Source organism: Leucoraja erinacea, chromosome 1 (genome assembly GCF_028641065.1).
Source record: "Leucoraja erinacea ecotype New England chromosome 1, Leri_hhj_1, whole genome shotgun sequence".
NCBI classification, from domain to species: Eukaryota; Metazoa; Chordata; class Chondrichthyes; order Rajiformes; family Rajidae; genus Leucoraja; species Leucoraja erinaceus.
Window position 1 is genome coordinate 135,104,504 of NC_073377.1, and position 110,427 is coordinate 135,214,930.

A 110,427-nucleotide genomic window follows, 5' to 3' on the forward strand; every position below is an offset into this window, starting at 1 on the left:
CTATTTATCCAGATGCTTATATATATTATCTCTAACTATCCTTTCCATTAATTTTCCCACCACTGATGTCAAACTAACAGGTCTATAATTGCTAGGTTTACTCTTAGAACACTTTTTAAACAATGGAACAACATGCGCAGTACGCCAATCCTCCGGCACCGTTCCCGTTTCTAATGACATTTGAAATATTTCTGTCATAGCCCCTGCTATTTCTACACTAACTTCCCTCAATGTCCTAGGGAATATTCTGTTGGGACCTGGAGACTTATCCACTTTTATATAATTCAAAAGTGTTAGTACTTCCTCTTCTTTGATCCTCATAGTTTCCATAGCTACCCTACTTGTTTCCCTTATCTCACATAATTCAATAACCTTCTCCTTGGTGACTACCGAAGAAAATAAATTGTTCAATATCGCCCCCATCTCTTTTGGCTCCCACTCTGACTCTCTCTAATGGACCAATTTTATCCCTCGTTATCCTTTTGCTATTAATATAGCTGTAGAAACCCTTTGGATTTACTTTCACCGTACTTGTCAAAGCAACCTCCTAACTTCTTTTAGCTTTTCTAATTTCTTTGTTAAGATTCTTTTTACATTCTTTATACTCAAGCACTTCATTTACTCCATGCTGCCTATAATTATTGTAGATCTCTCTTTTTCCGAACCAAGTGTCAAATTCCCCTTGAAAACCATGGCTCCTTCCAATTATTACTCTTTCCTTTCAACCAAACAGGGACATAATAATTCTGTACTCTTAAAATTTCACCTTTAAATGTCCTCCAATTCTCTACTACATTCTTCCCATAAAACAAAATGTCCCAATTCACTCCTTTCACATCTCCTCAAAGTTAGCCTTTCTCCAATCAAAAATCTCAACCCTTGGTCCAGTTCTGACCTTCTCCATAATTATTTTGAAACTAATGGTATTGTGATCACTGGACCCGAAGTGCTCCCCAACACATACCTCCGTCAACTGACCTGTCTCATTTCCTAACAGGAGGTCCAGCACTGGCCCTTCTCTTGCCCCTCACTGCCCCTTCATTGCTAGGCCATTTTGGTCAAGTCTGTGTTTCTGCAGATATAAGACAAGCTGCTAAATGGTGCCAGTAAGTCTACGTCCCAGATCAATGTTGCAGATAAGAAATGTATGAGTATCTCTTTGTAAAGTATCCATGCATATTCATGTATATGCTAATCAGTTGGGGTTGTATATAAGTAGGGAATATTGGGTAATAAAGCTCTCTTGTGATCCAGGCACCCTGCGTGTAAGTTGTTATTCATTCTGCTGTCCGGAATATAACAAAATTGGCGACGAGGATGGGTTAGAGTTTGTGAACTCATCCTTTAAATACAGTGCAGGACTGTTTTGCAACATGCAGTATTGTTTAACAGTTTAAACAGTAAATACGGAGTTGGGTCGCAGTTGTTTGCGACCTGGACATGAGAGGCCTTCAGATTCTTCTATGCAGGGGACTGTAGTTTAAAACATCAGCTGTACAAGTGGGCGAGTTTGTCAGGCTATCTCTATGTTGTGTCTACGTGGCAAGATGTCGCCCTTCAGATTGTTACACAATTTTTTTTAATTTTTAATTTATTTTTTAATATTTTTATTAGATGTAGACATATTATAAAGTGTAGTTACATATTATAGTAAAAATACTTTTCATATACATCAGTCATACATTATTAAAATTTTCAATTATCAATTACTTCTGCTTCTAGTGTTTTAATTTTTTTATAGAAAAAGAGAGAAAGAGAGGGTAGAAAGTTACAAATAAATTTTTTTAAAAAACACAGAAAAACAAAGGAGGTGGAATGGATTACCTGTAATAAGTCAATGGAGATAGGTTCGTAGATTATAAAGTATAGCTTTTCATCTGATCCTGAGTTCAAGTTTCAGTTGGGTCCTCGTGCTGTGCCAATCTATCCATATAACCATATAACCATATAACAATTACAGCACGGAAACAGGCCATCTCGGCCCTACAAGTCCGTGCTGAACAACTTTTTTTCCCTTAGTCCCACCTGCCTGCACTCATACCATAACCCTCCAGTCCCATCTCATCCATATGCCTATCCAATTTATTTTTAAATGATATCAATGAACCTGCCTTCACCACTTCCACTGGAAGCTCCCTTCAGATAGTTAATGAATCCCTTCAGCTAGTTAATGAATGGAGCCCAGGTTTTATCAAAAATATCTTGTTTGTCCATTAAGACAAGTCTAATTCTTTCTAAGCCGGCACGGACTTGTAGGGCCGAGATGGCCTGTTTCCGTGCTGCAATTGTTATATGGTTATATGGTTATATGGTTAAGTATAGGGTCTCCGACATTTCCGTAATCCACATTTTAATTGTGGGGGTTGTAGGGCCTTTCCAAAATTTTAATATTAATTTTTTCCCGATTATTATACTGTAGTCGAGGAAATTTCTTTGGTTTGTTGTGAGTGTTAAACTTTGTTCTGATATTCCAAGTATTATTAATTTTGTGTCTGGGTCCAATTTTGTATTAATAACTTCTGAAGTTATTTCAAAAATATCAGTCCAGAAATGTTTAAGTTTTATACAATTTGCAAACGTGTGTGTTAAACTAGCCTCTAGATGTAGACATTTATCACAAATAGGAGAGATTTGTGGGAAGATTCTATTTAGTTTTATTTTAGAGTACTGTAGTCTATGTACGACCTTGAATTGTATTAAAGTATGTCTGGCATTTAATGAACATTGATGTGTTTGTTGTAAACTTTCGTCCCACATATCTTTCGTTATAGGGTGACCTATTTCATTTTCCCATTTGTATCTATATGGTTCGGTCGGTGGTACCTCGTTGTTTAGTAGGGTGTTATAAATATAAGCTATTAGTTTTTCAGTATTAGGATGCTTGTTCAAACATTCATCGAGAATTCCTGATTCCCTACTCCTGTAGACTTGTGTATTAGATTTAACATAATCTCTAATTTGTAGATATCTGAAGAAATTATTTGAGTGCAGTCCATAATTCTGTTGTAACTCTTGAAACGAAAGAAAAGTGCCTTTCCCATAAAGATGTCCTATATTTTTGATTTCATAATTTTTCCATTGTGTGAAACCTTTGTCCATAAAGGATGATTTGAATAAAGGATTATTTACAATGGGAAGGCATAGTGGTATATTATTCAATTTTAAATCTTTTTTTATTTGTTTCCAAATTCGTATTCCACTATGTATTATGAGGTTTTCTTTATAGGTTTTTTTGTGCAGCTTTGTGGGGGCAAATATGATCGGTCAAATTTCAAAAGGTAGACAGTCTTCCTTTTCCATCATTAACCAATCTGGTTGTTGATCCATTTCTTCAAGCCAGAAATTCATGTTTTTAATATGGACTGCCCAAAAATAAAATAAGAAATTTGGCAAAGCCAAACCTCCATTTATCTTTGACTTACATAAATGTGTTTTACTTATTCTATGATTCTTTTAATCCCAGACAAAACTTGTAACAATGGAGTCGACTTTTTTGAAAAAAGTTTTTGGGATATATATCGGAATTATTTGAAGTAGGTACAGTAGTTGCGGTAAGAAGATCATTTTTATAGCATTAATTCTCCCAAGCATAGAAATGGGGAGTGTTTTCCAGTATTGAATATTCTTATGTAGTTTATTCAGTAAGGGTGGGAAATTTAGTTTAAATAAAGAGATATATGTCTTAGTTACATAGATTCCTAAGTATTTAAATTTATCTTTAACTATTTTAAAAGGGGATTGTTGTATTGAATGTAAATTGAATTTTGTTATTGGCATGAGTTCGCTTTTATTCCAATTAATTCAATATCCCGAAAACTGACCAAATTGAGTTATTAGATTTAATAGGTTTGGAATACTAGTTTCTAACTTTGTAATATATATTAGTACATCATCTGCATATAAGGAGATTTTATTCCTTGTGTCTCTAGTATTGTATCCAAATATTCCTGGATGGTTTCTAATGCTTTCTGCTAGGGGTTCGATTGCAAGAGCAAATAATAGTGAGGATAGTGAACATCCTTGTCTACAGCCTCTAGAGAGATTAAATTTAGTTGATAACAATTTGTTTGTCAATATTCTAGCTGTTGGATTACAATATAACAATTTAACCCATGTACAGTACTTCTATCCTAGTTGAAATTTTTCCATCACCGAAAATAAATACACAATTTAGACTGAGTTTTTTTTTTGTCGAATTCCTCAAGCTGAATAGTCTTCGTACAGCTAAGTTTTAGGTGAATTGTTACACCAGAACAGACAGGAATTCGGGGTTTTTGAACGGACCTTTAATTTTTTTTAAAAAGAGAACGACACGATGGCAGCGCCAATGGGCTACATCGGAAACCTTGGCACTTTTGACAAGAGTAAAGAGTCGTTCAGCTCCTATATGGAGAGGGCAAACATGTTTTTCACGGCAAACATAATGGAGATTAGTGGTGAAGGAGAGATCGTGACTGAAACAAATAAGGCTGTTTGCGAACGCATGAAAGCGATTCTGCTCATGGAGATCGGTCCTGAAGTGTACGGCACACTCGTGAATCTCCTTGCACCCATAAAGGCAAAAGACGTGTCATTCAATTACATTATAAAGAAGTTGGAGGAGCACTTCAACCCAAAGCCTCTGGAAATTGCAGAAAGCTATAAATTTGGCACTAGAAACCAGAAGCAGAATGAGACAATCAATTAGTACATTGTTGCCTTGAAAAACTTAAGTTTACACTGTAACTTTGGAACCTTTCTTGGACGAGCACTGTGCGTCATATTTGTTTGTGGTCTAGTGGATGAACGAATTCAGTCCAAACTGATGAACATTCCAGATCTCACATTCGAGAAAGCATGCAAGATTGCTACCACAATGGAGATGGCATCAAATACGTTTACAGTCACAAGGCAGTGCCTATGGCCAAACCTAGAGGCACTAAACCAAAACCGAAGTATGGCGGGGAGCCAAGTTCAGCCAGTTGTTATTGTTGCAACGGTAATCACTCATCCCAATTTTGTCAGTTCAAAATGGCCAAGTGCTATAACTGCCAGAAGAAAGGCCATATCGCCTCAGCAGGTCGGGCCAAGCATAAAACAGGAACCAACAATCTGCGGGAATCAAGCAACAACACTGGAGAGGAGATCACAACTTGGAGATGAACCCAGATGTAAATGAACTTGGGTTGTACACCATTTACATGACCAACATCGATAAGCCTACAACCAGCCAAGGCAAGGACTTTCGAACTAAACTATTGATTAATGAACAGTTAATCGATATGTGTATTGACACAGCAGCAGATTGTTCGATCATGAGCAAAGACCTGTACGAAACAAAGTTCCCACAGATACCATTGTTTGAGAGTAAGGTCAAGCTGAGAACCTACTCAGGCAAAGTTTTGGAGACTTGTGGACAAATGAACTGTAAAGTTCAGCATAATGGTCAGTCAGTAACACTGCCCATCATAGTAGCCAACTACAGAAATAAACCAACCCTCCTTGGAAAGGATTGGCTGAGTAGAATAGAATTAGACTGGAAGAACATTTTCAGCGTCGATTTGTCCAAATCACGTCTTGAAAACGTCATAAGCAAACATGCAAACATTTTTGCTGACAGTTACACGGGAATAACAGGGTACTCTGCACACATTAGACTAAAGCAAGATGTGAGACCTGTGTATTGTCGACCAACACCTGTACCATATGCACGAAAGCAACAAGTGGAGGTAGAACTCGACAGATTAGAGCGTAATGGAGTACTTGTGAAGACAGACCAGAGTAACTGGGCAACGCCAATTGTGGCCGTAGCCAAGGCTGATAAAACTGTTAGACTATGCGGTGATTACAAAGTCACAATCAACCAAGCTGTTGATGACGAACAATATCCGTTACCAACCTCGCAATATCTGTACGCAGAACTTTAGTGAAGACTCTTGCTCCGCTAAACACTCTTCAATTGACAGAATGAAAGAGGTTTCTGCATAGGACTTCCAAAGAAGTGTAAAATGCATGATGTTGATTGGTTTACTGCAACAGCATTGTAAATATTGTAAATAATGTTGCTAGACAGTTACCCTGGTGTTTGTTGATTGGCCAAAGTGTTAAACCCTGGCAGTTTGAGTTCCTGGGTAAATGTTGCATTATTCAAGTTAAGTTGGCTTCTTCCAGAAGCTTCTCCTGAAACAATGTATGGGAGACTCTGTTATTGGTTTGGGGAACTGTCAATAATGTATTTCTGTAATTAATATGTTTGATTGGATTGTAAGAAGACCACCCCTATGTGCACCCCTCAAACAAGGGGACATGACATGAGAATTAAGGGACTGAAGTTTAGGGGTAACATGAGGGGAAACTTCTTTACTCAGAGAGTGGTAGCTGTGTCGAATGAACTTCCAGTGAAGGTGGTGGAGGCAGGTTCGTTTTTATCATTTAAAAATAAATTGGATAGTTATATGGATGGGAAGGGAATGGAGGGTTATGGTCTGAGCGCAGGTATATGGGACTAAGGGAGATTATGTGTTCGGCACGGACTAGAAGGGTCGAGATGGCCTGTTTCCGTGCTGTAATTGTTATATGGTTATATGTAGTTCGGAGGTGTCTCCATCTTAGATCGGTGTCGATCTTCTGGAAGTGCGCTTGGGACTGCGTGGAAACACTTTTGGAGTGTTTCTGCTTGCACGAGGCTGAAGGGCTTGGCCAGGCAGAGACAAGGATCAAACCCGCCGTGGTTTAGGTATCGTATAAGGGAATTTGTTGTTCAATCCAAAAATAAAGATTAGTTGTTCCAGTGCTTGACTCAGTGGTTTTTGACTGAACTAGACTGGGGGGTAAGCTTGAGAAGAGCGTATTTACACAATCACCCCGTACACTAGCACCATCCAACACACTGGGGATAATTTAGAATTTACCGAAGCACATAACCTACAAATCTGCATGTTTTTGGAGTGTGGGGCAGGCGAGCCGATCTGGGCACTACAGCCAGTCCCGAAGCACGCAGCCGAAGAGGGCGCTAAAGCCAGACCTGGGACAAATGAGCTGACCTGGAATTGGCTGTGGCGCCCAGGTCACAAAACATGGCGAGGATTGTCCCCCCCTCAGGTCCCCTCCTGGATTTCCGCCATGTCCTACGGTTGCAGGGGAAAGTATCCGGGGAAGGGGTGGTTTGGGTAGGAAGGGGCGACTTGACCAGAGAGTTGCGGGGGAACAGTCTGCAGAAAGCAGAAAGGGGTGGAGATGGGAAGATGTGGTTATTAGTGGGATCACATTGGAGGTGGCGAAAATGTTGGAGGATCATGTGTTGTATGCGGCGGCTAATGGGGTGGAAGGTGAGGACAAGGGGGACTCTGTCTTTGTTACGAATGGGGGGAGGGGGAGCAAGAGCGGAGCTGCGGAATATCGAGGAGACCCTTGTGAGGGCCTTGGCTATAATGGAAGAGGGGAACCTCCATTCCCTAAAGAATTAGGACATCTCCGATGACCTTGTATGGAACACCTCATCTTGGGCGCAGATGCGGCGTAGACGGAGGGGTGACCTGATAGCGGTATGAAAGATTGAGAGGCATAGATGGGGTCGATGGATAGAATCTTTTTTCAGTCACAGGGTTTAAAACAAAAGGGCACAGTGAGAGTAAGAAATTCTTAAAGTAGATCAGGGTGGTGGATATCTAGAATGCACTACTTTTGGAAGACTGGTCGGCATGGATGAGTTGGGCCGATGGTCTGCTTTGGTTCTGATTTGATTAATCTTCTTAAAGGAGTCAGTGGATGGTGTTTACTTAGATTTGCAGAAGGCCTTTCAGAAGGTGCTGCATGTGCTGCTAAACAAGATGGGAGTGTAGTTGTTAGAGGCAAGATCAAAGATACTAGCATGGATAGAAGAATAGCCGATTGGCAGAAGGCAAAAAGTTGAAATAAAGGGAGCCTTTCCTGTTTGGCTGCAGGTGACGTTGTGTCTGCTACTTTTCACTTAGTATTAATGATCTGAATAATTAAATTGATGGATTTGTGGCCAGGTTTGCGGATGATGCAAAGATAGGTGGAGAGGCAGGAAGTGTTGATACAACACTTGCAGAAGGACTTGGACAGGTTGGGAGAGTGGCCAAAGAAGTGGCTGATGGAATACAGTGCAGCAAAGAGCCTGCACTATGGTAGAATGAATAAAGGCATAGACTATTTTCTGAAGGGGGGGAGATTCCAAAATAGGAGATGCAAAGGGAGTGCTGGTGCAGGATTAATTTGCAGGTTGAGTTAGTGGAAAGGAAGGTAAATGCAATGCTAGCATTCATTTTGAGGGAACTAGAATATAAAAGCAAATATATATTGCTTTATGAGGTGCTGGTCAGGCCACATTGAATTATTATGAGGAATTCATTGCCACAGATAGCTATGGCCAAGTCATTGGGTACTTTTCAAGCGGAGATTGCTAGATGCTTGATTTGTAAGGATGTCAAATGTTACAGGGAGAAGGCAAGAGAATGGAATTGAGAAGATAAATAGGTCAACCATGATCAAATGGCGGAGCAGACGCATTTGGGTCGAATCGCCTGATTCTGCTTCTATGTCTTATGGTCTTGTGGTTGTTGAGAAGTGTTAGAACATGGGTTTAGTCCTGAGATCCAGAACAGGCCATGGGACAAATGGCCTACCATATCATAAGGAAATATTAGTATGAAACCTCTGTGACACATAATCAAATGCCTCTGCATTTCTGAAACTAACATTTCTCTGTTTCCCTTTATCCACAGCACGTTTTCCTTGAACCTCAATGAATTGGACAGGAGATGTTTTACATTTCACAAAACCAACTCAATATAGGATAACCAATATAGGATAAACCAACTGCCAGGATAACAGCCTCCTCTTGAACATCAAAAAAACGAAGGAGCTGATCGTGGACTAGGAGGGCACATCATCCGAGGACGTACACACCATTGAGGATAAATGGGGATCCTGTGGATAGGGTGAGCTGTTTTAAATACCTGGGAGTCCACATCTCTGAGGATATGACATGGACATCATATGCCGCAACACTCGTGAGTAAGGCAAGGCAGCGCCTTTACCACCTCAAGCAATTGACGAAATTCAGAGTGTCTCCGAGGATCCTGCAGTGCTTCTACGCAGCGGCTATGGAAAGCATCTTGTCCGGAAATATTACCATCTGGTTTGGGAATTGCTCTGCCCAGGGCAAGAAGGCTCTGCAGAGAGAAATGCGTTCGGCCGAATGCACTATGGGAACTTCACTTGCCCCCCTGCAGGAACTATACATCAGGAGGTGCAACTCCAGAGCCAATAAAATCATGGGAGACCCCTTCCACCCATGCAACGGACTGTTCCAGCTGCTACGGTCAGGCAAACGTCTTCGTTGCCATGCTGTGAGAACGGAGAGGTTGAGAAGGAGTTTCTTCCCAGAGGCCATTCGGACTGTAAACTCCTATCTCACCAGGGACTAACTTTACTGAACGTTTTTCCTTCCAATATTTAATATGTAAAAGAATATGTGTGTGTTTATGATTGTGTTTATAATTTGTTTGGTTGTTTGTTTGTTTTGTCTTTTTGCACAAAGTTCGTGAGCATTGCCACTTTTCATTTCACTGCACATCTCGTATGTGTATGTGACGAATTGACTTGACTTGATATCACTTATTTATCTGAACTGATAACTAATATCCTGATAACATTAATAATTGCTGACATGTTCTCAACAATTAGTGGTTGTGTTTGTAGTTGCTTGTTTTACCTCTTTCCCTTATGGAATAAGTCAGTTCCATTTGTCACTTTTCAATCTAAAGGGGCCATCCCTAAATTTACGGAATGCGGGAGAATTAAAACAGACACATCAAGTATCTGCAGTTCCTTCTTAAACATCAAGTATCTCTCTGGACACTTCTTTTAAGACCCTTGAATTATATCGATCCTGAGCCTGTCCGCATAAAGTCCAACAAAACCCTTCTTCAGACGGACCCTTGCTCCGTCCAGAACCGAGACATCGCCTGTCTATGTCCCGTGGCTGGGTCCCGCCTGCAGCGAGTCCGGTCTTTGCTTTTCACCAAAGATTTGCAGAGGAGCTTTCACCTGCAATCCGGTCGCCAGCAGGACAGGCGGTGACGTCAAGGAGGCTTGGCCTGGGCGGGGCTGAATTCCATGGGGGCGGGGCCTGGGCACTTAGGCGCGGCAGTGACGCCAGGGGCGGGGCGTTTACGTTATGTGGGCGGGGCCTGGGCGGGAATGTCATGGGGGCGGGGCCTTGGCGGGAATGTCATGGGGCGGGGCCTGGGAGGGAAAGTCATGGGGACGGGGCGGGACGCCATGGGGGCGGGGCCTGGGCGTGACGGGGCGCCATGGGGGCAGGGCCTGTGCGTGACGGGGCGCCATGTGGGCGGGGCCTGGGCACTTAGGCGCGGCGGTGACGCCAGGGGCGGGGCGTGTACGTCATGGGGGCGGGGCCTGGGCGGGATTGTCATGGGGGCGGGGACTGGTCGGGACGGGACGCCATGGGGGCGGGGCCTGGGCGTGACGGGGCGCAATGGGGGCGGGGCCTGGGCGGGGCGCGCAGGCGTGGCGGTGATGTCAGGGACGGGTCCGTTGCCAGCAGAGATCGGCGCTGTCGGCTCCGGCTCCTCTAGTATCTTGGTTGCCACCTCAAGGAGCGGCGGCGGCTGGTGATGATGATGGAGGCAGCTGCGCCCGCGCCCGTGTACCGCACCTACCGGCGCCGATGGCTGGTGCTCATCGCCACCTGCGCCCTCAGCTGCTCCAATGCCATGGTAGGAGTGGAGGGGTGAGGGGTGGGGTGTTGTGTGGCGACCGCTGCCCTCCCCCGGGATGGGCGCGCTCTCCGCCCGCGGGTCCCTGCTGCCTAGTCTTGGGCCCCAGCCCGGCCCCAGTGAGCCCCAGCCCGGCCCCAGTGAGCGGTACAGCCCGGCCCCAGTGAGCGGTACCCAGCCCGGCCCCAGTGACTCAAGTGAGCGGTACAGCCCGGCCCCAGTGAGCGGTACAGCCCGGCCCCAGTGAGCGGTACAGCCCGGCCCCAGTGAGCGGTACAGCCCGGCCCCAGTGAGCGGTACAGCCCGGCCACGCTGGCGGCCAGGGGAGGGGAGGAGAGGGCGGTGCTCCCGGCTGTAGGAAGCTGGCAGGTCAAAGAATGATACAGTGACCGACCTCAGGATGGGCGATCCTTCAATGGTAGGTCCCCCTTCATCAGGCGATCCTTCACTGCTAGTCAATAAACAATAGGTGCAGGAGTAGGCCATTCGGCCCTTCGAGCCAGCACCGCCATTCAATGTGATCATGGCTGATCATCCCCAATCAGTACCTCGTTCCTGCCTTCTCCCCATACCCCTGACTCCGCTATTTTTAAGAGCCATATCTAGCTCTCTCTTGAAAGCATCCAGAGAACCTGCCTCCACCGACCTCTGAGGCGGAGAATTCCATAGACTCACATAGAATTCCATAGGCTCTGTGAGAAAAAGTGTTTCCTCGTCTCCATTCTAAATGGCTTACTCCTTATTCTTAAACTGTGGCCCCTAGTTCTGGACTCCCCCAACATCAGGAACATGTTTCCTGCCTCTAGCGTGTCCAGACCCTTAACAATCTTATATGTTTCAATTTAATCCCCACTCATCCTTCTAAACTCCAGAGTGTACAAGCGCAGCTGCTCCATTCTATCAGCATATGGCAGTCCTGCCATCCGGACTCCCGCTGCACAATTAACCTTGTAAACCTACGCTGCACTCACTCATTAGCAAGAATGTCCTTCCTCAAATTAGGGGACTAAAACTGCACACAATACTCCAGGTGTGGTCTCACTTGGGCCTCGACTCCTCTTGTTATAAAAGGCCAACATGCCATTCGCTCTCTTCACTCAGATTCAGATTCAATCTTTATTGTCATTGTGCAGTGTACAGCACCGAGACAACGAAATGCAGTTAGCATCTCACCCAGAAGAGCGAACCTAGCAGTAAAATATATATATGTACAAACAGTAGTAGTAGTGCAATTTTTCTGGGGGAAGGAGTGTCCGGGGTGACTGGCAATCACCAAGGTGCAGTGTAACAGCCGCAGGGAAGAAGCTGTTCCTGAACCTGCAACGGAGAGACTGGCAACGGAGAGACCTGTAGCACCTCCCGGATGGGAGGAGGGTAAACAGTCTGTGGCTGGGGTGAGAGCAGTCCTTGACAATGCTGCATGCCCTTCGCAGACATCGCTTGTTTTGGACAGACTCAATGGAGGGGAGTGAGGAACCGGTGATGCGTTGGGCAGTTTTCACCACCCTCTGCAGTGCTTTCCGGTCGGAGACAGAGCAGTTGCCATACCATACTGAGATACAGTTGGTAATGATGCTCTCGAGGGTGCAGCGGTAGAAATTCACCAGAATCTGAGGAGACAGATGGACCAGCACTGCCTGCTGTACCTGCATGCTTACTTTCATAGACTGATGTACAAGGACCCCCAGATCAGTATCAGTATATCTTTATTGTCATTTTCCCGAGTACTCACAGACACAGAGGAAACAAAAAAACGTTGCTCAACCAGTGTCCATTCAGTGTGCAGTACAAATAACAACAAATAAATAGAAATAAAAATGCATATATCATGAACAAATTTAAATTAAACACTCTACTCTACTAAACACCAACAGGCGTTCCGATCGACAGCTGCTGCAGTGTGTCCAGGTTGATGGTTGGTGCGCGATACTTTGGCAGTGGGCTAAGTCCGTTAATCAGTCTTATAGCCTGCGGGAAGAAGCCGAGGAGCATCCTGCTGGTTTTGCAGCTAATGCTCCTGTACCTCTTCCCAGATGGCAGGATGGAGAATATGTGATGCGATGGGTGGTAGGGGTCTTTGATGATGGAGATGGCTCTGTTGATACATCTCTTCCTGTATATGTCCAGCAAGAAGGGGAGTGGAGCACCAATAATCCTGCTGGCGGTCTTCACAATCCTGTCAAGTTGGTGCCGTTCGTACGCCTTGCAGCTCCCGAACCAGGAAGTGATGCAGTTGGTTAATGTGCTCTCGTTGTCCCCCTATAAAAAGTTCGTAGATGTGTAGTGGGGAAACCTGCTTTACGTAGTCTTCGGAGAGGGTGTAGTCGCTGCTGGGCTCTCTTGACCAGTGCTGTGGTATTGGTTGTAGACATCAGGTCATCTGACAGGTGGAGTCCTGTTGTACTTCCCCTTTTCCCAACTTGACGCCATTTAGAAAGTAATCTGCCTTACTGTTTTTGCCACTTAAGTGGATAACCTCATATTTATCCGTAATCCTTCACTGGTTATCCACCCCGACCCTCCGGCCTGGTCAGGTTCCAGCAGACATTAAAACAGAATGTAATGCCATCGTCCAAATACGAGGGGAGAGCAAGAATCTGTGGCATTTGCTGTTCAGATTAGCATAGAACCGGGCCAATATATTGGAAAACATTGACAGAGGGGATTGTAAACGCTGGAAATTTGAACAAAGCACAAAGTAGAGCAAATCGGCAACAGGTGTAGAGGGAATGGACAGACGACCGTTCAGTCTGAAGAATGGTCCCAACCTAAAAGTTCATCTGTCCATTGCCTCCACAGATATTATCTGAACGGTATCTGACTTGCAGAATTCCTCCCGCATTTTGATTTGGGGAAGATAGTGGGTGATCTGCCTCTTCCTGCATTGCCCCATATCCTTTAATATACATAAATCCATTGATCTCTGCTTTGAGAGACACTGATGCAACTAGTAGATCTGCTGCCTCAAACCCTTAGAAACCTGGGTCTAAGCCTGCGGTACTTGCAATTCTACAGATAAACCGAGTGGGTATGCAAACTGTGATCTGATCCAGCAATTCTGCAAGAAAATGGATACAAAAGACTGCAGACACTAGAATCTTGAGCAAAAAGCAGGGAGAACTCGCGCAAGGCATAGGCAGCACTTGTGAAGGGAAATGGACAGATGACATTTCGAGTCGGGACCATTCTTCAGCCCAATAAAGGGTCTCGTCTTGAAACGTCACATGTCCATTCCCTCCACAGATGCTTCCTGGCCCCCGGTACTAGGCAAGGCTGCATCATTGCCCCAACTTGCTTCCTTTAGGACAAATATTCTACCCGAGTCACTTTTACAAACCAAATTCTCTCCACCCTTAGTCATCAGCTTGCAGTGCCCAGACAGTGCCTGCTTATAAATAAAGACCCCGGACTCCTGCTGCACAATTAAGCTGCTGACTATAAAGATACACCCCGAGTCCCTGGCAAATGGAGAGCCCTCTATTATCTTGGCAGCCACCTCTTCACAAGGGCAGATATTGATAACATTTATTATTCCTTTCAGAGGAATAATGTGTTCAAGATGAAACTCTGCTTGTTCGGCTTGTACTCGCTAGATCGGCTTGTACTCGCTAGAATTTAGAAGATTGAGGGGGGATCTTATAGAGACTTACAAAATTCTTAAGGGGTTGGACAGGCTAGATGCAGGAAGATTGTTCCCGATGTTGAGGAAGTCCAGAACAAGGGGTCACAGTTTAAGGATAAGGGGGAAATCTTTTAGGACCGAGATGAGAAAACCATTTTTCACACAGAGTGGTGAATCTCTGGAATTCTCTGCCACAGAAGGTAGTTGAGGCAAGTTAATTGGCTATATTTAAGAGGGAGTTAGATGTGGCCCTTGTGGCTAAAGGGATCAGGGGGTATGGAGAGAAGTCAGGTACAGGATACCGAGTTAGATGATCAGCCATGATCATATTGAATGGCGGGGCAGGCTTGAAAGGCCGAATGGCCTACTCCTGCACCTATTTTCTATGTTTCTATGTTTCTAAACCTCAAACTTGCTTTGAAGCTCAGTCTATTAGGCAGCTGTTTACCAACAGACAATCCCAAAAGATTTTATAAATACATAAGGGGTAAAAGGGTAACTAGAGAGAGAGTGGGACCTCTCCGGAATCAAAAACCTCTGTGTGGAGCCACAGAGGGCAAGATCCTCAATGAGTATTTCTCCTCTGTATTTACCGAGGAGAAAGACAGTAGGACGGAGGAAATTGGGGCAGTCACTGGAAGTGTCTTGAGAGCAGCCGTCGAAGAAGTATTGAAGGTACTGTTGTGTATTAAGGTGGGCAAATTTACAGGGCCTGATCAGATATATCCGAGGACATTGTGGGAAACTAGAGAGGAAATTGCGGGAGCCCTGGTTGAAATTTACGAGTCATCCTTAAATACAGGAGCGGTGCCGGAAGACTGGATGGTGGCAAATGTTGTGCCTCTTTTCAAGAAGGGCTGCCGTTAAAATGCTGGGAACTATAGGCCGGTGAGCTAAACATCTATAATTGGAAAGTTACTAGAGAATATTCTGAGGGATAGGATATACAGGCATTTGGATGGGCAAGGGCTGATTAGGGATAGTCAACAAGATTATGGATATTCAACATGGTTTTGTGTTGGAGGTCGTGTCTCACAAATGTGATTGATTTTTTTGAAGACGTGAGCAAAAAGGTTGATGAGGGCAGAGCTACATTGTGTACGTGGACTTCAGTAAGGCATTCAACAAGGTATGGTTGCCTGGAAGGTTAGATCACATGGGATCCAAGGAGAGATAGCTGAAGGGATAACAAATTGGCTCCATTGGAAGGAAGCAGAGGGTGATGGTGGAAGGTTGCTTCTCGGACTGGAGGTCTGTGACTAGTGGTGTGCCTTAGGGTTTGGTGCTGGACCTGTTACTGTTTGTCATCTACATCAATGATTTGGATGAGAACATACAGGACAAGATTAGCAACTTTTCTGAAGATACAAAAGTGAGTGGTTTTGCAGACAGTGAAGATGGTTGTGAATGATTTCAGCAGGATCCGGATCGATTGGCCAGGTGGGCGGAGGAATGGTTGATGGAATTTAATACAGAGAAGTGTGAGGTGTTGCATTTTGGGATGTCGAACAAGGGCAGGACCTACACAAATGGTGGGCCTCTGGGTAGTGTTGTAGAGCAGAGGGATCTAGGAGTAAAGGTGCATGGTTCCTTGAAGGTTGAGTCGCAGGTAGATAAGGCACTTTGGCCTTCATCAGTCAGAGTATTGAAGTTGGGAGGTCATGTTTCAGTTGTATAAAATGTCGGTGAGACCGCATTTGGAATATTGTGTGCATTTCTGGGCACCAAGTTATAGGAAAGCTTGAAAGGGTTCAGAAAAGATTTACAAGGATGTTGCCAGGTCTAGAGGGTGTGAGCTATAGGGAGAGGTTGAGTAGGCTGGGACTCTATTCCATGGAGCGCAGGAGGATGAGGGGTGATCTTATAGAGGTGTACAAAATCATGAGAGGAATAGATCGGGTAGATGCACAGAGTCTCTTGCCTAGAGTAGGGGAATCGAGGACCAGAGGACATAGGTTCAAGTTGAAGGGGAAAAGATTTCATAGGACTCCGACGGGTATCTTTCTCACATAAAGGTTGGTGGATGTATGGAACAAGCTGCCAGAGGAGGTAGTTGAGGGTGGGACTATCCCATTGTTTAAGAAACAGTTGGGCAGGTACATGGATAGGACAGGTTTGGAGGGATATTGTCGAAGCGCAGGCAAGTGGTATTAGTGTAGCTGGGGCATTGTTGGTCAGTGTGGGCGAGTTGGGCCGAAGGGCCTGCTTCCACACAGTGTCACTCTATGACAGCAAACTCCTCGAAACCTTCCACTTCCTTATCTCTGTGTCTTCCTCTCCCCAGACTCTCAGTTTGAAGAAGGGTCTCGACCCAAAACATCCCAATTTCTTCTTTCCAGAGATGCTGCCTGTCCCGCTGAATTAATCCAGCTTTTTGTGTCTATCTTCAAGCCAATAACTTTCCCACCCCAGGCCAAGGCTCCCGATAGCTGTACTGTATTCTGAATTCTATTGTAGCAAGAGATTGCCAAATGGCAGCAGAATAAAGATTGCCAGCAAGTTATGGGAATCAAAGGAGAAATAATGTTAGTGACTTTGGAGAAATAAAGTTGGAGTCTGGGAAAACAGCCCAACGTAAAAGGTTTGAATGCACCTTTTGCCTGCCTCCCCTCTGCCAAGCCCAGCCCTACCTATGGCAGAGTCGGCAGTTCCACATCGACAATGAGAACTAGGTCGTCTTGATCCTGAGACACAAGCGATATATGTACCTGTGCCATTGTGCCCTATGTCAGATTCTAGGCAGCATACTGATCATTGTTCTGAACACTAACTGCTTTGTGCATTCTCACTTTATCTTTTGGTGTCATTCTCGATTTGTGAAGAACACTTGCTGGTTCTGGTGTTTGACAAATTTGATCATTTTTGGTTGCACTTTTTAAATTTTGAGCACATTTTCCCTTTGTTTTATTTCAAACGAAGTAAAGGAAATAAGGTGTTTTCTAAATTTGCGGCAAGCGAATGGCGAATTAAATACATTGACTGCCTTGAGGAAAGGGTCACGTGAATACAATTATCTGTCTAAAAAACAGTCAATCTTGGACGTGTTCTAAACTATGGGAATCAGATGGTAAGAAAGATGCAGGGATGTGATATGCAAGTAGCAACGGTGATTTAAGGAAATGTAATATAACATTTACAGCTTATGCTCCTCTTTGCTTCTGCAAGATTAGACATGCTGACCTTATTGTTCAGCTTGGGTTGTTTATGGCTAATTTAAGGGATCGTGTTGAATTGCCCAATTCCAGCGTGAAATGAAAGTCAGCTTGTACTTGCCATAGGAAGTTCTCAGCTGACAGTGCACTTCAACCACAGGGCGCACATGATCTATCCAAGTTAATTGCTTTCTTGTGATGTTGATGTCATATTTGCACACTACTTGACTAGGAAATTATTCCAAGTATCTGTTCCCTATTGACCGTGATGTTGTCAGCAGGATCATTGTACCCTTTGCAAACTGATTATTGCCATTTCTATAAACAGCAGAGCAGATATAGGCCATTCAGCCCTTCATTCCCATCCTGCCATTTTACCTCATTTTTCGCAGTTGGAGGAATCCTCATTTCTGCATTTGCCCTATAAAGCCTCCGTGATTTTTATTTAATTGAATTATTTCTGTGTCATTATCTCGGCAGCACAGAACTGGCTTGCTTAGTCTCTCCTTGCGAGGACAATCCCTCTCTTCCTCCCTCCCGGCCCGGAATCGCTGGTGAACTTCCTTACAGCTCTCTAGGTGGGCAGGCAAGTAGCAAGGGGTTTAGAGAGACATTGTTAGGTTAGATGAGTAAGCAAAAGTTGGCAAATGGAGTATAATGTGTGAAATATAGAAAGCTAGTACAGCAGTCAATAGGGCAAGCTAATGGAAGGTTGAACTTACTTCACGATTCATAGAACAGTATAGTACAGGAACGGGCGCTTCGGCCCACAATGTCTGTGTCAAGACCAACTCTTATTTGCCTCACATATTCCTTATCCCTGCATTCCCTGCATATCAATGTGTACATCCAAAAATATCTTCAATTTCACTGTCACATCTGCCTCCACCACCAGCCCAGTTGAGCGTTCCAGGCAGTCGCTACCCTCTGTGTATGTAAAAAAAAAATAATCGCCACATATAACAATATAACAATTACAGCATGGAAACAGGCCATCTCGGCCCTTCTAGTCCGTGCCGAAAACTTATTCTCCCCTAATCCCATCTACCTGCGCTCAGACCATAACCCTCCATACCTTTCCCGTCCATATAACTATCCAATTTATTTTTAAATGATAAAAACGAACCTGCCTCCACCACCTTCACTGGAAGCTCATTCCACACAGCCACCACTCTCTGAGTAAAGAAGTTCCCCCTCATGTTACCCCTAAACTTCTGTCCCTTAATTCTCAAGTCATGCCCCTTGTTTGAATCTTCCCTACTCTCAGTGGGAAAAGCTTATCCACGTCAACTCTGTCTATCCCTCTCATCATTTTAAAGACCTCTATCAAGTCCCCCCTTAACCTTCTGCGCTCCAAAGAATAAAGCCCTAACTTGTTCAACCTTTCTCTGTAACTTAGTTGCTGAAACCCAGGCAACATTCTAGTAAATCTCCTCTGTACTCTCTCTATTTTGTTGACATCCTTCCTATAATTAGGCGACCAAAATTGTACACCATACTCCAAAATTGGCCTCACCAATGCCTTGTACAATTTTAACATTACATCCCAACTTCTATACTCAATGCTCTGATTTATAAAGGCCAGCACACCAAAAACTTTCTTTACCACCCTATCTACATGAGATTCCACTTTCAGGGAACTGTGCACAGTTATTCCCAGATCCCTCTGTTCAACTACATTCTTCAATTCCCTACCATTTACCATGTACGTCCTATTTTGATTTGACCTGCCAAGATGTAGCACCTCACACTTATCAGCATTAAACTCCATCTGCCACCTTTCAGCCCACTCTTCCAACAGTGGCATAAATCTCTCTGTAGACTTTGAAAATCTACTTCATTATCCACAACCCCACCTATCTTAGTATCATCTGCATACTTACTAATCCAATTTACCACACCATCATCCAGATCATTGATGTACATGACAAACAACAGTGGACCCAACACAGATCCCTGTGGCGCCCCACTAGTCACTGGCCTCCAACCTGACAAACAACCATCCACCATTACTCTCTGGCATCTCCCATTCAGCCACTGTTGAATCCATCTTGCTACTCCTCCATTAATCCCCAACCATTGAACCTTCTTAACCAACCTTCCGTGAGGAACCTTGTCAAAGGCCTTACTGAAGTCCATGTATACAACATCCACTGCTTTACCCTCATCAATTTCCCGAGTAACCTCTTCAAAAAATTCAAGAAGATTAGTCAAACATGACCTTCCAGGCACAAATCCATGTTGACTGTTCCTAATCAGACCCTGTTTATTCAGATGCTTATATATATTATCTCTAAGTATCCTTTCCATTAATTTGCAACCACTGACGTCAAACTAACAGGTCTATAATTTCTAGGTTTACTCTTATACCCCTTTTTAAACAATGGAACAACATGCGCAATACGCCAATCCTCCGGCACTATCCCCTTTTCTAATGACATTTGAAATATTTCTGTCATAGCCTCTGCTATTTCTACACTAACTTCCCTCAATGTCCTAGGGAATATCCTGTCCGGACCTGGAGACTTATCCACTTTTATATTTCTCAAAAGTGTCAGTACTTCCTCTTCTTTGATCCTCATAGTAAAGAAATTTCCCCTCATGTTACCCCTAAAACTTCTGTCCCCTAATTCTCAAATCATGTCCCTACTCTCAATGGAAAAAGCTTATCCACGTCAACTCTGTCCATCCCTCTCATAATTTTAAAGACCTCTTATCAAGTCCCCCCCTTAACCTTCCGCGCTCCAAAGAAACCTAACTTGTTCAACCTTTCTCTGTAACTTAGTTGCTGAAACCCAGGCAACATTCTAGTAAATCTCCTCTGTACTCTCTATTTTGTTGACATCTTTCCTATAATTTGGCGACCAAAATTGTACACCATACCCCAGAATTGGCCTCTCCAATGCCTTGTACAATTTTAACATCTCAACTTCTATACTGAATGCTCTGATTTATAAAGGCTAGCACACCAAAACAACCCTTTTTAAACAATGGAACAACATGTGCAGTACGCCAATCCTCCGGCACCATTCCAGTTTCTAATGACATTTGAAATATTTCTGTTATAGCCCCTGCTATTTCCACACTAACTTCCCTCAATGTCCTAGGGAATATCCTCTCAGAACCTGGAGACTTATCCACTTTTATATTTTTCAAAAGTGTCAGTACTTCCTCTTCTTTGAATCTCATAGTTTCCATAGCCACTCTACTTGTTTCCCTTACCTCACATAATTCAATATCCTTCTCCTTGGTGAGTACCGAAGAAAATAAATTGTTCAATATCTCCCCCATCTCTCTTGCCTCTGCAGATAGCTGTTCACTCTGACTCTCTAATGGACCAATTTTATCCCTTGTTATCCTTTTGCTATTAATATAGCTGTAGAAACCCTTTGGATTTACTTTCACCTTACTTGCCAAAGCAACCTCATATCTTCTTTTAGCCTTTCTAATTTCTTTAAGATTATTTTTACATTCTTTATACTCCTCAAGCACCTCATTTACTCCATGCTGCCTATAATTATTGTAGATCTCTCTCTTTTTCCGAACCGTGTCCTATTTCCCTTGAAAACTCTTTCCAATTATTACTATTTCCTTTCAACCGAACAGGGACATAAAGATTCTGTACTATTAAAATTTCACCTTTAAATGTCCTCCATTTCTCTTCTACATCCTTCCCATAAATCAAAATGTCCCAATTCACTCCTTTTAAATCCTTTCGCATCTCCACAAAGGTAGCCTTTCTCCAATCAAAAATCTCAACCCTAGGTCCAGTTCTGACCTTCTCCACAATTAAATTGAAACTAATGGTATAGTAATCACTGGACCCGAAGTGCTCCCCAACACATACCTCCGCCACCTGACCCGTCTCATTTCCTAACAGGAGGTCCAGCACTGCCCCTTCTCTAGTAGGTACCTCTATGTATTGCAGCAAAAAACTATCCTGCACACATTTAACAAACTCCAAACCATCCAGCCCTTTTACAGAATGTGTTTCCCAGTCTATGTGTGGAAAATTGAAATCTCCCACAATCACTACCTTGTACTTACTACTAATATCTGCTATCTCCTTACATATTTGTTCTTCCAATTCTCGCTCCCCATTAGGTGGTCTATAATACACCCCTATAAGTGTTGCTACACATTTCCCATTTCTCAGTTCCACCCAAATAGCCTCCCTAGATGAGCCCTCTAATCTATCCTGCCAAAGCACTGCTGTAATATCTTCCCTGACAAGCAATGCAACACCTCCACCTCTTGCCCCTCCAATTCTATCACACCTGAAGCAACAAAATCCTGGAATATTTAGTTTCCAATCACAGCCGTCCTGCAACCATGTTTCACTAATCACCACAACATCATACTTCCAGGTGTCAATTCAGGTTCTAAGCTCATCCACCTTTCATACAATGCTCCTAGCATTAAAATATACACATTTAAGAAACCCACCACCTCTTATTCTCTGTTTATTATCTTTTTCTTCTTTCTCCCCTACATGTTAGGTCTGAGTGCTTCCCTTCTCTGCCTCCTGCCTCACACACTGCCTACTAGCTTTCTCTATTTGAGTCCCTCCCCCCAACCGTTCTAGTTTAAAGTCTCCCCAGTAGCCTTTGCAAATCTCCCCGCCAGGATATTGGTCCCCCTCGGGTTCAAGTGCAACCCATCCTTTTTACAGGTCACACCTTCCCCAAAAGAGATCCCAATGATCCAGAAACTTGAATCCCTGCCCTCTGCACCAGTCCCTCATCCACGCATTTATCCTCCACCTCACTCCATTCCTAGTCTCACTGTCGCGTGGCACAGGCAGTAATCCTGAGTTTGTTACTTTTGAATTCTCCCAATTTTGTTAGCCCTTGCTGTCTCCTCCCCTTTCTCTTCTTCAGCCCTCAGGCTCCTCCTCCTTTTTCCTTTCTTCTCCATGCCCCCCTCACCCCTCATCAGTCTGAAGGGTTTCGGCCCGAAACGTTGCCTATTTCCTTCGCTCCATAGATGCTGCTGCACCCGCTGAGTTTCTCCAGCATTTTTGTGTACTATTGTTACTTTTGCGGTCCTTATCCTTAACTCTCCTCCTAACTCCCTAAATTCTCCTTTCAGGACCTCTTCTCTTTTTCTACCCACGTCATTGGTACCTATGTGTACCACAACCTCAGGCTCCTCTCCCTCCCATTTCAGGATATATTGGACACATTCAGACACATCCCAGACCCTGGCACCAGGGAGGCAGACTACCTTCTGGGTCTCTTGACTGCGTCCACAGAATCGCCTATCTGACTCCCTAACTATAAAGTCCCCTATTACTATTGACCTCCTCTTCTTTTCCCTACCCTTCTGAGCAACAGGGCCGGTCTCTGTACCGGAGGCCCGGCCGTTGTCGCTACCCCCAGGTAGGCTGTCCCCCCCCAACAGTACTGAAACAGGAGTACTTATTGCCAAGGTGTACAGCCACCGGGGTACTCTCTGGTCCCTGCCCCTGCCCCTTACCCCTCCTAACCGTGACCCACTTGTCTGCCTCCGGTGATCTTGGAGTGACCACCTCTCTATAACTCCTCTCTATGACCTCCTCATAGTCCCTGACCAGACAGAGGTCATCGAGCTGCTGCTCCAGGTTCCTAATACGGTCCCTTAGGAGTCCCATCTCGATGCATCTGGTGCAGATGTGGACGTCTGGATACACCTTTAAACTTTGCTCCTCTCACCTTGTATCTATAGTCTTACTTGTGCTGCTGCAAATAAGAATTTCATTGTTCTAGTTAGGACATATGACAATAAAACACTTGACTTTCTTGACTACTATTTGATATTTGTATCTTTGCGAAAAGGGCCTGACTGTCTACCCTATCTATGCCTTTCACTCCCCTCAACCTCTGGCATTTCAGAGTAAATAATCGAAGTCTGTCTAACCTCGTCCTGTAGCTAATATCCCTAACCCAGGCCCAGATATCATTCTAGTAAACAAAGACACACACAAATTGCTGGAATAACCTAGTGGGTCAGGCTCTGGAAAATGTGGATAGATTATGTTTTGGGTAGGGACCCTTCTTCAGACTGATTGTGTATGTGTGTGGGGGAGGGGGGGGGGGGGGGAGCTGGAAAGGAGGAAGGGCAAGGCAAAGACTGGTGAATTATAGTTGGATACAGCTAACTACTCAAATATTTATTCTGCTCCTCTTTTCCAGTTTTGTCCACCTCTCCACCACCACAATCAGTCTGATGAAAGGTCCCCGCCTGAACCATCACTCAAGAATGCTGCCTGACCCGCTGAGTTACTCTAGCACTTTGTCTTTGTTTGTAAACCAGCATCTGCAGTTCCTTGTTTAATCATTCTGGTAAACCTCTGCACCCTTTACAAAGCTTCCACATCCTACCCGTAATGGGGCGACCAGAACTGCACACAATACTCCAAATGCGGTCTTACCAAAGTGCTATAAAGTTGTATCATGACATCTTGACTCGCTGTCTTCCTGTATTGTCACTTTCAGGGAGTTATGGACTTAAGTAAGAAGTCTTGCTGCAACTGTGCAAACCAGCAGTGAGACAATAGGTAAAGTACTGTGAACAATTTAATCCCTCTTTTTAAAGAAAGTGATATAGGTATAGGAGTCAAGACTGTTTAATTGTCATGTGTACCAGGATTGGAACAGTGACATTCTTACTACCTGCATCTTTATAGGCACATGGATGCAATAACACAACAAATAAATAGACAATACATTTTCAGTTTTTCTTGACAAACCAGACTGTGATAGTGCAAACCAAAGGATGTCATGCAAACTGTAGTAGTGCAGAGTCTGCAGTGGTTTAGTCCTGAGATGGGGATTGTAGTTAGTGTTGTGCAGGCTGTTTCAGAGTCTATGGATGATGTGAAGGAGGTGTTCTTGGATCTGCAGGCCTTGGATCTTGGTGGTCCGGCTCCTGCACCATGTTAATGATGGTTCACAAGTAGGTTCCCGGGTGGGGGAGGTTATTATTGGTAGGATGTTGCTTTACTCGCAGGAGATACCAGAACCAGAAGGCATGGTCTCACAACAAGGAGTTGCTCCTTTAAAACTGAGATAAGGGAAACATTCTTACAAGAGCTAAAAGTCTTTGGAACTCCTTGGGGGAAGAATCGTCAGCTATGGGGTGTTGCACTTTGAGAGGTTTCATGCAAGGGGAAAATATACAATTAATGACAAAACCCTCATCGGCAGTGTTGTGTAGAGAGATCTTGGGGTCCAAGTCCATAACTCCCTGAAAATGGCAACACAAGTAGATCGAGTGGTCAAGAAAGTGTATGCTTACCTTCATTGGTGGGGACATTGAGTATAGGAGTCAGGAAGTCATGATGCAGCTTTGTAGGATTTTGGTTTGACTGCTTTAGGAGTATTACGTGCAGTTCTAGTTGCATGAACACAGTGCAGAGGAGGTTTACTGGAATGATGCCTGGATTAGGGAGACCTGTAGAAATATCTAAAACTAGACGAAGTGAGACCCGTTGGGTCCCAGCATCACACGGGAGGGCTGGATTCCAGAGAACTAGTATTGAAATTGTGGGCCGAATGGATTATGTGCTGGCAGCTCACTCACGGCTGGTGGGCTGGCAGTTGACTCACAGCTATTCCTTGAAATTCCATTTCAAGCAGGGTGCGAGGCCACCAAATTCAAGTGCAGTTTCTTACCACTTCAAGCAGGGTGCAAGGCCACCAAATTCAAGTGCAGTTTCTTACCACTTCAAGCAGGGTGCAAGGCCACCAAATTCAAGTGCAGTTTCATACCATTTCAAGCAGGGTGCAAGGCCACTAACGACAGCGAGTCGTGATCTCTCCCTCCTCCATCTTGCAGAGACTGAGCCAAGCCCACACTTCTGGGTTTTATAGTCCCTCCCCCCTCCCACCAGAAGGGGCATGGCCTTCATAGCGTGATTGACAGGAGAGAGAATCTCAACATTTTTAAAACACTAATAACTCTTTTATTTTTCATCAATGGGAAAAATCCTCGGCACCTGATGAGCGGAGGGGGACTCTGAGTAAGATGGCCAAAAATCGCAGCCGTATGTGGTAGCGTTTTTTCTAAAATCAATATAAAGCGCAAACAGGGAGTGGTCAAGATTAGACTTTTAATTATATAGAAGGCAAGGCAACTTTAATTGGGCACGGCAACTTTAACTGGGCACGGCAACTTTAACTGGGCACGGCAACTTTAACTGGGCACTGCAACTTTAACTGGGCACTGCAACTTTAATTGGGCACCGCAACTTTAATTGGGCAAGACAACTTTAATTGGGCAAGACAACTTTAATTAGGCAACACAGCTTCAGCATTTCCAAACCAAAGGCAATACAGCTTTAGCATTTCCAAACCAAAGGCAACACAGCTTTAGCATTTCCAAACCAAAGGCATCATAGCTTTAGCATTTCCAAACTGTAGTTTCAAACCACATCAAGGCACTGACAGGTCAGTAAAACCACTCACAGTTTAGTAAACATGTGTTCAGTGTTTTTCACAGCTCAGACTGAGAGACGTGACCCTCTCGCTCCCCCATCTTGCAGAGTGACTGAGGCACTCAACACTTCCGGGTTTTATAGTCCCTCCGGAAGGGGCGTGGCCTTCAGGAGAAAGAATTTCAACATTTTTTCAACACTAATAACTTTTATTTTTTATCGATGGGAAAAATCCTCTTGTCCTGCGCAGCAGAGTAAGATGGCCAAACATCACAGCCGTAAGTGGCAGCGTTTTTTCTAAAATTAATATACAGAACAACAGGAAGTGGCCAAGATCAGACTTTTAGTAATATAGATTATAAGAGGCTAGACAGTCAGAACTTTTTTTTTCTGGTGGAAATATGAAATACTAGAAGCCATAGCTTTGAGATGAGAGGGGCAAAGTTTAAAGGCGATGTGTGGGGCAAGTTTGTTTTTACACACAGGGCAGTGAGTGTCGAGAACACACTGCCAGGCTGGTGGTTGAGACAAATACGCTAGTGGCTTTTACAGGCACATGGACATGTAGGGAATGGAGTGACATGGATCGTGTACAAGCGGACAAGAGTTGGTCCTGGCGTCATGTTCGGCACAGACATAGTGGACCGAAGGGCCTGTTCCTGTACTGTACTATGTATATTTCTAATTTAGTAAGCAAACATGGAGAAATAGCAGGAAAGTGGATGTAGAATTTTAAATCAGCCATGAATCTAGAACTTTGAGCACGATCAAAGTGCTGACTGGTCATTACTGTATCTACTTCAAATGATACAACCGCCTTAAACCATTGTATAACCATTATATGTTATATGGTTATACAACCGCCTTAAACCTGCACATTACACATGGTTCTCTTACCCTAATCATTGATGTAAACTGGGGCCCAGAACTGATCCCTGCAGCACTCCACTGGTCAGGGCCGGCCTTAGAAGTTGCGGGGCCCAATTGGAAACAATTTTGGTGAACCCCAGGTTCCCAGCCAAGGTCTGTAGAATCGTAGGAGTATAAATATATAATTACAATTGAGTCGTACTCAGGCACATGCGGTGAGTAATTACTCAGGGAAGGCAGTCGGTTGGCTTATAAAAAATCTTAAACCGCGCATGCGCAGATTGTTCTCTCCATAAAAATAAAAAATAAAAATAAAGAAATAACAATTCAAGTTGCCCAAGGCTTCCAAATCTCCTTCATTCTGAATTACTGAATGAGTGAGGGGTGGAGGGTGACGGCAGGTGGAGAGATGGTGGGAAAAATGGAAGCACACCGGGACAAGTTGAATCCGTTGTGATCTTATTGAATGATAAGGGACCAATTGGGGGGAGAGTTCCTTTCACAGCGTGTGGGGAGTCTGGCCAGGGATAAAGTTGCGGGGAGGGCAGCAGCGTTGCGAAGGAGGGGGTCGGGGATCATGCTAGTAACCCACTCACTCACCGCTGCCGCGGTGCTCCGGGCACAGAGCCACCGCATTGTGTCCGGGGAGGGAAGTAGCTCGGGTGGCTACGAGCAGCCGCCGGGACCGGACAGCGGAACCGACCGTCATCTCATTGCCTTCTGACAGCCCGCTCACCTCTGGGAGTGCTCTCCGTCTGAACAGTGAGGGGACCAGTTCAAGAGCAAAGATCATAGAGCGGAGTGGGTCAGCGGGTGGGATAACAGGACAGCGGGCAGTGGATCTTACTCCTTTGTCAGCGCGAACAAAAGACCATTTGAGGTTACTCGCACTGACACATGGAGTAAGCTCCACCGTCCGCTGTCCTGTTATCCATCGCCCGCTGACCCGCTCGAGATGGTTGCTGGCATGATCCCCGACCCCCTTCTTCTCAACGCTCCTGCCCTCCCGCAACTTTCCCCCTTGCGAGACTCCCCACACGCTGTGAAAGGAACTCTTCCCCCCCACCCCAGCAGCGCTGACCTTTAACAGCTGCTTTCCATCAGCTGTTAGCAATGAGCTGATAGACTTGGCTATCCCTCAGTACAGCAACATCGTTCTTGATGTTGCTGTACTGAGGGATAGCCAAGTTTATCTTACTTGGCTAACAACCTACCTTTCGCCTCCAAAATGCAGGTACATTATCGTGCCTTATTTTTGGGTAAAAAAATAGCGTCTTCATTGCCGGTAAATACGGTATTTAAAAACATTTAGCTCAAAGAAATCTACTTACCGCATTATTTGTACACGGACTCCATTCTTCTCTCTTTGTTTCGTAAGATACTCTTATGGGGCTGTCCCACTGTATGAGCTAATTCAAGAGCTCTCCCAAGTTTAAAAAAAAAATCAAACTCGTGGAAGCACGTAGAATGTACGTAGCGGGTACGTCGGTGATCGGGACGTCTCTTAGCGGCTCGTAACGCTAACGGCAGGTACTCGGGAAACGCAGTAAGCTCGGGAAGACTCGTGAAGATTTTTCAACATGTTGAAAAATGTCCGCGAGAGCCCCGATTACCTATGAGTGGCTATTACCGTAATTCTCCGAGTTCGATTAAGATAATGACAATCCCCATTAAGATAATGACAATCCATGAATTTCAGCTGATTTCAGCCCCTTGAAATTGACGGCTTGATGCAGCGCCGACGGCACGTCAGCTACACAGACTTTCACGTATTACATGTACTGCGCATGAAAAGCATGGAGAATTATGCCTACCTAAGCGATCTCTTAGGTAGGCATAATCCTCCGTGCCTTTACTATTTATATTTAATCATTATTTTATAATTTTAGTCGGGGTAGGCAGTGCCTACCTTGCCTACCCTAACGGCACGTGGCTGGTCATATTATTATTATTGCCTTTTATTATGAGAAAGTTATCTTTCTTGCTTTTTTCTCTGCAAAGTCTTTTAGAATGTTGTCTAAGTTTAAACTCCTGCTAATTTCAGATTCAATGGACATAATTGCCAAACTGTTCAAACGTTCTTGCTGAATTGATGATCACAAGTAAGTTTTGATCAGTTTCAGCTTGGAAAAACTCCTTTCTACAGATGCCACATTGTCAAGAAAATCCGAAGATTTTGCACTGAAGGCTGTTTTTGGAACTGGCAAATGTTCATCTACAGATTCATAATCAAATAATTTTCTTTTTTTGCGTAAGTGCTTACTTCGAGTCTTGAATACAGGCTCAGCATCTACGTCTTTGGCAAGTTCACTAGCGCCAATCAAGGGTTCATCAAAACCTTTTTCCCCTGTATGTCTTTAACCAGTTACGAAGCTTTTGAAATGAAGAAAGACCCGTAGCAACATCCATGCTATCACTCTGAAGTTCCTTACTCACAAAATTTACTTGAAAGAGCAAGGAGTGCCGGAAAACCAGTGAGACCAGAAACTTGTAATCTCTCATTTGACTGACTAACGATTCAGCATCGCTTTTTGCTTGAGCATCATCAATGTTTTCTGCTGACTCTTCTAGTGCATTTCAAACTTCAGCAGCTTGATACCGTACAGCTTTGACACTTTCCATTCTACATTCCCATCGTGTTTCAGAGAGAGGTTTGACAGACAGACCTGTCACATGTTTCTAAAACAGTCCATCTTTTAGTAGATGATGCAAAAAGGGTATAAATATGTTGCAGAGTTCCAAAGAAAGTAATTGCATCTGGAGATGTCTTGGCCATGTCTCCCAAAACTAGGTTGTAGTTATGACATGCGGATGGTGTAAAGAAAGCTCTTGAATTCTTCTGTAGAAGTCGTGCCTGCACACCTGAGGTGTGTCCCTTCATATTGGCACCATTATCATACCCTTGTTTCAACATCCAGCCCTAATGTTTCAAGTTCATGTAGAAGGGTGTTGTACATATATTCACCTGTGCTACTTTCCATCACTAAAAACTTGATGAAATGTTCATATACACCTGCTGGAGCATTTGATTGTACACCATCAGCTACACATCTAATTACCATCAACATTTGCTCCTGATGACTGATGTCAGGAGTACAGTCGAGAATTATTGCAAAATACTTAGCAGCCTTGATTCGCAAAATGATTTCCTGTAGAACAGCTTGACCCATTATATTAATAATCTCATTCTGGATTCTTTTTCCTAAATAATGATCATGTATTTCCTTATTCTGGATTTTCCAGAGATGATCTTGCATTACTGGATCAAACTTTCCAAGCAACTCAATAACACCAAGGAAATTTCCACGATGTGGTGTTCCTACGTGTTCCTCAGATCCCCGGAATGACAAGTTTCTTTCTGCCAGGAACTGTACAGTGGCTACCAGTCGCTCAAAAACTTGATGCCAGCGTTTTGCTTGTCTGATTAGTTTTTCTACCACTTCATCAATAGTATTTTCAGCAGATAATCTTTGCTGCAGTTCACAGCAACTGAGCAAAGCTTGCAAATGCTTTTTGGAGTTCTCATGCACTTGTATGAATGTTTTGTATGAATGGTTGGCCAGTTATTAAAACCACAACTTGCGTGCACTTGCTGCGTTATTTGCAAAAAGTTGGCAGTAGTAACAGAAGATTTTATCACTTGATACAGAGTATATTAGCCATGGACGATCTACAATTCCACCATTTGGCAGCTTTCTTTTGCAGTGAAATTTTTAAATACTTGTTCCACTCTCATTCTTGGGGAAAGATTGTACTAAAATTGTAGGTGGTCCTTTTTTCACTAAATAATCCCTGACACTCTGACTTATCATTTCTGGCCATGTTGCAGGATCATCTGTTAATTTTACAAAACTGGCAGATTTTTAATTCCCATTCTCCCTTGCCTCAGAGGCACCAGCAGTCATGTCAACAGGCAAGTTTCCTTGTTTGTCAAATTCAACACTTTCGAAATGGCCGATCTCACTTTTAGTAAATAAATTCCCACTTTGATTGTCTTGCATAACTTCTTCAGAGTGGCTTCCTTCGGTATCATCATCTTCACTGTGTGACTCCACTTGCTCTTCTGCATTTTCTGAGATAGTTTTGCTGAAATACTTATCTAATGCACCTTTCTCCTTTTCAGCTTCAGCCTTCTTTGCCTTGGCTACACCCCTCTTACTGCCACTCAAATATATTCTGCCGATGTCCCTTAATCTTTTACTCATATTTACAGAAACCACAGAAATCTCTGTTGAACCTGCAATGTGGTGTTACATATATAGAAACATAGAAAATAGGTGCAGGTGGAGGCCATTCGGCCCTTGAGCCAGCACCGCCATTCATTGTGATCATGGCTGATCGTCCCCAATCAATAACCCGTGTCTGCCTTCTCCCCGTATCCCTTGATTCCACTAGCCCATAGAGATCTATCTAACTCTCTCTTAAATCCATCCAGTGATTTGGCATCCACTGCCGTGGCTGGGAATTCCCCAAATCCACAACTCTGGGTGAAAAAGATTTTTCTCACCTCAGTCTTAAATGGCCTCCCCTTTATTCTAAGACAGTGGCACCTGGTTCTGGACTCGCCCAACATTGGGAAAAATTTTATTTTTATAATTTTCTCTTTTATAATTTTACATGTTTCTATAAGATCACCCCTCATCCTAAACTCCAGTGAATACAAGCCTAGTCTTTTCAATCTTTCCTCATATGACAGTCCCACCATCCCAGGGATCAATCTCGTGAACCTACACCACACTGCCTCAATCACAAGGATGTCCTTCCTCAAATTAGGAGACCAAAACTGTACGCAATTCTCCAGCTGTGGTCTTACCAGAGCCCTATACAAATGCAGAAGAACCTCTCTACTCCTATACTGAAATCCTCTTGTACTGAAGGCCAACATTCCATTAGCTTTCTTCACTGCCTGCTGTACCTGCACGCCAACTTTCAGTGACCAGGACACCCAGGTCTTGCTGTACCTCCCCTTTACCTAACAACCCCATTGAGATAATAATCTGCCCCCTTGTATTTGCCACCAATGTGGATAACCTCACATTTATCTATATTATACTTCATCTTAAAAGGACCCGTTCACTCCTACTCTTTGCTACCGGTCTGCCAACCAATTTTCTATCCATGTCAACACCCTACCCTCAATACCATGTGCTCTAATGTTAGTCACCAGTCTCCAGTGCGAGACCTTATCAAAGGCTTTCTGAAAGTCTAGATACACTACACCCACTGGCACCCTTTCATCCATTTTGTCACATCCCCAAAAAATTCTGGGAAATTTGTCAAGCATGATTTTTCTTTCATAAATCCATGTTGACTTGGACTAATCCTTTTACTGCTATCCAAATGCCCAATTATTACCTCTTTAATAATTTACTCCAGCATCTCTTCCACCACCGAAGTCGGGCTAACTGGTCTGTAATTCCCCGTTTTCTCTCTCGCTCCTTTCTTGAAAAGTGGGATAACATTAGCTATCCTCCAATTCACAGGAACTAATCCTGAATCTATTGAACATTGGAAAATGATCACCAATGCGTCCACTATTTCTAGAGCCACCTCCCTGAGGACCCTGGGAGGCAGTCCATCAGGCCCCGGGGATTTATCATCCTTCAGTCCCATTAGCCTACCCAATACTATCGCCTAATGAAAATTTATTTCAGTTCCTCGACCCCCTTAGATCCTCTGTCCTCCAGTACTTTTGGGAGATTGTTTGTGTCTTCCTTAGTGAAGACAGATCCGAAGTACCTGTTTAAGTCTTCTGCTATTTCCTTGTTCCCCATAATAATTTCACCTGTGTCTGCTTTAAAGGGATCCACATTTGACATTGCTATTCTTTTTCCCTTAACATATCTAAAGAAGCTTTTACTACCCCTCTTTATATTCCTGGCCAGCTTCACTTCGTACTTCATCTTTGCAGCCCGTATTGCCCGTTTTGTTTCCTTCTGTTGTCCTATGAAAGTTTCCCAATCCTCTGGCTTCCGGATACTCTTTCCTGTGTTATACATCTATATTGAAATCAGTGATGGAAATGGGTTTTAGGAACTAGAGGTTCTGTTAGTTTGACATCAGTGGTGGGCAAATTAATGGAAAGGATACTTAGAGATAATATATATAAGCATCTGGATAAACAGGGTCTGATTAGGAACAGTCAACATGGATTTGTGCCTGGAAGGTCATGTTTGACTAATCTTCTTGAATTTTTTGAAGAGGTTACTAGGGAAATTGATGAGGGTAAAGCAGTGGATGTTGTCTATATGGACTTCAGTAAGGCCTTTGTCAAGGTCCCTCATGGAAGGTTGGTTAAGAAGGTTCAATTGTTGGGTATTAATGATGGAGTAGCAAGATGGATTCAACAGTGGTTGTATGGGAGATGCCAGAGAGTAATGGTGGATGGCTGTTTGTCAGGTTGGAGGCAGGTGACTAGTTGGGTGCCTCGGGGATATGTGTTGGGTCCACTGTTATTTGTCATATACATCAATGATCTGGATGATGGTGTGGTAAATTGGATTAGTAAGTACACAGATGATACTAAGATAGGTGGATTTGTGGATAATGTAGATTTTCAAAGTCTACAGAGAGATTTAGGCCATTTGGAAGAGTGGGCTGAAAAATGGCAGATGGGGTTTATTGCTGATAAGTGTGAGGTGCTACATCTTGGCAGGACAAATCAAAATAGGACGTACACGGTAAATGGTAGCTAATTGAGGAATGCAGTTGAACAGAGGGAACTGGGAATAACTGCATAGTTCCCTGAAGGTGGAATCTCATGTAGATAGGGTGGTAAAGAAAGCGTTTGGTGTGCTGGCCTTTATAAATCAGAGCATTGAGTATAGAAGTTGGGATGTAATGTTAAAATTGTACAAGGCATTGGTGAGGTCAATTGTATGGTGTACAATTTTGGTCGCCAAAATATAGGAAAGATGTCAACAAAATAGAGAGAGTACAGAGGAGATTTATTAGAATGTTGACTGGGTTTCAGCAACTCAGTTACAGAGAAAGGTTGAATAAGTTAGGTGTTTATTCTTTGGAGCGCAGAAGGTTAAGGGGGGACTTGATAGAGGTCTTAAAAATGAATAGAGGGATAGATAGAGTTGATGTGGATAAGCTTTTTCCATTGAGAGTAGGGAAGATTCAAACAAGAGGACATGATTTGAGAATTATCTGCAGAGCCAAAAGAGATGGGGGAGATATTGAACAGTTTCTTTTCTTCGGTATTCACCAAGGAGAAGGATATTGAATTATGTGAGGTAATGGAAACAAGTAGAGTAGCTATGGAAACTATGAGGATCAAAGAAGAGGTAGTACTGACACTTTTGAGAAATATAAAAGTGGATAAGTCTCCAGGTCCGGACAGGATATTCCCTAGGACATTGAGGGAAGTTAGTGTAGAAATAGCAGGGGCTATGGCAGAAATATTTCAAATGTCATTAGAAACGGCAATAGTGCCGGAGGATTGGCGTACTGCGCATGTTGTTCCATTGTTTAAAAAGGGGTCTAAGAGTAAACCTAGCAATTATAGACCTGTTAGTTTGACGTCAGTGGTGGGCAAATTAATGGAAAGAATACTTAGAGATAATATATATAAGCATCTGGATAAACAGGGTCTGATTAGGAACAGTCAACATGGATTTGTGCCTGGAAGGTCTTGTTTAACTAATCTTCTTGAATTTTTTGAAGATGTTACTCGGGAAATTGATGAGGGTAACGCAGTGGATGTTGTGTATATGGACTTCAGTAAGGCCTTTGACAAGGTTCCTCATGGAAGGTTGGTTAAGAAGGTTCAATGGTTGGGTATTAATGGTGGAGTAGCAAGATGGATTCAACAGTGGCTGAATGGGAATGCCAGAGAGTAATGGTGGATGGTTGTTTGTCAGGTTGGAGGCCAGTGACGAGTGGGGTGCCACAGGGATCTGTGTTGGGTCCACTGTTGTTTGTCATGTACATCAATGATCTGGATGATGGTGTGGTAAATTGGATTAGTAAGTATGCAGATGATACTAAGATAGGTGGGGTTGCGGGTAATTAAGTAGAGTTTCAAAGTCTACAGAGAGATTTATGCCAGTTGGAAGAGTGGGCTGAAAGATGGCAGATGGAGTTTAATGCTGATAAGTGTGAGGTGCTACATCTTGGCAGGACAAATCAAAATAGGACGTACATGGTAAATGGTAGGGAATTGAAGAATGTAGGTGAACAGAGGGATCTGGGAATAACTGTGCACAGTTCCCTGAAAGTGGAATCTCATGTAGATAGGGTGGTAAAGAAAGCTTTTGGTGTGCTGGCCTTTATAAATCAGAGCATTGAGTATAGAAGTTGGGATGTAATGTTAAAATTGTACAAGGCATTGGTGAGGCCAATTCTGGAGTATGGTGTACAATTTTGGTCACCTAATTATAGGAAGGATGTCAACAAAATAGAGAGAGTACAGAGGAGATTTACTAGAATGTTGCCTGGGTTTCAGCAACTAAGTTACAGAGAGAGGTTGAACAAGTTAGGGCTTTATTCTTTGGAGCGCAGAAGGTTAAGGGGGGACTTGATAGAGGTTTTTAAAATGATGAGAGGGATAGACAGAGTTGACGTGGAAAAGCTTTTCCCACTGAGAGTAGGGAAGATTCAAACAAGGGGACATGACATGAGAATTAAGGGACTGAAGTTTAGGGGTAACATGAGGGGGAACTTCTTTACTCAGAGAGTGGTAGCTGTGTGGAATGAGCTTCCAGTGAAGGTGGTGGAGGCAGGTTCGTTTTTATCATTTAAAAATAAATTGGATAGTTATATGGATGGGAAGGGAATGGAGGGTTATGGTCTGAGCGCAGGTATATGGGACTAGGGGAGATTATGTGTTCGGCACGGACTAGAAGGGTCGAGATGGCCTGTTTCCGTGCTGTAATTGTTATATGTTATATGGTTATATGGTTAATTAAGGAATAGAAGTTTAGGAGTAACATGAGGGGGAACTTCTTTACTCAGAGAGTGGTAGCTGTGTGGAATGAGCTTCCAGTGGTAGTGGTGGAGGCAGGTTCGATTTTATCATTAAAAAATAAATTGGATAGGTATATGGACGGGAAAGGAATGGAGGGTTATGGTCTGAGTGCAGGTAGATGGGACTAGGGGAGAATAAGTGTTTGTCACGGACTAGAAGTGCAGAGATGGCCTGTTTCCGTGCTGTAATTGTTATATGGTTTTATGGTTATACTAGACCAAGTGCAGACCCGTTGGGTCTGTTCCCCCAACGTGTGGTTGTGGGGGCGGGGGGGGCGGCATGCTGCGTCACACACTAACTAACCCCCCCCTCCCCCCCTGCACGTACCCTAATGGAGGGGAGGAGGGGGGAGAGAGAGAGAGAGAGAGGGGGGGAGAGAGAGGGGGAGAGAGAGAGGGGGGGGAGGGGGCGGGGAGGGGGAGAGGAGAGGGGGGGGGGGGAGAGGAGAGTTGGAGGGGGGGGGAGGAGAGGAGGAGGAGGGGGGAGGAGATGGATGGGGGAGGAGAGGGGGGGGAGGAGGGGGGAGGAGGGGGAGAGGGGAGAGAGAGGAGAGGAGGGAGGAGGGGGAGGGGGAGGGGGGGGGGGGGAGAGGGGGGGGAGGGGGGGGGGGGGAGGGGGGGGGGGGGGGGGGGGGAGATAGTGCCTTTTTACTACAACCCAAACAACCATTTGCAGGCAGTGCTTTTTTACCTCTAACCATATTTTAATTTTCAAACCAAATTAAGGGTACTTACAGTGCTGTAGACATTTGTCAGTGTCATTCAAAACTCTGATTGAGGCACACCACTTGCAGAGACTGATTGAGGCACACCACTTGCAGAGACTGATTGAGGCACACCACTTGCAGAGACTGATTGAGGCACACCACTTCCTGGTTTTATAGTCGCTCCCCCTCCCTCCAGCTGGGGCAGCAGAGAGAATGGGGAATGTTGTAAAAACATTAATATCTCTGTCAATTTTCATCGACGGGAAAAATCCTCGGCACATACGCGGCGGAGGGGGGCTCTGAGCAAGGTGGCCAAAAATGACGGCCGTAGGTGGCGGCGTACTCTCGGAAACCGCAGCACAGAAAGCCGAAACCGGTCAAGAACAGAGTTTTAGTAATATAGATGATAGGACAATGAAATTCTTGCTTTGCTTTAGCACACCAGAACATACTAGGCACGAATACTGAACAGATCAGTGTGTCCATATACCATTGCATAAATATATATACACACATGAATGTTCCTGAACCTGGTCATTGCAGTCTTCAGGCTCCTGTACTTTTTACCTGAAGGTAGTGGGGAGATGAGTGTATGGCCCGGATGGTGTGGGTCCTTGATGATGCTGCCAGCCTTTTTGAGGCAGCGACTGTGATAGATCCCCTCGATGGACGGGAGGTCAGAGCCAATGATGGACTGGGCAGTGTTTATCACTTTTTGTAGTCTTTTCCGCTCCAGGGCGCTCAAGTTTCCGAACCAAGCCACAAAGCAACCAGTCAGCATGCTCTCCACTGTGCACCTGTAGAAGTTAGAGGGTCCTCCTTGACATAGCAACTCTCCGTAATCTTCTCAGGAAGCAGAGGCGCTGAAGTGCTTTCTTTATGATTGCATCAGTGTTCTCGGACCAGGAGAGATCTTCAGAGATGTGCACACCCAGGAATTTGAAGCTCTTGACCCTTTCCACCATCGACCCGTTGATTTAAATGGGATTGTGGGTCCCCATCCTCCCCCTTCCAAAGACCACAATCAGTTCCTTGGTTTTGCTGGTGTTGAGGGCCAGGTTATTGTGCTTGGCACCATTTGGTCAGTCAGTCGATCTCACTTCTGTACTCTGACTCGTCTCCATCAGTGATACGTCCCACAACAGTGGTGTCATCAACGAACTTGATGATGGAGTTTGCATTATGACCGGCAGTCATGAGTATAGAGTGAGTACAGCATGGGGCTAAGCACGCAGCCTTGAGGTGCTCCCATGCTGATTGTTATTGAGGCTGACACATTTCCACCAATACGAACTAACTGTGGTCTGTGAATGAGGAAGTCACGGATACAATTGCAGAGGGATGCGCAGAGACCCAGTTTTGCGAGTTTGTTAACCAGCTTAGAGGGGATGATTGTATTAAATGCCGAGCTGTGATCAATGAATAACAGCCTGACATATGTGTTTTTGCTGTCCAAGTGGTCCAGAGCGGAGTGGAGAGCCAGCGAGATCGCATCCGCCGTTGATCTGTTGTGGCGGTAAGCAAACTGCAGAGGGTCCAGGTTTTGTCGAGGTAGGAGTTGATTTGCACCATGATCAACCTCTCAAAACACTTCATCACCACAAACGTTAGTGCCACGGGTCGATAGTCATTGAGGCACGTCACCTTGCTCTTCTTGGGCACCGGTATAATTGATGCCCTTTTAAAGCAGGTGGGAATCTCAGACCTCAGATGTGAGAGGTTGAAAATGTCCGTAAAAACTCCAGCCAATTGGTCCGCACAGGGTTTTAGAACACGACCGGGTATACCATCAGGTCCAGGCGCTTTTTGAGGGTTCACCCCTCTGAAGGATTTTCTGACGTCGGCCTCTGTGACTGTGACTGAAATACCATCACAGCGAATGGGGGCTCGCGAAGGTACATCAGTATTCTCCCTATCAAAGCGTGCGTAAAATACATTGAGCTCGTCAAGGAGTGATGTTTCTCCAACATTCGAGCTGCCTCCTGATCGTCGCGCCTTGTAGGAGGTGATTGCATTCAAGCCCCGCCATAGCTGCCGAACATCTGTCTCATCCTCCAGTTTGGAGCAGAAGTCCCTTTTGGCCTTTTTGATGGCCTTACCAAGGTCGTATCTGGACTTCTTGTAGACCACTGTATCATCAGACATGAATGCCTGGTGTCTGGTCTTCAGAAGAGTGCAGATCTCATCTGAGGTTCATCCAAGGCTTCTGATTGGGAAACACTTGGAAGGTTTTTGTTGGGATGCAGTCCTCCACACATTTCTTTATGAAGTCTGTAACGACTGTGGCGTATTCGTTCAGGTCCGTTGCCAACTCCCTGAACATTGCCCAGTCCACTGACTCCAAACAGCCCTGTAGTTGTTCCTCTGCCCCTCCCCCACGAGCAGCTCTGTGCAGTCCTCACCTCGGGGGGTGCGCTCTTCAGTTGCTGTAGGCAGAAAGAAGCAGCACCGCGGCATGGTCGAATTTACCGAAGTGAGGGCGAGGGATAGAGCGGTAGGTATTCCTAATGGTGGTGTAGCAGTGGTCGAGGGTGTTTGGTCCTCTGGTGCAGCAGAGGGCCAAAACAATTTTAAACAATGGAACAACATGCACAGTACGACAATCCTCCGGCACCATTCCCGTTTCTAATGACATTTGAAATATTTCTGTCATAACCCCTACACTAACTTCCCTCAATGTCCTAGGGAATATCCTGTCAGGACCTGGAGACTTATCCACTTTTATATTTTTCAAAAGTGTCAGTACTTCCTCTTCTTTGAATCTCATAGTTTCCATAGCTACTCTACTTGTTTCCCATACCTCACATAATTCAATATCCTTCTCCTTGGTGAATATCGAAGAAAATAAATTGTTCAATATCTCCCCCCATCTCTTTTGGCTCTGCAGATAGTAGCAATGTTACAAAATTTTGAGACTTAAAAAATCAAGTCTGCAATTTATCCCATCAGATAAAGCATAAAAATAAGTTTAATTTGACACCTAATTCACTTTCATATCTCAAGTATTTAAAAAGTTATGGCCATTTTCATACTGGGAAAATAGCATCTTGTTCCCTATTGATTTTCTATGGACACAACAAAAAAGCTGTGATCGTGGACAGTCAAAAGCCCATAACTTTCTTAAAAATTAAGAGAGCTGAATGAAATTTTCAGTTATCATAGATTGAAGCATTCTGAAACAAATATAAAATAATCTTACTTGGATGACCTGAAATTAAAGCATATAATTAGTTAGTTACCCAATTGTAGCTAATTTCAGACATCAGTTACTAGATCTAAACATCTATCCATTTCTTAATAAATGATTTAACATTTTTAAATAGCCTAAGTGTCCAAATAATATTCACAAATAATTCACAATAACAAATGATTTTTAAGTCTCATTTACATTAATTTATAGGCCAAATGGAAGGAATTTAATGTTCAATTGCTGTAAATTAAAGTCCATTTAAATCAGCTTTCTAGTGGGATCCTGTGAACGCGCTGGTTTAGAAAGTTCACATTGCGCTAGATTTGTGCCCTCAAATGCCCAGAAAAATACTGCGGGATATAATGGGCCCAAAATTACCTACTCAGAACTTTAAACTTTGTATAAAGGGATCTTAAGAAGCCCTTTTTAACGTAAAAATAAACAGCCTACCTTCTGTTGTCCGCTGTATGAGATCCGGCCGGTTGCCGGCGGTCGCGGGTTTAGAGGTTAATTTTTAACCTACTATAACAAGTATAGAAATCCCTTAAAACTAAAAATAGCTCCAGCTACGGAATCTTCCAGCGATTTTTCGTTAATAATTAACTAGGCTGAAAAACCTCGATTTGAACAGCCTAGTGAAAAATCGCGTTTTAAACCCACCCCCCCTCTAAACGGCGTAAAAATCGCGCACACGCTTGACTCTTGACTCCTCTGGCAGCTTGTTCCATACACCCACCACCCTTTGGGTGAAAGAAATTACCCTTCTGATTCCTACTATATCTTTTCGCCTTCACCTTGAACCTGGTCCTCGATTCCCCTACTATGGGCAAGAGACTCTGTGCATCTACCCAATCTATTCCTCTCATGATTTTGTATATATCTATAAGATCCCCCATCCTCCTCCTGCGCTCCAAGGAATAGAGACCCAGCCTACTCAACCTCTCCCTATAACTCATAGTCGTGGCAACATCCTGGTAAATCTTTCTAAACCCTTTCAGGTTTGACAATATCTTTCCTATAACATGGAGCTGAAAACACGGGCTGGGACAGATTTTCAGCTACGCTTCAGGTAGGCTTTGCAACATACCTACAGATAGCTGTCTACTTTGACTCTAATGCAGTGGTTCCCAACCTTTTTTTGTTCATGGCCTCCTTGGGCTCTTTAATTTTTCTGTTGCCCCCCCCTTGACATTATTAGCGGAAAAAAAGTGGCCCCCTTCATTGAACCTGTGGCCTGCTAAATCCCCAAATTTTTCTGTGGCTCCCCTGAAATTTGCCATAGCCCCAGGTTGGGAATCATTGCTCTAATAGACCAATTTTATCCCTCGTTATCCTTTTGCTATTAATATAGATGCAGAAACCCTTTCACCTTACTTGCCAAAGCAACCTCATATCTTCTTTTAGCTTTTCTAATTTCTTAAGATTCTTTTTACATTCTTTATACTCCTCAAGCACCTCATTTACTCCATGCTGCCTATAATTATTATAGATCTCTCTCTTTTTCCAAACCAAGTGTCCAATTTCCCTTGAAAACTATGGCTCTTTCCAATTATTACTCTAAAAAAATCTCAACCCTTGGTCCAGTGCTGACCTTCTCCATAATTATATTGAAACTAATGGTATTGTGATCACTGGACCCGAAGTGCTCCCCAACACGTACCTCCGCCACCTGACCTGTCTCATTTCCTAACAGGAGGTCCAGCACTGCCCCATCTCTAGTAGGTACCTCTATGTATTGCTGCAAAAAAACTATCCTGCACACATTTTACAAACTCCAAACCATCAGGGACACATGACAATAAAACTTTTTTGACTCTTGACTCTTGACTCCTCTGGCAGCTTGTTCCATACACCCACCACCCTTTTGGGTGAAATAAATTACCCTTCTGATTCCTACTATATCTTTTCGCCTTCACCTTGAACCTGGTCCTCGATTCCCCTACTCTGGGCAAGAGACTCTGTGCATCTACCCAATCTATTCCTCTCATGATTTTGTATATATCTATAAGATCCCCCATCCTCCTCCTGCGCTCCAAGGAATAGAGACCCAGCCTACTCAACCTCTCCCTATAGCTCATAGTCGTGGCAACATCCTTGTAAATCTTTCTAAACCCTATCAAGTTTGACAATATCTTTCCTATAACATGGAGCTGAAAACAATATTCTAAATGCGGTCTCACCAATGTCTGCGACTGTTACAACACAACATGACCTCCCAATTTCTGTACTCATGCTGTAGTTGTTTCCTAATCCACGTGGCATCTTATCAAAGATCACCTGAACTGCACCGCACCCATCGCATCTGCTTTATTCCGCCAGTGAAAAGCTCTAACCAACCTATCAAACATGTTTTCCCATTTATAATCCACTAGACCAAATGTGACCCGTTGTGTCCCGTACCCTCAATGTGCGGTTGCGGGGGGTGGCGGCCTGTGGCGTCACACACACACACTAACCACCCCCCACACATACACACTCTAACCACCCCCCTCGCCCCACATACACTCTAACCACCCACCTCGCCCCACACACACACTAACCTTGATATTATATTAATATTATTAATTACCTCCTTTTACCCCATCACCAGCCCTATCCGCCCACGCATGGCCCCCAGCTCACAGGTGCAGCTAGAGAGGGAGAAGGAGGGGGTAGAGAGGGCAGAGAGAGAGAGAGAGAGGGCAGAGAGAGTGTCAGAGAGGGCATAGGTCAGAGAGACAGAGGGCAGGGACAGAGAGGGTAGAGACAGGGCAGAGGCAGAGAGGGGGCGGAGAGAGAGGGGGGATAGGGGTGTGGGGGAGGGGTGGGGGGGTTTGGAGGGATGGCTGTGTGGGTGGTGGGGTGTTGCGTTGGGCGGGGGGGGGTGTGACGTTGTGGGGGGGTCGCGTTGTGGGGGTGTCTGGGCGGTGGGGTTGTGGGGGAGAGGGGGGTGTGGGAGAGGGGTCTGTGTGGGCGAGGGGTCTGTGTGGGCAGGGAGGGGTTGTGGGGGGAAGGGGTGTGGGAGAGGGATGTGTATAGGCAGGGGAGGGTTTATGAGGGGTGTGTGGGGAGGGAGGGGTATGGGGGGAGAGGTAGGGGCAGGGGGGGAGAGAGCTCGGTGAAAAGACGGAAGAGCCATCGGGCAGAGTGCGGTATCATGGGGGAGGGGGGGAAGGAGCCAGCGAGGGGGACCAGAAGGGATGGGGTTGGGGTGCGATGGGGACACATAGCAGGCGCTGGTCGCTTCGTTGGTCGTTATCCTCCGCTGGGATCAGAGTCTCTGCTTTCCGTTTGGTGACATTGGTGCCATCTCCGTCTCCGAGCTGGCCGGGCTGTGTTGGGTCGGGTCGTGTTGGGCGGGGTCGGGCCGTTTCCGGTCCCTCCCTCCAAAAATTGTATCCGGTTGGAGACCTCCGCCGGCCATCCAGAGCCTCCCGCAGCTGCGGTAAAGACGGGGTGGCACAGGAAGGGACGGACAGTAGAGTGACAGTAGAAGAGACTAATCCGCGCGGCGCTGAATGGCGAATGTGCGGTTTTTAAGATATTTAAACCTCAATAACTTACCAGCTTCCACAGATCGGAACGAAACTTGGTACAATCACAGCATAGAAGAACGGCGAGTAAGCTGGAGAAAAATCGTAGCACTATCGTGTTGTGCTATTGCGCAAAAAGAATAACCGGCAAACCGGAAGATCACAAGATCAGTGTTTTAGTTATGTAGAGATAGATTTTGACTGTCCAATGCAGCCATTATTTTTCAAGTGCCCTATTACCATTTTGATAATTCTTGATTACAGCATTTCCCCTTCTAATGCCAGGTTAGCTCATTGGTTTTCTCCTTCCCTTCATTAGCAATGTGAGAATGTTTCTCTGAGGAATTGGAGCTTTGTTGCAGTAAGCATAGGAGTGGGTTGTAAGCTGAGCCTTGGACGAGTCACTGGCGGAAGTTGTTGGTGCTGGTTGAATGGAAATTGTCTGGTGGAAATTGTTGTCTGCATTTGAACTTCAATCGTAGAAAACAAATAATGCAGCAGAAGCAGGAATCCAAATCAGAAACTCTGGAAGAACTTAACCAGTCAGCAGCCTGTGCGGAAACTCTAGGTCCTGGAGCTCAACTCTGCACTTAACAAGTTCATTTTTGATCTTTGTGAATGGTGTGTTGCAGTGCGTTACACAGTATAAGAATATGTTCCAATGTTTGTCAAAGAAACAGAATCAGATAAAAATGGGTTAGAGTTAAGGTGAGCAAAATTGCAGTCGGATTGCATTAGGAAGGGTGATTTTAACAAGGATTATAAAGAAGGAAAAGGCAACTGTTTAACGAGGATAAACATCAGCCAAATCTTATGTTCAGGAGAACTGCTGATGTATAATCGAAATAAAGTGTAAAAGATCTGGATAAACAGGGTCTGATTAGGAACAGTCAACATGGATTTGTGCCTGGAAGGTCATGTTTAACTAATCTTCTTGAATTTTTTGAAGATGTTACTCGGGAAATTGATGAGGGTAAAGCAGTGGATGTTGTGTATATGGACTTCAGTAAGGCCTTTGACAAGGTTCCTCATGGAAGGTTGGTTAAGAAGGTTCAATGGTTGAGTATTAATGGTGGAGTAGCAAGATGGATTCAACAGTGGCTGAATGGGAGATGCCAGAGAGTAATGGTGGATGGTTGTTTGTCAGGTTGGAGGCCAGTGACGAGTGGGGTGCCACAGGGATCTGTGTTGGGTCCGCTGTTGTTTGTCATGTACATCAATGATCTGGATGATGGTGTGGTAAATTGGATTAGTAAGTATGCAGATGATACTAAGATAGGTGGGGTTGCGGGTAATGAAGTAGAGTTTCAAAGTCTACAGAGAGATTTATGCCAGTTGGAAGAGTGGACTGAAAGATGGCAGATGGAGTTTAATGCTGATAAGTGTGAGGTGCTACATCTTGGCAGGACAAATCAAAATAGGACGTACATGGTAAATGGTAGGGAATTGAAGAATGTAGGTGAACAGAGGGATCTGGGAATAACTGTGCACAGTTCCCTGAAAGTGGAATCTCATGTAGATAGGGTGGTAAAGAAAGCTTTTGGTGTGGGTTTCAACCTGGGTTTCAGCAACTAAGTTACAGAGAAAGGTTGAACAAGTTAGGGCTTTATTCTTTGGAGCGCAGAAGGTTAAGGGGGGACTTGATAGAGGTTTTTAAAATGATGAGAGGGATAGACAGAGTTGATGTGGAAAAGCTTTTCCCACTGAGAGTAGGGAAGATTCAAACAAGGGGACATGACATGAGAATTAAGGGACTGAAGTTTAGGGGTAACATGAGGGGGAACTTCTTTACTCAGAGAGTGGTAGCTGTGTGGAATGAGCTTCCAGTGAAGGTGGTGGAGGCAGGTTCGTTTTTATCATTTAAAAATAAATTGGATAGTTATATGGATGGGAAGGGAATGGAGGGTATGGTCTGAGCGCAGGTATATGGGACTAGGGGAGATTATGTGTTCGGCACGGACTAGAAGGGTCGAGATGGCCTGTTTCCGTGCTGTAATTGTTATATGGTTATAAGATGGACAAAAATACTGGAGTAACTCAGCGGGTGAGGCAGCATCTAAGGAGAGAAGGAATAGGCGACATTTCTGGTCGAGACCCTTGAAAGTAGATTAAAATATTGGAGTAACTCAGTGGGTGAGGCAGCATCTAATGGAGAGAAGGAATAGGCAACCCGAAACGTTGCCTATTCCTTGAAGGGTCTCGAGCTGAAACGTCGCCTATTCCTTCTCTCCTTAGATGCTGCCTCACCGGCTGAGTTACCCCAGCATTTTTGTCTACCTTCAATTTTTCCACCATTTGCAGTTCTTTCTTAAACAAAGCGTAAAAGATGTTCATTGTTAGTTTTATTTTTTGATTGGCTGAAGTTGACTTTTTCTCTAACCATCTCTTGTCATTTCATGCTGTCGGTTATGTGGATGGTGGGGTGGGCAGATGAGGTGCATGACCGCTGAGAGTTGCTGGTCATTCTGGGGCCCTTTGAGCATTGGAGTATTCTGGATACAAGCAAGGAGATATTACTTCTGGAGATAGAAACAAAAAGCTGCAGTAACTCAGCGGCTCAGACAGCATCACTGGAGAAAAGGAATAAGTGAGGTTTTGGGTCGAGACCCTTCAGACTTCTGCAGCTCAGTTCACAGGTTTGGTTTCCTGAAATCAAGGATGTTAATGCAGGACTGAAGCATTTGAGAGGTCAATTCTGTAGAATGATATAATTTGGTATTTAGTGGAAACGTGATATGGGTCAAAGTGAAAAGAGGTCTTTTAACATGGAAAACCAAAAATATATGAGGTGAAGACCTAAACTGCTAGAGAACATGGATATGTGACGTCTCGGGTCAGGACACACTTCATTCATATAGCAATTACAGCACGGAAACAGGCCATCTCGACCCTTCTAGTCTGTGCCGAACACGTATTCTCCCCTAGTCCCATATACCTGCGCTCAGACCATAACCCTCCATTCCTTTCTCGTCCATATCCAATTTATTTTTAAATGATAAAAACGAACCTGCCTCCACCACCTTCACTGGAAGCTCATTCCACACAGCCACCACTCTCTGAGTAAAGAAGTTCCCCCTCATGTTACCCCTAAACTTGTCCCTTAATTCTCAAGTCATGTCCCCTTGTTTGCATCTTCCCTCCTCTCAGTGGGAAAAGCTTATCCACGTCAACTCTGTCTATCCCGCTCATCATTTTAAAGACCTCTATCAAGTCCCCCCTTAACCTTCTGCGCTCCAAAGAATAAAGCCCTAACTTGTTCAACCTTTCTCTGTAACTTAGTTGCTGAAACCCAGGCAACATTCTAGTAAATCTATAAATTCATGTATTCATGTTCTCCACAGCTGCTGCCTGACTCACTGAGTTACTCCAGCACTGTGTCCATGTTCTCCACAGATGCTGCCTGACTCTGTGCTGGAGTAACTCAGCCTGTTTCTGCGCTGTATCTCTAAACTAAACTAAACCAGCACATCCTTCCTCAGATATGGGGTCCAAAACTGCTCTCAATACTCCAAATGCAGTCTGACCAGTGCCTTATAAAGCCTCAGTATTACATCACTCTTTTTATATTCTAGTCCTCTCAAAATAAATTTGCATTTGCCTTCCTTACTGCCGATTTGACTTGCACATTAACTTTTTGGGAATCCTGTACCAGCATTCCCAAGTCCCTTTGCACCTCCGATTTCTGAATTCTCTCCACATTCAGAAAATAGTCTATGCCTTTTTTCCTATCACCAAAATGCATGACTCCTCAATTGCTATGCTGCATTCCATCTACCATTTCTTTGTCCACTCTCCCAACCTGCCCAAGTCTTCTGCAGAGTCCCGGCTTTCCCTCCACCTATCTTCGCATCATCTGCAAACTTGGCAACAAAACTTTCATTCCTCTCATCCAAATCATTAATATACACGGTGAAGAGTGGCGGCCCCAGCACCGACCCCTGAGGAACGCCGCTAGTCACTGGCAGCCAACAAGAAAAAGTCCCCTTTATTGCCACTCCTTGCCTTCTGCCGCCCAGCCAACCTTTTATCCATGCTCGTATCTTCCGTCTGATACCATGGGCTCTCATCTTGTTTAGCAAACTGCTATTGACAAACTGGGCTGGTCCTGTTTGCCAGTATTTGGCCAATAACCATCATAAACCTCCTATCCACATTTCTGTCCAAATATATATTTTAAAGTCATAATTGCACCCGCCTCTGTAGCTTTCTCGGCATTCCAGATAATAACTACTCTGTGAGAAAATTGCCCCTGAGGTCTGTCTTAAATCTTTCCCCTCTTATGTTAGCCTATGCCATCTAGGCTTGATGAGGGCACGACAATAGACATTGTCTACATGACCTTTAGTAAGGCCTTTGATTAGGTCCTGCATGGGAAGGTTAGAATAGATGGGGTCCAGGAAAAGCTACCTAGTTGGCTTGGTGATAGGAGGCATAGGGCAGTAGTGGAGGGTTGTCTTTCAGATTGGAGACCTGTTACCAGTGGCGTGCCGCAGGGATTGTTTGATCACTCACCACACTCTGTGTAAAGAAAAAACTTAACCCACACATCTCCTTTAAGCATTGACCCTCTCATCTTAATGCTATGTTCTCTAGTATTAGCTTTTTTCATTGTCTACCCTATCTAAGCTTATCATTATTTTATAGACTTCAGGTCTTCCTGCAACCTCCAACGCTCCAATCCCAAAACAATCTAAGTGTCCAACCTCTCCCTGTAGCTAATATCCCCTAATCCAGGCATCATTCTGGCAAACCTCCTCTGCACCCTCTCCAAAGATTTCATATCCTTCCTGTAATGGGATGAACGGGTCCCTTTCAGAATGGCAGGCAGTGACTAGTGGGGTACCGCAAGGCTCGGTGCTGGGACCGCAGCTATTTACAATATACATTAATGATTTAGATGAAGGGATTAAAAGTAACATTAGCAAATTTGCAGATGATGCAAAGCTAGGTGGCAGTGTGAACTGTGAAGAGGATGCTATGAGGATGCAGGGTGACTTGGACAGGTTGGGTGAGTGGGCAGATGCATGGCAGATGCAGATAATGTTGTTAAATGTGAGGTTATCCACTTTGGTGGCAAAAACAGGAAGGCAAATTATTATCTAAATCGGGTTGGCAACCTATAGCCCCCGGGCCAAATCTGGCTGGTAACCCGAAATATTCTTTTTCCCGTAATCATCTGGCCCACAGACTTTTGTCATCTCCGGTACCTGGAAGGTGATTTTCGTACCGTGGGTCGGGTGAAACTCGCTGAAAAAGACTGAAATCCTGCTGCCCATCGCCCTGCGTGAGGCTGGGCTCCTCCACCCAGGCGCGGTGATGCAAGGAGGCCAATGCTGGCCACCAAGCGCCGAGTTCTGGCTGTACCGCATCCTGCGCAAAGCCGCCGGCACGGCCACGCACCTTCTGTGGCTGGGTATCCGTGTGTACAGGTGATAGATGTGGCACGCCATTCGCTCACAGACACGCGTCCCGGCCCCTATGCAGAACAAGGTTGCCGACCCCTGATCTAAATGGAGTCAAGTTGGGAAAAGGGTACGTGCAACTAGATCTGGGTGTCCTTGTTCACCAGTCATTGAAAGTAAGCATGCAGGTACAGCAGGCAGCGAAGAAAGCAAATAGCATGTTGGCCTTCATAACAAGAGAAGTTGAGTATAGGAGCAAAGAGGTCCTGCAGTTGTACAGGATCCTAGTGAGACCACACCTAGAGTATTGTATGCAGTTTTGGCCTCCAAATTTGAGGAAGGACGTTCTTGCTATTGAGGGAGTGCAGGTTAGGTTCACCAGGTTAATTCCCAGGATGGCGGGACTGTCATGTTGATAGAATGCAGCGGCTGGGCTTGTATACTCTGGAATTTAGAAGGATGAGAGGATATCTTATTGAAACATATAAGATTATTAAGGGTTTGGACATGCTAGAGGCAGGAAACATGTTCCCGATGTTGGGGGTATCCAGAACCAGGGACCACAGTTTAAGAATAAGGGGAAATCCATTTAGAACAGAGATGAGGAAAAACATTTTCACACAGAGAGTTGTGAGTCTGTGTAATTCTCTGCCTCAGAGGGCAGTGGAGGCCAGTTCTCTGGATGCTTTCAAGGGAGAGCTTAGACAGAGCTCTTAAAGATAGCGAAGTCATGGGATATGGGGAGTAGGCAGGAACGGGATACTGATTGTGGATGATCAGTCATGATCACATTGAATGGCGGTGCTGGCTTAAGGGGCCGAATGGCCTACTCCTGCACCTTTGTCTATTGTCTATTATCTGCACACAATACTTCAAATGTGGCCTAACCAAATTCTATCAAAACTATGTAATGACTTCATGACTCTTGTACTCAATAGCCCAACCTATGAGAGCAAGAATATTATATGCCTTCTTTACCTCTCTATCTTCTTGTGTTGGTACTTTCAGGGAGTATATCAATGGTGTTAAGGGTCATGCCATTAATTGTATATTTTCCCCTTACATTCAACCTCCCAAGTGCAGCAGCTTACATTTTAAACTGTGGCCAGCCTCCTTTCCCCCTTTTAGTCGCTCAGCTCCAGGATCTGTTGTCAAATTCAGTCTCCCATTCCCCATTCACCATTCTCCCCTTAGTTTCCTCTTGTTTCCTGTCCCTCTCCCTCATTATCTTGCACTTCTCACCCTTTCTTTCATCTCCTGAATCCAAATAATGATCAACTGGGAAGGTGGACAGAGAAGTTAAAATTTAACTTAGACACGTGTAAAGTACTGCATTTTGTGAAGTTAAACGAGAGCAGAACATACACGAGAATGGCAGTGCCTGAGGAGTGTTGTTGAACTGACTCTCAATAACACTGACAGGCACTGCCCGTCACTGTCATTGTTCACCAGTAGACAGAGTTGTGAAGAAGGCATGTGCATGCAGGAATTGAGTACAAAAGTTAGGACATTCTGTTACACCTATACAAAACATCAGTTCGGCCACACATGAAGTATTGCCCAAAGTTCTACACAAATTATAAAGAGCATGATCAAATGGCCAAACAGCCTTCTGCTCCTATTTCTTGTGTTCTCTTGCAATACCAGATTATGTTTTCTTGGGGGTCGTAGTGGGTTATTTTCCAAGGAAAGGTTTGAAAGGATAGGCTTGAATCCACTTGAGTTTTGGAGATAAGCAGGGATTAGACTAAAATACAAAACCTGGAGGGATCTTACTGGGGTGGATGAGGAGAGGAGGTTTGATTCAGTGGGAAAAATCTAGAACTTGGTCACTCATTCATAAGGAGTATGTTTATTTAAGGCTGAAATAAGGTAAACTGTTTTCTGAGGGCAATGAATCCTTATAACTCTCTTTATCAAAGGGCAATGGAAGCAGAGTAATTATATACTTTTTAAAATGGGATTATTGAGATACTTGATAAGCAAGTCCCATGCAGGACCTAATGCAAGGTCTTACTAAAGGTTTCTGCCAATAGATGACGATATGGAGTTGAGGTTGTAATCCAATCAGCTGATACCTTATTAAATTGCAGAGAAAGCTTGTGACAAGTTCATGATGCATTAGTGCGTACGTGTTACAGCAGGAGCTTGTGTGCATATATTTTACTGAATAGAATATACCAAGGTATTGATAGACACAAAATGCTACAGTAGTAACACAGCGGGTCAGGCAGCATCTCTGGAGAGAAAGAATGGCTGACATTTTGGGTCAGGACCCTTCTTCAGACTGCCAGTCTGAAGAAGGGTCCCGACCTGAAACATCACCCATCCTTTCTCTCCAGAGATGCTGCCTGACATGCTGAGTTACTCCAACACTTTGTGCCTAGATTTGGTGTAAACTAGCATCAGCAGTTCCTTATTTCAATATCTGAGAACTAGCGGCAGGGTTTTTTTTAATGTGAGGATGTAAAATGGGCTGCTGGAATTCAAGTGGAGGTGGTGTGAATTTGTAGAGTTATGGAGAGAGGGTGGAGACTGACTAGCTTTGAACTATTATAAACTCCAGGCTGAATCTTCTAACTGTTCTGTAATAACTCATTCTGTGCCTCGTGATGTTTTCAGATGCTAATATTAATGAAAATTGCTCTTCTTGTTCAAATTGTATGTCAATCATGTCTCTCCTTTTGTGTTATAATGATTCTTAGTTCTGAAATGACTGTCCGCTCTTTGTTGGGGAAGGAGTGTGTCACAATTTTCATTCCTTCCAGTGCTGGCTGACATTTGCACCAGTTGCCGATCAGACTGCTCGCTATTTCCACATTTCCATGGATCAAGTCAATTGGTTATCGATGGTCTACCTTGTTGTTTCTATTCCATTTGGCTTTGGGACGACATGGATACTGGACACACTTGGACTTAAAACTTCAGTAAGTTTAGTTGTAAATCATTTTACGGTTGCCTTGGGTCATTTTAACATGTGTGCAACAACTTGGGCAGTCAATATTCACTCTACCCTCCACCATTGAATTCAATAAAATACAAGGCTTCGATTCAAACTTGCATAAAGGTGGGATTCAATCAGAAATTCAAAATGGTAACACAAGGGACACAAGAAACTGCATGCACCGGAATCTTGAGCAAAAAAACAAGGTGCTGGAGGAACTTAGCAGGTCAGGCAGGCTATGTAGAGGTAATTTAAAATTATATATTTTTCCTTGTCAATATTGCTAAAGGATTCAGTGAGACCAGTGATTTATTTTTGTTGATAATGAAACGGTCAGATTGATATCCATCGTGATTGATTTGTTTTGGGTCAGTTAATGTTTGCTCAGGGAGTTGCAGAGTTATATGGGCACTTGGCATGATGCCATCCTCTTTAGAACTGCACTGAAACGCCAGCCTGGATTACATATTTGGCCCTTTAGATGGGGACTAGAACACTAATATGTTTGTGCTTGCTAATTGACAAGGTCAGGTATGGTGTGCTGCTCCAGAAGGCATGTGGGATCTCAGATGAGATGGCTCATTGGATCCAAAAATGGCTCGATGATCTGAGGCAGAGAGCAGAGGTTGAGGATGTATCTTATTGGAAATCTATGAATACTTTAGTACCACGGGATCAGTGCTGGCACCTCTGCTTTTTGTGATATGTGTCAACAACTGAACGTGAATAAAGTCATAGAGAGTCATAGAGTAATACAGTGTGGAAACAGACCATTCAGCCCAACTTGCCCACACCAACATGTCCCATCTACACTAAAGTCATAGAGTGATACAGTGTGGAAACACCAACCAGCATGTCCTACCTACACTAGAGTCATAGAGTGATTCAGTGTGGAAACAGGCCATTCAGCCCAACTTGCCCCGGCCGACCAAATAGTCCCACCTGCCTGCATTTGGCCCATATCCCTCTTAACCTGTCCGATCCATGTACCTGTCTAATTGCTCCTTAAACGTTGCATTAGTCCCTGCCTCAATTATCTCCTCCGGAACTTTGTTCCATACACCCACCACCCTCTGTATGGAAAAAGTCACCCCCTCAGATTCCTATAAAATCTATCCCCCTTCACCTTAAATCTATGTCCTCTGATTCTAGATTCCCCAACTGGGCAAGAGACTGCGTTTACCTGATCTATTCCCCTCATGATTTTACACACCTCTATGAGATCACCCCTCATCCTCCAAGAATAGGGTCCCAGCCTACTCAACCTCACCCTATAGCTCAGACCCTCAGGTTCTGGCAACATAAATCTTCTCTGTTTAAGAAGGAACTGCAGATGCTGGAAAATCGAAAGTAGACAAAAATGCTGGAGGAAGGAGGTAAAGCGACAATGTAGCATCTCTTGCGGTTGCAAGGGAAAGTGCCCGGGGAGGGGGTGGTGCGGGAGGGAAGGGAAGAATTGACTAGGGAGTTACCGCTCCCTCTGTAACTCCCTGGTCAATTCTATCCTTCCCTCCCGCAAGAGATGCAACACTTGTCGCTTTACCTCCCCTCTCGATTCCATTCAAGGACCCAAGCAGTCATACCAGGTGCGACAGAGGTTCGCCTGCATCTCCAACCTCATCTATTGCATCCGTTGCTCTAGATGTCAGCTGATCTACATCGGTGAGACCAAGCGAAGGCTTGGCGATCGTTTCGCTGAACAGCTCCGCTCGGTCTGCATTAACCAACCTGATCTCCCCGTGGCTCAGCACTTCAACTCCCCCTCCCATTCCGAATCCGACCTTTCTGTCCTGGGCCTCCTCCATGGCCAGAGTGAACACCACTGGAAATTGGAGGAACAGCACCTAAGGCAGTTTGCACCCTCGCGGCATAAACATTGACTTCTCCAATTTTCGATAGCCCTTGCTGTCTCCTCAGCTCTCCCTCAGCCCTCGGGCTCCTCCTCTTTCTTTCTCCTTTCTTCTCCCCGCCCCCCCCCCCCCTCCCACACTACATCAGTCCGAAGAAGGGTTTTGGCCCGATACGTTGCCTATTTCCTTCACTCCATAGATGCTGCTTCACCTGCTGAGTTTCTCCAGCACTTTTGTCTACCATAAATCTTCTCTGCACCCTTTCCAACCATCTTTCCTATAACATAGTGCCCAGTACGGAACACAATACTCTAAATGCGGCCTCATCAACATCTTGTATAATTGCAATGTGACCTCTCAACTTCTATACTCAATACTCTTGACTGTTGAAAGCCAATGTGCCAAAAGCGGTTTTGACCATCCTATCTACCTGTGAGACCACCTTCAAGGATCTATGTACCCACACTCATAAATCCCTCTGCTCTACATTTCCCAGAGCCCTACCATTCACTGTGTTGATCCAGCCCATGTTAGACTTCCCAAAATACGACACCACACACTTCTCTGTATTAAATTCAGCCATTCCTCAGCCTACCTGGCCAACCGATCAAGCTGCAAATGTTGACAACTATCTCCAATACCACCCACTTTAATATCATCTGCAAACTTGCTGCCCTGTACATTCTGATCCAAATCATTGATATAGATGACAAACAACAATGGGCCCAGCACTAAATGCTGAGGCAGTGCTTCAACACCTCAACAAAAAAAATCCTGAAATAGAATCCCAATAAACCTTTGAGCGCCAAGCCAGCAGTTACCTTTTTACACCCCTTCGCGGGCCGGATGCGGAAATTTCCCGAAATTATTCAGTTTCACAAAAAATACCCAAAGACAACCAGAATTTCCAGAATTTCGGGTAGTTTCCTTCAAAGTGGAACCACTGCCCTGAGGCACACCAATAAGTCACAGCGCCAAGCCAGCAGTTACCTTTTTACACCCCTTCGCAGGCCGGATGCGGAAATTTCCCGAAATTATTCAGTTTCACAAAAAATACCCGAAGACAACCAGAATTTCAAGAATTTCGGGTAGTTTCCTTCAAAGTGGAAACACTGCCCTGAGGCACACCAATAAGTCACAGGCCTCCAGTCCGAGAAGCAACCTTCTAAAGAAGGATTTCAATCCCGAAACGTCACCCATTACTTCTCTCCAGAGATGCTGCCTGTCCCACTGAGTTAATCCAGCTTTTTGTGTCTAATTTCGGTTTAAACCAGCACCTGCAGTTCCTTCTTACACATTCCACCATCACCCTCTGCTTACTTCCATGAAGCCAATTTTCTATCCATTCAGCTATCCTTGGATCCCTTGCGATCTAACCTTCCAGTGCAGCCTACCATGTGGAACCTTGTCGAATGCTTTGCTAAAATCCATGTGCGCAACATCTACAGCTCTGCCCTCATCAACCTTTTTGGTCACATCTTCAAAAAACTCAATCAGATTCATGAGACACAACCTCCACGAACAAAACCATGCTGAATATCCCTAATCAGTCCTTGTCCACATAAATGCATGTCTGTCCTATCCCTCAGAATACTCTCCAGTAACTTTCTACGACAGATGTTAAGCTCACTGGCTTATAGTTCCCAACCTTTTCCCTGCACCCGTTAATCATATAACAATTACAGCACGGAAACAGGCCATCTCGGCCCTACAAGTCCATGCCGAACAATTATTTTCCCTTAGTCCCACCTGCCTGCACTCATACCATAACCCTCCATTCCCTTCTCATCCATATGCCTATCCAATTTATTTTTAAATGATACCAACGAACCTGCCGCCACCACTTCCACTGGAAGCTCATTCCACACCGCTACCACTCTCTTAGTAAAGAAGTTCCCCCTCATGTTACCCCTAAACTTCTGTCCCTTAATTATGAAGTAATGTCCTCTTGTTTGAATCTTCCCTATTCTCAAAGGGAAAAGCTTGTTCACATCAACTCCGTCTATCCCTCTCATCATTTTAAAGACCTCTATCAAGTCCCCCTTAACCTTCTGCGCTCCAGAGAATAAAGACCTAACTTATTCAACCTTTGTCTGTAACTTAATTGTTGAAACCCAGGCAACATTCTAGTAAATCTCCTCTGTACTCTCTCTATTTTGTTGATATCCTTCCTATAATTGGGCGACCAAAATTGTACACCATACTCCAGATTTGGTCTCACCAATGCCTTGTACAATTTTAACATTACATCCCAGCTTCTATACTCAATGCTCTGATTTATAAAAGCTAGCATACCAAAGGCTTTCTTTACCACCCTATCTATATGAGATTCCACCTTCAAGGAACTATGCACGGTTATTCCCAGATCCCTCTGTTCATGTGATATTTTTCTGGTTGTACGATTATTATTTTTTTCTTCCCCAAATATATTTGACGATTATTATTTTTTTCTTCCCCAACTCACCTCACCTTTCACATCAATTCCTATTTCACTTGGCCATACTCTCCTATCCCTTTGTGAGCTTTCTGCCCCATTAATTCTGGTGTCTTTCTTAACTTTTCCAATACTCTCTTTCCCTTTAACTCCATCCTTGTATTTCCAATTTGCCTCCCCCTCCTCACTATTTAGTTTAAACCCACCCGTGTAGCAGTGGCGAACCTGCCTGCCAGAATGCTGGTCACCCGTCTGTTAAGGTGCAACCCGTCCCTTTTGTACAATTCACCCTTGCCCCAAAACAGATCCCAGTGGTCTAAGAATCTAAATCCTTGCCCTCTGCACCAGCTCCTCAGCCACTCACTCAGATCTGCTATCTCCCTGTTCCTGCTCTCACCAGCACGAGGTACTGGAAGCAAACCAGAGATAACCACCATATAACCATATAACAATTGCAGCACGGAAACAGGCCATTTCGGCACTTCTTGTCTGTGCCGAACACTTATTCTCCCCTAGTCCCATCTACCTGCACACATAACCCTCCATTCCTTTCCCGTCCATATACCTATCCAATTTATTTTTAAATGATAAAATTGAACCTGCCTCTTCCACTGGAAGCTCATTCCACACAGCTACCACTCTCTGAGGAAAGAAGTTCCCCTCATTTTACCCCTAAACATCTGTCCCTTAATTCTCAAATCATGTCCTCTTGTTTGAATCTTCCCTACTCTTAATGGAAAAAGCTTTTCCACGTCAACTCTGTCTATCCCTCTCATCATTTTAAAGACCTCTATCAAGTCCCCTCTTCTTTACTCAGACTTCTTTACTCAGAGAGTGGTAGCGGTGTGGAATGAGCTTCCAGTGGAAGTGGTGGAGGCAGGTTCATTGGTATCATTTAAAAATAAATTGGATAGGCATATGGATGAGAAGGGAATGGAGGGTTATGGTATGAGTGCAGGCAGGTGGGACTAAGGGAAAAAAAGTTGTTCGGCAGGGACTTGTAGGGCCGAGATGGCCTGTTTCCGTGCTGTAATTGTTATATGGTTATATGGTCCCCCCTTAACCTTCTGCACTCCAAAGAATAAAGACCTAACTTGTTCAACCTTTCTCTGTAACTTAGTTGCTGAAACCTAGGCAAAATTCTAGTAAATCTCCTCTGTATTCTCTCTATTTTGTTGACATCTTTCCTATAATTTGGCGACCAAAATTGTACACCATACTCCAGAATGGGCCTCACCAATTCCTTGTACAATTTTAACATTACATCCCAACTTCTATACTCAATGCTCTGATTTATCAAGGCCAGCACACCAAAAGCTTTCTTTACCAACCTATCTACATGAGATTCCACCTTCAGGGGACTATGTAGTTATTCCTAGATCCCTCTGTTCAACTGCATTCCTTAATTCACCACCATTTATCATGTACGTCCGATTTTGATTTGTCCTGCCAAGATGTAGCATTTATCAGCATTAAACTCCATCTGCCATCTTTCAGCCCACTCTTCCAAATGGCCTAAATTTCTCTGTAGACTTTGAAAATCTACTTCATTATCCACAACACCACCTATCTTAGTATCATCTGCATACTTACTAATCCAATTTACCACACCATCATCCAGATCATTGATGCATATGACAAACAACAGTGGACCCAACACAGAGGCACCCCACTAGTCACCGGCCTCCAACCTGACAAACAGCCATCCACCATTACTCTCTGGCATCTCCCATTCAGCCAAAGGCCTTACTGAAGTCCATATAGACAACATCCACCGCTTTACCCTCATCAATTTCCCTAGTAACATCTTCAAAAAATTCAAGAAGATTAGTCAAACATGACCTTCCAGGCACAAATCCATGTTGACTGTTCCTAATCAGACCCTGTGTATCCAGATGCTTAAATATATTATCTCTAAGTATCCTTTCCATTAATTTGCCCATCACTGACGTCAAACTACCAGGTCTATAATTGCTAGGTTTACTCTTAGAACCCTTTTTAAACAATGGAACAACATGCGCAGTACGCCAATCGTCCGGCACCATTCTCGTTTCTAATGACATTTGAAATATTTCTGTCATAGCCCCTGCTATTTCTACACTAACTTCCCTCAATGTCCTAGGGAATATCCTGTCCGGACCTGGAGACTTATCCACTTTTATATTTTTCAAAAGTGTCAGTACTTCCTCTTCTTTGAATCTCATAGTTTCCATAACTACTAACCATATAACCATATAACAATTACAGCACGGAAACAGGCCATCTCGGCCCTACATGTCCGTGCCGAACAACTTTTTTCCCTTAGTCCCACCTGCCTGCACTCATACCATAACCCTCCATTCCCTTCTCACCCATATGCCTATCCAACTTATTTTTAAATGATACCAACGAACCAGCCTCCACCATTTCCACTGGAAGCTCATTCCACACCGCCACCACTCTCTGAGTAAAGAAGTTGCCCCTTATGTTACCCCTTAACTTCTGTCTTTAGGGGTAACATGAGGGTGAACTTCTTTACTCAGAGAGTGGTAGCGGTGTGGAGTGAGCTTCCAGTGGAAGTGGTGGAGGCTGGTTCGTTGGTATCATTTAAAAATAAATTGGATAGGCAAGTAGCTACTCTACTTGTTTCCCTTACCTCGCATAATTCAATATCCTTCTCCTTGGTGAATACCAAAGATAGACCGCCTAATGAGGAGCTGATAGCTGTCCACTCTCTAATGGACCAATTTTATCCCTCGTTATCCTTTTACTATTAATATAGCTGTAGAAACCCTTTGGATTTACTTTCACCTTACTTGCGAAAGCAACTTCATATCTTCTTTTAGCTTTTCTAATTTCTTTCTTTAGATTATTTTTACATTCTTTATACTCCTCAAGCACATTTACTCCATGCTGCCTATAATTATTATAGATCTCTCCCTTTTTCCGAACCAAGTGTCCAATTTCGCTTGAAAACCATGGCTCTTTCCAATTATTACTATTTCCTTTCAACCGAACAGGGACATAAAGATTCTGTACTCTTAAAAGTTCACCTTTAAATGTCCTCCATTTCTCTTCTACATCCTTCCCATAAAACAAAATGTTCCAATTCACTCCCTTTTAAATCCTTTCGCATCTCCTCAAAGTTAGCCTTTCTCCAATCAAAAATCTCAACCCTTGGTCCAGTTCTGACCTTCTCCATAATTATATTGAAACTAATGGTATTGTGATGACTGGACCTGAAGTGCTCCCCAACACATACCTCCACCACCTGACCTGTCTCATTTCCTAACAGGAGGTCCAGCAATGCCCCTTCTCTAGTAGGTACCTCGATGTATTGCTGCAAAAAACTATCCTGCACACATTTTACAAACTCCAAACCATCCAGCCCTTTTACAGAATGTGTTTCCCAGTCTATGTGTGGAAAATTGAAATCTCCCACAATCACTACCTTGTGCTTACTACTAATATCTGCTATCTCCTTACATATTTGCTCTTCCAATTCTCGCTCCCCATTAGGCGGTCTATAATACACCCCTATAAGTGTTGCTACACCTTTCCCATTTCTCAGTTCCACCCAAATAGCCTCCCTGGACAAGCCCTCTAAACTATCCTGCCAAAGCACTGCTGTAATATCTTCCCTGACAAGCAATGCAACACCTCCACCTCTTGCCCCTCCAATTCTATCACACCTGAAGCGCCAAAATCCTGGAATATTTAGTTTCCAATCACAGCCATCCTGCAACCATGTTTCACTAATCGCCACAACATCATACTTCCAGGTGTCAATTCACCTTGGAGGTCCTGCTTTTCAGACTTCTTCCGAGCTCTCCAAAGTCACGCTGCAGAATCTCTTTCTTCTTTTTCCCGACGTCATTTGTGCCGACATGCACTACCACTTCCTGCTGCTCGCTTTCACCCCTGAGTATGCCGTGACGTCCTGGATCCTGGCACCAGGGAGGCAACACACCATCCTTGAATCCCTCCTGTTGCCGCAGAAACCTCTGTCTGTACCTCTCACGATGGAGTCCCCGACTACCTCGTCTCTGCCTGACGTCTGTCTCTTAGCCTTTACTTAAGCGCCATGTTTTGACTCGCAGACCTGTCGGCCGCTTATACTGGCAGTTCTTCTGTCCCGACAGATTCCAATAGGTGAACCTGTTTTCCAGAGGTACTTCCCCGGGGTCTCCCGTACTCCAAGCTTCCTTCCCTTCCTCACCGTCACCCACCTTCTCTCTTCCGGTATCTTCGGTGTGACGATCTCACTGTAGGTCCTGTCCAGGAAACTCATTTTCCCGGATGATCCTGAGGTCATCCAGTTGCCTCTCCAGTGCCCCAACACAGTCCTTCAGGAGCTGAACCTGGACACACTTTCCACAGTTGTGGCAGCCAGAGGCACCAGCTGAGTCTCTCACCTCCAACATCCTGCAAGCATCACACTGAATCAGCTTCCCTGTTATTTCTTCACTGCGTCTCACCCTCTCCAACTTTTGGCGTAGACTCCTCCATCAGCCTCCTCGCCGAAGACTCTTGCGAATGGCTCGTACTTTTCTCACAAGGCACTTCCCTCGACAAGGCTGCTCTCCTAGATTGTTGTGCACAGTGAGAGAGGATGTCACCATTACAGGTGTTATGGCCGGTGAGGGAAACTGTAGAAGGTTACAGCAGGATATAGATCAATTGGAAGGTTAAGTGGAGCATTGGCAGACAGAATTCAAAGACAGACACAAAAAGCTAGAGTGACTCAGCGGGACCGGCAGCATCTCTGGAGAGAAGGAGTAGGGTTGAGACCCTTCTTCAGACTTCAGAATTCTTCAGATTTCAATCCTGACAAATGTGAGGTTGTACATTTTGAAAAGTCATGTTGGACAAATGTAAGTGGTAGCGGTGTGGAATGAGCTTCCAGTGGAAGTGGTGGCGGCAGGTTCGTTGGTATCATTTAAAAATAAATTGGATAGGCATATGGATGAGAAGGGAATGGAGGGTTATGGTATGAGTGCAGGCAGGTGGGACTAAGGGAAAAAAGTTGTTCGGCACGGACTTGTAGGGCCGAGATGGCCTGTTTCCGTGCTGTAATTGTTATATAGTTATGGTTAAGAGGCACTAGGTTTAAGTGAGAGGAAGGAGTTTTAAAGAGGATATGAGAGGTAGATTTTGTTTACACGCTGAGTTGCTGATATCTGAAGAGCTCTATCAGTTATAGTTACATTATTTAAGAGGCAAAGCATAGAAGGATATGGTGCGAATGCAGGAGAGTGGAATAGTGTCGCTGGGCTAAAAGGTCGGCATGGACGTGATAGGCCGAAAGGCCAGCTTCTCTGATGACGGACTCTACAATTCACAGTCGCCCCTGCCCACAGAATTACCAATGTGAGTGAGCTGTTTTAAAAATACTAATGCCAATACATATATTAAATTTAGTAGTGAAAGATTTGTATTCATCAGTTCAAATGGTAAACAAATCTTCCAATATATATGGACATAGAAACAATAAATGACCCGGAATTAATAGTTTAATATTCCCTTCTATCTAATCTTCTGCACTGTAGTTGATCCTGAGCTCATGGCTGAACTTGGCTGGCTGTATAGTGCAATTGTTGAGTGTTGCATTCTTCGTACCCAAAGACAGCTGGAAATTTCCACTCCTGATGGTGGGTCAGAGTTTCGGTGCATTCGCACAGCCTTTGGTTCTTTTTTCTCCAACAAAGGTGGCAGCTCTTTGGTTTCCAGAACATCAAAGAGCTACAGCAAACATGATTTCATCAATGGGTGAGTGGTTTGGATTAGAATAAATGCCAATACATCTTTCAAAAAATGGCGGTGCTTCCACTATGGACGATATTTTATGATTAGCGAAGCAGCTGGGGAAAGGCACGGTTTCTGTTTCCAAGTGCAATAATAGGCATGTCTGATCCTGGGTCTTAATAAGATAACAAAAAGCAAGCTTGTTAGAGCTTCCAAAACGGTGTTATTCTATTTGAGTATTGTAGTACCAGGGGGAGATCCGAAGATGGATAGGAAAAGGTACACAGTTGCCATGCCAGCCAACTTCTCCAATTTCTTGTGTATCAAGGAACTGCAGATGCTGGTTTAAACCAAAGATAGACACAAAAAAGCTGGAGTAACTCAGTGGGTCAGACAGCACCTCTGGAGAAAAGAAAGGTGATGTTTCGGGTCGAGACCCTTCTTTAGACTGAGAGTCAGGGGAGAGGGAGACATAGAGATAAGGAAGTGTAAGGTGTCACAATGTAACATCATAAGAGATGAATGTCAAGAAAAATGTAAAATAGATCACTGTTAGCTAGGAGAAGGTGACATCGAAGCATATAGAGATAAAATGTAATCAGGGGTCAGTCAGACGTGTTGGAGAACTAAGAAGGGGTAGGGATGGAGGGAGAGGGAAAGCAAAGGTTACTTGAAGTTAGAGAAGTCAATATTCATACTGCTGTGTTATAAACTGCCCAAGCAAAATATGCTGTTTCCCCAATTTGTACCGGGCCGCACTCGACAATGGAGGAGGCCCAGGACAGAAAGGTCAGTGTGGTGATGGGAGGGGGAGTTAAAGTGTTTGGCAACCAGGAGATCAGGTAGGTTTAGGCAGACTGAGAGGAGGTGTTCAGTGAAATGATCACCTAGCCTGCGCTTTGATATATAGGAGTCCAAACCTGGAACATCGGATACAGTAGATGAGGTTGGAGGAAGTGCAAGTGAAACTCTGCCTCATCTGAAAGGACTGTCACAGTCCTTGAACGGAGTCGAGGGAGGAGGTTTAGGGACAGGTGCATCTCCAGACGGTGATATAGAGAGATATAGAACAAATGAATGAAAGATATGCAAAAAAGTAACGATGATCTTGTGGGGTCGGTGATGATGAATTATACAGACAGTGGAACTCACCAAGGTGACTGTGAAACAACGACTAGGGTGGGTGAGGGATGGAGAGAGAGGGACAGGTGTTGCATCTCCTAAGGTTGCAGGGGAAAGTTCTCACCCGAACCCACCCCCTCCCCAGGCGCTGTACTATTTTGTTGTACTATTTTCACTGTCGTCTTGGTGAGTTCCATTGCCAACATTGGACTCTTTCCTTGATCTTCATTACTTTTTGCATATCTTTCATTTATTTGTTCTATATCTCTCGTTTCCCTTTCCTCAGACTCTGTCTGAAGAAGGGTCTCGACCTGAAACGTCGCCTATTTTTCTCCAGAAATGCTGTCTGATTTGCTGAGTTACTCCTGCTTTTTGTGTCTATCTTCTCCAATTTCTTCTTTGCTTTCAGCTACCATTTAGAATTTGATTCATACTGTTGCTTTCTGCTCTCTCTGGTCAAAACCACTTTTGCACAAGCTATACTAAGTCTCTTGTTTATCTAGTGTAATATGTGAGAAAGAGAATTTGTTTCCAGTGTAAGTATTAAACGTTTCTCTGAAATTGAAGTTTTCATGTTTATGTATGTTCTGGCACAAGCACTGTATTTGCAAATGAGTAACTTGCAAATGGTTTTCCTTTCTCTTTCACAGGAATAGTCATTTATGTAGTTAGATTAATGCTCAACTTAAAATGCGGAATAGAAAACTCCAAACATAAACTGCTAATAGGTTTACTTGAGGTAGTAACTGTCTTCGTACAATTAATTGTAATGTGACAATTGGTTTTTTTTCCTGGCAATCTAGCCAATCCGTTGGGTATTCTGTTTGCCAACATCCTTTCTCCACTACTGATGAAGGATCCATCTTCAATGCCGGTGCTGGTAAGCAGTGATGGAACATTTTAATACTGAGTGCACTTTGCCATATTCCAGAGGATAAATGAGGGAAATGACCCAATGTGTTCCACTTGCAGCTGGGTGTCTACATAGTTCCTGCAGTGATTGCCTGTCTTCTTACAACAATCGGCATTCGGGAAACGGTCCCTCCAACACCACCTTCTGCAGGTGCTGCCAACTCTACCTCAGAGCCATTTTTTACAGGGATCTGGATGGTAAGGGCTCAATCTCTGTTGTTTTACATGACAGTTTCTTACAGGGCTGTTATGAACTAACAATGCTTGTAGTTCAGATATAGTTTAAATGAGTTCGGCACTTTGCGAGTACATGCAGTATTGTATAGGAAGGAACTCCAGATGCCGGTTTAAACTGAAGATAGACACAAAAAGCTGGAGTAACTCAGCGGGACAGGCAGCAGCATCTCTGGAGAGAAGGAATGGGTGACATTTCCGATCGAGACCCTTCTTCAGACTGGTTAAGGATAAGGGAAATGAGAGAAATAGACGATGATGTGGAGAAATAAAGAACAATGAATAAAGGATATGCAGAATAGTAATGATAATAAAGAAATCAGGCCATTGTGAGCTGTTTGTAGGGTGAAAACGAGAAGCTGGTGCAACTTGGGTGGTGGAGGGATAGAGAGAGAGGGAATGCCAGGCCCAGGGGTGGAAATCACTATTAAAACATGGGGGGGGGGGGGGGGGGGGGGGACACAATTTTTTGGCCGCCGTACACACACACACACACACACACACACACACACACACACACACACACACACACACACACACACACACAACACACACACACACACACACACACACACACACACACACACACACACACACACACACATGCGAGGCTTCGGCCGTGGGCCTTGTGGACGGTAACATCGGGAGCTGACCTGGTTGGTGACCGACTCTGAACTCCAGCAACAGCAGCTTCATCCGCCCCGAATCGTGGGGCTTAAATCGGCCAGTTTGCGGGGCCTTTCATCGCCTGGCGCGGCTTAAAATCAGCCGGCGGGGGCTTCAACATTGGGAGCCTCGATGCAGCAGTTTGATTTTAAACCGCACAGGGCGATGAAAGGCCCCGCGAACGGGCTGATTCAGCCCTTAGAAAGCATCTGAAACCTTTGATCTACAAATGTGATAAATAATTGCTACAATGTGATAAATAACACAAAAAAATAAAACTGAAGCAAATAAAGGCAAACAGAAGAACCAACCTTGGAGGGGGGGGGGAGAGAGATGGGAAAAACATACTAAATAACGTGAGTAAGCCAGCCAGGAAACCCATTCGACCGGATTCCTTAATGACCTGACACGTTTAAATCTCTCCCATCTAATTAGTTCAAATAGTAATTGTACCCACATCAGACAGCTTTGGGAGGTCAAAACACAATTGGTGACACATCGTGTTAATGTGGTGCTAATAGAGACATTTAACAAGCGCTTAACAGTGACACCCCACAATCTCGCAGAAAGCGGACATTTTAATAGTTTTTTTTCACTGAATTTCAAAATCCGGTTTACAAAACATGGGGGGGATTGCCCCACACCTCCCAAAATATGGGGGCGTCATGTCCCCCCAACCCTCCCAGGATGTCCGCCCATAGTCATGCCTACCTGAACTGAGAGAAATCAAGATTCATACTACTGGGCTGTAAGCTGCCCAAGCGAAATATGAGATGCAGTCCCTTCAATTTATGTTTACCCTCACACTGACAATGGAGGAGGCCTAGGACTGAAAGGTCTGTGTAGGAATGGGAAGGGGAATTTAAGTGTTTAAGAAGGAACTGCAGATGCTGGAAAATCGAAGGTAGACAAAAGTGCTGAAGAAACTCAGCGGGTGCGGCAGCATCTATGGAGCGAAGGAAATGGGCAACGTTTCGGGCCAAAACCCTTCTTCAGACTGATGTAGGGTGGGAGGGGGGGGCGGGAAGAAGAAAGGAAGAGGAGAAGCCAGAGGGTTGTGGGAGAGCTGAGAAGGGGAGGAGACAATAAGGGCTACCGGAAATTGTAGAATCAATGTTCATGCCGCTGGGGTGTAAACTGCCCAAGTGAGGTGCAGGAGGTAGCACCAATGCAATCTTCGATGTAGCGGAGGTAGAGGTCGGGGTTGGGGCCCTGGTATGTCTTGAACAAGGATTGTTCGATGTACCCAACAAAGAGGCAGGCATAGCTGGGGCCCATGCGCGTGACCATAACTACGCCTTGTATTTGGAGGAAATGGGAAATGGAGATGGGGCCCTTGTTCGAGACATACCAGGGCCCCATACCCGACCTCTACCTCCGCTACATTGACGATTGCATTGGTGCTACCTCCTGCGCCCACACACACAACTCACTGACTTCATCCACTTCACCACTAACTTCCATCCGGCACTCAAATATACCTGGACCATTTCCCACACTTCCCTACCATTTCTTGACCTAACTATCTCCATCGCAGGTGATAGACTTCTGACCGACATCCATGATAAACCACTGACACCCATGGCTATCTAGACTACACTTCTTCCCACCCTGCTTCCTGTAAGGATTCCATTCCCTACTCGCAATTCCTCCGTCTGCGCCGCATCTGCTCCCAGGATGAGGTGTTCCACACCAGGACATCGAAAATGTCCTAATTCTTCAGGGAACGGGGGTTCCCCTCCCCTACTATAGATGAGCCTCTCACCAGGGTCTCTTCAATACCCCGTAACACTGCTCTCTCTCCCCATCCCCCCCACTTGTAACAAGGGCACAGTCCCCCTAGTCCTCACCTTCCACCCCACTAGCCATCACATACAATAAATAGTCCTCCGTCATTTTCGCCACCTCCAACGTGATCCCACCACTTGCCACATCTTCCCATCTCCTCCCCTGGTGGCTTTCCGCAAAGACCGCTCCCTCCGTAACTCCCTGGTCAATACTTCCCTTCCCACCCGCACCACCCCCACCCCAGGCACTTTCCCTTGCAACTGCAAGAGATGCTACACTTGTCGCTTTACCTCCCCCCCCTCGACACCATTCAAGGACCCAAGCAGTCGTTACAGGTGCGACGGAGGTTCACCTGCACATCCTGCAACCTCATCTATTGCATCCACTGCTCTAGATGTCAGCTGATGTACATCGGTGAGACCAAGCGTAGGCTTGGCGATCGTTTCGCCGAACACCTCCGCTCAGTCCGCAATAATCAATCTGATCTCCCGGTGGCTCAGCCCTTCAACTCCCCCTCCCATTCCAAATCTGACCTTTCTGTCCTGGGCCTTCTCCATACCAGAGTGAGCACCGCCGGAAATTGGAGGAGCAGCACCTCGTATTCCGCTTGCACAGTTTACACCCCAGCGGCATGAACATTGACTTCTCCAATTTCCGGTAGTCTTTTTTGTCTCCTTCCCTTCTCAGCTCTCCATCAAACCCTCTGGTTGCTCTTCCTTTCTTCTTCCCGCATTCCCCTCCCCCCCCACCCTACATCAGTCTGAAGAAGGGTTTTGGCCTGAAACGTTGCCTATTTCCTTCACTCCATAGATGCTGCCGCACCCGCTGAGTTTCTCCAGCACTTTTGTCAACAGGGGAATTTAAGTGTTTGGCAACCAGGAGATCAGGTTGGATCACGTGGGCTGAGCGAAGGTGTTCCGCAAAACAATTGCCCAGTGTACGTTTAATTTCGCCGATGTATAAGAATCCCTTTACCTCCTCCCTCGACTGTTCAGGGACCCCGACAGTATTTTCAGAGGTTCCCTTGCATCTCCTCCAACCTCATCTACTGTATCCGTTGTTCAAGATGTGGATGCTTGTACATCGGCGAGATGCTGCCTGGTCCGCTGAGAACGTTCCATAACCAGTCTTGGGCCCTGATTATTTTCTACATCTCAATTAAATTTCCCCAAGGAAATCGACGCCAGTTTTCTATGTCATTATAATTCTCCAGATCTGTAATTTCCTTGTAGACCATCTCTTGTGCAATGGCGTTGTAGCCAGAACAATGCAGACCAAGCTAGTCTTAGTGGTGTTTGACCTGGCCTACCTGCTATTATATTCTGCACCTGTAAAATACAAGTTTCCTGTCTTTTCCATTGTCCTCTGGGAAAAGTTAGTGACCTGAAATGTTAACTCTGTTTCTCTCCCCACAGTTGCTGCCCGGCCGGCTAAGTATCTCTAGCATTTTTGTTTTAGTGTCATCGTGAATAGCACAGAAATGGGCAATTCGGCCCACCGTATCCATGATGACGTTTTTGCCACCCATTTGACTGCATTAAGACAGCATTCTTCCATGCCTTGCCTCTTAAACATAGTGATTTTATCTGTTTCCACCGCCTCTTCTGACAGAGCATTCCAGATATCAACAACAATTCTCTTTTAAAAGAGAAACATTCCCTCTAAAGTTCAAGCACATTGAACCAATACCATCTTGATTTTGAAACCCTACCTGGGGCAAAATATTCTATCAAATGTCTAATAATATCCTTACAACTAAACCCTTTGGTTCTTGTCACTTCCACCCTCAGAAAAATGTTCTGACTGTCTACCATACCTATGCCCCTCATAATATTTTATTCTTTTATCACGTCTCCCTGCAACCTCAGACGGTCCAGGGAAAACAGGCTCAGCTAATCCACTCACCAGAACTACAATCCTCCAATCTCGGTAACATCCTGGTGAATTTCTCTCCAGTGCAATCACATCCTCCTTACAGTGTGACAACCAGAACTGCACACACAACTTCATGTGGAGCTTTCCCAGTGCTTTGTAAAGGTGCAAACATGCCAACTCAAGGCTATTAACCCAAGGCTAGCATCCTATTCTAGCAGCTGCATGCTGGAGAATCGCCATTTTGTTTACAGGAGAAGATGGGCTCAGTCTGTTCAGTTTTGCTCATTCCTTGAAACAAATTCCTTGTTCCTAGGAGTCAGTCTGGTGAACCTTTTCTGGTTTGCTTCGAAGGCCAGTGGATCCTTCTTGAAGGAGACTAGAACAGTTATGAAGTCATCTTGGCAACACTTGTACTGTTGTTACAAGAGTTCCTCACTTTTGTCCTTCATCTGCCTTGTATCTTTAATTACTCAATGTTTGTGTATGTTATCTTTGCTTTTCTCATACAAGGAGTCCTGAATATCAATTTGTCATGGTCTTGCTCCATGCTTGCATGGGCCTATGAGCTTACTGTCCACACGTGCTGAAGGCTGGTTAGCACGCAACAAAAGCTTTTCATTGTACCTCCGTATACGTAACAATAAACTCAACAAACTCCCAGGACCAATACTTTCAAAAACCAAGCTACATGAAAAATCTTTCTCATCTCAATGTCCTGAATTTAGGTGTCATTTACCCAAAGGAAAATGTGCTAATTTAAAAATGAGATTCAGAAAAGCCTAGCTACAAGATGATCTCATCAACTTCAGTCTAAGACGATGATGTGGAGAGATAAAGAACAATGAAAGATATGCAAAAAAGTAATGATGATAAAGGAAACAGGCCATTGTAAGCTGTTTGTAGGGTGAAAATGAGAAGCTAGTGCGACTTGGGTGGGGGAGGGATAGAGAGAGAGAGGGAATGCCGGGGCTATCTGAAGCAAAATATGAGATGCTGTTCCACCAATTTGCATTTAGCTTCACTCTGACAATGGAGGAGACCGATGACAGAAAGGTCAGTGGAGGAATGGGAAGGAGAATTAAAGTGTCCAGCAACCGGGAGATCAGGTTGGTTCACACAGGTTGAGCGAAGGTGTTCCGCGAAACGATCGGCCTGTCTGCGTTTGGTCTCGCCGATGTATAAGAGTCCGCATCTTGAACAGTAGATGAGGTTGGTGGAGGTGCAAGTGAACCTCTGCCTAACCTGAAAGGATTGTTGAGGTCGAGGGAGGAAGTATAGGGACAGGTGTTGCATCTCCTGCAGTTGCAGGGGAAGGTAGCTGGGGTTTGGGTGGGAAGGGATCTTTTTTCCAGTCTGCCCTTCACCCTTGTAGCTGATTCAAGTGAGTGAGCCAGGTGATCCACTGTTCACTTCTGCTCTAATATCTTGATTAGTATCTATAATCTTTACTGCTGACCATTGTCTTGAAATGGCTATCCTTCCTTCAATGTGTTTCCTTTCTTCAGTAATGCAGCTGTGTGTAAAACCTATCCTTGTGACCAAGTACATTGGTAAACCTGTAATCTTGTACTTTTATGGGCACAAAGATGAAGCCAGACTCTGCACTTTGAACCTATTTATTCAGAGCATGTATATTGACTACTGTTTGCAATGTGTGTGGGTAGTGCTACACGAGTCAGGGTGGCAAAACTGTGAAATATGAATATTCATATAACAAGGTACGGCCTAAACTAATATCCCATTTGTTTGCCATATTTTAGTTGAGTTTAGTGTCACGTGATACAGTGAAAAGCTTTTGTTATCATTGCCACTGTACATTTGGGCTATGCCCATGTATCCCTTTGGGTTCTGCCCATGATTTGGATTCTGCCTTGTAAATTTCAGAGCATTCTGCTAAATTCAGGCAGCTCCTCAGGGAAATAGTCGAATCCCTGTCTTCCTCATGGAGCACATATTTGTGTTAGTCCTTTACAGATCCAGTCGAGAATAAAAGTCTAAACCTATCAAAGTGCAGTCACCAGTGAGCCTGAGACTAAATCTGTCGTTCGTGAATAAAGTTATGGATAATTATCCCACTGGCAACAAACTCACAGCCTACCCCCACGATTTCAGAAAGTGGAGCAGAGAGAAAACTGGCAACTACAGATGTGCTGTCTAACCTTGGTAAAGTGGAAAGTTTGGAATCTATTTTGGTAACAGGGCAATTGGAATATAATAAGGTTGGGCAAATAACATGGATTTATGAAAGGGCAACCGTTTTTGATGTCAGGGCGGTCACGGTGGCGCAGCAGTAGAGTTGCTGCCTTACAGCGAATGCAGCGCCAGAGACCCAGGTACGATCCTGACTACGGGTGCTGTCTGTACGGAGTTTTACGTTCTTCCCGTGACCTGTGTGGGTTTTCTCCGAGATCTTCGGTTTCCTCCCACATTCTAAAGACGTACAGGTTTGTAGGTTAATTGGCTTTGTAAATGTAAAAATAGTCCCTAGTGGGTGTAGGATAGTGTTAATGCGGGGATCGCCGGCCGGCGCGGACCCGGTGGGCCAAAAGGGCCTGTTTCTGCGCTGTATCTTGAAACTAAACTAAACTAAACTAAAATTGAAATGTTTTGGCTGTTAAAGCAGAAAAGTGTGAACCATTTGATGTGGTTATTTGGACTTTGGAAGGCCTTTGATATGTGCCCTTTATGACTTTATACCACGTAGGACTGTTCATCGGTATGAATTGCAAGTAGGTTAATGAACAGAAAACAAATAATAAATGTGAGATTATTGGAGAGGCGTGGTACTGTAAGCATTGTTGTTTACAATCTGTATTTCTCATTTGATGAGGGAACTAAATGCAAACAATACAAATTTGAAACTAGGAACTGCTGATGCTGGTTTACAAAATAAACACAGCAGCTAGTCTCGGAGCATCTGAAGAAAGTGGATAGATGACGTTTTGGGTTGGGACCCTGAGGCACACCACTAATCACAGTGCTGTAGATCGGCCACAGCACCAATCTCTGAGGCTTGCAGTCTGAAAAACAACCTTTCACTGCCGCCCTCTGCTTCCTTCCGTGAAACCAATTCTCTATCCAATTAACTAGCTCTCCCTGGATCCAAGATGATCTAGAGCAGTCTATCTTGCTGAACCTTATCAAAGGCTTTCCTGAGGTTTACATAAACAACGTCTATGGCCTTGCCATCATTAACATTCGTGGCTCCTTCAAAAAGCTCATATTTGTGAGATGCGACGTCCCATGTACAAACCACATTGATTATCGCCAACGGTAGGATGCCTTCATTAGACGGGGCATTGAGTGTAAGAGACAGGAAGGCATGATTCATCTTAATCGGATATTGGTTAGGCCACATTTGGAGTAGAGTGCAAGAGTAGGGAAGGAAATGCAGAATTTGGAAAGATTGCAAAGGATGTTTACTAGATTGATGCCTGGATCAGGGGGGATTAGATACAGGGAGAGGTTGGACACACTTCGATTGCTTTTCCTGGAATTCAGGCGGTTGAGGGGAGACCTGAAAGGTATATAAAATTACGAGGGGCAAAGGTAGGGTATAGTGACAGAATCTTTTTCCCAGGATGGAAATATCAATTACTAGACGGTATAAGAGTCATACAGCATGAAAATAGGCCCTTTGGCCCATCTTGCCAATGCTGATCAAAGTCCCACTTGCCTGCGTTTGGCTCATAACCCTCCAGACCTATCCCATCCATGTAACTGTAAATGTTTCCCAAACATTGCAATAATACCTGCAAAGGTGAATGGTGAAAAGTTTAAAGGAGATGTGCGGGCATGTTTTTTTCCGTTGATGGTGGTGAGTACCTGGAACACAGTACTAGCGGTGATGGTGAAGGCAGATATGATAGTAGTATTTAAGAGACTTTTGAATAGGACAGAATGAAAGGATATGGATTATATGCAGGCAAATGAGAGTTGATCTTGGTCTCACGTTTGGCACAGACATTGTGGGCTATAAGGCCTGTGCTACTATATTCCATGTTCTAATCAACCCTTGTCTATCCTAATGCATGTATTTCTTATCCCTCCGAATCCTCTCCCATTTTCTTCAAAGATTGGGCGGCACAGTGGTGCAGCTAGTAGAGCTGCTGCCTCCCAGCGCTGGAGTCCCGGATTCTATCCTGACCTTGGGTGCAGTCTATGTGGAGTTTGCATGTTGTTCTAGTGCTTCCTCCTCGTGCTCCGATTTCCTCCCATATCCCAAAGGCGTGTGAGTTTGTAGGTTCACTGTAAATTACCCCTAGTGTGTAGGGGGTGGATGAGAAAGTGGGATAACATAGCACTAGTGTGAACGGGTGATCGATGGTCGGCGTGGACTCGTTGGGCCAAAGGGCCTATTTCCATGCTGTATCTCTAAAGAAAACTAAAGATGTTAGTCTTACTGGTCTATAGTTCCCAGGTTTTTCTTTGCGGTCCTTCTTAAACAAAGGTACAACAGGGCCACCCTCCAGTCTTCCGGCATTTTCCTAGTTGTCATTACTGGGGACTCTATTTTTATGATGGGTAGTTATGTGTGCAGTAAATTTTCCAACTTCACAAGTGACACAAGTCTGGAAGGATGATAGGCTGAAAGGATATTAACCATATAATATAACCATATAACAATTACAGCACGGAAACAGGCCTTCTCGACCCTTCTAGTCCGTGCCGAACACATAATCTCCCCTAGTCCCATATACCTGCGCTCAGACCATAACCCTCCATTCCCTTCCCATCCATATAACTATCCAATTTATTTTTAAATGATAAAAACGAACCTGCCTCCACCACCTTCACTGGAAGCTCATTCCACACAGCTACCACTCTCTGAGTAAAGAGGTTCCCCCTCATGTTACCCCTAAACTTCAGTCCCTTAATTCTCATGTCATGTCCCCTTGTTTGAATCTTCCCTACTCTCAGTGGGAAAAGCTTTTCCACGTCAACTCTGTCTATCCCTCTCATCATTTTAAAAACCTCTATCAAGTCCCCCCTTAACCTTCTGCGCTCCAAAGAATAAAGCCCTAACTTGTTCAACCTTTCTCTGTAACTTAGTTGCTGAAACCCAGGCAACATTCTAGTAAATCTCCTCTGTACTCTCTCTATTTTGTTGACATCCTTCCTATAATTAGGCGACCAAAATTGTACACCATACTCCAGAATTGGCCTCTCACCAATGCCTTGTACAATTTTAACATTACATCCCAACTTCTATACTCAAGGTATTTTCCTTTGGAATGTGCTGTCTATAAGTGTTATATTAGGAATGGTTGACAAACCATAGGTTTATCTAGAAAGAAATAGAAGAAACTGAGGTAATGTAATTTGGGAAAATGATCAACAGGTCAATAATGTTCGGGGAGTGGGTTTTGTGGGGAAATAGCAGTTTGGTGAGTGTATTTGGTAAATCATGCACAATCCCAGAGCTTGTTAATAAAGGGATGGAGTAGAAAAGCAGGGAGGTCACAATAAATATGCACAAAACATTGGGATGACGACAACTGGAATTTTCACCTTGGCTTTAGGAAGAATGTGAAGGTCCAAGAAAGGGTCAGAACAGACTTACTGGAGTTGTTTCACAGATGAAGAACTTCAGCTGTCGTTTCCTTCTGAAAGAAGATTTGATAGAGGTGTACACGTCATGACTAGTTGAGGAAGGAGAGGCAGAAGCTGTTGGCATTAACAGTTTGTGGACTGGAGGCACTGATTACATTTTCCTTTGGAATGTGCTGTCTATAAGTGTTATATTCCGGACTGCAGAATGAACGACAACTTACACACTGGTTGCCTGGATCACAAGAGAGAGATTTATTACCCAACATTCCCTGCTTATATTGAACACCAACTCATTAACATATGTATGAATACATTACACTGCTCTCCTTTTTTTAACGTATTTAAACCGTTGGAGAGAGTGGAGGAGGGTCAGGGCGGTGAGTATATAAATCGAGCGCGGGGCTTGCTTTTACAGAGGCCCGGGACCGTTGGAGAGAGTGGAGGAGGGTCAGGGTGGTGAGTATATACATCGAGCGCAGGGCTTGCTTTTACAGAGGCCGGGACCGTTGGAGAGAGTGGAGGAGGGTCAGGGCGGTGAGTATATAAATCGAGCACGGGGCTTGCTCTTACAGAGGCCCGGGATCATTGGAGAGAGTGGAGGAGGGTCAGGGCGGTGTGTATATAAATCGAGCGCGGGGCTTGCTTTTGCAGAGGCCCAGGATCGTTGGAGAGAGTGGAGGAGGGTCAGGGCTTACAGAAATCTGTAACGTTCCATACTTCATAGGGAGGGTTCTGGTGGAAGCCGCTGATTGGTGGAAGCAGACTGGAGGAAGCAGCTGATTGGGTGCAACCTCAGGTTAGCATTTCTACTTTCTGGTTAAAGGTACAGTGCTTTAGTAAAGGTACAGTGAGCTAAGGGTACAGTGGGCTAAAGGTACAGTGCTTTTTGTTTATATAATAAAGGTGCAGTTTAAAGGTCAAGAGGGAGCAGCTGTTGTGAGTCAGATACCTGCTGATTTCTCCCAGCAGTTTCTATTGTATTATACTTGTATCGGATCCAGGGTAAGGCGGGAGAATGACAGCCAGAGCAGTGTACTGTTCGGGATGTCAGATGTGGGAGGTCATGGTGTCGGATGGCCCTCCAGACGTCCACATCTGCACCAGGTGCAGCGAGATGGGGCTCCTAAGGGACCGTATTAGGATCCTGGAGCAGCAGCTCGATGACCTCTGTCTGGTCAGGGAGAGTGAGGAGGTCATAGAGGGGAGTTATAGGGAGGTGGTCACTCCAAAACCACGGGAGAGAGACATGTGGGTCACGCTAAGGAAGGGCAAGGGGCAGAGGCAGGGACGAGTGAGTACTCCAATGTCGGTACACCTTGGAAATAAGTACTCCTGTTTGAGTACGGATGGGGGTGACAGCCTGCCCGGGGGTAGCGAGAGCGGACGGGCCTCCAGCACAGAGACCGGCCCTGTTACTCCTGAAGGTAGGGACAGAAAGAAGAGGGCAATAGTAATTGGGGACTTTATTGTTAGGGGGTCGGATAGGCGATTCTGTGGACGCAGTCGGGAGGCCAGGATGGTGGTCTGCCTCCCTGGTGCCAAGGTCTCGGACGTGTCTCAACGCGTCCAAGATATCCTGAAATCAGAGGGAGAGGAGCCTGAGGTTGTGGTACATATAGGTACCAATGACATAGGTAAAAAAAGGGAAGAGGTCCTGAAGGGAGGATTTAGGGAGTTGGGAGGAGAAATTTGGAGTATGGTGTACAATTTTGGTCGCCTAATTATAGGAAGGATATCAACAAAATAGAGAGAGTACAGAGGAGATTTACTAGAACCTGGGTTTCAGCAACTAAGTTACAGAGAAAGGTTGAACAAGTTAGGGCTTTATTCTTTGGAGCGCAGAAGGTTAAGGGGGGACTTGATAGAGGTCTTTAAAATGATGAGAGGGATATACAGAGTTGACGTGGATAAGTTTTTCCCAATGAGAGTGGGGAAGATTCAAACAAGGGGACATGACTTGAGAATTAAGGGACAGAAGTTTAGGGGTAACATGAGGGGAAACTTCTTTACTTAGAGAGCGGTAGCTGTGTGGAATGATCTTCCAGTGGAAGTGGTGAAGGCAGGTTCGTTTTTACCATTTTCAAAATAAATTGGATAGGTATATGGACGGGAAAGGAATGGAGGGTTATGGTCTGAGTGCAGGTAAATGGGACTAGGGGAGAATAAGTGTTCGGCATGGACTAGAAGGGCCGAGGGCCTGTTTCCGTGCTGTAATTGTTATATGGTTATAATATGGGGATAGCGAAAAAGGAAATGATCATATAGAATTATGGAGAGTGTATTATATGAAGAGGAAAGTGAATAAATAAGTTGTTAGGCTAACAAATTGGAGGACGGCAGCCTCAAAGCTGGGAATAGAGCAAAAAGAAATGGGAACTGGTCCTTTGCTGGATATTTCTGAAAAGAGGGAGAAAGATATTAAAGATCGAAAGCAGGAGCAGAAAAGAGAGGAGACTCGGGTTCGTTGGTATCATTTAAAAATAAATTGGATAGGCATATGGATGAGAAGGGAATGGAGGGTTATGGTATGAGTTCAGGCAGGTGGGACTAAGGGAAAAAAGTTGTTCGGCACGGACTTGTAGGGCCGAGATGGCCTGTTTCCGTGCTGTAATTGTTATATGGTTTGGAGATACAGCGCGGAAACAGGCTTTTCGGCCCACCGAGTCCGCACAGACCAGCGATCCCCACACGCTAGCACTATCCTACACACACAATTTACATTCATACCAAGCCAATTAACCTAGAAACCTGCATGTCTTTGGAGTGTGGGAGGAAACCGAAGATCTTGAAGAAAACCCACGCAGGTCAGGGGGTGAGCATACAAACTCCGTACAAGCACCCATAGTCGAGATCGAACCCGGATCTCTGGCGCTGCAAGTAATTCCCCCGCTGCACCACCCTACTTGAACAGACGGTTCTTGCTCCCACCCAAAAATGTTTTAATCCAGTTTGTGTGGTCATGGGCTAGAAATCCCCACGAATTTGGTGCATGCAGGATGACATGACTGAATTAATGATCAGCAAGTGTTTTATGTCCATTTAATATCACACAGATTACCAGTCTTTGTAGACTGGCCAGTCCAGTTTCACCATTTCCCCCCCAACACCCTGAAATCCAAATGCTAAACCCTAACTAGTAAACAGTACAATACAAGAACAGAAATTGCAATGTGCTGGAATTACTATGCTGCCAAGCACCCAATCTGAAAATTATAACTGTAGATTAATAAAATATATTTAAAGGTATTATACAAACATTCTATAAAACAAAAGTAAAAACCAGCAAATTTCAGCATTTTAAATACACTCAGCATCAAAGTTTCAGGGGGAATGGAATACTGGAAAAATTATAACACAATTTCTTGAGAAGTCAAAATATTAACTGGAATGGAATTAATAGTTTTTGCTCCCCGTTGGATTGCAACCTTGTCGTGGTCGGGGAGCTTGTGTGTCTCAGTGACCCCTAGAGCTATGCCAGCGGGAGATTCGTCTCCTGTTAGGGTCTCTCATGTTGGACGGGTCGAAGGGTAGAGGTGAGACGAAGAGCGATCCACTGGACCTCCAGGTTGGAGGTTGAGCACAGGGCTAACAACCCTGTCTCGTAAAACAAACTAGCTGCCAGAGGAGGTAGTTGAGTTAGGTACAATGGCAGCATTTAAAAGACATTTAGACAGGGACATGGATAGGAAGGTTGACAGAGATCTGAGCTAAACATGGGATTAGTTTAGATGGGGCATCTGGATCAGCATGAACAAGTTGGGCCGAAGGGTCTATTTCTATTCTCTGATTATGACTGAAAGAGATTGTGGATTTTGAGGATTGTAGTGAAGACTATGTTGGAAGAATTGAAAGAACCAAGACCATTTTTTAAACAATATTAAGAAAAACCTCAAATTTATATTTATCACTTGACGGTGCTTTTGCTGATTATGAGAGTGTGTTGTAAACTTGAAAGTAATTATTTGGAGAACATTAGGCTTTTTCTTTTCAGTCTGTGTTTAAATTCAGCTTGGATTGTTTTGTCTTGCGTGAAATGAGTTTAGAAAGTAAATATGTACTTCTTTGGTACCACGAAGCTCAAATGTGTAGCTGGCTAGTCCACATTCCTGTCCTCAGCTGAACTTCGACAGAAACATCTGCAAACAGATCATGAAAGCTGTTTGCTGCAACGTTCTTAATAACTGATCATGGCATTGGAATGCAAGATGCTGAGGGATGATCTTTAGAGATTAAATGTACACCCAATTTCATTGGTGACTGAAGTGCAATTACATGTTGGAGAGCAGGAAATGTGTCAACCAATCTGCACGCTCTCCAAAGTACACGTAACTGATAAAGATCAGGTTGTGGTTTATTGTCACGTGTGTCGAGGTACAGTGAAATGCATTGTCTTGCATGCCATCTAAAATTAGATCAAGCTGTACATAAATACAGTTGATTCAAGATTCAAGAGAGTTTATTGTCATGTGTCCCAGATAGGACAATGAAATTCTTGCTTTGCTTCAGCACAACAGAATATAGTAGGCATAAATAAATACAGAATAGAACAAATCAGTGTGACCATATATGGTTATATGGTTAATCTAAGTACTCAGTTACAATTTTGTTGTTGTGATACTTGATTTAAACCAGCATACATGAAATTCTAAATGATAGCATAATATATTTATTTTAAATACCTACACATTTGTTTTACTTGTGCAGTGAGTTATTTAACTTACAAACTTAACCTGACTACTGGTTTACGGATCGTGCCTGATTGTTTAACAGTAACAGGTTTAGGTATTGACTCAACTGCAGGCTTGTTGGACTCTGTTTTAGTACCCTGACTTTGACCAGTGGAATCTATTTATTTGTCTATACTAACTGAACTTAGTGTTTCCACCACAATGGTCTCTTTCAACTCACTTTCAGATTAAAACTCAGGGATTAGGACTTCATGCTCAGTTTTTGGTTCATCTTTGGCTGGAATCATTTGATCAACATGAATACTTTTGATCCTATCTCCAACTTCAACCTTTTGTTCCACACACTTCTACTATTTTCCAAACATCCCATTTGTCTTGACTGGACTTGTTGAGAGGACTGAGAACACGAACTTGCTCATCTGGCTTCAAGTACCTCTCCTTTTTGTGGGAGTCCAAATGGCGTTTTTGACTTAATTGTTTTTGTTCAACTCTCAAGGACAAATTGGGTTGAACTAGACTTAGGTGTATTGCTAGCCTTCTCTTCATCAACAGTTCTGCAGGTGAGTAACCCGTTGTGTGTTGTGTGGTTCTGTACTTCAGCAAGAAACTAGCCAAACGATGTTTCATGCTGAGCTTTGAACTACCCTGCAAAACCTGTTTCTTGAGACCATCTTTGACATTTCTAACATCTTTCCGCTGCCCCGTTAGAGGCTGGATGGTATGGGGGAACAAGTGTGTGTTTTACACCATTCTGCTGCATGAACTCTTTGAACCGTTCTGAACGAAACTGAGGCCCGTTATCAGAAATAAGTACTTCCGGTAAACCATGGCATGCAAAAATGGATCTCAACTCATCTATGGTGCACTCAGTAGTAGTGCTTGACCCCATATGCTTAACTTCAATCCATTTGGAATGACTATCTACTAGTACTAGAAAGTGATCATTATCCTTTTCACAAAAATCTCCATGAACTCTCTGAAAAGGTCTACTTGGCCATGACCGGGGTTGCAGTGGTGTTTTTGGTGGTTTACTCCGTTAATTTTGGCAGATGCTACATTTGCTCACCAGGCCAATACACACAACTTCTGGCAATTGACTTCATGCTTCCTATGCCAGGATGTTCGGCATGAAGTTAATTCATAATTTTGTTTCTCAAAGACTCTGGTACAACCACTCTGTAACCCCACTTAATGCATCCCTGCTCACATGATAATTCATGGCGTCGATTATGGAAAGGCTTCAGCTCTGAGTTCAGAACTGAGTTCAATCCACTATCGATTTAAGTCCAACCGTTAAAGTCTGTTCATAGACCCACTTCAGCACGGTGTCTTTCTCTGTTTTTGCTGCAATTTCCGTTACAGTCACTGGAAAGTCTTCATCTACAACTTGCAGTATGTAGATTGAGTTCTCATTTCCCACGTCAGTTGAGAGGCCCAGGGAGCCGTTCGTGAGAGGGGGAGGAGTACCTGCGCTGTAAGTACAAAATACACCGCGGGGCTTGTTTCCACAGAGGCCCAGGGAGCCGTTCGTGAGAGGGGGAGGAGTACCTGCGCTGTAAGTACAAAATACACCGCGGGGCTTGTTTCCACAGAGGCCCAGGGAGCCGTTCGTGAGAGGGGAGGAGTACCTGCGCTGTAAGTATAAAATACACCGCGGGGCTTGTTTCCACAGAGGCCCAGGGAGCCGTTCGTGAGAGGGGAGGAGTACCTGCGCTGTAAGTATAAAATACACCGCGGGGCTTGTTTCCACAGAGGCCCAGGGAGCCGTTGGTGAGAGGGGAGGAGTACCTGCGCTGTAAGTATAAAATACACCGCGGGGCTTGTTTCCACAGAGGCCCAGGGAGCCGTTGGTGAGAGGGGAGGAGTACCTGCGCTGGAACCTGCGACCAAATCGCCAACGTTCCAGAGAAGGAGTCTGGGGGAAGCCTCTGATTGGTTTACATTTTTACATTTTTGCCTTTAGGCTAAGGATTCTGGGAGGTAAGGATTCTGGGAGATAAGGATTCTGGGAGGTAAGGATTCTGGGAGTTAAGGGTACAGTATTTATTAGTAAAGTTTAACAGATAAAGTTTTGTGTTTTTTAATATTTAATATAGTTAAATTGGGAGTAGGATATGTCGGTGGAGATTGGCCCCGTGGTTTGCTCAGCCTGCAACATGTGGGAGATCAGGGATATGGTCGGTGTCCCTGGTGACTACGTTTGCAGGAAGTGTGTACAGCTGCAGCTCCTGGCAGACCGCATTGAACGATTGGAGCTGCGGTTGGATTCATACTGGAGCATCCACGATGCTGAGAAAGTCGTGGACAGCACGTACAGTGAGTTGGTCACACCGCAGGTAAAAGGTAAGAGGACGGAAGGGGAACGGGTGGCCAATAGTCAGCAAAGCAGTAGGCAGGTAGTGCAGGAGTCCCCTGCGGTCATCTCCCTCCTAAACAGGTATACCATTTTGGAAACTGTTGAGGGAGATTGCTCATCAGGGGAATGCAGCAGCAGCCAAGTTCATGGCACCATGGGTGGCTCTGCGGCACATGAGGGGGGGGGGAAAGAGTGGAAGGGCAATAGTAATAGGGGATTCAATTGTCAGGGGAATAGATAGGCGTTTCTGCGGCCGCAAAAGAGACTCCAGGATGGTATGTTGCCTCCCTGGTGCAAGGGTCAGGGATGTCACTGAACGGCTGCAGAACATTCTGGAGGGGGAGGGTGAACAGCCAGTTGTCGTGGTGCATATTGGCACCAACGATATAGGTAAAAAAAAAGGGATGAGGTCCTAAAGGATGAATTTAGGGAGCTAGGAGATAAGCTTAAAAGTAGGACCTCAAAGGTAATAATCTCTGGATTACTACCAGTACCACGGGCCAGTCAGAGCAGAAATAGGAGGATATTGCAGATGAATACGTGGCTTGAAAAATGGTGCAAGGGGGAGGGATTCAAATTTTTAGGGCATTGGAACCAGTTCTGGGGGAGGTGGGACCAGTACAAACAGGACGGTCTGCACCTGGACTGGAATGGAACCAATGTCCTTGGGGGGGTGTTTGCTACTGCTGTCGGGGAGGATTTAAACTAATGTGGCAGGGGGATGGGTACAAGAGCAGAGGGGCAGGGGGGTGTAAAATGAAGGTAGAAGCAATAGGTAGCAAGGTGAAAAGTAAAAGTGGCAGGCAGACAAAACCAGGGCAAAAATCAAAAAGGGCCACTTTTCAACATAATTGTATAAGGGGTAAGAGCGTTGTAAAAACAAGCCTGAAGGCTTTGTGTCTCAATGCAAGGAGTATTCGTAATAAGGTGGATGAGTTGAACGTGCAGATAGCCATTAATGATTATGATATAGTTGGGATCACGGAGACATGGCTCCAGGGTGACCAAGGCTGGGAGCTGAACATCCCGGGATATTCAATATTCAGGAGGGATAGAGAGAAAAGGAAAAGGAGGTGGGGTAGTGTTGCTGGTTAGAGAGGAGATTAACGCAATGGAAAGGAAGGACATTAGTTTGGAGGATGTGGAATCGGTATGGGTAGAGCTGCGAAACAATAAGGGGCAGAAAACGCTGGTGGGTGTTGTGTACAGGCCACCTAACAGTAGTAGTGAAGTTGGGGATGGCATCAAACAGGAAATTAGAAATGCTTGCGACAAAGGCAAAGCAGTTATAATGGGTGACTTCAATCTACATATAGATTGGGTGAATCAAACTGGCAGGGGTGCTGAGGAAGAGGATTTCTTGGAATGTATACGGGATAGTTATCTAAACCAACATGTAGAGGAACCAACGAGAGAGCTGGCTATTTTAGACTGGGTATTGAGTAATGAGGAAGGGTTAGTTAGTAGTCTTGTTGTGCGTGGCCCCTTGGGCAAGAGTGACCATAATATGGTTGAGTTCTTCATTAGGATGGAGAGTGACATTGTTAATTCAGAAACAATGGTTTTGAACTTAAAGAAAGGTAACTTTGAGGGTATGAGACGTGAATTGGCCAAGATTGACTGGCAATTAATTCTAAAAGGGTTGACGGTGGATATGCAATGGAAGGCATTTAAAGACTGCATGGATGAACTACAAAAATTGTTCATCCCAGTTTGGCAAAAGAATAAATCAGGGAAGGTAGTGCATCCATGGATAACAAGGGAAATCAGGGATAGTATCAAAGCAAAGGATGATGCGTACAAACTAGCCAGAAAAAGCAGCATACCGGAGGACTGGGAGAAATTCAGAGACCAGCAGAGGAGGACGAAGGGCTTAATTAGAAAAGGAAAAATGGATTATGAAAGAAAACTGGCAGTGAACATAAAATCTGACTGCAAAAGTTTTTATAGATATGTGAAAAGAAAGAGATTAGTTAAAACAAATGTAGGTCCCTTGCAGTCAGAAACAGGTGAGTTGATCATGGGGAACCAGGATATGGCGGACCAATTGAATAACTACTTTGGTTCCGTCTTCACTAAGGAAGACATAAATGATCTGCCGGAAATAGCAGGGGCCCGCGGGTCAAAGGAGGTGGAGGAATTGAGTGAAATCCAGGTTAGTCGGGAAGTGGTGTTGGGTAAATTGAATGGATTAAAGGCCGATATATCCCCAGGGCCAGATAGGCTGCATCCCAGAGTACTTAAGGAAGTAGCTCCAGAAATAGTGGATGCATTAGTAATAATCTTTCAAAACTCCTTAGATTCTGGAGTAGTTCCAGAGGATTGGCGGGTGGCAAACGTAACCCCACTTTTTAAGAAGGGAGGGAGAGAGAAAACGGGGAATTACAGACCAGTTAGCCTAACATCGGTAGTGGGGAAACTGCTAGAGTCAGTTATTAAAGATGGGATAGCAGCACATTTAGAAAGTGGTGAAATCATTGGACAAAGTCAGCATGGATTTACGAAAGGTAAATCATGTCTGACGAATCTTATAGAATTTTTCGAGGATGTAACTAGTAGCGTGGATAGGGGAGAACCAGTGGATGTGGTGTATCTGGACTTCCAGAAGGCTTTCGACAAGGTCCCACATAAGAGATTAGTATACAAACTTAAAGCACATGGCATTGGGGGTTCAGTATTGATGTGGATAGAGAGCTGGCTGGCAAACAGGAAGCAAAGAGTAGGAGTAAACGGGTCCTTTTCACAATGGCAGGCAGTGACTAGTGGGGTACCGCAAGGCTCAGTACTGGGACCCCAGCTATTTACAATATATATTAATGATCTGGATGAGGGAATTGAAGGCAATATCTCCAAGTTTGCGGATGACACTAAGCTGGGGGGCAGTGTTAGGTGTGAGGAGGATGCTAGGAGACTGCAAGGTGACTTGGATAGGCTGGGTGAGTGGGCAAATGTTTGGCAGATGCAGTTTAATGTGGATAAATGTGAGGTTATCCATTTTGGTGGCAAAAAACGGGGGGAAAGCAGATTATTATCTAAACGGTGGCCGATTGGGAAAGGGGGAGATGCAGCGAGACCTGGGTGTCATGGTACACCAGTCATTGAAGGTAGGCATGCAGGTGCAGCAGGCAGTAAAGAAAGCGAATGGCATGTTGGCTTTCATAGCAAGAGGATTTGAGTATAGGAGCAGGGAGGTTCTACTGCAGTTGTATAGGGTCTTGGTGAGACCACACCTGGAGTATTGCGTGCAGTTTTGGTCTCCAAATCTGAGGAAGGACATTATTGCCATAGAGGGAGTGCAGAGAAGGTTCACCAGACTGATTCCTGGGATGTCAGGACTGTCTTATGAAGAAAGACTGGATAGACTTGGTTTATACTCTCTAGAGTTTAGGAGATTGAGAGGGGATCTTATAGAAACTTACAAAATTCTTAAGGGGTTGGACAGGCTAGATGCAGGAAGATTGTTTCCGATGTTGGGGAAGTCCAGGACAAGGGGTCACAGCTTAAGGATAAGGGGGAAATCCTTTAAAAACGAGATGAGGAGAACTTTTTTCACACAGAGAGTGGTGAATCTCTGGAACTCTCTGCCACAGAGGGTAGTTGAGGCCAGTTCATTGGCTATATTTAAGAGGGAGTTAGATGTGGCCCTTGTGGCCAAGGGGATCAGAGGGTATGGAGAAAAGGCAGGTACGGGATACTGAGTTGGATGATCAGCCATGATCATATTAAATGGCGGTGCAGGCTCGAAGGGCCGAATGGCCTACTCCTGCACCTAATTTCTATGTTTCTATGTTTCTATGTTCTCATGGGGCAACCGGGACAATGCATCTGCAACTGCCTTGCACTTGGAGCTTCTGTACTCAACCTTGTGGTCATACTGGGACCCAGCGCCGCATCCTTGATGCCGCCTTGGAAGGTATAGCTGACTTGGGAACAAGTATCACTAGTAGGACTTGTGATCAGTCACTAGGGTGGAATGGTCTGCGGACAAGAAACTGATGGAATTTCTTAATTCCGAACACGATGCTGAGTGCTTCCTTTTCTATTTGTGCCTAATTGCGTTCACTCGATGGTAGGGTGCGGGATGCAAAAGCTTTTCTAGTCCGTTTTTCATTACGTGGGAGATCACTGCACCTACACCATAATTGGAAGCATCACAAGCAAGTTTCATCTCGTGTGCCGTATCGTAGTGAATAAGAAGTTTGTCACGTGAAGTTTTCCTTGTAGATGTCATATGCATGTTGCTGTTCCTTTCCCCACATCCATTTCACATCTTTTTGTAGTGACTTTAGCACAGTTGCTAAATCTGGAAGGAATTGTGCATAGAACTGCACCATCCCAAGGAATGATTGCAGCTCTGATATTGGGTTTTGAAGCATTCACTATTGCTTCCACTTTCGCTTTCACAGGGCGAAGTTCATTGGCTTTTACTTTGAGTCCAATGTAGACCACCTCTGAGTGCGCAAATGCACATTTACTTTGTCGCAGTTTGACATTGTGGCAGTTCAGTCATGTGAAAACTTTGTCCACTTTGGCGGCAAAAACAAGGGGGCAGATTATTATCTCAATGGGGATAGGTTAGGTAAGGGAGAGGTACAGCGAGACCTGTGTGTCCTTGTACACCGGTCACTGAAAGTTGCCGCGCAGTTACAGCTGGCAGTGAAGAAAGCTAATGGAATGTTGGCCTTCATAACACGAGGAGTTCAGTATAGGAGTAAAGAAGTTCTTCTGCAGTTGTATAGAGCTCTGATGAGACCACATCTTGAGTATTGTGTACAGTTTTGGTCTCCTAATTTGAGGAAGGGCATCCTTGTGATTGAGGCAGTGCAACGTAGGTTCACGAGATTGATCCCTGGGATGGCGGGACTGTCATATGAGGAAAGATTGAAAAGACTAGGCTTGTGTTCACTGGAGTTTAGGATGAGGGGGGGATCTTATAGAAACATGTAAAATTATAAAAGGGCTGGACAAGCTAGATGCAGGAAAAATGTTCCCAATGTTGGGCGTGTCCAGAACCAGGGGCCACATTCTTAGAATAAAGGGGAGGTCATTTAAGACTGAGGTGAGAAAAAACGTTTTCACCCAGAGAGTTGTGAATTTATGGAATCACTGGATGGATTTAAGAGAGAGTTAGATAGAGCTCTACGGGCTAGTGGAGTCAAGGGATATGGGGAGAAGGCAGGCACAGGTTATTGATACGGGACGATCAGCCATGATCACAATGAATGGCGGTGCTTGCTCGAAGGGCCGAATGGCCTCCTCCTGCACCTATTTTCTATGTTTAACTTGCTCAAGGATTTCCAGATGTTCTACCATGCCCTCTGTAGGTCATCCTGGTTGCACACACAGTGCGGAATGCCTTGTTACATTTTGTCCATGACAGACTGGAAAATGTTCAGGGAGGATTTCACACCATGGGGCAGCTTTGTATATGAATACAAGCCCTTATGTGTATTGATAGTCAAGTACCACTGACGTCGACATTGCGTTGGGCGTAAGCGTGAGACAAATCCAGTTTAGTGAAGACTCTTCTGCGTACAGATTTTGCGAGGTTGGTAATAGATATTGATCGTCATCAACAACTTGGTTGATTGTTACTTTGTAGTCACCACGGAGTCGAACAGTTTTGTCAGCCTTGGCTACGGCCACAATTGGCGTTGCCCAGTTACTCTGGTCTGTCTTCACGAGTACTCCGATCCGCTCTAATCTGTCGAGTTCTTCCTCCACTTGTTGCTTTAGTGTATATGGTATAGGTCTTGGTCGTCAATACATAGGTCTCACATCTTGCTCAAGTCAAATGTGTGCATAGTACCCTGTTATTCCCGTGTAACTGTCAGCAAAAATGTTTGCATGTTTGCTTATGACGTTTTCAAGACATGATTTGGACAAATCGACGCTGAAAATGTTCTTCCAGACTAATTCTATTCTACTCAGCCAACCCTTTCCAAGGAGGGTTGGTTTATTTCTGTAGATGGCCACTATGATGGGCAGTGTTACTGACTGACCATTATGCTGAACTTTACAGTTCATTTGTCCACATGTCTTCAAAACGTTGCCTGAGTAGGTTCTCAGCTTGACCTTACTCTCAAACAATGGTATCTGTGGGATCTTGTTTCGTACATGTCTTCGCTCATGACCGAACAATCTGCTGCCGTGTCAATACACATATCGATTAACTGTTCATTAATCAATATTTTAGTTCGAAAGTCTTTACCTTGGCTGGTTGTAGGCTTATCGCTGTTGGTTGCATAAATGGTGTACAACCATTTAGTTCATTTCCATCAGGGTTCACCTCCAAGTTGTGAACTCCTCTCTGGTGTTGTCGCTTGATTCCCGCAGATTGTTGGTTTCCTGCTTTAAGCTTGGCCCGACAGGTTTCCGATGTAGCCCGTGGATGCTGCCATCATGTCTTTCTCTTTTTTTTTAAAGTCCGTTCAAAAACCCCGATTTCCTGTCTGTGCTGGTGTAACAATTCACCTAAAACTTAGTTGTACAAAGGCTATTCAGCTTGAGGAACTTGACAAAAAAAATCTTATACAAGCCCAAGGACGGCATCTTGCCACGTAGACACAACGTAGATAGCCTGACAAACTCTCGACGATTTGTCCAGCTGCTGTTTTAAACTACAGTCTCCTGCATAGAAGGATCTGCGGCCTATCGTGTCCAGCTCGCAAACAACTGCGACACAGCTCCGTATTTACTGTTTAAAATGTTAAACAACACTGCATGTTGCAAAACAGTACTGCACTGTATTTAACGGATGAGTTCACAAACTTTATCCCATCCTCGTCGCCAATTTTGTTATATTCCGGACGGCAGAATGAATAACAACTTACAAGCAGGTTGCCTGGATCACGAGAGAGCGATTTATTACCCAACATTCCCAGCTTATATTGAACATCAACTCATTAACATATACATGAATATGTATGAACACATTACAATAAGGAAAGGGGAGCCAGAATCAATCAGTGCCTTTCAGTGTAATTTGCAGGGAATGGGACTGAAAATAATTTCTGTACGAGGAGCTGGTATTGATACAAATGGACCAAGTAAAAGCCTCCATTCCAGAGTCAAGAGTGTTTTATTGTCATGTGTCCCAGATAGAACAATTAAATTCTTACTTGCTGGAAGATTTTTATAACATATCTGTGGCTCTGTCACCTTTATGTGGAGCTAGTGTGGCAGAAAATTATAGCAAAGGAACAGACTTTAGATTCATCGTCTTTCACGTTAAATATCTCCATGAACACGATTTCTGCTTCATAATTATCATATAATTCGGTCTTGATCCAAAACGCCACCTATTCCTTTTCAACAGAGATTCAGCCTGGCCCGCCAAGTTACTCCAGAATGTTGTGTCTATCTTTGGTGTAAAGCAGCATCTGCAGTTCCTTCCTTCGCTTAAATTGTATCTGCTGTTTTTTCTAATGGACAGTTTGTATTCTGATGTGTTACTGGCTTTACATGCGTTATGCCCATCAAAGAGAAATTAATGGTGATGATGGTACTCTATTATCACATGTGACATGTCACAGTGAGATTGTTTTGCAGACACAAGTAGGCAAAGATTACCAACATACAAAGCTGACAAAGTTACAAAGTATTCCATCTAAACCCCAATAGTCCCCCTTTGTTCATTCTCAGTGGTCCGTCCCCAAGCCTGGTCCCCCTTTGTTCATTCTCAGTGGTCCGTCCCCAAGCCTGGTCCCCCTTTGTTCATTCTCAGTGGTCCGTCCCCAAGCCTGGTCCCCCTTTGTTCATTCTTGGGTGGCTTGTCCCCAAGCCTGGTCCCCCCTTTTTTTTATTTATCAGAACATTTATTCAATTATTAAAAACTTATATTTACACTACAATAAAACAAACCAGAACCCACCACCATAATACAGTACAAACAGATAACCTAAATAAATTACAATACAACTATGTTACAATCCTTATTGAGGATGCATTCAATCCCCTGCGGTGCCCAGCGGTCCTGGAAATCTCCCAGGGTGCCTGTGGCCAGGGCGTAGTCCCTTTCTGACCCCACCCGGGCGCGGACGTACCCCCGGAAAAGGGGCAGGCAGCCAGCTCGGGCGGAGCCCTCTTCCGCTTGGCGCCGTGACTCGCGGATGGCCAGCTTGGCCAGGCCCAGGAGCAACCCAACCAGGACATCTTCAGCCCTACCCTCTCCCCTATGCACAGGGTGTCCAAAAATGAGGATGGTGGGTGAAAAATGCAGCCAGTAGACTGAGCAGCCACTTTAGGTATTGAAACAGTGGCAGCTGCCTCACGCACTCCATATACACGTGGTACACAGACTCTTCCAGCCCGCAAAAGTGGCAAGCGGCTGGCGAGTTTGTGAACCACGAGAGAAACAAGTTGCAGGGAACTCCTTGGTGCAATACCCTCCACTCCAGGTCCCCAATGGAGAGGGGAAGCCTGATCCCCCTTTGTTCATTCTCTGGCCCGTCCACCTGTGTTTACATTAGGCCAGGTGTTAAATATCTTTATCTAAAATTCCGACATTAAAATCCAACACAATTATTTGTGTGCTTGTTGGAGGGTGTGAAACATTTGGCACAATGAGGCTGAATCTTTGTGCATTGCATATTGTACTTGCCTTGATGGTGAAATACTTTGTAGTTAACTGACCACTGACATCAAAAATCCAAGTCTGCCTTACCAAATAGTCTTGCATTCCACTGACCTGCTGAGACTCTAAAATGACTTTCTTATGCTCTGAAGGTAGACATACTGCTTTGCAGATGATTACAAAACAGCATGTGAAACTTGGCTGTATATGTTGTCATAGTAATTTGGGAATTGGATCGATTTGTTCAAAAGGAGTTGCAGTCCCACTTTGCCTTTTCTGATGTTCAGCAGAAGCTACCATCAACTATCTGTCCACCTTCCATTAGGTGAAGTATGTTGTGAGACTAGTGCTAAAATTAGTAACAGAAACAGCAGTGACTTTTAGTTTAGTTTAGTTTAGAGATACAGCATGGAACCAGGCCCTTTGGCCCACCGAGTTCGCGCCACCCAGCAATCCCTGCACATTAACACTAGCCTACACAACGAGGGACAATTTTACTTTCATACCAAGCCAATTAACCTACAAACCTGTACGTCTTTGGAGTGTGGGAGGAAACCGAAGATCTCAGAGAAAACCCAAGCAGGTCACACGGGGACAACATACAACTCCATACAGACAGCACCCATAGTCAGGATGGAACGCGGGTCTCTGGCGCGGTGAGGCAGCAACTCTACCGCTGCACCACCATGCCACCCATGCCGACTGTTGAAACTTGTGATGTACCACTTGAAGTTGCAGATTTCTGGACATGTGTAATGTGTGCTTTCATTTTTAAATTACAGTTGATGAAGAACAAGGCATATGTGATCATGATGATCTGTTTTGGGGGAGGAATCGGTATTTTTACTGCCTTCTCTGCACTCTTGCAACAGATTGTCTGTGTCCGGGGATACTCAAACGTAAGGCCATATTTTAAAATCACAGGCTTTATTATTATTCCTTATTGTTCCAATAAATGCGTGGCTGAAAGACTGGTGCAGAGGGCAGGGATTCAAGTTTCTGGATCATTGGGACTTCTTTTGGGGAAGGTGGGACCTGTACAGAAAGGATGGGTTGCACTTGAACCCGAGGGGGATCAATATCCTGGCGGGGAAATTTGCAAAGGCAACTGGGGAGACTTTAAACTAGAATGGTTGGGGCGAGAGACTCAAATAGAGAAAGCTAGTAGGCAGAATGGGAGGCAGGAAGCAGAAAAAAGGAAGCACTCGGACACAAGAGGAGAAAGAAAAAAAAAGGAAATAAACAGAGAAGAGATGGGTGGGTTTCTTAAATGTGCATATTTTAATGCTAGGAGCATTGTAAGAAAGGTGGATGAGCTTAGAGTGGATAGACACTTGGAAGTATGATGTTGTGGCGATCAGTGAAACATGGTTGCAGGAGGGCTGTGATTGGAAACTAAATATTCCAGGATTTCGTTGCTTCAGGTGTGATAGAATTGGAGGGGCAATTGGTGGAGGTGTTGCATTGCTAGTCAGGGAAGATATTACAGCAGTGCTTTGGCAGGATAGATTGGAGGGCTCGTCTAGGGAGGCTATTTGGGTGGAACTGAGAAGTGGGAAAGGTGTAGCAACACTTATGGGGGTGTATTATAGACCGTCGAGTGGGGAACGAGAATTTGAAGAGCAAATATGTAAGGAGATAGCAGATATTAGTAGTAAGCACAAGGTGGTGATTGTGGGAGATTTCAACTTTCCACACATAGACTGGGAAACACATTCTGTAAATGGGCTGGATGGTTTGGAGTTTGTAAATTGTGTGCAGGATAGTTTTTTGCAGCAATACATAGAGGTACCTACTAGAGGAGGGGCAGTGCTGGACCTCCTGTTAGGAAATGAGACGATATAATTATGGAGAAGGTCAGAACTGGACCTAGGGTTGAGATTTTTGATTGGAGAAAGGCTAACTTTGATGAGATGCGAGATGATTTAAAAGGTGTGAACTGGGACATTTTGTTTTATGGGAATACAATACAATACAATACAATTTATTTGTCACTTGAACCTCATAGAGGCTCAAGTGAAATGTTGTTTCTGCAGTCATACATACAAGAAAAAAAAGACCCAAGACACAACACAATTTACACAGAGATCCATCACAGCGCATCTCCACCTCGCTGTGATGGAAGGCAAAAAAAAACGTATCTCTCCCCTGCACTTCCCTCTCCCCCCGATGTCAGAGTCAAAGTCAGAGCCCCCGGCGGGCGATAACAATTGTCCCACGGCCATTAACGCCGCGCCGGGTGATGCAAGGCCGCGCTCCGGGTCTTGTTGTTGGAGCCCCGGGCGGGCGCTGGCAAAGTCCCGCAGCTGTTGAAGCCACGCCGGGCAATGATGTAAGGCCCCGCTCCAGGTCATCCTCGACCCCGCTACTCGGGCGGGAGAAGTCGCCGTTGCGGAAGCCCCGAAAAGCAGTCTCCCAGCAAGGACCCGCGGGCTTCCGGTGTCACTGTCCACCAGACCTGCGGTAAGCCTCCGAATCTCCGAGGGTCGGGTCGCAGCAGCGCGCCACCGATGTAGAAGAGAGATGGAGGACATTTAAAGGGGAAATTTTAAGAGTACAGAATCTTTATGTTCCTGTTCGGTTGAAAGGAAACAGTAAAAATTGGAAAGAGCCCTGGATTTCAAGGGAAATTGGACATCTTGTTCGGAAAAAGAGGGAGATCTACAATAATTATAGGCAGCATGGAGTAAATGAGGTGTTTGAGGAGTATAAGGAATGTAAAAAGAATCTTAAGAAAGAAATTAGAAAAGCTAAAAGAAGATATGAGGTTGCTTTGACAAGTAAGGTGAAAGTAAATCCAAAGGGTTTCTACAGCTATATTAATAGCAAAAGGATAACGAGGGATAACATTTGGTCCATTGGAGAGACAGAGTGGACAGCTATCTGCAGAGCCAAAAGAGACGGGGGAGATATTGAACAATTTATTTTCTTCGGTATTCACCAAGGCGAAGGATATTGAATTATGTGAGGTAAGGGAAACGAGTAGAGTAGCTATGGATACTATGAGTTTCAAAGTAAAAGAAGTACTGACACTTTTGAAAAATATAAAAGTGGATAAGTCTCCAGGTCCTGACAGGATATTCCCTAGGACATTGAGGGACGTTAGTGTAGAAATAGCCGGGGCTATGACAGAAATATTTCAAATGTCATTAGAAAAGGGAATAGTCCCCGAGGATTGGCGTAGTGCGTGTTTAAAAAGGGTTCTAAGAGTAAACCTAGCAATTATAGACCTGTTAGTATGACTTCAGTGGTGGGCAAATTAATGGAAAATATACTTAGAGATAATATATATAAGCATCTGGATAAACAGGGTCTGATTAGGAACAGTCAACATGGATTTGTGCCTGGAAGGTCATGTTTGACTAATCTTCTTGAATTTTTTGAAGAGGTTACTAGGGAAATTGACGAGGGTAAAGCAGTGGATGTTGTCTATATGGACTTTAGTAAGGCCTTTGACAAGGTTCCTCATAGAAGGTTGGTTAAGAAGGTTAAACTGTTGGGTATAAATGCCGGAATAGCAAGATGGATTCAACAGTGGCTGAATGGGAGTAGCCAGAGGGTAATGGTGGATGGCTGTTTGTCGGGTTGGAGGCAGGTGACTAGTGGGGTGCCTCAGGGATCTGTGTTGGGTCCTTTGTTGTTTGTCATGTACATCAATGATCTGGATGAAGGGGTGGTAAATTGGATTAGTAAGTATGCAGATGATACCAAGATTGGTAGTTTGCTCAGTACTGACGCAGTGCGGATAATGAAGAGGATTTCCAAAGTCTACAGAGTGATTTAGGCCATTTGGAAAAATGGGCTGAAAGATGGCAGATGGAGTTTAATGCTGATAAATGTGAGGTGCTACACCTTGGCAGGCCAAATCAAAATAGGACGTACATGGTAAATGGTAGGGAATTGAAGAATACAGTTGAACCGAGGGATCTGGGAATAACCGTGCATAGTTCCTTGAAGGTGGAATCTCATATAGATAGGGTGGTAAAGAAAGCTTTTGTTATGCTAGCCTTTATAAATCAGAGCATTGAGTATAGAAGCTGGGATGTAATGTTAAAATTGTACAAGGCATTGGTGAGGCCAATTCTGGAGTATGGTGTACAATTTTGGTCGCCCAATTATAGGAAGGATGTCAACAAAATAGAGAGAGTACAGAGGAGATTTACTAGAATGTTGCCTGGGTTTCAACAACTAAGTTACAGAGAAAGGTTGAATAAGTTAGGGCTTTATTCTCTGGAGCGCAGAAGGTTAAGGGGGAACTTGATAGAGATCTTTAAAATGATGAGAGGGATAGACCGAGTTGATGTGGACAAGCTTTTCCCTTTGAGAATAGGGAAGATTCAAACAAGAGGACATGACTTCAGAATTAAGGGACAGAAGTTTAGGGGTAACATGAGGGGGAACTTCTTTACTCAGAGAGTGGTAGCGGTGTGGAATGAGCTTCCAGTGGAAGTGGTTGCGGCAGGTTGGTATCATTTAAAAATAAATTGGATAGGCATCTGGATGAGAAGAGAATGGAGGGTTATGGTATGAGTGCAGGCAGGTGAGACTAAGGGAAAAAAGTTGTTCGGCAAGGACTTGTAGGGCCGAGATGGCTGTAATTGTTATATGGTTATATGGTTAAAGTGCTAGACTTTTCAGAATTATCTGTTTACATTTGGACAATAAATCGAGTGGTCCTTCTTGTTGGGGGATGTCATTTGGTACAGCCTGCATAATATATTGAGCATTTTCCTAAATGCTGGGTGATTCAGTGGAAAGCTGACTTTCAAATGAATTTTCTCCGCACTGCGTCAGTACTGAGCAAACTCGAAACTAATCTCTTGGTACCATCTTGTGGCTATTGATGTGTCTTAAAGACTGTAAAGTGGTCCGAGTGTAGATGGGCGATAGAAGATTTGGGGACTGTTGTGGAAAGGCGAGAAGGAACAGGCTACTGGGAATTAAGTGGGAGAATGGGACTGATGACGTTTGAAAGCTGCAAAGACTTGATGGGCCTACCGTTGTGGGAAATATATAACTTGCACGGTGTGCAACTTTTTCTGACAGCACTGCTGTGCTAGGAGCAAAGTGTGGGTTTATGCTGGTCTTGAGTCATAGAATCATACAGCGTGGAAACAGGCCCTTTGGCTCAACTTGCCCATTCCCAGCACGATGCCCCATCTATACTAGTTCCACCTGCCCTCATTTGGCCCATACCCCTTTAATCATTTACATGTTATTATTGTGCCTGCCTCAACTACTTTCTCTGGCAGCCCATTCCACTTACCCACCACCCTTTGTGTGAAAAGGTTGCCTATTAAATCTTTCCCTTCTCACCTTAAACCTATAATCTCTGGTTGTTGATTATCCCAACTGGGTAAAGGACCCTATCTATCTATCCCCCTGATCTACCCCCCTAATGATTTTCCAAAGTTAGCTTGCTATAGAGTGCTTGTGAGGAATGGTTGGGTCAGTTGCACAGTGCTGCACCCTGCTGGCACAATGTTAGCCATTGATGTGGACAGACCACCCGTATGCTGTGGTCTCCCCACACCTTCCAGTGGGCATGATGAAACCTGCCCCCCCCCCCCCCCCCCCCCTGTATTTGGCTACATAATTCTCCCTAATCTGAGACTTCTCTGTGGTAACAAACTCAAAGTCCAGTGAGCGTTCTATATAAAGAAGATGTACAAAGTGATGATGAAGCAATAGTTCCCCACATATCCCAACCCCCTCTGAGCCTCTGCGGCAGTCATTGTAGTTGTGATGTGGGATGTGAGTTGGGCAGTGACAAGGGTTAGCGATGGCCAAAAGCTGAGATAGATCACAGGTGCATGGCAGGTGCTCTGCTTGCTGATGGAATTGCAAACACATGGTTGTTGTGTGGTATGTAATACTTGTCTTCTTTGTTACAGAGTTTTGCTGGGATCTGTGGAGCCTTGTTCATAGTGTTTGGAATCCTGGGTGCATTCGTGATCGGCATATACGTGGATAGGACGAGGAATTTTATGGAAACCACCAAGATTAATTTTTGTATCACTGCTCTAGCTTGCATTGGGTTTGCACTGGTAAGTAACCCATCCCTGCCTATAGTTCATTGGCAAGTAACTACCACTGCCTTCAGTGCATTGACAAGTAACTACCACTGCCTTCAGTGCATTGACAAGTAACCTGGTACTGCCTCCAATGCATTGGTAAGTAACCCGTCACTACCTCCAATGCACTGCTAGCAACAATCTAGTGCTCTCATGTCGCCTATGGTTGGTCTGTGCATTTTGTACGTCCTGTGGAGGAACATCGGTCAAATGGATGACTGCAGGAACAAGGATGGGCCATGCATGGAGGGATTTAAACACGAGGGCAAGCAAGCATTTTAGATTTGGGCAATAGCGAAGCCAGCATGTTACTGGGGCGTGGAGGGACCTGAAGAGAGAGAGGGAGAGCAGTAAAATAATTGTTGAGGTGGCAGGGGCGATCTTGGCTCCTGTAGCCGGCGGTCGAGCCCTCCGCATCGGGGCGATCAAGCTCCTGCATCGGGGGGGGGGGGGGGGGCGGGAGAATCTCACCGTTCCCCGCGCTGGCGATCGGACCCCGGGTCGGGGCTGGTCGAAACCTTCTGCGTTGCTGGAGCACCCGACATCTATGGTCTCAACCCGAGACTGCGAGCTCTCGATGGTAAAATCCTTCTATGTCATTGGAGCAATCCCAGGCAAGGGATCGGCTCCGATGGTAAGTCCGCGCCCCGCAGTGGGGCTCAAGGTCAGTCCCGAGCAAGGCCGCCAGCTCCACGATGTGAGACTTGCAGAACGACTGGAGATATGACCCAGAAAACAATCACATCTCCAGCAGGGTAAGAGATTGGGGAAAAAAAAGTTCCCCCCCCACATAAAACAAACCAGGGAACATTTACACAAACTTTAAAAACAATAAAAATAACAAAAAAAAAGATGAATAAACAGACAGACTGCCCATCGTGCGGCGCCCCTGGTGGTTCACATAGCACCTCATAGACAAAAAGCTGGAGTAACTCAGCAGGTCAGACAGCATCTGTGGATGTAAAGGAGGGTCCAGAGATGCTATCTGACCCGCTGAGTTCTTCCAGCTTTTTGTGCCTATCTTCAGTTCAAACCAGCATCTGCCGTTCCTTGCCACACAACAGCATCTCATATTCCACTTGGGTAATTACAACTCAACGGTAAAAACATTGAATTCTCCAATTTTACAATTATCCCCGCTACAAATATCCCCCCCGCGCCCCTCAGTGCCGCACCTGAACTCGCACCCATCTCTCCCATCCCCTTCCACCTACATTCCTTCCTCTAGCTTCACAATTCACAACTTTATAATCTTTTACCATATAACCATATAACAATTACAGCACGGAAACAGGCCATCTCGACCCTTCTAGTCCGTGCCGAACACATAATCTCCCCTAGTCCCATATACCTGCGCTCAGACCATAACCCTCCATTCCCTTCCCATCCATATAACTATCCAATTTATTTTTAAATGATAAAAACGAACCTGCCTCCACCACCTTCACTGGAAGCTCATTCCACACAGCTACCACTCTCTGAGTAAAGAAGTTCCCCCTCATGTTACCCCTAAACTTCAGTCCCTTAATTCTCATGTCATGTCCCCTTGTTTGAATCTTCCCTACTCTCAGTGGGAAAAGCTTTTCCACGTCAACTCTGTCTATCCCTCTCATCATTTTAAAAACCTCTATCAAGTCCCCCCTTAACCTTCTGCGCTCCAAAGAATAAAGCCCTAACTTGTTCAACCTTTCTCTGTAACTTAGTTGCTGAAACCCAGGCAACATTCTAGTAAATCTCCTCTGTACTCTCTCTATTTTGTTGACATCCTTCCTATAATTAGGCGACCAAAATTGTACACCATACTCCAGAATTGGCCTCACCAATGCCTTGTACAATTTTAACATTACATCCCAACTTCTATACTCAATGCTCTGATTTATAAAGGCCAGCACACCAAAAGCTTTCTTTACCACCCTATCTACATGAGATTCCACTTTCAGGGAACAGTGCACAGTTATTCCCAGATCCATCTGTTCACCTACATTCTTCAGTTCCCTACCATTTACCATGTACGTCCTACTTTGATTTGTCCTGCCAAGATGTAGCACCTCACACTTATCAGCATTAAACTCCATCTGCCATCTTTCAGCCCACTCTTCCAACTGGCATAAATCTCTCTGTAGACTTTGAAACTCTACTTCATTACCCGCAACCCCACCTATCTTAATATCATCTGCATACTTACTAATCCAATTTACCACACCATCATCCAGATCATTGATGTACATGACAAACAACAGTGGACCCAACACAGATCCCTGTGGCACCCCACTCGTCACTGGCCTCCAACCTGACAAACAACCATCCACCATTACTCTCTGGCATCTCCCATTCAGCCACTGTTGAATCCATCTTGCTACTCCACCATTAATACCCAACCATTGAACCTTCTTAACCAACCTTCCATGAGGAACCTTGTCAAAGGCCTTACTGAAGTCCATATACACAACATCCACTGCTTTACCCTCATCAATTTCCCGAGTAACATCTTCAAAAAATTCAAGAAGATTAGTTAAACATGACCTTCCAGGCACAAATCCATGTTGACTGTTCCTAATCAGACCCTGTTTATCCAGATGCTTATATATATTATCTCTAAGTATTCTTTCCATTAATTTGCCCACCACTGACGTCAAAATAACAGGTCTATAATTGCTAGGTTTACTCTTAGACCCCTTTTTAAACAATGGAACAACATGCGCAGTACGCCAATCCTCCGGCACTATTCCCGTTTCTAATGACATTTGAAATATTTCTGCCATAGCCCCTGCTATTTCTACACTAACTTCCCTCAATGTCCTAGGGAATATCCTGTCCGGACCTGGAGACTTATCCACCTTTATATTTCTCAAAAGTGTCAGTACTTCCTCTTCTTTGATCCTCATAGTTTCCATAGCTACTCTACTTGTTTCCCTTACCTCACATAATTCAATATCCTTCTCCTTGGTGAATACCGAAGAAAATAAACTGTTCAATATCTCCCCCATCTCTTTTGGCTCTGCCGATACTTATCCACTCTGACTCTAATGGACCAATTTTATCCCTCGTTATCCTTTTGCTATTAATATAGCTGTAGAAACCCTTCGGATTTACTTTTACCTTACTTGCCAAAGCAACCTCATATCTTCTTTTAGCTTTTCTAATTTCTTTCTTAAGATTCTTTTTACATTCTTTATACTCCTCAAGCACCTCATTTACTCCATGCTGCCTATAATTATTGTAGATCTCCCTCTTTTTCCAAACCAAGTGTCCAATTTCCCTTGAAAACCATGGCTCTTTACAATTTTTACGATTTCCTTTCAACCGAACAGGGACATAAAGATTCTGTACTCTTAAAATTTCACCTTTAAATGTCCTCCATTTCTCTTCCACATCTTTCCCATAAAACAAACTGTCCCAATTTACTCCTTTTAAATCCTTTCGCATCTCCTCAAAGTTAGCCTTTCTCCAATCAAAAATCTCAACCCTAGGTCCAGTTTTGTCCCTCTCCATAATTATGCCTCGTGCCTTCTGTTTAATCTCTAGCCTTTGTTCCAACCAACCATCCACCCATTAAAAATCCCTCGCCTATGTTCACCTATTATTTGACACATTTTGTCCTCCCTCTCCTCTCTCCTACCTTCCCCCCACCCCCTTCTCCCCTGTAATCAGTCTGAAGAAGGGTCAGACCAAAAAATGAAGCAAGATCAGAAAACTCCAGGCATGCAAAGAATCAGTACAACAGAGACTTTAAAATGATGCCGACCTTTGTTTAATTTATTGGATTAGTGATCCTCATCATAGAAACATAGAAAATAAGTGCAGGAGGAGGCCATTTGGCCCTTCGAGCAAGCACCACCATTCATTGTGATCATGGCTGATCGTCCCCAATCAATAACCCGTGCCTGCCTTCTCCCCATATCCCTTCATTCCACTAGCCCCTAGAGTTCTATCTAACTCTCTCTTAAATCCATCCAGTGACTTGGTCTCTACTGCCCTCTGTGGTAGGGAATTACACAAATTCACAACTCTCTGGGTGAAAAGGTTTTTTCTCACCTCAGTCTTAAATGGCCTCCCCTTTATTCGAAGACTGTGGCCCCTGGTTCTGGACTCGCCCAACATTGGGAAATTTTTTCCTGCATCTAGCTTGTCCAGAATTTTAATGTGGTGCTGGTTAGTGATAGCAAGGGGTGCAGTTCCTTTGTTGATACATATGACAATGAAACACTCTTAAGATTCCACCCTCACAGCTGTTGGGTCAGGGTAGAGAGTGCTGCATGATGGAATGTTGCATGGTTCACATGCAGATCAGTGTGTCTGGGATGGAACAGGAAGTAGATAGTGAGCTCCCATATATGGGCTTATCTGTGACTGAAGCGATGAATTAGATTGCTCTTTGTCAGTAAAGAGAAATTGTAATTCTGGTGAAATGGTATCAGCGTGGGGGGAATAAATGGTATCAGAGTGGGGGGAATGTCACCGTGTTAATGTTCTGTACTTTCAGGTTTCGCGGTTGAGTGGTCAGCCTTTCCTACTGGCCATGGTGTGTTCACTGTTTGGGTTGTTTGGCTTTTCCATCTATCCGGTGGGCATGGAGCTTGGCGTGGAATGTTCGTATCCTGTGGGTGAAGGAACATCCACTGGACTCATCTTTGTCTCTGGGTAATTCATCGTTCCATTTACATTTTGATTAGTTGGCCTCTCTCTGATTTCCTCTCTCGACAAAGGGATTGGAAATGGCTCTGACATTATAACCTCAAGGCTGCGTGCAATTTTTGTACTCTTGCTGCTGTACTCACTCTATACTCATGACTGCGTAGCCGGTCATAGTGTGAACTCCATCATCAAGTTCACTGATGGGACTGATGGAGATGAGTCAGAATATAGAAGTGAGATCGACCGTTTGACCAAATGGTGCCAGCACAATAACCTGCCTCTCAACACCAGCAAAACCAAGGAACTGATTGTGGCCTTTGGAAGGGGTAGGATGGGGACCCATAGTCCAGCTTATATCAATGGTGGAGAGGGTCAGGAGCTTCAAATTCCTGGGTGTGCATATCTCTGAAGATCTCTCCTGGTCCGAGAGCACTGATGCAATTATAAAGAAAGCACATCAGCACCTCTATTTCCTGAAAAGATTACGGAGAGTCGGTATGTCAAGGAGGACTCTCTCGAACTTCTACAGGTGCACAGTAGAGAGCATGCTGACCGGTTGCATCGTGGCTTGGTTCGGCAACTTGAGTGCCCAGTAGCGGAAAAGACTGCAAAAAGTTGTAAACACTGCCCAGTCCATCATTGGCTCTGACCTCCCTACCATCGAGGGGATTTATCGCAGTTGCTGCCTCAAAAAGGCTGCTAGCATCATCAAGGATCCACACCATCCTGGCCACTCACTCATCTCCCTGCTGCCTTCAGGTAGAAGTTACAGGAGCCTGAAATCTGCAACATCCAGGTTCAGGAAAAGCACTTTATCTGCTTATTTACGTGTGTGTATATATATATTTAATAGTATATGGTCACACTGATCTGTTCTGTATTTATTTATGCTTACTATATTCTGTTGTGCTGAAGCAAAGCAAGAATTTCATTGTCCTATGGGAGACATGACAATAAACTCTCTTGAATCTCTCTAATTGGTGATAGGAACAGGTAGAGGCCACTCGGTCCCTCAAGCCCATTCTGCCACTCGAGAATATCATGACACACTTGATTGCAGTCTTACTCTCCATCCAGTTCACTTGTAACCTTTCATTGTTGAATACCCATCAACCTCCGCCTTAATAATAACTCCATCCAATCGTTGAGGTAGAAATTTCCAAGGACTTGACCATTTGAGAGAAAACTTCAGCCGTGTATTGGAAATGGGCGACACATCACTTATTAACAGATGCCCCCAGCAACAGCTGCACACTCTCATCGCCCATCTATAACCCCTCTTAAGTTATCTTCCCAATGACTTTCATACCCAATTTTGTGACATTGGCAAATTTACCAATCATACTATTATTGCAAGGACAAGCCAAGGAACTACAGGCTGGGGAGCCTGATGTCAGTAGGCATTGTTTCTTAGGGACAAATCCTCAAGGATTTGGATAGACACAAATGGATTTGGGGTTGACCAAATGGCTTTGTGAGTGGGAAATCATGTCTGACAAATCTGATAGTTGTGTTGAAGAGGTCACCAAGAGGATTGATGAGGGCAAGGCAAGTGTGAGGTGATGTATTGTGAGAACGTCTAATGTGGTTAGACCAAAGTAAGTGGTAGTTCCCTAAAAGTGACATTGTAGGTAGAAAGGGCTGTGAAGAATGCAGATGGCATCCTTGCCTTCATAGGTCAGAGCATGGAATGTCAAAGTTGAGAGGTTATGTTACTACTTTATAAAGTCTGGACCTGGAGTATTGTCTGCCATTTCTGGTCAACACATAACAGAAATATTGTGGCTGTGCTGGGCAGTGCAGGACTTTCACAAGGATGGTGCCTGGACTGGAAGTCTTAAGGTTCAAGGAGACATTGGATAGGCAGGGCTTGTTATCCCTGGGATGAAGAATAACTTGATATACAGGTATATCAAGTTATAAGAACCATGGCTTGGGGAGATGGTCAGAATCATTTGCCCATTGCAGGAGCAACAAAAACAAGAGGGAAAGGTTTTGGTGAAAGTGGGAGGTTTGAAGGGGATCTGAGTGGAACGTTATGTATACTCAGTTGTTGATATCTGAAACTTGCTGAGCGAGGCAATGGTGGAATCAGATACGATCACTATGTTTAACAGATATTTCGACAGGTACACAAATAGGTGGATATCGTACCAATGGGGAAAATGGGTTTAATGTGGATGGGCAAAAAGGTTAGCGTGGATATGGTAGGCTGACGGGCCTCTTTATGCATATACAGGTATATATGCATATGCATATACAGGGCCTCATATGCATATAAGGACCTCTTTAAGCATATACAGGCTATGACTGACTAACTCCAGTTAATTGGCCTAACGTGGGTTTCCTTTCACAAGCTCATATAACATATAACCATATAATGGTTGCCTTTACCTGATTACATTGATTTTGTTTCCAAGCTTGTAATATTCCAATGTATATTCTTTGGTTTATCTCCCACCATGTTTGAATGAAGGAGTTACATTTACTTTTCCACTAGTTTCATTATTCCATTGACAGTACATCTGACAATGAAACACTCTTGTCTCTAATGGAACCATCCACATGTGCCAGTGCAGTCTGTTCATTGCAGGCACGCCATTTGGTTTAAAATGCTGGAAACAGCTGATGGCTCAAACAGCAGCTACATAAAGAACTGGTCAGTGTTTCAGGTCAGAGACTTTCTCTTTACTGCCTGACCTTAATCAATGTAACCAGGCAAAGTTAATATATTTGTGTAAGGGATGTCGCGGTGGCCAGTTCACTGGAGTTAGAGTCACGTTTGTACACTGCAAAGATAGTCCCTTCGGCCCACCACATCCATGCCAACCTTCCAGCAATTGCTTTTTTATTGCAGATTACCAGCATCTGCAATTGTTGAGTTTTCATTTTGAGTTTCCATATAACCATATAATAACCATATAACAATTACAGCACGGAAACAGGCCATCTCGACCCTTCTAGTCCGTGCCGAACACATAATCTCCCCTAGTCCCATATACCTGCGCTCAGACCATAACCCTCCATTCCCTTCCCATCCATATAACTATCCAATTTATTTTTAAATGATAAAAACGAACCTACCTCCACCACCTTCACTGGAAGCTCATTCCACACATCGCAACTTCTATACTCAATGCTCTGATTTATAAAGGCCAGCACACCAAAAGCTTTCTTTACCACCCTATCTACATGAGATTCCACTTTCAGGGAACTGTGCACAGTTATTCCCAGATCCCTCTGTTCACCTACATTCTTCAATTCCCTACCATTTACCATTTCAATTTGCCCTGCAACCTTTTAAATGATTCCCTTTTGCCCAGAGCCTTTATGAATTTCACATGAAATGACCAATCTTCTGCAGTCATTTCGAGTGCAGCATCTTAGGTTCATAGAGTTATAGAGCATGGATACAAGCCCTTCGGCCAATCTAGTCCATACTGACCTAACTGAGATAATCCCACTTGTCTGTGTTTGGACATCCTACATTTTAACTAAACCTCATGTCGGGGGTAGTTTGCATGGAAAAGGAAGATCTTCCAACTACATTGTTCCAGTTATCAATCCCCCAAATAGTTCCTTATGGGAAAGGTCATTGTTATTCAGCATTTTATTGCAGATGGCATTGTACAAATTCCAAAAATAACAGAGATTTGATACTGAGTCCAAGTTTCAGTTACGCAATAATCAAAGTGTCTATACTTGGTCCAGTCCCTGCCAATGGACGATGGGGAATATCATTTTCAAGTTAGTAAACAAGAGTGTGACTGCAGTGGCAAGCATGGTCTAACCTCTGTCTGCCTTCCCTTGTACAGGCAGCTTCAGGGAGCTCTATTTATTTTCTTTTTGCCGACGTTGGCACAGCCAGTGACGAGCGACGGTTCAGCGTGTCAGATTGGAGTGGGAGCAGCACTCGACTGGACAGGTTCGTGCATCTTCTGCCTTTTACTGAAGGATACAAAGATGATTTGCTGCGAGCAGGCCTTTACCAATTGCAGTTTGTTTGGTGGTTTAATAAGAGAGCTTATGGTAAAGTGTCAGCATGGACTGGGCTTTCGATTCAGAGGGAAAGGAACTGTGATCGCTGGCTCACTGAGTCTTTCTAGCCCCAGGAGAATTTCCAGAAACACCAAAACATAGAAAATAGATGCATGAGTAGGCCATTTGGCATTCGAGCCAGCTATTCAATATGATCAGGGTTGACCATCCAAAATCAGTATCCCGTTCCTGCTTTCTCCCCATATCCCTTGATTCCGTTAGTCCTAAGAGCTAAATCTAACTCTCTCTTGAAATCATCCAGTGAATTGGCCTCCACTGCCTTCTGTGGCAGAGAATTCCACAGATTCACAACTCCCTTGGTGAAAAAAATGTCCTCATGTCAGTCCTAAATGGCCTACCCCTTATTCTTAAACTATGTGACCCCTGGTTCTGAACTCCCCCAACTTCGGGAACATTTTTTTCTGCATCTAGCCTGTCCAATCCCTTAAGAATTTTTGTAGGTTTCGATAAGATCCCCTCGCATCCTTCTAAAGTCCAGTGAATACAAGCCCATTCCATTCTTTCATCATATGTCAGTCACTCCATCCCACACAAAACACATTTTAACATAAACATAACTCCTCTACATTTCTCACTGTGATGGAAGGCGAAAAAAAGTTAAACTCTCTTCCCTTCATTGTCCTGCGGTTGGGGTCCTCGAGTCCTCCGTTGACGGGACGATCTTGACTCCCGTAGCCGGCGGGGTTCGGGCCCTGAGCGTCGGGTCAATCAGCTCCTGCATCGGGGGGGATGTCAGCTCCCCCATGCCGGCAATCGGACCCCGGGTCGGGGCTGGTCGCACCTCTGGGTTGTTGGAGCTCCCGACATCTATGGTCTCCCCGAGACTGCGAGCTTGATGGTAAAGTCCGCAAGCCGCTGTGTTGGAGCGATTCCAGGCAAGGGATTGGCTCCAATGTTAAGTCCACGCCCCACGGTGGGGCTCAAAGTCAGTCCGAGGAAGCCTCCAGCTCCATCGATGGTAGGCTATAGAGCGACCGGAGATGCGATCTGGAAAATAATCACATCTCCAGCAAGGTAAGAAACAGACCCCACACAAAATAAACCGGAGAACATTTACTCGAACTTTTAACACGCACTAAAAATAAAAAAAGACGAAAAAACAGAGACTGTTGACGGGGCTGCCAATCATGCGGCGCCCCTGGTGGTGAATCATCATGTTCAGTACAGACATTGTGGGCCGAGGAACATGTTCAGGTGCTGTAATGTTCTATAATCTATAGGGCTGGGTTTTTCACAGAAAGCAGATTGTAAATTAAACGAGTGCACAGAAGCAACACCTGTTACTATACCTCCTCCCTCGACACTGGCCAGGGAACCCGACAGTCCTTTCAAGTTAGGCAGAGGTTCACTTGCACCTCCTCCAACCTCATCTACTGTTTCCGTTATTCAAGATGTGGACTTGTACATCGGCGAGACCAAACGTAGACTGGGCGATCGTTTCCCCGAACACCTTTGCTCAATCTGCCTGAACCAACCGGATCTCCCGGTTTCCCTTCCCAGACCTTTTTGTCCTCAGCCTCCTCCATTGTCAGAGTGAGGCTAAATACAAATTGGAGGAACAGCATCTCATATTTTGCTCGGGCAGCTTACAACCCAGTGGTATGAATATTGATTTCCCTCACTTCAGGTAGCCCCGGCATTCCCTCTTTCTCCATTCCTCCCCCCACCAGCTTCTCGTTCTCACCTAGCAAACAGCTAACAATGGCCTGCTTCTTTTATCATCGTTAATTTTTTGCATATCTTTCATTCATTGTTCTATATCTCTCTACATCACTGTCTACATTTCCCGTTTTCCTTTCCCCAGACTCTAGTCTGAAGAAGGGTCTCGACCCGAAATGTCACCTATTCCTTCTCTCCAGAGATGCTGCCTGACCCGCTGAGTTACTCCAACATTTTGTGTCTATGGAACCTTAGAGTCAGACAGCACAGAAACAGGCCCTCCTGACTGTTGCAACCAAGTACCTATCCTGCTTCCTAGGAAATGAGGAATGAAATTATGAAGGAGCTGGCAGAGATATTTGCATTATCTTTAGCCATGAAGGAGGTAATGCCGTATCTTCATTTAAGGGCTGCAAGGACAGTGGAAACTGGAGAGGGATCATGTTGCTTTCAGTCCCAAGAAAAGTGCTTTGTTCTGTACTGCTACATTATCTTAGAGCAGCTCTGGATATGAAACTCCGCGATAGCAAGATCCTGCAGCGAACAGTTCTTTGTGTTATGAAATGTGGTGGAACAATGCCTGGATTTTCAAAAGCCAATACTAATAAACTTTGTTGATTTCAAAAAGGTATTCGATAGTGTACATAGAGACACCCTGTGGCGAATTCTTAAAGTGTATGGCATCCCAGAGGCTTTCATAAACATCTTCAAGAACCTTTACAAGGGATCCAGTTGCTGTGTCAAGGTTGATTCAGGAAACACAGAGTTCTTTGATATTGTCACAGGGGTAAGACAAGGTTGCCTTCTATCCCCCTTACTGTTTATTGTCACGATCGACTATGTCTTGTGGAAGACAATGAACAAAGCTGACTTTGGAATACCGTGGAGAACATGAAGACGCCTCACAGACCTAGATTTTGCCGATGACATTGCACTACTAGCAGAGCCGAGACACACCCTTCAAGAGATGACAACCGCTCTGGAGGAGAATGCATCAAAGGTTGGATTAAAGATCAGCTGCCAGAAGACTAAGACCATGCGGACTAGAGACCAGCAGCCAATAGACCAACTGATAATCAATGGGGAACCTGTGGAAAACACCACAAGATTTACTTATCTTGGCAGCATGTTCACAGTAGATGGTGATGTAGAGGTCGACATCAACTCCTGTATTGGTAAAGCTGCATCAGTCTTCAGACGAATGCAGCCAATATGGTCTAGTGTTGGGATGTCCAAGATGCTAAATGTCAAGCTCTTCCAGTCCATAGTCCTCCCTACAGCCCTCTGTGCCAGTGAGACATGGAAAATCAATGTGGAGATGAAAAATAAATTGGATGCATTCCAACAATGCTGCTTGAGGAGGATCCTGAAGACTAGCTACAGAGACCACATCACAAACGATGAGATCTACCGGGAAACTGCAACAAAGCCTCTCAGCCTCACAGGATGAAATCGGCAGGCCATGTACTCAGAATGTCACCAGAACTTGCACCCAAGACAGCAATGACAGAAGAAGGAAAAGACTCGCATGGAGGCGAACATTCCAGAAGGGTTTGGAAGCCCGGGATGCTAACCTATCGAGGGTGGAAGACGTCGCACATAACTGAACTGAATGGCGAAAGCTTGCTGCCCAATGCACTCAACAGTGTGGGAGGAACTGAGTCTAAGTCTAAGCAAGAACAGTCCAGGGAATTTCAGCCCAGTGAGCCCAACATCAGTGGGGGGTGGGGGATTATGAGGGACGAGCTTTACACGCATTTGGAAAGGCAAGGACTGATTATGGATAGTTAGCATAGCTCTGTCTGTGGGAACTCGTATCTGACCTTGAGGTTTTTGGAGAGGATTGTAATGGAAGGCTAGCAGGTTTCGAGAATTTGGATCAATGATGGAGTAAGACAATATTTTAAAGCACATTTATTGAAGCAACAGTCAGGCAACGAGTAAATAGCAATAGAATAACATCATAACCTCAGATAAAGCAACAATAAACAGAAATAAACTACAATATAAATAGCTGCAGAAGATAGTGAATAACCATTGAGTTTCGCAGGTACTTCAGCCCTGAAGGCTGTAGCTTACAAAGCTTGTGGGCAGCTCTGTTTAACAGCCTGGACAATAGTCATAGAGTGATACTGCATGGAAACAGGCCCTTCAGCCCAACTTGCCCATACCAACCAACACTAGTCCCACCTGCCTGCGTTTGGTCCATATCCCTCCAAACCTGTCCTATCCATGTACCTATCTAACTGTTTCTTAAAGGTTGAGATAGTCTCTGCCTCAATTATCTCCCGTGGCAGCTTGTTCCATAGTCTAACATCTGTGGCTTTACCCTTGTCAACCTCTTTGATTACTTCTTCAAAAAACTCAATCAGATTTGCGACACACAATCTCCCATCCTATCTCTAATCAGCCCCTGTCTATCCAAATGAAGGATGAGAGGTGTTCTTATTGAAACATATAAGATTATTTCACCATTTAGAACAGAGATGAGGAAACACTTTTTCACACAGAGAGTTGTGAGTCGGTAGAATTCTCTACCTCAGAGGGTGGTGAAGGCCAGTTCTCTGGAAACTTTCAAGAGAGAGCTAGATAGGACTCTTAAAGATAGTGGAGTCAGGGGATACGGGGAGAAGGCAGGAACGGGGTACTGATTGTGGATGATCAGCCATGCTCACATTGAATGGCAGTGCTGGCTCGAAGGGCCGAATGGCATACTTCTGCATCTATTGTCTATTGTCAAATGCATACATATTCTATCCCTCAGAATTCTCGCCAGTAACTTGCCCACTACAGATGTTAGGCTCACTGGTCTTTAGTAGCTAGGCTTTTCCTTGCAGCTCAAGAGGCACAACATTAGCCTGGTATGGTGTTTGCCACCTTCACCACCCGACCTGTGTGTGTTCTCGCCTTCAGCAATCGTTGGGTTTGTACAGGAAGGTCCCTCCGTTTCTCAATACTCCCAGCATCACAACAAACAGTTGGAGTAACTCAGCGGGTCAGGCAGCATCTGTGAAGAACATGGGTATGTGACGTTTCAGCTTGGGACACCTCTTCAAACACCAGCATTCGTTGTTTATGTCCTACCCTTATTTGACCCGCAAAATGCATCACTTGCACGTAGGGAAAATAAACAGTGTCTGCCATCCTTCAGCCTGACCTGCAGCAGTGGCGCGTCAGCTACAAGCTGCAAGTTCCCAGTTGCCAGCGGTGGGATGCTGCTGCTCCCTGTTGCACTTGTCGGGAAGCTTCAGGATTGTGTATCAGTGGTAGATGACAGTAGGTGATGCCTGTTTGCTTCCACAGTTCCGACCTTGGTGCTGGCAGCTGTGTGCAGTCTGGAGGCTTGCTGCTTCGCCCTCTTCTTCCACACAGAGTACAAGCGGGTGAGTGCTGAAGGCTGTGGTGAGAACGCGTCTCTTCTCGACGGAGTGCCAACTGAATGAGTGCAACTTTATTGGCAACATCTGTTCCAGGAGACCTGTACAGTCATTAATTTGAGGTGTTTTTACAGGTGCATATTTGTAAATAATATTGAACTGATTTTATGGATTAAGTGGACAGTGAGGAAGATTATAATTCCCAATCAATGTACGTTTGGCAAGGGTATTTTTATCTTTCATTTTTCTAATTTGCTTTTTTTTTTAAAGTGTATATTCGTATGTTTATTTTTAAAAATGTACAGAGTATATTGCAACTAAGCCAGATTTTATTCTTAATATGTGAAAGTCCCTCTTGAGATTGTGAATGAGAAGTCCTGTAGTGAAGTTTGGAATCGGAGGGTAATGTAAAAGTGCTGTGGATGTGCAGGGTGAGCCTTCTCTATTCACATCTATTCCTGTATGTGCAATAACAAAGCAGAAACGCTGGAAGACCCAAATGGCACAATGTTTGAAAAGTAATATGCTGGGTCTCATATTTCAACAAGCTTGCATATAAGTTAGTAAATGAGGAATTAAAATCGGCATTAGAATCTAACTAGTAAATTAGCAGGAGGCTCACTCTCTCCCTCTCCCTCTCCCTCTCCCTCTCTCTCTCTCTCTCTCTCCCTCTCCCTCTCTCTCTCCCTCTCTCTCCATCTCCCTCCCTCTCCCTCTCTCTTTATCTCTCTCTCTCTCTCCCTCTCTCCCTCTCTCTCGCCCTCTCTCTCTCTCTCTCTCTATCTCTCCCTCTCTCCCTCTCTCTCTCTCTCTCTCCTCTCTCTCTCCCTCTCCCTCTCCCTCTCTCTCCCCTCTCCGTCTCTCCCTCTCCCTCTCTCTCTCCCTCTCCCCCTCCCCCTCTCTCTCTCTCCCTCCCTCTCTCTCCCTCCTTCTCTCTCTCTCTCTCCCTCTCTCCTCTCTCTCTCTCTCTCCTCCCCTCCCCCTCTCCGTCTCTGTCCGTCTCTCTCTCTGTCCGTCTCTCTCTCTGTCCGCCTCTCTCTCTGTCCGTCTCTCTCTCTGTCCGTCTCTCTCTCTCTGTCTCTTTCTCTGTCTCTCTCTGTCTCTCTCTCTCTCTCTCTCCTCTTTCTCTCTGTCTCGGTCTGTCTCTCTGTCTCTTTCTCTGTCCGTCCCTCTGTCTCTCGCTTCCTCTCTCGGTTGAAGTGAGGGCTGGTTGCCTTGAACAGAATATTGCACATTTAATATAGTTATTGTAAGATGATAGTGCACAGGATGGGCGAGGGGAGGCAGGAAAAACCATCGCTGCCTCTACTTGA

At 44.6% G+C, this 110,427-nt stretch overlaps 2 protein-coding genes and 1 long non-coding RNA gene across 4 annotated transcripts; all 3 read left to right on the forward strand.

Moving 5' to 3' along the window:
* Positions 1-10,122: 10,122 nt before the first annotated feature.
* Positions 10,123-10,644, forward strand: LOC129696468 (uncharacterized). Its single transcript, XM_055634432.1, has one exon. The coding sequence runs from the start codon at positions 10,123-10,125 to the stop codon at positions 10,642-10,644; it is 522 nt and encodes a 173-aa protein (XP_055490407.1).
* slc49a3 (solute carrier family 49 member 3) lies at positions 10,521-109,796 on the forward strand. 2 transcript variants are annotated; one of them, XM_055643729.1, is made up of 10 exons: positions 10,521-10,745; positions 51,358-51,516; positions 61,346-61,565; positions 63,467-63,543; positions 63,636-63,773; positions 90,093-90,209; positions 95,205-95,357; positions 99,868-100,025; positions 103,835-103,944; positions 109,041-109,796. In XM_055643729.1, the coding sequence occupies exons 1-10, from the start codon at positions 10,644-10,646 to the stop codon at positions 109,178-109,180; spliced, it is 1,374 nt and encodes a 457-aa protein (XP_055499704.1). In that variant the 5' UTR covers positions 10,521-10,643; the 3' UTR covers positions 109,181-109,796. The 2 variants fall into 2 exon arrangements, with proteins under 2 accessions (XP_055499704.1, XP_055499711.1); XM_055643736.1 differs by lacking the exon at positions 109,041-109,796 and adding an exon at positions 106,366-106,935.
* Positions 16,930-27,092, forward strand: LOC129702141 (uncharacterized). Its single transcript, XR_008724336.1, has 2 exons — positions 16,930-18,097; positions 23,693-27,092. It is a non-coding gene; the product is annotated as an uncharacterized LOC129702141 (long non-coding RNA).
* Positions 109,797-110,427: the final 631 nt, after the last annotated feature.

Bases quoted from the DNA above. Each gene is read 5' to 3' on its own strand.
- LOC129696468 (XM_055634432.1), top strand. From the start codon at position 10,123: ATGGGGGCGGGGCCTGGGCACTTAGGCGCGGCAGTGACGCCAGGGGCG.
- slc49a3 (XM_055643729.1), top strand. From the start codon at position 10,644: ATGATGATGGAGGCAGCTGCGCCCGCGCCCGTGTACCGCACCTACCGG. The intron at 10,746-51,357 runs GTAGGAGTGGAG...CATTCCTTCCAG, and splicing joins TCAGCTGCTCCAATGCCATG to TGCTGGCTGACATTTGCACC. The intron at 63,774-90,092 runs GTAAGGGCTCAA...TTTAAATTACAG, and splicing joins TTTTTACAGGGATCTGGATG to TTGATGAAGAACAAGGCATA.